At 37.0% G+C, this 124,264-nt stretch overlaps 14 protein-coding genes and 1 non-coding gene across 20 annotated transcripts; 10 read left to right on the top strand and 5 right to left on the bottom strand.

The window, feature by feature from the left end:
* Positions 1 to 3,884: 3,884 nt before the first annotated feature.
* On the bottom strand, positions 3,885 to 7,567 carry LOC108853232 (uncharacterized). 3 transcript variants are annotated; one of them, XM_056989290.1, is made up of 10 exons: positions 7,427 to 7,567; positions 6,992 to 7,107; positions 6,525 to 6,895; positions 6,090 to 6,344; positions 5,881 to 5,991; positions 5,620 to 5,790; positions 5,278 to 5,540; positions 4,907 to 5,166; positions 4,598 to 4,824; positions 3,885 to 4,510 (listed from the first exon to the last, which is right to left on the bottom strand). In XM_056989290.1, the coding sequence occupies exons 3-10, from the start codon at positions 6,600 to 6,602 to the stop codon at positions 4,313 to 4,315; spliced, it is 1,563 nt and encodes a 520-aa protein (XP_056845270.1). In that variant the 5' UTR covers positions 6,603 to 6,895; positions 6,992 to 7,107; positions 7,427 to 7,567; the 3' UTR covers positions 3,885 to 4,312. The 3 variants fall into 3 exon arrangements, with proteins under 3 accessions (XP_056845270.1, XP_056845271.1, XP_056845274.1); XM_056989291.1 differs by having other exon boundaries at positions 6,525 to 6,714; XM_056989294.1 differs by having other exon boundaries at positions 6,090 to 6,341; positions 6,525 to 7,107.
* On the bottom strand, positions 7,261 to 10,519 carry LOC108853491 (ABC transporter D family member 2, chloroplastic). Its single transcript, XM_056989302.1, is given in 10 exon segments — positions 7,261 to 7,606; positions 7,698 to 7,940; positions 7,942 to 7,979; positions 8,124 to 8,391; positions 8,470 to 8,702; positions 8,928 to 9,156; positions 9,250 to 9,414; positions 9,512 to 9,838; positions 9,926 to 9,993; positions 10,089 to 10,519. Coding segments are annotated over 10 exon segments (2,115 nt in total). The 5' UTR covers positions 10,456 to 10,519; the 3' UTR covers positions 7,261 to 7,429.
* A 6,454-nt stretch (positions 10,520 to 16,973) lies between these two features.
* Positions 16,974 to 19,324, bottom strand: LOC130496806 (uncharacterized). Its single transcript, XM_056989289.1, has 2 exons — positions 19,018 to 19,324; positions 16,974 to 17,814 (listed from the first exon to the last, which is right to left on the bottom strand). The coding sequence occupies exon 2, from the start codon at positions 17,812 to 17,814 to the stop codon at positions 17,137 to 17,139; it is 678 nt and encodes a 225-aa protein (XP_056845269.1). The 5' UTR covers positions 19,018 to 19,324; the 3' UTR covers positions 16,974 to 17,136.
* Positions 19,325 to 24,746: 5,422 nt separating this feature from the next.
* On the top strand, positions 24,747 to 26,442 carry LOC108853160 (NAC domain-containing protein 54). Its single transcript, XM_018626615.2, has 3 exons — positions 24,747 to 25,036; positions 25,204 to 25,484; positions 25,793 to 26,442. Exons 1-3 carry the CDS (start codon positions 24,880 to 24,882, stop codon positions 26,282 to 26,284), a joined length of 930 nt encoding a protein of 309 aa, XP_018482117.1. The 5' UTR covers positions 24,747 to 24,879; the 3' UTR covers positions 26,285 to 26,442.
* An 8,325-nt stretch (positions 26,443 to 34,767) lies between these two features.
* Positions 34,768 to 40,565, top strand: LOC108811956 (probable LRR receptor-like serine/threonine-protein kinase At1g56130). Of its 2 annotated transcripts, XM_018584085.2 has the most exons (23): positions 34,772 to 34,972; positions 35,182 to 35,368; positions 35,490 to 35,561; positions 35,681 to 35,752; positions 35,824 to 35,895; positions 35,982 to 36,053; positions 36,204 to 36,275; positions 36,379 to 36,450; positions 36,594 to 36,665; positions 36,753 to 36,824; positions 36,916 to 36,987; positions 37,089 to 37,160; positions 37,242 to 37,307; positions 37,387 to 37,452; positions 37,532 to 37,576; positions 37,708 to 37,769; positions 37,880 to 38,256; positions 38,584 to 38,782; positions 38,863 to 39,021; positions 39,090 to 39,208; positions 39,290 to 39,500; positions 39,590 to 39,821; positions 39,903 to 40,565. In XM_018584085.2, exons 1-23 carry the CDS (start codon positions 34,864 to 34,866, stop codon positions 40,360 to 40,362), a joined length of 3,012 nt encoding a protein of 1,003 aa, XP_018439587.2. In that variant the 5' UTR covers positions 34,772 to 34,863; the 3' UTR covers positions 40,363 to 40,565. The 2 variants fall into 2 exon arrangements, with proteins under 2 accessions (XP_056845260.1, XP_018439587.2); XM_056989280.1 differs by lacking the exon at positions 39,903 to 40,565 and having other exon boundaries at positions 34,768 to 34,972; positions 39,290 to 39,513; positions 39,590 to 39,733.
* Positions 40,566 to 40,811: 246 nt separating this feature from the next.
* LOC108812315 (nucleolar protein 56) lies at positions 40,812 to 45,282 on the top strand. Its single transcript, XM_018584552.2, has 9 exons — positions 40,812 to 40,827; positions 42,822 to 43,075; positions 43,301 to 43,515; positions 43,607 to 43,764; positions 43,861 to 44,048; positions 44,128 to 44,380; positions 44,475 to 44,623; positions 44,703 to 44,837; positions 44,910 to 45,282. Exons 2-9 carry the CDS (start codon positions 42,871 to 42,873, stop codon positions 45,131 to 45,133), a joined length of 1,527 nt encoding a protein of 508 aa, XP_018440054.2. The 5' UTR covers positions 40,812 to 40,827; positions 42,822 to 42,870; the 3' UTR covers positions 45,134 to 45,282.
* Positions 45,283 to 60,123: 14,841 nt separating this feature from the next.
* On the top strand, positions 60,124 to 60,230 carry LOC130497918 (small nucleolar RNA R71). Its single transcript, XR_008936966.1, has one exon. It is a non-coding gene; the product is annotated as a small nucleolar RNA R71 (small nucleolar RNA).
* Positions 60,231 to 67,967: 7,737 nt separating this feature from the next.
* On the top strand, positions 67,968 to 76,415 carry LOC108808430 (uncharacterized). Its single transcript, XM_018580580.2, has 20 exons — positions 67,968 to 69,081; positions 69,553 to 69,994; positions 70,152 to 70,239; positions 70,329 to 70,510; positions 70,717 to 70,853; positions 71,138 to 71,204; positions 71,685 to 71,814; positions 71,909 to 72,014; positions 72,389 to 72,464; positions 72,536 to 72,718; positions 72,891 to 73,051; positions 73,328 to 73,433; positions 73,639 to 73,843; positions 73,935 to 74,221; positions 74,388 to 74,509; positions 75,061 to 75,205; positions 75,292 to 75,384; positions 75,549 to 75,622; positions 75,739 to 75,792; positions 75,921 to 76,415. The coding sequence occupies exons 1-20, from the start codon at positions 68,120 to 68,122 to the stop codon at positions 76,219 to 76,221; spliced, it is 3,921 nt and encodes a 1,306-aa protein (XP_018436082.2). The 5' UTR covers positions 67,968 to 68,119; the 3' UTR covers positions 76,222 to 76,415.
* Positions 76,416 to 78,989: 2,574 nt separating this feature from the next.
* Positions 78,990 to 80,953, top strand: LOC108851414 (uncharacterized protein At4g15545). Of its 3 annotated transcripts, none has more exons than XM_056989259.1 (9): positions 78,990 to 79,365; positions 79,466 to 79,534; positions 79,630 to 79,683; positions 79,786 to 79,828; positions 79,916 to 79,975; positions 80,152 to 80,382; positions 80,462 to 80,507; positions 80,605 to 80,683; positions 80,752 to 80,953. In XM_056989259.1, the coding sequence occupies exons 1-9, from the start codon at positions 79,087 to 79,089 to the stop codon at positions 80,839 to 80,841; spliced, it is 951 nt and encodes a 316-aa protein (XP_056845239.1). In that variant the 5' UTR covers positions 78,990 to 79,086; the 3' UTR covers positions 80,842 to 80,953. The 3 variants fall into 3 exon arrangements, with proteins under 3 accessions (XP_056845239.1, XP_056845235.1, XP_056845240.1); XM_056989260.1 differs by having other exon boundaries at positions 78,996 to 79,365; positions 79,789 to 79,828; XM_056989255.1 differs by having other exon boundaries at positions 78,994 to 79,365; positions 79,630 to 79,828.
* A 206-nt stretch (positions 80,954 to 81,159) lies between these two features.
* On the top strand, positions 81,160 to 84,181 carry LOC108850406 (putative tRNA (cytidine(32)/guanosine(34)-2'-O)-methyltransferase). The gene is made up of 12 exons (XM_018623949.2): positions 81,160 to 81,271; positions 81,666 to 81,694; positions 81,778 to 81,871; positions 81,990 to 82,039; positions 82,419 to 82,468; positions 82,597 to 82,705; positions 82,817 to 82,877; positions 82,967 to 83,019; positions 83,150 to 83,242; positions 83,322 to 83,385; positions 83,473 to 83,580; positions 83,781 to 84,181. The coding sequence occupies exons 2-12, from the start codon at positions 81,668 to 81,670 to the stop codon at positions 83,999 to 84,001; spliced, it is 930 nt and encodes a 309-aa protein (XP_018479451.2). The 5' UTR covers positions 81,160 to 81,271; positions 81,666 to 81,667; the 3' UTR covers positions 84,002 to 84,181.
* Positions 84,182 to 93,199: 9,018 nt separating this feature from the next.
* LOC108849997 (uncharacterized) lies at positions 93,200 to 94,126 on the top strand. Its single transcript, XM_018623592.1, has one exon. It carries the CDS (start codon positions 93,200 to 93,202, stop codon positions 94,124 to 94,126), a length of 927 nt encoding a protein of 308 aa, XP_018479094.1.
* A 386-nt stretch (positions 94,127 to 94,512) lies between these two features.
* Positions 94,513 to 98,136, top strand: LOC108863418 (elongation factor 2). Its single transcript, XM_018637843.2, has 4 exons — positions 94,513 to 94,632; positions 95,145 to 95,181; positions 95,269 to 95,356; positions 95,458 to 98,136. Exons 2-4 carry the CDS (start codon positions 95,179 to 95,181, stop codon positions 97,896 to 97,898), a joined length of 2,532 nt encoding a protein of 843 aa, XP_018493345.1. The 5' UTR covers positions 94,513 to 94,632; positions 95,145 to 95,178; the 3' UTR covers positions 97,899 to 98,136.
* Positions 98,137 to 98,265: 129 nt separating this feature from the next.
* Positions 98,266 to 99,263, top strand: LOC108863428 (protein CYSTEINE-RICH TRANSMEMBRANE MODULE 3). The gene is made up of 3 exons (XM_018637853.2): positions 98,266 to 98,748; positions 98,837 to 98,975; positions 99,076 to 99,263. Exons 1-3 carry the CDS (start codon positions 98,721 to 98,723, stop codon positions 99,119 to 99,121), a joined length of 213 nt encoding a protein of 70 aa, XP_018493355.1. The 5' UTR covers positions 98,266 to 98,720; the 3' UTR covers positions 99,122 to 99,263.
* Positions 99,264 to 112,748: 13,485 nt separating this feature from the next.
* On the bottom strand, positions 112,749 to 114,107 carry LOC108854495 (uncharacterized). Its single transcript, XM_018628072.2, has one exon. It carries the CDS (start codon positions 113,910 to 113,912, stop codon positions 112,908 to 112,910), a length of 1,005 nt encoding a protein of 334 aa, XP_018483574.1. The 5' UTR covers positions 113,913 to 114,107; the 3' UTR covers positions 112,749 to 112,907.
* A 6,438-nt stretch (positions 114,108 to 120,545) lies between these two features.
* Positions 120,546 to 122,483, bottom strand: LOC108855857 (myb family transcription factor PHL6). Its single transcript, XM_018629775.2, has 7 exons — positions 121,903 to 122,483; positions 121,602 to 121,785; positions 121,414 to 121,490; positions 121,280 to 121,319; positions 121,122 to 121,197; positions 120,960 to 121,029; positions 120,546 to 120,870 (listed from the first exon to the last, which is right to left on the bottom strand). The coding sequence occupies exons 1-7, from the start codon at positions 122,356 to 122,358 to the stop codon at positions 120,688 to 120,690; spliced, it is 1,086 nt and encodes a 361-aa protein (XP_018485277.1). The 5' UTR covers positions 122,359 to 122,483; the 3' UTR covers positions 120,546 to 120,687.
* Positions 122,484 to 124,264: the final 1,781 nt, after the last annotated feature.

The raw sequence follows: 124,264 nt of genomic DNA, 5'->3' as shown, positions 1-124,264 counted from the left end.
ACCACCACAAGCAAACATGCTCCAAAAACTAATTAAATTCATGATAAATCATGATAATCATAACTAAGAGAATTGGTCAAGTCAGATTTCTCAGACTGGGCCTCCGATCATACTGATCTCGCCCATGAACAGCCCATATGGCCATAACTGACCACTCTCTAAATCAATGAGATAAAACTAATCTTCACCATGATAATTCATGATAAATACCCATTAAGAGATATTTGTGAAGTCGGATCCTAACAATTCCTTATGGAACTATCAGATATCCACTTACCTGCCCAACTAAGGCCATGGAGAGATTTCTCTGAATCGGCCACTCCATGTTCAGTACCTCCATGTCTGAACATCATAGAACAAGATTAACAATGCCACCAGTTCCTGAGTCAATCAACCAACCACCCACATGACTCAGAACTGATGAGTCTCACACTTACCTAACCGGCCATGGAACCATGTCCCAATGAACCTGGTAAGTCTTGCTCTTCTTTATGGCTCTCAGCCAATCTTGTACCAACCCAAGGTTGATACCTATCATACCATATGATTCCATTACCTCATTGCCACGGCCTGAAGCCATTGGTAATGCAAAACCATAGATCAGGTTCACTCATGAACCACCATGAATCACTAGTTGATGTAATAGCATCTAATTACCATCCCATATGGATGAATTAGTTCAACTATGATCGCGCCCCATTCTCCAGGGTCCTGTACCCTACAATACATCACAATATATGGTCTCCAAGGGCGTGCCATACTTGGCCCTCATATGCACCTCAAGAGACACCAAAATAAACCACAAAAGTAATCATATGTACATGTTATACCTTGGACTTGATCTTACTAGATCTTGTGCTTCCTGTATCATGTCTGGCCATGCTCCGCCATTGCACGCCTCTATCATGCCTTATCATATACTTCCAGTATTGACAAGATCCAACCATGGGTCGCACCCATCATCCATTTCATGGAACTTCCATGAAACAGTTTCTGCACTGCATCCACCTTCAAGGCTGTACATGCCTTTGGGAGTGGAGTCCGGCCTTCTCCATTCAATTCTAACCATTTGCGTGTGTTACCATGATGTAGAGGAAGCCTAGGGGTGTGTTCATCCATGATCAAACACCAACCCAAGGGTCGTGCATCACTTCCCACTTCAGTTCCCATGAAACTGCCTTTCTACACACCACTGCCTTCAAGGCTGTCTCCACCATTGGAAGTGCATTCCGGCCCTCCATCTTCTCTCCTGGCTATTTGAATGTGTAGTAATGGATTGTAGAGGAAGCCCATGGCGTGGCAAACATCATCAAAACACACCAGAGGTCGTTTCACAACTCCCCCTCTTGATTGCCATCAAAACTGCCTCTTTGCTGCCTTCATCCCACTCTTGGGGTTGGATTGTTGCCATCCGACTTTCTCTCTGTTTTCTCTGGTTTTTCTTTTGTGTTTCAGGAAGAAGAATGAAGTCCTGACGTGCCTGCAAAAGGCACGGACTTGCCCTTGTATTTATAGAAAAGGAATGGTCACCTTTCCAAAGGTTGGGGTCGGGGCCTGCAAAAGTCGACTTTTTTGTGACAACCCGTCCCGTGGAACACCTCCCATGGACCCCAGGTTCACAGCGCTGCACGCACCGACCCCAACCCCTCTATTATGAGATCTCACTATCTCCATAATTAGGTTGTTGGTGAGACTCGAACCCAGGTCCTCACCCTTTAAACAGCATTCCCCACAGGACAAGCTGTCACAATTGATCTGCAGGTCAATTGGTGACAGCTTGTGTCTGTGGGAATGCTGTTAAAGGGTGAGACCTTGGTTCAAGTCTCACCAACAACCTAATTATGGAGATAGTGAGATCTCATAATGGAGGGGTTGGGGTCGGTGCGCTGCAGCGCTGTGAGCCTGGGGTCCATGGGCAGGTGTTCCACGGGACGGGTTGTCATAATAAAAAGTCGACTTTTTTGTGACAACCCGTCCCGTGGAACACCTGCCCATGGACCCCAGGTTCACAGCGCTGCAGCGCACCGACCCCAACCCCTCTATTATGAGATCTCACTATCTCCATAATTAGGTTGTTGGGAGACTCGAACCCAGGTCCTCAACCTTTTACAGCATTCCACAGGACAAGCTGTCACCAATTGACCTGCAGATCAATTGGTGACAGCTTGTCCTGTGGGAATGCTGTTAAAGGGTGAGGACCTGGGTTCGAGTCTCACAAACAACCTAATTATGGAGATAGTGAGATCGTCATAATAGAGGGGTTGGGGTCGGTGCGCTGCAGCGCTGTGAACCTGGGGTCCATGGGCAGGTGTTCCACGGGACGGGTTGTCACAATCAATTGGTGACAAGCTTGTCCTGTGGGAATGCTGTTAAAGGGTGAGGACCTGGGTTCGAGTCTCACCAACAACCTAATTATGGAGATAGTGAGATCTCATAATAGAGGAGTTGGGGTCACAGCGCTGCAGCGCACCGACCCCAACCCCTCTATTATGAGATCTCACTATCTCCATAATTAGGTTGGTGGTGAGACTCGAACCCAGGTCCTCACCCTTTAACAGCATTCCCACAGGACAAGCTGTCACCAAAGTGACCTGCAGATCAATTGGTGACAGCTTGTCCTGTGGGAATGTTGTTAAAGGGTGAGGACCTGGGTTCGAGTCTCACCAACAACCTAATTATGGAGATAGTGAGATCTCATAATAGAGGGGTGGGGTCGGTGCGCTGCAGCGCTGTGAACCTGGGGTCCATGGGCAGGTGTTCCACGGGACGGGTTGTTACAGGTTGTATGTCATTTAACCGGCATAGTCCCTTCCATGTATCACAAACCAATTCTAACTTTATCTTATCCTTACATGAGATAAACTTTATTCTCAAAAACTTTACAATATGTTATCTTTGAACATTAAGTGTATACACATTCTTTAATGATAACATATTACTAAATCAGAAACTTAACTTTAAATGAATTCCTAGGTGTCCAATACTGAATGAGCATTCCATAACTATAATAGCAAGGCTTTATCTATACCATTTATTAAAAAATGTTTCGCTTGACGAGTGGCCAAATAGTAAATAACTCTTTTCTTCTTTTATATATCGGTAACTTTCCTGCAACTTTTACAATAGATCTGTCACCATCCACTAAAGTATTGTGTTTACTTGTTGTTCTTTCATTATATCTGTAAATCTCGCTTGTATATTTCCATTCCAACCATTAAAACCCGGAAACGAAAGATTTTTTAGTGAAACCGATTTGTGAACCGATTAACGCTAAAACGCCATGGTTGGCCTTTACAACCTACCGACAGTAAAATCAATTCGAATATACATGCAGAGATGATGAATGAGGATGATGCTCATGGATAGATGGGAAAATAGAAGACTATAATTTTCAATATATAAAATTGTTAAGAGTTGCAACTCGTTAAATGACGCGACTGTAAAATATTTGTGGATTAAGAGACGTGTTGCTTCGGAGAAGACAACAAATGAAGCATTGTTTCGCGCAATATATAGCTGACGTCAGACTATTTTATAAACACAGTATTCTAACCGTTAGATCATCAAACTAAAACAAACTCAACCGTTTGGTAACAAAAAAACAATGACATCAGGTCCAAAAATGAGTTTGCTATTGTATATAGAAAGTTTCAAAGCAATGGAAAATTCATATGCTGATCGATGGCGGAACAAAGACTCATAACTTATGTTTATTGGCAGTGAAACAGATAATTGATAAAATTTAAGTTACCATATATATATATATTTTGTAAATATACTTTTCTGAAGTGTTTTATATATTTTAAATTTGTAAATGTTTGATGTCTAAAAATAATTTAGCTGGAAATTAAGCACAATGATGATCTGCTGAGATAAAGAAACCATATATAAATTTGCTAAAGGATTTTATTCTGAAAAGTTGTGTCTTTTGGAAAGTGACTATTCAGAAAAAGAAAACCAAAGAGATGATGTTTGCGTCCATTGGCATTAATATTGATGACGTCAGATGACTTAATGAATCTAAAATTTCATCCATTAGATTGAATAATAGCAACAATCTCCACCGTACGATTTCACTTTTATTTTCCTATAAAAAATAGTGATGTCACTTTAGGTTTACTATTATATATAGATATGCAATGTTAGTAAAAAATAATGTATTTTTAGTAAAAAAGCCAATAGGATCCTGCTTTAATAGTATAGATAATACATTTAGATCAAACAAGTCGTTAAATATTCTGATAAGTCTCTTTTAAGAGAGGATTGTATACACCACACTCCTCAACATCAGCGAGAACCCATTCATTATATGCTACTTGCAAGATATATACAGAGTAAGTGCGGCTCCAACAATACCTCCTGCAGCGGCTATAAACATAGCGGTTAAGGATCCTATTCCGAGGCCGCCACTTCCACGGGAGAGTAGTCTCCTCAAGATCAGTTTGCACGACTTGTCAGCTTCTTTGTAAAGAGAGAGATTGACTACTCCTTCAGTGATGGCTTTTTCGTTCTACAGACAAATAAATAATAATATTATAGCAGGTGAGGTCAGAGATGATAATAGTAGCTTAGAAGATTCTAAGGGAGGCATAATTACCTCCATCCTGAAGCTATACATAGCATGCTTGACAGTGCGAGCATCATCCGAGCATGGTGATAGTTTGAGGCAATGATCCTTCCATTCGTCTACAAGCTTTTTAAGAAGAAGAACGCTAGCTTCAAGATTCTCCTTGTAGAGAATCTCCCATTGCGTAAAGCAGTCAACGTTTTGTGTCAAAACACTGATGGCGATAGCTGTAGCTTCATTGGCTAGAGCAGGATTTCCTGTAAAACAAAAAAAGCAAGGGTAAATTTAATAGGATTCAATAGGGAAGCAAGGTGGTGTTTCGTTAGTTAGCGCCAATACCTTGTCCACCAGCTAATTTCAAGGAAAAAGTGAATATATTATGTTGCAGTGCGCAACTTCCTGGTGCAAGGGCTACTTCCTTCAACAAGGGATAAATTGCCTCAAACCTCTCTGTTGCCCCCTCTACTCTAGCGGATGGAGGAGGGAATGTAAGCCGCACCAACGTCTCAAACGAAGGAGGTGGAATCAGCACCTCTCCATTCCTAACATTTTTGTTTAGGAGGAGTAGAACCCGAGCCTTCGGATTGGAGGACAAAATCCTGATTAAAAGAAGAAACAAGATTTTAGACATAGAAGCAGAGGAGGGAGGGAGGGAGGGAGGGAGGGAGGGAGGGAGGGAGGGAGGGAGGGAATATTAAAAGTGGACTCACTTCTCAACAAACTGAAGGATGAGATCAATTGACTGAGAGCTGTAGCACTCATCGTTATTAACAACTAGTGGCAGCAAGTTATGCGCCCATGAATACAAGGCAGCAGGTAAATCAGATTGGAAGGCCTGAGCCATCATCCAAACTATAAGCGGAAGCTTGTCTTGGCCATGATACATAGGTCTCCCCCTCAGCATCGGCAAAAGACAAGTCAAAGAATCAGGTGAAGCACGCAATACCATGGCTAACTCAACCAATGTCGCGACCTAATAATGTTTTACCAGACACTAACTTATAAGTACAAGATAAAATAATAATGGAATAAGACAAATACAAAAAGAATACCTGATATTGGGTAAGAGGTTGTTCTTCGCCTCTGGCATGTGCTGCCCAATCAATGAGAAGGCGATCAAGTGCCCACATTACGAAATTCCAGTGTGTATAAAATGGAAGTTTGTTGATACAACACTCCACTGCTGTTTCGAAGACAGACTTGGGAATATGAGAAAAGGGAACCTGTTAAGCAAGATATCATCAGCTTCAGGAATCTAACATTAACGTAGACTAATTAAGATTTTTTTTTTTTTTAAAGGTAAAAAAACTCACATCGGACAAAGGAGATTTCTTTAACATGTTAAACCATGGTAATGACGATACTTGGGAAAATGCTTTATTAAGGTAAACGTTAACCCTCAATAAGTCAGTCTGCGGCACAAGCTGTTAACAAACAAAAAAAGACCAAAATTGAAATATGATTCTGGTTGGGTTGGGTTGGGTTGGATTACACAAAAAAAAAAAAAAGCATTTAACTTTACCTTTATTTCGTCGATGAAAGCCGCAAAATGTGAGGGAACGATCTTTTTGGCAGCTTCGGACAAAGACACTAGCGCCTCCTTTTCAGTTTCCTCCCAATTCGATTCAGCTTCTTTGGACATATTAAAATACGTTATCCCCTCCCCGTTAGATTCATCTTCGACGGACAAAGGAAATATCATCGCCTTATTAGTTTCATCTTCGGACGAAGATAACTTTTCAAGTCCCTTCCAGTTCGATCCATCTCTCACATCCTGCTGTTGAAACCAAAAAAAAAAAAAAAAAAATTTGAACAGGTTAAACATCATCTCTTAGTTTTGATTCATTGTCAAACAAAGTTTGAAGATAACGAATAGCAAAAAACAAAAAAAAAACAAAAATCAATTAGAAAAGATTTTGATCAGATAGACACTTGTACAACTTGTAAATTCACTAACCTCAAGGTCTGAAGGATCGATCTTTGCCGTTTCAGCTTCCTCCGCCTCCGCCTTCGGATTCGATTTGTTCAGATACATTAGGTTTTCTGGTTTTTTTTTTGTTTTCCCCTTCTTTTTGTTAGTCGAGAGTTGAAGAAACGATGAGCGCGAGAGAGAGATGTTGTAAACTTGTGGGAAAACTTCTTATTACCTTATTTCATAATCATAAAGTTTCCTTATATATGGAATTACACCGTCGTAAATAAATGGCAAAGACTATATAACTCATAATCTTATTAGACATAACTATTCATATAATTCCTAATCCTTTTAGATAACCACAAATCAATAGGAATAGGATAGCTTGCGTCCCAATCTACCTCAACATTCTCCTTTTTTATCAAAGAAAGAAGGAAAGAAACGTTAACAGTAGGAAGATAAAAGTGGAAAGCAAGTGAGAGTTAGAAGAAGAAGAAGACAAAACGTACTGGAGAGAGCATTGTAGAAATCACGGCTGAGGAAATTGAAGCCGACACTGATGCCGGTGGTGGCCAGAGTTAGAGCGAAGACAGCGGCAAGATGCAGCCTGATTCCCTTTGTACTCCTGAAAAAAACCACCAACAGAACCATTAACCGAAACAGAAAAGGAGGCAGTAGACAAGCACTCAGATGTAAGATTAATGAAGAACAGGAGGCAGTAGACAAGCCCTATATATTTTTGAGCTTGCTTAATTTGATATTGTTGTGTATGCGTAACTGTATAAACTCGTTTTCTATTTATTTTGCATCTTTCTTTGGTTTTGACTTTTGTGTGAACAACGTCAATCAAGACTTTTATGTACAAAAAGGGACTACTGCCCTCTACGATCATCTACACGTACGATTCTTTAAAAATACAGTTTTGATCGTCTTTCACTCCGCACCTCTTATTGATTCAATGGACCGTGCAAAGAATTTTCCTCTATTCTCCAGTTGCGTTCTATGCTTTTAGGATCTGCCGTTGCGATGTGTAAGATCTTGTTATGGAACTTGGTTAACGTCTGCCGGTGGCCAATGCTTATGTAAGTAATCCCAGCTGACTGGATTTGCTGGTAGAGGTGTGCCTAGGCATCAGGAGAAAATGAATGGGCACTGTTACTAGCTAGATATCCTTAACTAAATGGGAAAATGGGAGGAGAAAGCACCAAGTAGTACCTCATTGGCTTCGTCCAAAGCACTAGTGGATTCATCCAGGAGAGCTAGCTTTGGCTGACACAGCAATAACCGCGCAAAGGCGAGGCGCTGCTGCTCTCCAAGTGAGAGCACACTGGACCACTCATGTAACGAATCAAGACCACCAAAGCGATCCACTATATGTCCAAGACGAACATTTTCTAGAGTCCGCATCAGATCATCTGTTGTCGGCTTATAACCCTCTTCAACTCCATCATCTTTTTTCCATGAGAGCCGAGGCACCTGACACAATCAATGCATTTGCTTAAAAGCTCAAATGGTTTCCGATTTATTTTTGACTCAAAAATTATTTTTGAGTCAGTTGCTTAAACTGAAACTTAGATGCAAGAGGTGAAATAACTTGTTTAACAAGTCACAATTTTGAAAGGGAGTACCGTCTTTTTTTACTGCCACCAGGTGTTGGCTCCACAGTAGTACTCCAGGTAGGGTAAAGCAATTGCTGACGCAGAGATCCTAGAACCATATAAGGCCTTTGTGGAAGGAATAACACCTCTCCCGAACTTGTTTTCACTGAATTTTCCTGGCTCTCATATTTCATCTGTGTAAAATCATCTTGAGGATTGAGGTAGAAGGTGATTCTTCCTTTCCCTGACCTCCAAAGACCAGCCATTGCTCTTAGGAGAGAAGTTTTACCACTCCCACTAGGACCCATTATCTGTTAAATTGCCATTTATTTAGCATCTACCAGTCCAAATGATTGAAACCAGAAACAGTCTCAAAAGTGAGTGCTAACCAGTAGATGATCCTTGTCATATATATCTGCAGTTAAGTTGTGAACTAATGTGGTTCCATTTGTTGGTGTCTGAAGAGTGAGCTCCTCGATCTCCAAAAGCTTTTGGTTCTGTCGAGACTCGACTGAACCATTGGAATCTAGCAAAGAAGAACTCTGATACGTCAGCTCAATCTCGTCCATGGTGTGAGAGGGATCTCTGGTGATGTTATTATCCAAGAGATCATCAAATTCACCTGAGTAGTAAGAAGTGGTTAGATGCGTAAAAAAGGACAATCCCTAAGTCATGAAGGCTCACTTTTGAGCAGAATAGAGAACACTTTTCTAATCTTTTCATCTGGGCCAATTTTAGAGATGCCACAAAGTACTGTGTTATATATCTATCTGAAGTCATTGTGTTTAATGTATGCAACAAGTAGTGTAGAAGAAGAGTAGGAGAGATGCAAAATTAGACTACGTACCTAGTCGGTCAATGACAGCTGAAAAAGCGCTGATAGCTTGAAACTGATAAACAACGAGAGAGAAGTCTCCTAAGATATGATTGAATGCTGAGACTGACTGGTTAATAACACCAAACTCAATTTTGCCAGAGAAAAACATTGGGGCAACAACAGCAGCTGGAAGAATCTGAATGAGGTAGCGGTAACCATCAGTGAAGAACTCTAGGTTTCTAGATGCTATCAGCAATTCCTGCAGGTGGTGAAAGAATGAATTGAGGAAGGTAGGTAGGGATAAGAGAATAATGAGAGAGAGAGAGAGACAAAAAAGGGTAAGTAAGTTTACAGTTAAATTATCAAAGGCGCTTCTGAAACGCTGAAGTAGAAGCTGCATTTCATTCTGTTCGCCTCCGTAGAAAGCAATGGATTCAGCATTTTCCCTCACACGTACAAGGCTGTAACGAAAGTCGGCCTCTTTCTTCTCTTGCAGAAAGTTGAGATTCACTAATCCCTGAATGAATCGAAGAGGGAGATCAATGTCACTCAAAGGAAAAGAGCCAAAACAGAGAGAGAGAGAGTTATAATCTGAAAATGAAAGTATGTTATACCTTGCCAAGAAAGACACTGAGGGCAGTTCCACCAAAGGAGTAGAGGAAGAGAACGAGAAAGAGAGGAGGGTAGATGGTGAAGAGGATGTTGCTGAAAGAGATAAGGTCGATGGTGGCGCTGAAAAGGGTGAGAGAGAAAGACAAGGCTGTGGAAGTGAAGGAACTTAGGTCGTCAACAATGCGCTGATCAGGATTGTCAATCAACGATTGGGACTGGATCTTGTAGAAGGTTTGATCTTTCAAATAGCGTTGCAGGTAGTATTTGGTCATCCACGACCTCCATCTCAGTGATAGCGTCTCTTTTGCATAATCTCTCAGCACAAAGAACTGCCAAAAACAAAAACAATCACATATCATATGGGCGGTAGTCTTTTCTTAGGTAAAAAACAAAAAAAAAAAGGGTTTTCAGCTCACCGGAATTCCGCCGGCAAAAGCACAGAGGTAATAAAACAACTGCTTGGTGAACTGCTCTTGGTCCTTGTCTTTTTTTTTTATTTTTATTTTATTAATCATCAAGAAAGAAAGAAACGTTAAGAGTGACAAGTGGAAAGTTGAAGAAGAAGAAGACAAAACGTACTGGAGAGAGCATTGTAGAAATCACGGCCGAGGAAATTGAAGCCGACACTGATGCCGGTGGTGGCCAGAGTTAGAGCGAAGACGGCGGCAAGACGCAGCCTGGCCTGGTCTTTATCCTCTGAATACCAGAAAGGCGCCGCCACTTTCCAGAATCGCTTCCACAGAGCCCTCAACTCCGACGCCTTATCCGGACGAGGTGCCGGCAACAAAGAAGAGGAGGAGGAGGAGGAGGAGGAGACAGCGGAGACGCTTCGGAAACGGAATATTTTGCTAGTTGATTCATGGCGAAGGGGAGGAGTAGGAAGATGTGAATGGCGGAGGAGAAGGTGAGAACAAGTAGTGAAAACGGGAGCTGTTATCAAGATCATCTCTTTGCTGCTGCATTTGATCTCATTTCTTCAGATGGTTAGTAGCCAGACAATACTCGGGAAGAAGCTCATCCGCTGATGACTGAACTAAATGGGCCTAGTTGGACTCTATTTTTTCTGTTTACGTTTAAAGCCCATCTGGGTAGTCTGTTCAGCACAATTAATAGAAAAAATACCGTCATGTCAATTGTCAACTATCTCCCCTCCTCTCTCAGACCATCACCCAATCATGTAATCTTTTTTTTCTTTTTGCCAACTTCATGTAATCTTTTAATTTTCATAAACTTGCAATATTATTTAAACTAAAAAATTTATTTACAAAAAGCTATCATATATAATAAAATAAAATTGACATTATCTAACCATATTACTATATTTTCACATAAATAATTTGTTAATGCATTTCAAAGTGAGAAATAAGTATTGATTAATATTTATGTTGAACTTAAAGATTTTTATTAATATGTTAAAGATATGTAAAACTTTTAATAGTTAAATTTTAATTTTAGTTCTAGTTAAATAAAACGTTAAATTTCTTTTGTTAATTTTTTTCAATTTTGAATAAATTAATAGTATTTTTTATTTATGATTATTTATAATTTGAAATTTTAAAAATTATTATATAAACTAAAACTGTGTTATTATATGTAAAAAATTATATTTATCTACAAACATGTATTTTAATTATAATCACAAAAAGTTAAAGGACTATTTTGCAAATAAAAAAAGTATGTCTCTATTACAGAGGAATGCTATTTTTCTCCTAAATATAGAGATAAAAATAGCAATCTTTATTTTAGAGGGAGAAATAGAAATAGGTTGGAGTAGATTTTACTCTATTATAGAATATAGATGCAATTATATCATAGGGTTGGAAATGCTCTTAAGTGATGAGAAGGAGACGACGAGAGAGAAAAAAAATATCAAGCATTCTTTCAGTAATATCTACCTCCTCAGTGTTATACATGTTAGAGATAAACATGAGGTTAATTTGGAGTCTAAGTTATACCAATTCTAAGTGAGTTAGGATTAGAATACTTAGTTTCCTAATGAGATTAGGAAATATTATATCTATATAATAAAATGTAAGAAGGTTGTATTGATTAAGAGTTTTGAGAGATCGTGTGAATGCTTAAGTTTTAAGAAAGTTTCATAAGATAATAAAGAAAGTTCTTTGTACTGTGTTCTTATACAAATATTGAGCTTATATTTGGTATCAGAACAAAAAAAACCGTTGAGAAATGAACCGAGAGAAGATAGTGATTTAGCCACTACAACAACCAAGAAGAAGGGAGGGTCATCCACAATCAATTGTCCAATGTTAAACAAGACTAACTACACCGTATGGACGACACGGATGAATATTCTACTCAGAATTCATGAAGTATGGGGAGTGGTCGAGGAGGAATCGAGTGGAATAAAGAAGAAGAATATGGCTCGCTCTTATATTCCAATCCATCCCAGAAACATTGACCTTACGAGTTGGAAATCTCGATTCTGAAAAGAATGTGTGGGATGCGATAAAAGCTCGTCATGTAGGTGCAAATAGGGTTCGAGAAGCGCGACTCCAAACACTGATGACTGAATTTGATCGGATGAAGATAAGAGGAACTGATAAAATAGATGACTTTGTGGGAAAAATATCAGAGATAGCATCAAAAGAAGCTTGCGTTAGGTGAGAGCAAAGAAGAATCTAAGCTCGTGAAGAAACTCTTGGGAAGTCAACCACGCAAGAAATTCATACACATGGTTGATTCTCTCGAACAAGTACTGGACTTAAAGACCACGAGTTTCAAAGATGTCATAGGTCGCTTGAAAACATACGAAGAGTGTATAACCGAGGAAGAAGAAGATACGCAGGAGAGTCAAAACAAACTTATGTATACCAATACATAACCACAAAGACAACGCAACTGTCATGGAGAGTATAGAAGACGCGGTCGAGGTGTTGGTTACTATGGGAGAGGAAGAGGCCGCGGAAGGTCATATTGGGATAGCGGAGTACTATATTTTTAAGCTGATGGACTCGTGATGCATGAGATTGTTTATCTCAAAGAAAGAAACGTGAAACCCAAAGAGTTTGATTCCAGTACTGATGGTGATCAGATATGGTATTTAGATAATGGAGCAAGTAACCACATGACTGGAAACCGAAACTACTATAAAGTCAACGACAACACGGTTAGTGTCAAAGTTACAATGGATATAGAAGAAGCGAAGTGCATGCAACTTCGATCTCAGAGTGATCATTCAAGTTGGCATGCACGGTTATGCCACCTAAGGGTTGATGCTATGAAAACAATGATAGAGAAAGAACTTGTCTCTGGAATTACCAAGCAAAAAGTCCAGAAGGAAATATGTGATCCTGTTTGCGTGCAAAGCAAACAAGACAGCCATTTTCGGCTGCTATGACATATCATGTGTCTTGTGCACTAGAGTGATAAGTGACTATGGTTAGATAGATTAGGATATTTTACAATTAGAGTTTGATAGTTTTCTATTTAATAATTGGTTTTAAGTTTTCCAATTAGGATATTTTACAATTAGAGTTTGATAGTTTTCTATTTAATAATTGGTTTTAAGTTTTCCAATTAGGATATTTTACAATTAGAGTTTGATAGTTTTGTATTTAATAATTAGTTTTAAATTTTCCAATTTATATTAAGATTTTCTATATTCTAAAAGTTGTATCCCTATATAAGGGTTTCTTATTATTAATAATAGAGAAGCTTCCAAGAATTTGTTGTAAATAAAGTAGAGAAGAGAAGAGAAGATAGGAATTGGTGTGTCTTATTCCATGAATAATGATCTCCTTATATAGGATACAATAGCTTGGAGACAAAGCTTAACTTGGAGTGGGGAACAAGTATATCTAGGACTTTCCATATGGACATCACTACAATATTTATAACACTTCCCCTTGATGTCCAATATGTCGAAGTGCTTTCAAAACGCCGTAGATGCTGTCTCGTTAAAAACCGAGATTGTAATGCCATAACCGTCTAGAGTTTGTAATGCGTTTGGAATACTGCCTCGTTAAAACCTTTCCATGGTAAACCCAAAAACCCAATGTGGTAAAAACGGAAAGCCATGGATAGGAAAAAGAGTACAGCCGCATTACTTCCCCTGAAGTGAATATCACTGAAGGCTTCTCAGTGATCGCATACCAATCTGCTGCATAAGCTTCCTGAGCGTGCATGTTGGTAATGCCTAAGTGAAGAGGTCGGCTGAGTTCTCGCTAGATCTGACTTAGAGGACCTTGACCTCTCCTTCTTTCTGAAGATCGTTGGTGAAGAAGAACTTGGGGAGAACATGCTTAGTCTTGTCACCCTTGATGTAACCATCTTTGAGCTGAGCTATGCAGGCCGTATTGTCTTCGTAAAGAACGGTCGGCTCGTCTTTACCATCCGTGATCCCACATGCTGTCCGAATATGGTGTGTCATGAGTTTCAACCAGACACACTCTCCGCTTGCTTCATGGATCGCCAATATATCCGAGTGATTGGATGATGTGGCTGATATAGTCTGCTTGACTGATCTCCATGAAATGGTCGTGCCTCCATATGTGAAAACATAGCCGGTTTGGGACTTAGCACTGTGTGGATCGGACTGGTAACCTGCATCAACAAAATGCTTTCATGATATTCATGGTCCATTCGGATCATATGGTTTATCTCTCTTAGATAAATTCGACCATGAATGTCTTTGTATGTCCATGATCTGTCTGGATCATGACATCATCCATAATCCATCCGGACTATGTTCTTGTCCACTATATATCTTATTCATATCCTTTGACCAAAACTCTTTATGAACTTTTAGTATATGTCCACGTTATGTTCATGAAGTGGCTATTGTGTTATAGTTTGAAGTTTAATCAAAGCTAAGCCACTTTTTGGTCAATAGGACGTTCCTCTCACTTGGATGGTTTAGGTCGGATTTAAGACCTAGAGGAACTGGTCGGAACAAGCTGGACGGGATGGATTGGTCGGGACCAGTGATGATTAAGGTCGAACTAGGTCGGACATGATCCTAGTCGGTATGGTTCCCTTTGGTCGTGAATCTGATGGATTCTCAGACCATTTGATCAATCTATTCTTGGTATGTTGGATCATAGATTCCAACCTTTATATACGGCTAATGATCTCTACTATAGATCATCGTAGTCTCTTCATAGCCTTTCCAAGAATCAATCATCTTAATCATCCTTTCTTTAAGTATAAACACAAGGAATATATTGACTACTATATGGACTGATTTGAAACGTTCTTATAGAACTTTCTACTAAGCATCACTTAGTCTTATCATATCGTGTGTATGCAGCTGCATTTCAGTCCATGAACAACACAGGAACGATGTTGTTCTATGAGAACTTCTTTCTCATCTTTCAAGGTATCTTATATTACCTTTATATCCAGTGAGATATCCAATGTCTACTACATCTTTCTTAGATGTCCAGATTTCGATATTGGGTAGTAGCATTCACCACATTAGGAATTTATTTCCTTGTTCCTTAGTCCCTGTGAGTATCCTTGTGTGATCAAGCCATTCCATTGAATGCTTTATGTAGCAACATGTACGACCACTTGTCTGTACTTTCATGTTCTACAGCTCACGATTTTCTTTTCCTCACAAGACTCATCTGTTCACTGGTTAGATGGCGTCTATCTTATGTATTTGGCCAATACGCCCATCATATTCATTCTTTACTATAACTCCACGTCCCATTCATTTCTCTATGATGAGTACTCTTATGTGGGTTAGTGATCCTCGCATATCTCTTATGCTCAAGTGCTTTCTCTTTATCACTTATTAGTGTGTGTATGTGTCGACACCTTATATAATGTTCCATCGCGTTCTATCGCGTTCTAGACATGATACAATCGATTGAGATTTTATTATTATCAGGATCATTGAATACTTTGTAGTTTGCAAGGCTACATTGTATGATACCTGTACCTTAGGACCGGCCGGTCTTATCTCATTGTCTAGTATAGTTTCTCTTTCATGAACCCGAATCTATCATTATGAGCACCTTAACTTTTCTATTCGTGGTTCATTATATATGGAACATTCTGGTCTATCTTGTATAGACTTTTACAGCAACTTGATTATGTCTCTACTAGGACATTTATATAGTGGTGCTAAGCTGGTATGACTTAGTCATTCTTTCGGGTCTGTCTGGCTATCATTCTTTCTTTGTTTATGAACGTCCAATATATATATATATATATATCTGGTCCGAGGATCTTTGCCAAGACTTGGATGGTTAAAACCATTCCACTTTCACTTTCTATTTACCAGCTTATAGCTTTCTCCATGATGTTGGATAGTCGGATTCATCTTGTATGTAATCCGTGTACCTTGGCCACAATATGATAACCTTTGTTTGGCTCATGGTCTCATTGAATTCGTGGGAGAAAGATCATGTTCTCATATCCAACATATATTCCCGATTTTCATCTCATCCTTAGATGAGGTATTCCATCCTAGATGGCACATAGGTATGTGGTGGTTTATTCATAGACTCTTAGGATGGTCTATATCTGGATTATGACCCTTTATCATCTTTAGACGGGAATATCTATGCTCACTTTATATGGCCTGATGTAACTTATCTTTCATACATGTATTCTTGTGGTGTACCCAAGCTTATAGACTTTTGAAGTCTCAACCTTATAGGTTATGCCTTTTACGGCCAAGCTATAATGCCTTATGGCCTTCAGCCATGCTTATCATGTTCGGGTTTTATAGTATGGTCATGGACCACACGGAGTGTTTATTCTCCCCCTCATGAACATGCTATAAAGTACGTTTGTTTGTCCTCACTTAAACGTAATGCTTGGACGGTCAGCATGGTTTTAGACCATGATACACGAATTTGTGGTCTGGTCATGATCACGGGTTTTGTTCTTACTATCCTCATGATCAGATTATACTTTCGTGTTGCTTGGAACAATGAAGCCTACTGAGTTTCCCTTGTGTACATGTTTCACAACGTGAGATCTTATGGGATAATTCTTTGTGCCTTATTAATCAAGTTCAGACCAGGATGGCTAATCCGGTCATGCCATAAAGTGTATAAATTCGTTGGTGAACCTTACTGGTTACCTAGGCTTTTATGCCTTATCACACCGATCCTTAGCATAGTATTAGATCAGTAGGGAGAATGTAGTCTCGACCTCTTTTATATGTATGCCTTTGGCGATTTTCATAAGCTAAAAGAAACATTTCCTTTTGCTTTGCTCTGCCCATTGGTTTATTATTGAAACCATTTTGATGTGGCTTGTAATGCCATTTCGACCTTTACTCCCTCCTCGACCATGATTGGATCTACAACCACGGTTATTGTGGTATCCTTGTCCACGGCCAGTGGGGATTTTGGGTCTCTCTCAATGGGTCTTAGGTGATAAATTTCGTGCCTCTTAAGGCCATGCCTTAGGCGTGGTGGTCTAGACATACTCTTCTCGAGTTTTCATTCTCATTTGTCAATCAAAAATATTTTTCAAGCAAATCAATCAAGATAAAAGAAAAACTTTTATTAATGCTATGAAATTTGAATGACAAATTATATTTAAAAGAAAACACCAAATCATAAGTATGAAATCAGAATGTCAAAAGGCTTAAACAATAGCCGGCCAGTCCATAATAACATCTTGGACGTGGCTCACATTTGGTTCTCTATTCAATGAATAAACCAATCTCATCATCTATATGAGTCCACCCGAATTTTCTTTTCTTAGCTTCTTCAGCATCACCGTATATCATCTCACATTGATACTCGGCACTTATCTCCATAACATAGTCGAGTTTGTCGAGGTTGACTTTCCTTTTCTGCTTCTTTTCCTCAAGAGCTGAAAGGTATGAGAGAAGGTCGTAATAGGTTGTGAAACCTTTAGCCTTCTGTGATAACAACACTTCCTTTGAATGGATCGTGTCACGAGTCTTGCTTAACAAGTCATAGTTTGTTATCACTACACCACATAGTTTAAGACTATAGGTGATTCTCATAAGATCAAAGTGATAGTCATCCACGGATTCATAATCCTGGAACCTCAGAGCCTTCCATTCTTTCATGGACTCATCTAGTAGTGGCTCGAAGAACATGGTGTTCAATCTCGACCAGAGATCGTAAGGATCGTTGATGTAACTGCACTCATCATACAGATCCTTCACGAGATGCTTTTTCATTATCAAAACAGCTCTACGCCTTTCATATGCAAGGGTATCATTGCCGTATTTGATACACTTCCCAAGTCCTTTAGACTTTAAATCGGCTGAAGTGTTCATCGCCCAATCAAGGTAATTGTCTCCATTGAGATCAAGGGCTGGGTAATCCGAGTGATGGAGTCTCGACATCTGAATCATATCAAAATGATTTGTGTTAGTACATACAATTTTCTGATGCCATTGGCTATCCAAGAAATAAAAGGCACTCGGCTAGTATGTAAACAATAAAGCCATATGGCTTGTGTGACCAATGCCATTCGGCTATTACACAATTAAATCACATTGCCAGCAAACAAATAAGAGGGCCATACGGCCAGTTTGCATTCTCTTTAGAAATTTACTTTCTCATAACTCATCCATCACTTAATCAACTTATTTGATTTATAAATCCCTTGAAAATAGTGGGATGGAAGAGTGCATGGTTTAGCCATACCATATGGTATGCTACATCGACCCATGCGATTTAATGGTCTAGTAGTACCATTCGGTACACATCCTCGACCAAATAAAACGGATCGTGATTTAGCTGCACTGTGGTGCGCATCATCCATCACCGGTGATTGTGGATCACCGTGGATCATCGAGGATCACCGTGGATCACCTTGGATCACTGATCATCGTAGATTATCGCGGATCATCGAGGATCATCATGGATCATAGATCAACGCGGATCATCGTGGATGATCACCGTGAATCATAGGTGAAAAATCTAGTTGCACCTGAGGGTGAACATCATCGACCATTGATTTTGTTTTATGGTCTAATCGTACTTAAGAGTACGTATCATCGACCTTTACTTCATATGGTCTAGTCATACCTATTGGTATGCATCATTGACTTAAAAGAAAATCATGGTCTAGCCACACTATGGTGTGCATCATCGACCAAAAGATGTGGAAAACATTAACCTTATGTTTTGTTTGGACATATAGCGTGTCATCCTTAAAGGGGTATCACTTGTTGTCCATACAAAACGAAAGTCATGTAATCACATGCTTTATATTTTAGGATTTAGGGTTTCTTAAAATCAGATTTAAACTTTAAGGATTAGGGTTTAAAATTCAAATCTGTTTTTAGGATTAGGTTAAACATTGACCTTAAATTTTGTTTGGACATATAGCGTGTCATCCTTAAAGGGGTATCACTTGTTGTCCATACAAAACTAAAGTCATGTAAAACTATTAAGGGTTTAGGGTTTTGATTTTAAAATAAACAGAACTAAAATCAACCAAATCAAATCGCAAAATTTTTAAATCGGATTTAAGATGAAGAGAAGTTTGAAACCCGAATTGCTTGAACCACAAGTAAAGATTAGGGTTCTTGAGATCTTACCTTAATCTTTGCCGATCTTTTCTCCTTGGTTCCTCTTTTAGAAACCTTAAATAATCAACAATGAAAGTTTCAAAGTTGGATTAGTATGAGATCTAAGAACAATAGAAATCGAAATTAAGAGAGATAAGGAGTTGGCGGCTATTAGGGTTTTGGATGATCTTTGACGGCGCGGCTTGCACTGGGAGGTGACGGCGCGTCTGGAGTCGGATTGATGCGTGGTCTGCGGCGCTGGATTCGTCTCGTCAAGAGCTTCAATTTGATATATTACTCGCCGTCTGGATCCTTACGGTTAGGGAGATATGACGGTTTAAAGTTGCGGCTGAAATTAAGGTTTTTGTGGTCGCTGGATTTTAGCTAGGGTTTAGAGTCTCGTGCTGATAACGTGTTGTAAATAAAGTAGAGAAGAGAAGAGAAGATAGGAATTGGTGTGTCTTATTCCATGAATAATGATCTCCTTATATAGGATACAATAGCTTGGAGACAAAGCTTAACTTGGAGTGGGGAACAAGTATATCTAGGACTTTCCATATGGACATCACTACAATATTTATAACAGAATTAACTTAATTTCTAAGAGAGATTAGGTTAAGAGGAATTAAGCTTTTTGGTTCATATCAATAATGATAAGTGACTATGGTTAGATAGATTATGATATTTTACAATTAGAGTTTGATAGTTTTCTATTTAATAATTGGTTTTAAGTTTTCCAATTAGGATATTTTACAATTAGAGTTTGATAGTTTTTTATTTAATAATTGCTTTTAAGTTTTCCAATTTATATTAAGGTTTTCTATATTCTAAAAGTTAGTATCCTATATAAGGGTTTCTTATTATTAATAATAGAGAAGCTTCCAAGAATTAACTTAATTTCTAAGAGAGATTAGGTTAAGAGGAAGTAAGCTTTTTTGGTTCATAACATGGAGCTTATACACGGTGATCTCTTTGAGACGCGGTCGAGGTATTTGTTACAACGCAACTTCGTAATTATATTTTTAATTTTATCTCCGTAATTTGGCAAATTAACCCTTGTTTCTTTCTAGAAACGACCTTGTAACTGTACTGTATTGATCTTAAATTAATAGTTGGCAGCTTTAGCAGCAATCATCAAGTCGTTGATCAGAATATAAAATCACTCAACTGACGACGATCTGCTTTGGATAATTGAATGAATACAAATCACGAGGTGGTCCTATTGAATAGTAAATTAAAAGGACTAATGAGTATGACCACTTTCAACAAGAACAAAGGGGGCAATGTGTGGTAATAAGGGGGAACTTAGAAGGACAAAAAGGAGATTTTATGCATGGAGAAAAGCAAAAGGCAACGCAAGTTTTGGTCATTATTCTGTGCTATTGAGACGCGTGAAAAATGTGAAAGCAAGAATCGAGAGACACAAAGAGATGGTATGATTTAAAATTTCTTCTTTCTGAGATCAGCATAAACAGATTAAAAAAAAAATCGAGGTAGAAACCGACATGTAGGGAATCAGATGCTGCTTTTCTGAAGAAGACTCTTCTTCTCTTTCTTTCTTCCTGTCTTTTTGAAGAATTGTGATTGATGTTGATGGTGTAAAAAATGAATCGTCATCATGATCCCCCAGCGACCTCCCTGATAAGTAATAACTATGTTCCACCTTTACCAATTTATATTTATTTCTTAGCCTTCGCTATTTTCTTCATACATATATAACAATATATGTACAATTTTAAATTTTCATTTAACAATATTTTTACGTTTTGTGGTATTGGAAATCACAATATAAGCATTCTAAATGCTTGATACATGTGTTTCAAAAAAATGCTTGATACATGTGAAATGAAAAAATGGAAAGGGTTGATAAGATGCTCAAATTTTATTAGTGATTTATTGGCTTCCCCATATATCGATCGTGAGAAAGGTTGCATGTCTTTAGTCAGGTTTGTATGTTAGTTTCCTCGTTCCTAATTTGTCTTTATGAGCTAATTATTCCATATTTCTGTCTCCTTTTATGTGTGTGATGCAAACTATATACATGTATATGATGTCTTCATACCCCAATAAGAACCAAAAAGAACTATATAAATGTGCACAGAAAAATGGATATATTGTCGCATTATCTGTTCGTTTAGACTTGAACTAATCCATCTGAGAACCAAAAAAAAAAGATAAAAAAGTGTTGAAACAATTGGGAATGATAGTTGATACCTTAAATATAAGTTAATCTGACAAAGCATCTTCCGTCAAAACGTCTATCAGTTTCTCTCTTTCTTTCTCTATCTTTCCTCAAGTTATTGGTGACCACTTCTGAAAGCTCACGTAAAATGGCATCGTTATTTTCCTTCATGAAAAAAACAGAGCTACTTACTAGAAGGTTGAATATTATACTTTATGAGAAAAATACTGTTATATTCTATTTATTTGACAATTAACTGCAAATTAGGTGGATTGTTTAAAATATCCCCCCCTCTCTCTCCTTCTCTCTTGTTCAACCTGCTCAATTTGCTGCATAAACGTTTTATCAGTTAATGACAAAAGGAATTTTAATTACTTAATTAGTTAGATTCCGTGTCCAATGATATTCATAGAATCATAGGCACGTACATGTGATTATGTAAAATAGATTTAAGCTAAAAAATTGTATATATATGCATATAGTATGTATCCCTCTACATATGAAGATGCCAATGTTTTATTTTCTTTTGGATCGAGGCCGAGGGTCGAGGCAAAATATATTTGACCGTGAGTTGGTAAAACTGGAGTAGGGGAGAGAGAGAGATGAGTCAAAGACTGTGTGGGAGTAATGATGTAAAAGAGGCAAAACAACGTCTTTAATCCATATGCTAAAGAAGCCTCCCATCTCTAAAGCCAAAGGCGATTTAGATGCCTCCACTTTTGTTTTTATTTTATTTTGGTTATAAATTTCAATTTTAGACCATAAACCAACTAAGGGCGGACAAGAATCGAACATCCAAAATTTAGAATCTGTTTTATCTTAGTAATCAATTATTCAATTTAACCAGATTTATAGCTATCCGAATATTTGGTGTCCGGATATCCAACCTTTTATTTTAACTGGATATTTGATCAGTACAAATAAATAGAAATTAGAAAATAAATAAAAATCCAAAGTAATGTAAAATATAGTATTTTATTACAAATATTTAAAGTTATTTACTTTTGAAAACTATAGTAATTAAAAGAATCAATTTAATAAATAAAAATATTGTAAAAACTGATATTAAATATAATAATTATAATATAGATATGTATATGTATATAATAGATCAAATTGGGTTTGTCTCTAAAAATATTAGTATTTGTGATTTATTTTGGTTTACGGTTATTTTCTTTTGTCAACTTAGTTTACGGTTATTACATATGGGTTTTGTTTTATTTTGTAGAGTTTTGTGGATATTTAACTTTTCTATTCAAATTGAAACGAGAAATAAATTAAATCAAAAATTTAAAGATATTTTATCTGGTCTTTGTAACAATTACAGTTTATTTATAACTGTCAAACCCCGGAAAAAGAAAAAGAGGAGTCGCCAGGTAGATCTGGTTTAAGAAGACATGGGTCCCTTGTAAGTTTCTTAAATCATTAAAAGCCTTCTCTTTTTGGGTTAAAGCAAATCATTTACAATTCCAACGAGGCTTGAGTGGGAGCCACATTGACCCGCTATGAACCAGGTTTACCGAAGTAGATAATAAATTTAATATAGATGACGGTGCAGTAAGAACATTTCCGAGGGTTACAACTAGGCCTCGACACTGATCAAATATTTGAGATTGATATTTGTGATTTACTTTTTTTTGTGTGATTTACTTCGTATACTATAGGTCCGACTGGTGACCAAAGAACAATGAAGAATAATGTATTTCCTAACATTCCTAAGAAAAATTACCATTCACAAGGAATAGTTTTTCCTTCTCATTCCCCATCATTCTTTTTTTGGTAGAGAAATAAAGAAGAAAGTTATTTCTTGTCAAATTTAAGATGGAACAACAATTCCTTTTTATTCCTGCGAATTTATTCCTCTACGTTCTTTTCCTATTTGTTCATTTTGATTCCACAATGGTCACCAGTCGGACCATATAGATATCTAACTTTTTATTTGTTTTGCTTCGAAAAACGGATATGCGAAAAACGGATATCCGGAATTTAAATAGATATTTGCAGATTTTTTGGATATTTATGGATAATTACGGATATCTCATATGTTTTGATTAATACAAATAATCTTAAAAAATTGATACAAATTTATTTTGTAAAATATGTTTTATATATAAGATACAAATTAAAAGAAGTAGTGAATCCACATATTTTGTAAAAAAAATTTAAACTTAGTTAACAATTATAATAACACAAAATTTAAAAAAAAAGTTATAATTTTCATTAAAAATTTATTTCTTTTATGTAATACTTTCGTATAAATAATAATATGTATAGAATTTGTCAATCATATGTTAGAATAATAATTATCGAATTTATAAATTTAAAACTTTAAATATTAACAAGATATATATGTATTTATATATTGTCGGATCAGATCGGATATCCGGTTCCCAAAATTTTAATATTTATCAATTGCTTCGATTTTGGAGGATATTGATTTTTAGTATTAGCTTTGCTTCGAGAGTACGGATATCCGGAATTTTCGGAGCGAATCGTAACGAATAACGAATCGAATCAAATTTAACGGATAAAATTTTCAGCCCTAGTTACAACCCTTCAAAAGTTCTAAATATATATATATATATATATATATATAATATATATATATATATATATATTCATATTTTAATACAAATTAATTGTTCTGTTAAATTTTAAATAGAATAACATAATTACATCAATCACAAAATGACAAGTGTTCTATAAATTTATAATGAGGTTTTTAAAACTTTTTAGTCTAGAAGTTTCCTCTTTTCTCTCTCTTCAGTTTTGATTATTTTTCAAAAAAACTATTGTAAATATATCTATGTTATATATAATAAATCTATGTTATATATAATAAAACAACATATACACACAAATTTTAGAAATTACGTATAAGATACCAAATTACTCAAGTAAGATATGTAATATTTAAATGTTCATGTGATTTGTTTTTAACTTATGTTATGTTTGTTTAATGTATTTTTATTTTGTGTAAGGATCATTTAATGTATTTTTCTATTTGTGTGAATTTTCTTTTAATGTTATGTAATATTTATTTTTTTTTACTTTATTTGGATGTATTTAAGTTATTTTAAATAAAATTACTATTTGTATTTATGAAAGCAAATAATTGTAAAGACTAAAAAAATGAATAGTATATATTTTTGAGGTTTCGAATAGTAAAATTTCAAATTTGAGCTGACACTATTTAAAACCTCAAAATTCAAAAATTTGGAATGGGATTAAAATGACAAAAACCTCAAAATTCGAGGATTTAGTTTCGGTTGGAATGGTCCAAGCTTGAAATTTCTATGCAGCGTATACAACTACACTATACATAATGCATTAACAAATTTGGTAAAGCATACAGATCTGCGATGAGTTGAGATCAGATGGGCCCTTCGTCCTTACCTTTTCCGTCTCTCTTTCATGGGTTTTCACACTTACAGAATCTTTTAATGTTTGCTTTTCATATTATTAAATTGTAAATGAACCTTGTTTTTGAAAAATGTGATGAGTATAGCAAACACTGACTAAAAAGCAATCTAAAGTAAGACAAAATATTTGATCTCACAAGATGCCAATCCCATGGCATGTCTTTAAACATTCTCATATCCTATCTCCTACAGCATCTCTTAATTTTGTTATATATAGTATCCTTCGTATCTCGTACATAAACCCTCCGCAACTACAGTTTCCATCTCTCTTTCTCGTATCTACTTTGAATGGCGCCGATGAGTTTGCCTCCAGGTTTCAGGTTTCATCCAACAGACGAAGAGCTAGTGGGATACTATCTGGATAGGAAGGTCAACGGCCAAACCATTGAGCTTGAGATCATCCCCGAAGTTGATCTCTATAAATGCGAGCCATGGGATTTGCCTGGTACCTTCATGCTCTCGCTCTCTCTCTCGCTCAATATGATTACTAATTACATCTAAGGCTCTAAATAATTAGACATCCATTTATTTTTCACTTACATACATATATATATATAAGATGGAGGTTTTCTTTAATCAAAGTAATCTATATAATTGAACAACGAGGAACAGAGAAGTCATTTTTGCCGGGAAACGACATGGAATGGTACTTCTACAGCACAAGGGATAAGAAGTATCCAAATGGGTCCAGGACAAACCGTGCGACCCGAGCGGGTTACTGGAAAGCTACAGGGAAAGACCGTGCAGTAGAATCAAAGAAGATGAAGATGGGGATGAAGAAGACCCTTGTTTATTACAGAGGAAGGGCTCCTCATGGCCTTCGTACTAACTGGGTGATGCATGAATATCGTCTCACTCACCTTCCTTCTTCATCCCCATCCTCCTCTATCAAGGTAATACTTGCCTATTTTTATCCCGTACGAACACAAGACTCATCTGAAAACATTTTATAAAAAATTTATTTGTGTCTTAAAGACTTATTGATGATAGCTCAAATGAGCTTTATTACGCCGATAAATAAAGAACGTAAAAGATTTGTTGTCACCACGAGATTAACGATAGATTTTTTTTCATAAAAATGAGTTTGAATGTGGCTGCTTATAAGATGGGCCTTTGCTGTGGACTTCAATATCATCAACGTATATTACTATATTTATAACATATATATATACTAAGTTTTGATAATGATAATGTAAAACAGGAGTCGTATGCATTGTGCCGTGTGTTTAAGAAGCAGATACAAATTCCAAAGAGAAAGGACGAAGAGATGATGATGGGTACTAGCGTTGGAAAAGAGAAAAAAGAAGAATTAGAGGAGGAGAACATGTGGAGAAAATGTGAGATGGAAAGAGAAAGCGAAGAAGATGAGAACTTAAAGATTGCATCTGCGGAGACATCCTCATCAGAGCTCACCCAAGGGATCCTTTTAGACGAAGCAAACAACTCATCCAGTTTCGCTCTTCATTTCTCATCTTCTCTTCTCGACGATCATGATCAGATTTTTGCAAACGACTCTTACCTTCCCTACTATACTCCTCTCCAACTCCAAGATTTTCCTCAGCTCTCTATGAACGAAGCACAGATTATGTCAATCGATAATTCCAAGCAACAAGACTTTCAATGCAGAGACTCAATGAATGGGACACTTGACGAGATCTTCTCTTTCTCTTCTTCCGCGACCTTGCCCCTATGACACTAATATACATTTATTCCTTATTTTTCACATTCATACTTATTTTCTCAACGTTCTGATATATTATATAGTTTTTCTTTCTTTCATGGCAAAGCGTTTGTGGCTGTTGAGTTTTTTTCTACTACACAGAAACAAAATTGGAACATTATATTGGATTATTCTGTTTTTACCTTAAGAGCGTGGATACATCTTAGTAGGTGCTGCTTAGATCGTTGATTGTTTTTTGTCGTGTATAAAGAAAACGGAAGTCACAAATTTTGTAATCGACATGTTCATTGTTTTGTCCATAACCTATATGTGACTGAGATGGATTCTGTCAAGCCAAGAAGAAGAAGGATAAGGAGACCTGAGTTGCAAATGATACATGCATGTATAATCATATATGAAGGGATTATGTATCCATCTACATACACTAAATAGAATCGGCCTATTGTCCTAACACAAAAGAAACTACAAATGTACTATATCATATGTACTAGGTGTGTTTTCTGTACCATGTGCAGTAATAAATTTTTAAAAATTTAAATTATATTTAAAATGAAATTTATTAATTTTATATATTTTATTATTTTAACTAATATTTAATATAAATTTGATTTAATATAAATTTTATTTAATTAAGCATAAAATAGAAACGGTCCATTGTCTTCACAAAAAAGAAACTACAAATGTTTATATTATATATATATGACATAATAGATAAGATAAAAATATGATGAAGTAAAATTGGTTATTTTCCACTAAAATGGTGTATGGACATTAAAAATGAAAATTTAGTCATCAATTTGCATAATAAGAATAGGATGAATTCTTCGAGACTCTTTTTCTTTTTCTTGTGTTTCAGGTAATTTTTGAAATCCGCATAATTCGGAGGAAGCTTTTGAATGAAGGTGAGAATTGTGAATATCTCGCAGATGGACACTCTTTAAGCAGCGATTTCATAGAAAATCTGAAACGCTTCCTCCTCATTTTTGATGGGTTTTGAATTCACCATTTTAAAGTCATGGAATTTTGCGACCACATACTTATGGCAGCCACCGTTCTCACCTCTGTAATTCTTGTCTAGTGATCTCTATAACTCTTTCGTCGTGGGAGTCTCACAGTAGACTCGGTACAATGGGTCAATGAGACGACAAAAAATATATCATTTGCACATGAAGTCGGAATGCACCCATATGCCAACACTTGCGAGAGTGTACACATCATCAATCCCGTAAAGGATAATGAGTTTGTTCTCCTGGATGAACTTGTCCAGCTTCACAATGGCAAGAAACTTTGATACCACACATACTCTCTCTGATGACTTTGAACTTGTCCACCTCATTCTGTTTTGATGACTGGTCAATTCATGGCCGTTTGATCGACAAAACAGGAGATGGCAGGGTCCTGAATATGGGTATCCGTCTCCATGAACTTTTCCTTGGAATCTACTATGATGCTGAATATATGTATATACACAATTGTCACTCATTATTATGGAAAGGCATTAAGAGTTTTGATCTAACCACTAACAATTTTAACAATGCCTCCCTTTTAGGTTCATAAGAGATCTCTGGTGATATAGACTGGTGCCAGTTTCATCTTTAGGTTCAGCGTGGCTCCTTGATTTTTGAATAAACTGGCTGATCATATGGAATCATCCCAGCTGAAGGAGGAAACAGACGACTTGGTAGCAACCAGGGATATCTCATTATAGAACAAGTTCCAAAAAATATGCAAACAACTGTTCCATGAGCAAAATAAAAGGAACTCGAAAGAAGTTAAGGTGAATATTGAGGAAACAACATCTAAAGTGAAATGGCTAAAGGTATGATCATTTTTCTTGAGATTGGAACTGGAGAAAGAAAAATTCAGTACTTGATTCAATCAAACAAAGAGGAGGGGTGGAATCTATAGAGATAACTACTCTAGAAGATGATAACGAGATTATAGTTGTTCTAGCTGAGTCCAAGGAAAAGAAGCCAGCAAGGAATGGTGGAGCTACTAAAGCAGTTGCAACAAGCAACTCAAGAAGCTGATGAAGCAACATCATCCTGACCTTACTCGTGAAGAGCTGTGAAAGTTTTGAGAAGAAGTAGAAGAAGAAAAAGCTCGACCAAGTACAATGGAGAACAGTTTATTTGCAGCTTACAAGAAATTGAGGCTGCTGAAGCTTTAGAGACGTTGGCATTAGCTTCCATCAAGATACAATGTTGATTGTCCGTCAAGCCTAACACTGTCACTAAAGGAGTAATATATATATGAGCTGAGCAAATGTGCTCATGAGGCTGAAGAATAAGCCCACACAAGGGTTGCAGATATTCTGAGATCAAGGTAACCAAAGAAACATAGAATATATGCTAAGAGAAGTTGGAATAAATAAACAAAAAGGGGTTGCGAGACTGGAACACTTGCAGAAGTAGTTAAAGAAACGAGAAAAGAACATACAGTAAAAAGAAAGATTGGTGATAATGGATCGAACATTGATAATATTAAAAGGAAAGTCTTAAGGCGGAAGAGGCCAAATCTAATGCACCTCAAACAATTATTTAAAAAACATTGTGTATATTGTCAAAAAAATTAGTTGCTCAAAAGTTCAAATGATACAAAATAGAAATAAAAGAATGATAATCATAAACTGGTTTACTTAACTCCATCTTTTTTGTTTAGTGTACATTTTAATATCAAGAAAAAGCTTATATTTAAAAATTCTTATATACAATATACACACTATATATGACATAAAAGTTTAAATTAAATTACATTTTTGTAAATAATCTAGGCGTAGTTCGGGATAGTTTCTAATTTTATTAAAAAAGTCACGGGCCTTTTATTGATCCAACAAAGTGAAATACAGATGACAAGAGATCATGTAGAGCAGTAAAATATATAGGAAACTAAAGTCGCCTAAGGATCGATTGTGTGAATGTGCAAAGCTTGTTAATAAAACTGTTTCTTCGTTTTATTAAACTCTTAACTTCTTGAGATCATCTTACATTATAGATCTCTATATATAGGGTCTTAGCTTAACCTATTACAAAGTGATCTAGAAACTTAACATAAATCTAAATCAAGTTTTTCCTTTTTAGTTATTCAAACTTCCTTTTATGAATAACTTGTTTCCTAAGCTATTTTTGAAGCTTATCCAACATTCTCCCTTCTAAGCTTCAAGCCATCTTTGCTTAAGTCTTGAACTTGAATCAGCTCCCTCATCTCTTTGAACTTGATTCTTGCTAAAGCTTTAGTTAGAATGTCCGCTTTCTGCTTTTCTCCAGGAACATGTTCCACATCAATCTCGTCTTGCTCTATTCGTTCGCGAATGAAATGGAATCTCTTGTGAATGTGCTTGCTTCTTCGGTGAAACACGGGATTCTTGGCTAATGAGATAGCAGACTTGTTATCCACTCGTATCATCGTCTTCTTCATCTCTTTTCCTGTAATCTCACTTATCAAATCTTGTATCCAGACCGCCTGCTTTGCTGCTTCCGTTGCCGCCATATACTCTGCTTCACACAAGCTTAAAGACACCGTGTCTTGCTTCTGTGAGCACCAAGTGATTGGCGTTTCTCCTAGACAAAACAAGTGACATGTCGTACTTCTTCCATCGTCCGGATCCGTGTTGTGACTACTGTCACTATATCCCACGAGATTCATTGATCCACCTTGCTCGTAAGATAATCCGTACCCGACTGTTCCCTTTAAGTACCTTAGCACTTGCTTCAGTGCGTTGCCGTGAGACGTTCTTGGTGAGTGCATATATCTACTCAAGATGCCCACTGCGTAACACATATCTGGTCTTGAGTGCATAAGATATCTGAGGCAGCCAATTCTTCTTCGATAAAGTGTAGCATCTATCTCGGGTTCGTCGAGGCCTTTTGAGAGTTGCAGACCGAACTCCATGGGTATACATGTCGAGTTGCAGTCGTCCATTGCAGCTTCCTCCAATACTCTCATCGCATACGCTTCTTGATTGATCATGATGTACTTTGAGCTTTGTCTTACTTCCAATCCGAGGTAGTAGGTTAGAAGACCTAAATCAGACATCTCAAAGTTCTTTGACATGTTCTTCTTAAACTCTGAGATTTCTTTTGCAGAGTCTCCGGTAATGAACAAGTCGTCAACGTAGATAGCTATGATAAGAAGCTTTCCTTTATCATCCTTTCGATAGACCGAATTTTCTTTACAACACCTCTTGAAGCCGAGTTGCTTCAAAGTTCGATCAAGCTTTATGTTCCAAGCTCGTGGAGCTTGTTTCAATCCATACAAGGCCTTGGAGAGTTTGAAAACCTTATGCTCCTCTCCCTTCTTTTCAAACCCTTCAGGCTGTGACACATAAACTTCTTCGTGTAACTCACCATGTAAGAATGCTGTCTTGACGTCTAGATGGTGAATCTCCCACTTGTTCGCAGCAGCTAACCCAATCAGGAGTCTTATGGTCTCTAATCGAGCCACTGGTGCAAACACTTCATCAAAGTCGATACCATGTTCTTGTACGTAACCTTTAGCTACGAGTCTCGCTTTGAACTTGTTGATAGATCCATCAGCGTTTCTTTTGATCTTGAAGATCCACTTGAGACCGATGATCTTTGCTCCAGCTGGCTTGTCTGTTAGCGTCCATGTCTTGTTTATGTTGATAGAATGGATCTCGTCTTCACATGCCTTCGTCCATCTTTTATCTCCCTTTGCTTCTTGGAAATTCTTTGGCTCATCATTAATAACATGAAGCAGCAGCTCACATTCTATCTCAGCAAGTAAAATGTAGTCATCTAGGTAACTAGGTTTACTTGTTTGACGAGTTGAGCGCCTTACTTCCTGTGTCGAGCTTTGTTCAACTTCTTCTTCTTCGTTGTGTGTTACATCTGATTCTGCGTGTGTAACACTTGTTTCGTCTTCTTGCTGCTCTATTTCTGCATTCGCGGTTTCTTCTTGTTGTGTGCTGGCTATAAACGGACCATTCCCTTCGTTTACAGTCAATCCCCACGTCATACGGAACATACCAGAGTCGTCTTGTCCTTCCTTAGTAGCTCCCTTCCAATTCCAACAAGTCTTCTCGTCAAAAATTACGTCCCGACTTACGACTATCCTTTTGAAGGTAGGATTATAAAGTCGATAAGCTTTCGTGCCTGGTTCGATTCCGAGATGAACAAGAGCTTGAGAACGATCATCAAGTTTCCTTAGATGAACTGAATCTACTTTCGCGTGAGCAACACATCCAAAAACTCTTATGTGACCTACGTTAGGCTTTCCTCCCTTCAAGCTTTCGTATGGAGTTTTATTCTTCAATGCTCTAGTAGGAACACGATTGATCACATATGTTGCGTGTCGCACGGCTTCTCCCCACATGTAGTTCGGTACCTTCATAGCTTTCATCATGCTTCGAGTCATCTCCATTAAAGTACGATTCCTTCTCTCCACAACTTCATTCTGTTGTGGAGTATATGGTGCTGTTAAATGGCGTTTGATGCCATGTTTGTTGAAGAAGTCTTGGAAATCCTTTGACGTGAACTCTCCTCCTCTGTCCGTACGGAGTGTTCCGATTGTCTTGTTTGCTTCCCTCTCAACAAGGGCTTTAAAACTCTTGAATCTATCAAAGGCTTCACTCTTTTCTCTCAACAAAATAGACCACATATATCTCGTACAATCATCAACTATGACGAAGATATAGTTGTTATGACCTTGTGTTGCCGGTGATATGGGACCGCACAGATCCGCGTGTAACAGCTCGAGAGCAACCGAAGCTCTGTATGCAGTTGCTGCAGGAAAGCTGTGACGCGCCTGCTTCCCGACCAAACATGAGTCACACAGCTGCTTCTCTTCATGTATTTCAGGTAAGCCACGAACCATATCATGTGTTGCCATGGCCCTTATTGTCTTGAAGCTTATATGACCAAGGCGTGCGTGCCATCTCCATGGTTCCTCCTTGATCTTTGCGAGTAGACAAGTAGGTTTACCGACTTTGAGTGATATCTTATATAGACGATTAGAAGCTCTCTGAACTTTCACCAAAAGTCTACCGCTTGGATCTCTCAAAGTGAGGTAATTCTCTTTCATCCTTATGTCACACCCTTGTTCAGTTGCTTGACCCAGACTTAGTATGTTACTCTTCAAGTTCGGTATGTAATATATGTCGGTTAGGAGCTTCTGTTCCCCTGTCTTGGCTTCAAAGAGAATAGATCCTTTGCCGTTTATATCTACATACGAGCCATCTCCGAACTTGACTTTTCCTTTGATGTTCTCGTTGAGCTCTGAGAAGTAAGATCTTTCACCAGTCATGTGATTGCTCGCACCGTTGTCTAGATACCATATACCATCTTCTTTCTTGCTTGGCTCTAGTGAATTCGGTAAGACTTTCTCTTCGTTGAGATACACAACTTGATGCATGTATAACACAGCTTCTGCTACCTCCGTCTCTGTCTTGTTGAGCTCTTGTTTCTCTTCTTTCTTCTCAGGACACACGGATTTGAAGTGTCCCTTCTTCTTACAATTGAAGCATGTGATCTGGGAGTAGTCTCTCTTCTCTTTGTTCCCCTCGCTAGTGTTGCTTCTTCCTCGTCCTCTACCTCTGTTTCCTTGACCACGACCACGATATGATCCTCTTCCTCTGCCTCTCGAGTTCTGATCGCTTGATGTTTCAGTGCTTGAGAACAACAGATTGTTTTGTTGATCATATGCAGTTTTGCCTTTGACTCGTTCTTCATATGCTTTGAGTCTTCCAATAATATCTTCAAATGAGGTTTTGTTTAGATCAAGCATCTGCTTTATTGATGCCGTCATGTGAATGAATTTCATTGGTAGACTGTTGAGAAGTTTCTTCACGAGCTTTGGTTGATCAATGCTCTGTCCCAACGAGGACGCTTTTGATGCAAGCTCCGTTAACTTGCTCGTGAAGTTATCAATACTATCCGAGTCTTCCATGCTTAATCGATCGAATTCATTCATCAGCGTTAGTAGACGAGCTTCTTTAACGCGTTCAACACCAAGGTTTCTGGTTTTAATGGCTTCCCATATAACTTTAGGGGAGTCATCTTCTCCGGCTTGTAAAACCATCGCTTCAGGTATTGAACCGAACAGAAGTCCCGTTGCGAGATCGTTTCTTTCTTCGTCGTCAGTGCCTGGATCTACTGCACCCCAAACTTTGTGAACCTTTAACAGAATTTTCATCCTCTTTGCCCAAACAGTGTAGTTCGTCGTATTGAGCATCAGACAGATTACAGCACTCGGAAAGTCTTCTCTTCTTCCTAGTGGCTTCATCTCTGTTAAAGCTTTTGTATCAGCCATGGATACAGCTTCTCGATTTCACAATCACACAAAAACCTGAGCTCTGATACCAAATAAAGTCGCCTAAGGATCGATTGTGTGAATGTGCAAAGCTTGTTAATAAAACAGTTTCTTCGTTTTATTAAACTCTTAACTTCTTGAGATCATCTTACATTATAGATCTCTATATATAGGGTCTTAGCTTAATCTATTACAAAGTGATCTAGAAACTTAACATAAATCTAAATCAAGTTTTTCCTTTTTAGTTATTCAAACTTCTTTTTATGAATAACTTGTTTCCTACGCTATCTTTGAAGCTTATCCAACAGAAACTTGTTTGAACAGAGAGCCCAATATATCTGATCGAGGCCTGGAAATTACGTCCAAACAATTAGAAGGACTTTTGTGAAGCTAAGCAAGAAAAAAGAATTTTAATCAGCCCAAGTAACTACAAGGTGCTCATCATCAGATATACCAAATAGTAATAGATGACGTTCGAGGGTACTTTGGTCAGTAGCACTAGTAAGATAAACCTTTAAAATAAGTTGACTGACCTGAGAAGCTCATCATCATCAACATCGTCATCTTCGAACAAACATAATAATTCACGCCAGGTCGTGCAGATAGATAATGTATATTTGTATTTGATGTCCTGGTGTCAATCGTAATTCTATACATATCGTTGATGAAATGGTCGTTATAGTTTAAAACTAGTATAGATAAGCGATCTGATTGCATCATTATGTGGAAATATACCCAATCTAGTAACTGAATTCAACGGTGGCATAAACACGTACAGACAAGGCAGGTTTCCAAAAGAAGCAGCTGGTAGATAATAAATGTAGTACACGCAAAACATGGGTGTGAGACATATTAGTCAACGGTTCAAGTAATTTTTGTTTTTTTTTTCAAGTAAATTTAACATTATATAAATCCCGGTTCCGGTACAAATTAGGAGTTTTTGAGTTTGAGATCGTCCTACCAGTGCTCAATGATGAACGACTAATGAAAAGAATAGCGAAGGCCGCGTGATGCAAACGTTCAGACAGCTTTTCTCTAATTATTATTATGGAGTATTTTTTATTAAAAAAATTGGATGAGTAACTAAAAGACCAAATACAGAAAAGCTTACCCCACATGGTCACAATATTATTAATATATTGTTGTAATAGAAAAAACCCACACACAAACGCGCCGTTCGTTTAATAATGTTATAAAAGTGAAAACTATAGTATAATATTGCAATCATTATATATTATAGGCATAATAAGAGAGAAAGAGATGTCGAATTTGAGTCAAAGGAAGTCTGCTCTGGATCCCTCGAATTATATTTGGGAGCGAAGATGGGGAGGATGTATACCTCAGTCGCAGTTTGGTTGGTGTCCGTGGCTTGTTTATTTGATGCGGTTCGAGCACAGAACCTAAGCAGAGCTAGTACTGATCCCGACGAAGGTCCTCCTCTCTCCTATTAAATGCTTGGTCTAATTTTGATTAGACATATTTTAGATAATGTTTATTTTAAGCAAGGTCATCATCATCGACGAGATGATTCATAAACTCTTCCTCTTATTATTTCTAGTTTGGATAAAAACTAGGATCTTAGTTAGGATATTTAATCTGATGATGTTGACATGAAATTAAAAAAAAAAAAAAAAGAACAGCGAGGGCTCTGAACAAGATATTCGAGACGTGGAAGATAAGGGCAACGGATGCATGGAACATGAGCGGGGAACTGTGCAGCGGAGCGGCGATCGAAGACAGCGTCAGCATAGACAACTTATTCTACAACCCTCTCATCAAATGCGACTGTTCTTTTGTCGACTCCACCATCTGCCGCATCATCGCTCTGTACCTCTCTTTCTCTCTTTCAACTGATAATCAATAATGCCTTGCACCTGTTCGACGCATTGCCTCAAGAGAAGAGAGGCACTCTCTTTCTCAAAATTAAATTAAATTTAAATGTTGACAGGAGGGCACGTGGGATGAATGTAACGGGACCTATTCCTCAAGAGCTCTGGAGTCTCGTTTACATCTCTAATCTGTACGCTTCTCATTCCTTTTCTTTTCTTTTTTGCATTTGGAAGGAAGGAAGTTCCACCACACTGATCACTCTTCTTTTCTTTTCTTCTTCTAATCTAATCTAATCTAATCTCTGCGAAGGAACCTTAATCAGAATTTCTTGACTGGGTCCTTGTCTCCTGGCATTGGTAATCTCACTCGCATGCAGTGGATGTAAGCCCCCGGCCCTTTTCACGAACCTTATTATTATTGTTATTATTATTGATGATGCCTAAATTACACAGGACTTTTGGGGCCAATGCTTTGTCCGGTCCAGTTCCCAAAGAAATCGGACTCCTCACTGATTTAAGATCACTGTAAGGACCCCCACCCCCCCTTCTTTATGAATATCATGATCATTTTCCTTTTCAACCTCACATTGATTTTTCTTTCTTTTGAGCAGAGCTATTGACATGAATAATTTCTCCGGTTCTCTACCTCCTGAGATTGGAAATTGCACCAGGCTTGTCAAAATGTATATTTTATGCGTTTCTTTGCTGATCATCCATCATGTTTACTTCTTCTTCTTTTTTTTAGTATATCTTGCATCCATCGCAATTGTAAACTCGCTTCTCCTTCTCCTGGGAATATACTTGTGATTATTCTTGTTTTTTTTTAATGACAGATACATTGGAAGTTCAGGAATCACTGGTGAACTTCCTTCATCATTTGTTAATCTTGTCAACTTGGAAGAAGCGTAAGATTTTATATCTCTCTCTGCTTATTATTCTATCTGGCAGCTCATTTAGCATACTCCCCACGTTTTGGATTGACTTTCTTCTTTCTTCATTTCGTTTCAGTTGGATTAATGATGTCCAACTTACTGGTCAGATACCAGCCTTCATAGGAAATTGGACCAGTCTTACTACGCTGTGAGAAATTTTAAATTTTAAATCTTATCTCTTTGTTTTAAGCTTCTCGATCAATCGATAGAGTGACTTTGACTATCACTTGCAATTCTCAACACTTGACGGTTTGCCACTCAATGTTTGATACATGCTTTGCTGCCTTGCAGGCGAATTCTGGGGACTAATTTGAGTGGTCCAATTCCATCTACATTTGCCAACTTAGTTTCATTGACTGAACTGTATATATACATGCTCTTTTCTCCTTCACTTTTCAGCCTTGCTTCTTTTTCTTTTTCTCTCCATACTGATTGGAATTCCAATTTCAGGAGACTAGGTGAAATATCCAACATCGGTTCTTCTCTTCAGTTCATCCGGAACATGAAATCTTTAAGTGTCCTGTAAGGTCTTCTGTTCAGCTTTGGCCTAATAATCTCGATGAACTTCTTTAGCTCTTCCGTATTTTTGACATTTTTGTTAAATATTGTGCAGAGTATTACGGAACAATAATCTTACAGGCACAATACCTTCCAATATTGCAGATTTCTTGCAACTGCGACAACTGTAAGTCTGAGACAAGATGACACAAAATATTGTTCCCATCTTTTCTTTCTACATTCTTACGTAAAGCAGCACCTAGACCTTACGTATACAATTTTCTCCAGTGATTTGAGTTTCAACAACCTAACTGGGCAGATTCCATCTTCGCTTTTCAACTCAAGCCAACTTACTCACTTGTAAGAACATTTATTTTTCCCATGCTCTTATTCGAGATTCACTGACAAACTGAGAGAATAAACCTTGTTACCTTTATTTAGGTTTCTGGGAAATAACAAGTTGAGCGGTTCCTTACCCACTCAAAAGAGTTCCTCTCTTAGTAATCTGTAAGTAACAAAATCTGTAGAGGAACGTGTCTTCTCTCTAGGTACCATCTGCTGAAAATTCTAAGCTTTTTATGTGCAGAGATGTTTCATACAATGATTTGACAGGAAATCTTCCTTCTTGGGTTCGCCTACCAAACTTGCAACTGTATGTTCAAGAATTAGATATGCTTAAATTTCATGGAGCATCATAGTGCTGAAAGGAAAAATTTTATTTTACTCTGCAGTAACCTGATTGCGAACCGCTTTACAGTGAGAGGCTCTGACAGAAGGTGACTTCGTCAATCTTGTGCTTTACTTGGAGCCTAAATTTCTACACTGTTTATATTTCGCAAGCATAGAAATGTTAATCTACATGCTATATTTCTCATCTTAGTGCCTTTTTTTTTGTTCTTTCGAAAAGGGTCTTCCCCGGACTGGACTGTCTCCAGAAGAGTTTCCGCTGCAATCGAGGAAAAGGCGTATGTAAGTGCATTGAAATGGTGTTCCGCAACTTATTTAAGTTTTGACTTTGACAGTGTTAGGATACATATATATATGTTGGTTAAGATGTTTCTCTCTTGATGGGTGTCCAGATTTCAACTTTTCTGTCAACTGTGGAGGCCCGGATATCAGGTCCAGCAATGGAGTTTTGTATGAGAAAGACGAGGGGGAGCTTGGACCAGCTTCAGCTTTCGTAAGCAGAACGCAGAGATGGGCAGTCAGCAATGTAGGACTATTTACTGGGAGTAACAGTAATCAATACAGAGCTCTTTCAGATACACCATTTGCAAACACTTCTGACTCAGAGATTTTCCAATCAGCGAGGCTCTCTGCATCTTCCCTAAGGTATTACGGACTGGGGCTAGAAAATGGAGGCTACAGTGTAACACTTCAGTTTGGTGAAATACAAATACAAGGTTCTGATACCTGGACAAGTCTTGGAAGGCGACTTTTCGACATATATGTCCAGGTCTCTACTATATATTGAACTTCATCTCATATTCTCACAAACGCTAATTATTCTTCTTGACTGGGAATTGCCTACGTTTGCAAATGAAATGATCATCATATTGTCATCTAATGTAAATGAACATGAAAATATGCATATGTAGCTTTTTGAACAGAAGAGGGGAAATCGTTGATAAACCCTGGCTTATAAGAGATTCGTTTGTATTGAATGTCTGGTGCATTGTGTAGTATATGTTTCGGTTAAGCAGGGTCTAACATGCAGGCACTATAAGGCTCAACTTTTCATGAACCTCTCTTCTCAGACCTCTGATTTCCTTTTGTTTTTCAGGGAAAACTTGTTGAAAAGGATTTTGATATACACCGAACAGCTAACGGTTCTACTTCCCGGGTGATTCAAAGAGTGTATAAAGCAAATGTATCTGAAAATTACGTTGAAATTCATCTTTTCTGGGCTGGAAAAGGGACATGCTGTATTCCTTCTCAAGGGACATATGGGCCGTTAGTCTCAGCTATCAGTGCAACGCCAGGTAACAACAAGAAGAGTTTCATGATCTTTCTGGAGTCCAATGTCTATTCTCACAACCGGCTTGGCTTTTCTTCGCTGCAGATTTCATACCTACTGTAGCTAATAAGTTGCCCCCGAAATCCAAGAAAAAAATTGGTATAATTGCAGGGGCCATTGTAGGAGCAGGAATGATAAGTATCTTGGTGATTGCCATCATCTTAATCATCCGTCGGAAAAGAAAAAGGGCGGCTGATGAAGAAGGTAAGTATAGTCATTAAGAGTCGAATCGCGAACAACTGCAACTTTCAACTGCATATACTTTTATGCAGTGCTACACAGCCTGGACATAAGACCCTACACCTTTAGTTACTCAGAACTCAGAGCTGCAACTCAAGATTTTAATCCTTCCAACAAGCTTGGGGAGGGAGGATTTGGACCTGTTTTTAAGGTAACTCCCTTAGCAGATAATGGATGTAATTTATCCATTGATTGACTATATATATATTCTAAAGATATCAATTGGGTACAGGGGAAACTAAACGATGGAAGAGAGATAGCCGTGAAGCAGTTGTCAGTTGCATCGAGGCAAGGCAAGGGTCAATTTGTTGCAGAGATTGCCACTATATCAGCTGTTCAGCATCGCAACCTTGTAAAATTGTACGGATGCTGCATCGAGGGAAATCAACGTATGCTTGTGTATGAATACCTCTCAAACCACAGTCTCGATCAAGCTCTGTTCGGTATGCAAATAAGGTTAAAACAGTTTTTATAGGTTTTGTTTACAAAAGTAGGGCTGCTGTTGGCTTACACGTTGGTGTGATTTTCGTAGAGGAAAATAGTTTGCAACTTGGTTGGTCAGACCGTTTCGAGATATGCTTAGGAGTAGCAAAAGGTTTGGCATATATGCATGAGGAGTCAAGTCCTCGTATAGTGCACAGGGATGTGAAGGCAAGCAATATTTTGCTGGACTCGGACCTGATACCAAAACTCTCCGACTTTGGATTGGCCAAACTATATGATGATAAGAAGACGCACATAAGTACCCGAGTTGCAGGGACCATGTAAATATCCTGGAAACATAAAAATGATTTTATGTTTATGTTTACAACGATTGCTGATTGTTAATACAATTAATGCTGCAGAGGATATCTGTCACCAGAATACGTGATGCTTGGACATCTTACGGAGAAGACGGATGTGTTTGCCTTTGGTATAGTGGCTTTGGAAATTGTCAGCGGAAGGCCCAACTCCTCTCCAGAAATGGATGAGGAGAAACAATACCTTCTGGAATGGGCGTGGAGCCTACACCAAGAGAATCGTGATTTGGAAGTGGTAGATCCGGGTCTAACAGGGTATGACGAGGAAGAAGTGAAACGTGTAATAGGGGTAGCCTTCTTGTGCACACAGACAGATCACGCAATACGGCCAGCAATGTCCCGAGTGGTAGGCATGTTGACGGGGCATGTGGAGATAACGGAAGCCAATTCTAAGCCAGGGTACGTCTCTGAGAGAACATTTGAGAACGCAATGAGCTTCATGAGCGGTGGTTCAACGAGCTCGAGCTTGGTATTGCCCGACACTCCAAAGAATCCTTCCAAGTAGAAGAAGATGGGACGACAACGACTTGAACAAACCTGAATGGAACACCTTTTGAGAGTTGTTATTGTATAAATTAAAGAAGCGTGGTTTGTACGCAACTGCTTGTCTGACCAAACTAAAGATGAAAGTGTCACCTCCATATTTGTGTGTTTGAGAAGAATAGCTTTTTTCTTCTTTGGTGGGATAAACATATGTCGTTTCTTCTTCATATATAGAGATTTGTGAGACACCTTTGGGGGTCAACAACTTGAGAGACGCGTTGCTGTGTGTGAGCTTCAGCTTTCCTCATGATGGGCCTCTATAAACTAAAATCAGTTTCCACAACATTGAATGGACTTAGGGGATAGTAAAATAGGCCCGGCCCATTGAATAAGTAAAACCAACCGCGCGAATGGTATTAAACCCGGAAACCCTAATTTCTTTAGTTCTCTTGCGGAAGGAGTGAGTTGGGAAATCAATATAATTCATTAGGGATGTTGTATTGGGTTATAAAAGTTAGGGTAGTACCAGCCCATCAAAAAAATTAAATACCCTAACCCATAAGCTTAAACTGTAAATTATATTGGGTCATTTAGGTTTGGGTTGAAAAATAATGGGTTTTAACAGGGTTGAGCCCTTTTCATTTTTGGATTAGAAAATATCTTTCAATCTCTCTCTCATCTCACTCTCGACGCTTCTCAGGCTCTCTCATCTCCGATCTCACCCTCTCGCCGATCTCACCCTCTCTCCGATTTTCTCGTGCGTTTCATCATCTCACACTCTCCGATCTCCGACGCTCGTGGGTTTATCTCAGCCTCTCTCTCCGATCTCGACGCTCGTGGGTTTCGTCTCAGCCTATCTCTCGGATCTCGCCTCAGCTTCTTCTTCGTTCTCGACGCCTCAGCTCGGCGGTTTCATCTCAGCCTCTCTCTCCGATCTCGACGCTCGTGGGTTTCATCTCAGCCTCTCTCCGATCTCGACGCTCCAAGGTTGGATTTGTTTCTGATCATATATGTTAGAGAGAACTGTGCTTAAATAGAAAACACGTATAGGATCTTCTCTGTGTTTACTTTGAGCAATCAGTATTGGAATAGATTGATCAAGCTTAGCATCTTTTGGTTGTCTCTGATTGGTATTGTGGTTTGTGTAACTGTGTAGGTGAAAGTGTTGAAGTCAAAGGTTTAAGAGTTTTGTGCAAGCAACGTTTAAGAGTTTATATAAGTCAAAGGTGAGATTTTCCTTTTTTTAGTTAGTTCATTACTGCTCTGTTCTGAGTTTATATAAGAGTTTATATAAGTCAAAGGTTCATGAAGTAGATATTGGTTATGTATTGATGTCACTCTGTGATGTTTGCTGATGAATTTTAAGTATGTAAAGTCATTTGCTACTTGGTTTCTGTTTTTCTGTATGAATTAGTTTGATGACTTGTTATGCGGTTCTTGTTAAGTTCATTACTGCTTATATAAGTCTTCTTAAGAGTGTCTTTAGTGTGTCATGTTCTTGAGTGTGATTCTGCGTTGGAACTTATGTACTTGTGTGATTCTGCGTTGGAACTTGTGTGTGCTTGCTTCTGGTTTGTGGTGCTACAGAGCCGCTGACGCAGCAACAACCTCCACTCCTCACTGATCAACATAGACAGATGGTGCTATAGTTCACTCTTTTGATCCCTTCGTTTTCGATTTTCAGTCTACTGCTTGTGGCATTTTCTCTTTGTTAATTTGTGTAATCAATTATTCGTTGTTTTAGATTAGATATGAGTTAAAGGTTTAATGATCCTCTTGATGAGTTAGGCCTCTTTTTTTACAACTGTAAGTTACTTGTATGTGATGTGTACTTGTGTGTGCTTGCTTCTGGTTTTGTGGTCCAGTGTGTGCTTGCTTCTGATTTTGTGATCTTGTGATGCATCTTGAAGTATCTGTCTAGTTCACAGACATGCATGTATTAGTTTATTAATAGTCTCGGTCCGGTTAAGCATATATACAAGACGTGTATGTATTTGTAACTTGTCATATGCTCTGTTTGATATAGATTCTTTTTTGGCAAATACAGATCTTCAACGAGCTGGTTGCTGGCATATAAACTTGTCTAGAGAGTAAAGCTGGTTGCTGCAGTCTTCAACGAGCAAAGAATATGTGAAAGACTTTGTTTATTTGAATATGAAATTTCTTGCTATTTATATGACTCAAAGCTTTTAAACTTATTTTGTGACAATCAATAATGTGAAACTTCTTACTATTTATATGACTCAAAGTTTTGATTTAACTTTATTTGATTTAATTTTCATATAATTTTGTAAGAAATTACAGAAAAAATGTGTTTACATAAAAAAAAAATTAAAGGGCTCAAAATGGGTTAAAAAGGGTTTAGCCCTAATACAAATAATATGATGGGGTCTAAAAGGGTTAGGGCCACTTTGGGTTGGGCTTAAAATAAATAGGGTTGGGTTGGGTTGGGCAACCCAATACAACATCCCTATAATTCATATTCATTTTTAGGGTTTTAGCTTTTGTCGTCTCTCCTCTCAAACAAAGAATGGCTATGTATCTTCTCTACGAGTCTTCTTCTGGCTATGGCCTCTTCGAGGCCCACGGTCTTGATGAGATCGGACAGAACACAGAGGCCGTCCGGAGCTCAGTCTCGGACCTCAGTCGCTTTGGTCGTGTTGTCCAGCTGACCGCTTTTCATCCCTTCGAGTCTGCCCTCGATGCCCTCAACCAAGTTAACGCCGTCTCTGAAGGTATATTTATTGTAAAGTTGTAGTCTTTCTGGGAACTCGAACCATAACTCTGCCCTTGATTTTTTTTTTGGATTTAAAGCGTAAATCATATGATACTCTGCTCCTTTGACATTTTTGGTTGTTTTACAATTTTTTCATAAAGAAAGCTTCAATTTTTATGGTTGAGTGGTCTAATGCTGTGTCTAATTTGATTATGTCTTTGATCTTTTCTTTTTTGGTGGCAAGGGGTTATGACTGACGAGCTTAGAAGTTTCCTGGAGTTGAATCTTCCTAAAGTCAAAGAAGGCAAGAAGCCCAAGTTCAGCTTAGGAACCTCCGAGCCTAAACTCGGTTCCCATATCTTGGAGGCCACTAAAATCCCCTGCCAGAGCAATGAGTTCGTTCTTGAGCTTCTCCGTGGTGTTCGCCTTCATTTTGACAGGTTCATCAAGGACCTCAAGGTGTGAATGGATAATACTCTTTTTCTCTCTCTCTGTGTTTGCCTATGCTTTGTGTCTTGTAACTCATGAATGTTTATTTTATTGAATGCAGCCTGGTGATCTGGAAAAATCTCAACTTGGGTTAGCTCACAGCTACAGCAGAGCCAAGGTCAAGTTCAATGTTAACCGGGTGGACAACATGGTTATTCAAGCGATTTTCCTCCTTGACACCCTTGATAAGGATATCAACTCCTTTGCCATGAGAGTCAGGTTTGTTTTTTTATTCAGTCTGTGTGTATTTTCAATTAACACCGAGCAAAGACGTAGTAGATGAACATTGTTTATTGATTGATGTTGTTGTTGCAGGGAATGGTATTCGTGGCACTTCCCCGAGCTAGTGAAGATTGTCAATGACAATTATCTTTACGCCCGTGTTTCAAAGATGATTGAAGACAAGTCTAAGCTGACTGATGACCACATCCCTATGCTTACTGAAGTCTTAGGGGATGAGGATAAAGCAAAGGAGGTCGTCGAAGCTGGAAAAGCATCCATGGGTAAATGAACTAAGCTGTACGGATTCATTGGTGTTTGTAATTTCTCTTACATTTTATTTTTCTTCCGTATGCACAACAGGCCAGGATTTATCACCGCTTGACTTGATCAACGTACAGACCTTTGCTAAGAAAGTGATGGACCTCGCTGACTACAGGAAGAAGCTCTATGATTACCTTGTTGCTAAGATGAGCGACATTGCCCCTAATTTGGCCGCCTTGATTGGAGATATGGTCGGTGCCCGTCTCATTTCACATGCTGGAAGTCTGACTAACCTTGCCAAGTGCCCATCTTCTACCCTCCAGATTCTCGGAGCCGAGAAGGCGCTTTTCAGGTGCGATATCATAGAGCTCTCTTTTTTTCTTTTAATCTTCTCCGTAAGTTATTGTAGTGGTGCGTGTGTGACGTGAACTGTTGTGGTGTTTCAGGGCGCTTAAAACGCGAGGAAACACACCCAAGTATGGGTTGATTTTCCATTCGTCCTTCATTGGCCGAGCATCTGCTAAGAACAAGGGCCGTATCGCTCGTTATCTTGCAAACAAGTGCTCTATAGCTTCCCGTATTGATTGTTTCGCTGGTAAGATTCAGAAACAGAGTTCTGTAATATTTATTTTGAGGAGATGTTGTAACCTGGTTGATGTTTGTCCTAAATGCAGATGGAGCAACAACGGCATTTGGTGAGAAGCTTCGTGAACAAGTAGAGGAAAGGCTAGACTTTTACGACAAAGGTGTTGCTCCACGCAAGAACGTAGATGTAATGAAGGAGGTGATAGAGAATCTGCAAAACAAAGGTATGATCTTGAAATAAGAGTAATATTTTGGTGGTGGACTGTAAATGTTTGATCCGTGCCCTCCTCTTATAGATGAGGAAGAGAAGGAGGCAGTGGATGAGGAGAAGTCAGAGAAAAAGAAGAAGAAAGAGAAGAGGAAGATGGAGGAGACAGAAGAGGAGAATGAGAAATCAGAGAAGAAGAAGAAGAAAAAGAAGAGCAAGTCTGGAGGAGAGGAAGAGACTGATGATGGTGGTCAGAGCAAGAAGAAATCGAAGAAGAAGAAGAAGTCAAAGAGTGAGGATGACGACGAATAGGGAGGGGATGGACCCTGTATTCTGTTTCTTTTTTGCTGTGTTTCTTTTTCTTAGTAAACTCTTCTGCTAGAGTATCTGTGTTCTATTCTGAAAACTATTTGATAACATCTTAAGTTTTGCCCATCATTTTAGTATTATTTTTTGTCCAATTTGCTTTTTAAATATTTTCTACTTTATTATTCGAGAAGACTCGTATGCTTTTTACTGAAACAAGAACTTATCTTGCATAAAGGTTTTAATTAGAAAAACGAGAGATTGAAAGAAGTATAAGAAATTTGGACGCATGACTATAGTACAATTAGAATTAAGACGGTAATCATAGTAAACGGAGTGCTACGATATTCTTTGTATAATATATATAATGACAAAATTACCCTTTTATTCTTATTCATTCTCACTCTCACTTGATCTTTGTTTTTTTTTGTTCAATGATTATTTAAAAGTTTCTGATTTTTTCCACCAAGTGATTATTCAATTATATTTACAAATTTATGTTCATTCTCAATCATATCCACCAAGTGTCTGATTTTTTTCATATCTTTGTTTGGGTTTACAGTTTTGCTACTACTCATTATATATGGATTAAGAAGCAGAGGATGCGTAGAGCTAGTGGAGAAGATGAACAGTATACACTTCGTCGAACTATACTATTTGATAAACATAGAATAGTATACCACGATGTGTACTGTTACATCATTTCTATGTCTTGTTTTCCAGTAATATCGTCAATCATTGTTTCCTCACCTATTCCCACCGTCTCTTCTTTTTCTCTAATTCTTGTGGGTATTTTTTCTCCTACTTCATCAACTCCGACTATACCTCCATCATCCCTTTGCTAATGGTGTATCCTCTTACACTGCACGACTCTACTATTTAATAATTATAGTATAGTATGTCTCATCTTCTCCTCTACTTCTTATGGTGGTCTTTTACTAATCCCTCAAATTTATTGACAATGCCACTAGTTTCTTCACAAATCGGAAATCCTTCTCCTTTAAGTTTAAGGTTTAGGTTTAGGATAATTGGTTTGGATATATGGTTTGGGTTTAGGGTTTGAGTTTAGGGTATATGGTTTGGGTTTAGGATTTAGGGTTTATGGTTTGGATATATGGTTTGGGTTTAGGATATATGGTTTGGGTTTAGGGTTTATGGTTTAGGTTTAGGGTAATTGGTTTGGATATATGGTTTGGGTTTAGGATTTTGGTTTAGGGTATATGGTTTGTGTTTAGGATTTAGGCTTTATGGTTTGGATATATGGTTTGGGTTTAGGGTTTAGGTTTGAGTTTAGGATTTAGGGTTTGGGTTTAGAGCTATTGTAGAAGATGAACTGTATACACTTCGTCGAACTATACTATTTGATAAACATAGAATAGTACACAACGATGGGTACTGTTACATCATCTCTATGTCTTGTCTATTAGAATATGCCAACTACAGTCAGGTATTCTAGGACTCAAGTCTTCCAGTAATGTCGCCAATCATTGTTTCATCACCTATTTCCACCGTCTCTTTATTTTCTCTAATTCTTGTGGGTATTTTTTTCTCCTACTTCATCACCTCCATCATCCCTTTGTTAATGGTGTATCTTCTTACACTGCACGACTATACTATTTAATGATTATAGTATAGTATGTCTCATCTTCTCCTCTACTTCTTATGATTTTTTACTAATCCTTCAAATTTATTGACAATGCCACTAGCTTCTTCACAAATCGGAAATCCTCCTCTTTTAGGTTTAGATTTTATGGTTTAGAGTTTGGGTTTAGGGTTTAGAGTATATGGTTTGGATACATGGTTGGGTTTAGGATTTGGGTTTAAGGTATATGGTTTGGGTTTAGGGGGTTTGGATATATGGTTTGGGTTTAGGTTTAGGGTTTGGGTTTGGGTTTAGGGTATATGGTTTGGGTTTAGGGTTTAGGGTTTGGGTTTAGAGCTTGTATAGAAGATGAACCGTATACACTTCGTCGAACTATACTATTTGATAAACATAGAATAGTACACAACGATGTGTACTGTTACATCATCTCTATGTCTTGTCTTCCAGTAATGTCGACAATCATTGTTTCCTCACCTATTCTCACCGTATCTTCTTTTTCTCCAATTCTTGTGGGTATTTTTTCTCCTACTTCATCACCTCCATCATTCTTTGCTAATGGTGTATCCTCTTACACTGGACGACTTTACTATTTAATGATTGTAGTATAGTATGTCTCATCTTTTTCTCTACTTCTTATAGAGGTTTTTTACTAATCCCTCAAATTATTGATAATGCCACTAGCTATTTCACAAATCGGAAATCCTCCTCCTTTGGGTTTATGGTTTATGGTTTATGGTTTGGGTTTAGGGTTTGGGGTATATGGTTTGGGTTTAGGGTTTAGTGTGTTTCATTCTATTGTATTATGTTAATGTGTTCCATTCTATTGTAAAATCAAATAATAGAAATATAAGTGTAAACTAACCAAATATATAATCTTTTGTGATATTGGTATCGATATTTTTTCTATACTATTTTTAAAATAGTATAGTATAGTATAGTTAGTTAATTGTGCACAGTGCATCAAGCAAGCGGTCACGCGCGTAGAAGGAGTTTTTTGTCCACTTTTGTGCTAAACAGACACACTTCCCCATAAAATTCATACATGGTTACTTCTTTAATTTTTTTGCTTATTATGAATATAGAGCAAATTGAATCAATGAATATGTTGACCATATATATAACTATATTACACCAGTTAGCAAGAGAAGTGGTTCAGTGTATATAGCTTTTAGCTTCTTTCTTTCATCGGAATAATACTTTCATTCATCAAATCTGTAGAAACATCATCCTTACATAAACACCATCATTAAAGAAAGGCATCAAAAACCATCATTGCTTGGTATGTACTACCTCCCATCAAGAAAATAAGATATTATAGAGTTTTTACGTTTATTAAAAATATAATAAATGTTTTACAATTTTTTTTTAATAACTATCCATCAATAAAATTTCATCAATTCAAATATTCATAATTAATATTTTTTAAAAATATACAAAATATTTTAAAATATATAGAAAATTTTTCTTTGTAGAACAAAAATAAAATTTATAAAATCTTACTTATGGGAACGAAATGAGTAGCTTTTAGCTATATTGGTTAAATTGCAAAAATAGTTATTGATGTCTTGCATATTTCCATTGTTTTATCTTCATACCCATATGCATTTTGATCATCTAGAATAGGATTTAGACATGTTTAAGTTGCATTTTGTATACATAAGTCTTTATCATGTATTGGAGTACCGCATGGAGTTCTTAGAGACGTTTAGGATACAATTGTGGTCAAAAGATGCGAAATGAGTGATCATGGATCGAGCAGGACCACAGCGACCCCTCCTGGTCGCTGTGACTTCACCAGCCGAAGCGACCCCGTGCCAGCGACCCAAGCTGCCCGCTCGTCTTCTCCGCAGCGACCGTCTGGAGCGGCTCTCCCTCCTCGCTGTGACGGCATCCTCTGGAGCGACCCCGTGCCAGCGAACCCGGCTGCCCGCTCGTCTTTCTCGGAGTCTCCGCAGCGACCTCTCCGGAGCGACCCCTCCTGGTCGCTCCGCACCCGCTCCAGCTCGAAGATTAGCACTTTTCATGGACATTTTAGTCTTTTTGTATGCACGTTTTACTTTTCTAAAACCTAAGTTTAAGTATTCTGTAAGCCATTGGAGGCTGGATTATCTTTTGTTACTTGGTAAACATCAAAACTATTGAAGATTAATCTCTTTTTGGATCATTGATCCTTGTTCTTATTTTGTTTCTTATCGATTTCTGTTATTTCATCTCTGTTTATGATCAGTCTGAAATCCAATATGGGTTTAAGAATGATCATGAACCTTAGTGAGTAATCCACCATTGAATTCATGGGTTAGGAAGATTAATGGTGATTATGTTAGTTCTAGGATGTTTTAGTATAAATCAAACCTTATTCCTTGCCTAGGAGAGTATTCATAATGCATCTGCTGAGTTGGCCTCTCAAAAGTTGATCTTTAGACATCTCCCATCCACAAAGTGTTCGATGATATGTCTGAGTCAACTCTCCTAAGCTCTTAACATACTTTACCAAAGACATTTGTTGTTAAGGATGTTAAGACAGCCAATAGACTTGTTATTAATGATTGCTTTTATATTATTCAGCCAAAGACATTTGATGTCTGAAATATGTTAGCAAATGAGCATTCATCTAGACATAGAATTTGTTTAGGATTGTGTCTAAGCTTAATGTTGATTAGTTTGATTGATCGTTGCCATCCTTAGTTCTCAACTTGATCACCCAAGGTCTAAATTCCTATATCAATGAGTTCTCGTTTCTCATAAAAGAAAGTTATTTCATTTACTGTTTTATGATGCTAGGAGTTTCAAAGCTCCTAAAACAAATGTTGTAATATGAGTGAAATGTCGAACCAATTCCAAGGGATTCAAAGCACCAAGAATACAAGTACTTCCTTAATCTAAGTGCAATCGAAGACTTGATGATTTCTAGAACCTAATATGCAATAACTAAACAATAAAAATAGTAAATCAATGAACTTTCTTTTATGAGAAAGGAGAACTCATGGGTATAGGAATTTAGACCTTGGGTGATCAAGCTTCGAACTAAGGATGGCAACAGTCAATCAAACTAATCAACCTTAAGCTTAGACGCAGTCTTAAACAAACTCTATGTCTAGATGAATGCTCATTTGCTAACATACTTCAGACATCAAATGTCTTTGGCTGAATAATATAAAAGCAATCATTAACAAACAGGTCTATTGGCTATCTTAACACCCTTAACAACAAATGTCTTTGGTAAAGTATGTTAAGAGCTTAGGAGAGTTGACTCAGACATATCATCGAACACCTTGTGGGTGGGAGATGTCTAAAGATCAACTTTTGAGAGGCCAACTCAATAGATGCAATACGAATACTCTCCTAGGCAAGGAATAAGGTTTGAATTATACTAAAACATCCTAGAACTAACTTAATCACCCTAAATCTTCCTAACCCATGAATTCAATGGTGGATTACTCACTAAGGTTCATGATCATTCTTAAACCTATTTGAGGTTTCAGATTGATCATCAACAGAATAAGAAATCAATAAAATAAACAACAAGAACAATCGAATCAATGATCAAAAGAGATCAAGAAGTTCCAATAGAATGGTGTTTACCAAGTAACCAAGATAATCTGCCTGGTGGCTACAAAATGATAACTTAAACATAGGTTTAGAGTGTGTAAATCGTAGAGGGCAAAATAGTAATTTAACGTAAAACACGGTGCACAGCGGCTTGATGACAGGCCACTATGCCGCTGTGGGTAACAAGGCCGCTGGCTCTCGACGTGGAGCGGTATCCCGACTCATGGCCACAAGGCCGCTGTGCCCAAAAGCCGCTGGGAGGGTTATCAAGCAGCGGGATGAGATACCGCTGCAGAAGGCCGCGCTAGATTACGCAATTTTGTGTGACAAAATCACATTTTTAACGCAGCGGTTTCTTGTCACGCCATTAGGCCGCTGGGGCCGTAAAACCGCTGCAACACTTAGTGAAATAGGCACACGAGCTGGACCATCATTCTTGCTTCTAAAACACCTCTCAAACCTTCCATGATCACCATGTTGCATCTCCAACACCTGATAAGGACATGTGCAATGAAATGCATCCTAGATATGCCTAGATGATGCCTTTAATGATCAAAATGCATGTGAATATGAAGATAAAACAATGGAAATATGAAAGACATCAACTCCCCCAAACTTGTCCTTTACTTGTCCTCAAGTGAACTTTCTAGGGCTCATAGGGGAAGAGGCTTGAAAGTGGGAGCTCATAGCCAAAAGAAATACTTCCTAACACTCAACTTGACATCCTAAAGAAACATAGCAAGTAGCGAAAGCACACTATCATGTTATACTCTAGCTTCTCTAGACCTAGCAATACCCTTATGCCTTTACACAAGATGCAATACTCATCAACCAACAAGTCTTCCTAATCAGCTCTCACATTAATTCACATACACACACACAAAGTGGATTCTCACAAATGGGCACATGATCTCAATCATTTGGCTAGGTAAACAAATGGTCTAAAGTGAATGAAGAGAAGGGTTCAAATGCATCATTTTAAAGTGGTTATCACTCAAGAACAAGGAGCTTGATCATTATGCAAAATTTATCTAAGATTAGAAGCAACTCATGCATACATGGATCCATTCTCATCATTCTACCCTTTTCCTAAGTGATTACAAGTTCTACCCCTATTCACTTCATTTCACAACCCAAATAGCAACTCATTTTCATGACTAACCCAATGAACAAGCTTTTTTTTTTTTTTTTTCTTTACTTAGCCTACTAGGGACAAATTTTTTTCTTCTTTCAACTTAGCTCTTCTACTTCTCTTTTCCCTTCCCCACTATCTTATTGATTCTTCTTATCATTTTTTTTTTTTTTTTTTTTTCTTTTTTTCTTTTTTTTTTTTATTTAGGGGGAAGGAGTCAAATAGCACAATCTAGAGCTTTCTAAGGTCCCTAAGGCTCATCTTTCTCAACTTTCTCACTATCCAAACCCAAGATACAAACTCATTTAGGACATACACTCAACCATCATTCTAGAAGCTAGCTCAAATAATGATCCTATGCTAGCAAGAGATGAGAACAAATCCATGTCGCTTCCAATACTCTCAAGATTTTGCACATGACAGGCTATCAGAAAAGGCCTCACTCAAGCAAGTCAATGTTGGCTTCAAAGAAAGGTAAGGGCTCAAGGGTGAGGGAGTTCCATTTGGGTTAACAAAGAGTGGTACAATGGACAAAGATAACCCAAATGTGTTTGAGAACCATGATCAAGTATGCAAATGCCCATAAGTGAGAGAGATTAAGTTCATTTAAGCCTAAGTTCAGATTGGAGCTGGTTTTCAGAACAATGTCAATGACAAGCAAGCACACAAGTTTCAAGAAGAGTTTTCAAGGCTCGAAGCGTGCAAGGCTTTAAAGAGATGCTTAGGCTACTTGATATGCTTAACTAGGGCGACACTTTGAGTGCTAAACAAGCTCTTTGCAAGGCATTTTAAATCATTGCTCCCTATGCAGATGGATGCAACCTATATGAATGCTTCTAGACTCAATCTTAAAGTGCAAATGCTGCAAACTAAATGATTTTTTTTTTTTTGGTTTTCAATTTTTTTTGGCTTTTCTATGCAAAAAGGTATGCGAAATGGAAGACTCAATGCAAGACTCAATGCAAGACCATCAAAGCAAACAAGGTTAAATACTTGGTACCTCCCCCAAACTTAAGTCACACAGTCTCTGTGTTGTTAAGCTGAGGGAGATACCGAAAAGAAATCCTAAAAAGCAAAGAAAAGCTAGTATATACAAGGGAAGGAACGGAGATACCTGGCTAAGGATAGAAAGAGGAACCATCCGTGTCCCAATCGTCTGCAGTGGCGATGGATGGGGACTCGTTGGAAGACTCACGAGCAGGTGGAGGGCGGTTTCTGCGCTGTCTACGCAGCTCAGAATCTGGCGAGCGTGCAGATGCAGCTGTGTTGTAGAAAGAGGGCCGAGAAAGAGTAGAAGGCCCATCAGTTGACATCACATCATCCCTTTGGCAACCTGAACTCAGAGTGGTACCTGCTAGTAGGGAAGTGACCTTTCTCATCTGTCTCTTGAGCACTTTGACTGACTGCTTCAGCTTGTGAATGGTCCTATCTTGCATCTTGTTCCACTTGAGCAGCTTAGCATTCTGAGAAAGAGCTTCGCGCAGACCGGCGCTCGTAGTGGCACCTCTATAAGGCTGGAAGTGGTATCGGTCTGTCCCATACAATGGACCTGGCGTCGTTGGTCCCTCATCATCAGCATCACTGGGTCTAGCTGTCCCAGAGGATTTTGCTCGCTCTCTCTTCTTCCTCTTGCGCGGGGCGTTGATGGGACCAAACTCAGGGTGGTCTTGTGGGACAAGATACCGAGGCTCTGGGTCAAACTCGATGTGCTCAGGAAGTGAGGTAAATGCTTCGTTAGGTAGGAGGAAGTAGGACTTAATGCTGGGGTCATAGGCGGAGTAGAACTGGTAGGCATACTGGGTCCCTGCTGTTCCTCCGAGGAACTTTGTCTTCTTCAAGTACGGGAGATCGATGTACTGAGCTTCTTTCTTCACTGGTCCTAGCTTAGTCCCAACTGCTGCTAAGATAGGTGTGATGAGGTTTCCAATAAGTAGCTTTGGTGTGCCATCATCGTTCGTCCAAGCCCAATACTTATAGTAGATGAATCTCCTCACAAGAACTCCTATCAGTCCCAAATCCTTGTATTGCTGCAGAGTTGTGGTCTGTAGTTTACCATGCCCATCAAGAGGAAGAAGTGCCAGTCCCAAGAGTTTCAACTCATCTTCATTTACTCCTCCAGGTTCTCTTCTGCAGTATAAGGTATGACTGAGTATCTTCGCGGCATATCTCACTCCTGGGCTTGTGATTTCATTGCACTTATCACTGCCAGGGTCCCGTGCTCCTTCAGCGATCCAAGTCCAAACGTCATTTGAGATCAAGGTGGATGAAGGTAAGCGTGATTTTGCATCATCCGACAGTCCAAAGATAGAACTGAGCTGCTTAAAACCCATCCTGTGGAGCTTCCCCTTGACCTTGAAGATAATGTGCCCAAACCCCTCCTGCTCATCATACTCATCATGGAAGACTGCTGAAACTGAGGCCAAAAACTGATAGGAGACTTCCTCATGTACTGGATAAGCCATTCCAAGAAAGGATTCCATGCCCATGTTGCGGAGGAGGAGCCGCACGTCTTCAAGGATCCCGAGTGTTCGCAGAGCAGAGATATCTGGAAACCTCATTGAAGCTAGCGGGATCTTTTTGATGTGCGCTAGCAACTTAGTGTAGGGCGGAATGTTATCAACGCGTCTCTCTGGCTCTTCCTCTTCAACAACTGGAGCTTCTTCTTCAATTTCGGTCGTTGATTTAAGAGCTTCTTCTATCTCCCTTTCAGTATCACCCTCAGCTTCGTGCTCCTCTCTGGTTTTGTGGCGGCTCACACGGAGCTCTCGAGGAGGTTTCCTCCGAAACACGGGAGTGCGGGCTTCTCTTTCTGGTGGGTCTTGAGAACTTGATGCTATTCCCTTTCCTTTAGTCTCCTTTGTTCCTTTCCCCTTATCTCTCGCCATCGCGTTCTGCAAAACAAACACTTAAAAGTGTGTAAGTGACATGGGAATCAATCATCACACAAACACTAAACTCTCTCAAAACACAATTGAACACGATTTTCACCAACCCAACTCATCAAACAAGCTAATTAGAACACGAACGTCAGTTTTAAAGCAAGAAATCGAGCATGCAATCTCAAAATTTCGAAACCCTTTTTTTTTTTTTTTTTGATTGCAGCCGATTTACAATACCTTAGCTTGATTTGATGAAAATTGATTGGAGATGGTGAAAGAGGGGGGAAATTCGGGATCTCAGCAACAAAAATCAATGGATTTGGTTGAGAGATGAGAGAGTTGTGTTCTTGAGAGAGTTGGAGAAGAGAGAGATCGTTAGAGGAGGGTGAAGTGAGGGAGAGAGATGAGTCGAGGGTTTTGAGGGGTAAACCGGTTTGGTTCAATTGATTTGAACCGGAAATCAGAGAAGAGATACTTACCTGGTACGCGCAGCGGTTTTATGGAGCGGGACAGAAGGCCGCTGGGACCCAAGAACCGCTGGGAGGGTTATCAAGCAGCGGGATGAGATAACGCTGCAGAAAGCCGCGCCAGATTACGCAATTCTGTGTGATAAAATCACATTTTGAACGCAGCGGTTTCTTGTCACGCAATTAGGCCGCTGGGGCCGAAAAACCGCTGCAACACTTCGCACACAGACCACGTCTCTTGATCTACTCCAGGCTCCCCAACTGTTTTGCAACACCTAAAAAAAAAACAAAAACTAGACCCAAAAACGATCTACAATATCAAAGAAAATAAAATTATATACAAGGATAGACATGGGATTTCCTCCCAAGTGAGCTTGTTTTAAGTCTCTAGCTTGACTTTACCTCCTTCGGGGTTAGGCCGGGGTGGGATCAGAAAGTGGAGTTGAGACTCCACCTTCCTTTGGTGCTGTGGCCATGTAGAGCTTAACTCTTTGCCCGTTGACTGTGAAGTCTCTTCCATCAGCACCCCACAAAACAATAGCCCCATAAGGTCTGATTTCCTTGACCTTGAATGGACCGGACCACCTTGACTTGAGCTTTCCTGGGAATAACTTCAGCCTAGAGTTGTAAAGAAGGACTTGGTCTCCTTCCTTGAACTCTCTTTTCAGAATGCTCTTGTCATGGAAAGCCTTGGTCTTTTCCTTATAGATCCTTGAATTTTCAAAAGCATCCATCCTTATCTCATCAAGCTCATGGAGCTGAAAAAGTCTCTTTTCCTTGGCACTCTTGATGTCAAAGTTTAGCAACTTCACTGCCCATAGTGCCTTGTACTCAAGCTCCACTGGCAAATGACAAGACTTCCCATACACAAGGTTGAAAGGTGTGGTTCCCAAAGGTGTCTTGTAAGCTGTCCTATAAGCCCAAAGTGCATCATCAAGTTTAGTAGACCAATCCTTCCTTGTAATCCCCACAATCTTCTCCAAAATGGACTTGATCTCTCTGTTAGAAACCTCAACCTGACCACTTGTCTGAGGATGGTAAGGAGTTGCTACCTTGTGCTTCACACCTTTCTTCTTGAGAAGCCCTTCAATCAGTTTGTTAATGAAGTGGGAGCCTCCATCACTGATCACAACCCTTGGGACTCCAAACCTTGGGAAGATGACACTCTTGAACATCTTGGTTACCACCTTGGCATCATTGGTGGGACTTGCTATGGCTTCCACCCATTTTGAAACATAATCAACAGCCACAAGGATGTATTTGTTGCCATGAGATGATGGGAATGGTCCCATGAAGTCAATACCCCACACGTCAAACACTTCAACTTCAAGGATGGGATTCTGAGGCATCTCATTCCTCTTGGTAATGTTTCCTCTTCTTTGGCATGAATCACACCTCAAAACAAAATCTTGTGTATCCTTGAACATGTGTGGCCACCAGAATCCTGCTTGTAGCACTTTTGCAACAGTCTTGAAGGTGGCAAAGTGACCTCCATAAGATGATCCATGACAGTGTGTAAGGATCCCTTCAACTTCTTCATTGGCAACCACTCTTCTGTAGAGCTGATCCTTGCAGAGAATGTAGAGGTAAGGCTCGTCCCAATAGTATCTCTTCACATCCTTGAAGAACTTCTTCTTGGCATAGCCCACAAGATTCAAAGGTTCTTTTCCTGTGGCTAAGTAGTTCACCAAATCAGCATACCAAGGTTCCTTCTCTTCGGTAGCTTTAACCTCTTCAAGCTTTCTACCAGTCTCACAAGCTGCCATCACTGCTCCAATAGCCATGATCTGCTCTTCTGGAAGTCCCTCATCAATAGGAACACCACATTCTATTTTCAGTCTAGACAAGTGATCAGCTACACCATTTTCAACTCCAGGCTTGTCTCTAATCTCCAAATCAAACTCTTGGAGCAAAAGGATCCATCTCAGAAGCCTCGGTTTTGCATCCTTCTTGGCCAAAAGGTGTCTCAAAGCTGCATGATCTGTGTAGACAATGACTTTAGACCCCACCAAATAGCTCCTGAACTTCTCAAATGCAAATACAATGGCTAGCATCTCCTTCTCTGTTGTGGCATACTTCATCTGAGCATCATTCAAGGTTTGGCTCGCATAGTAGATCACATGAGTTTTGCCATCTTTCTTCTGGCCCAAAACAGCTCCCACAGCATAGTCACTAGCATCACACATGATCTCAAAGGGTAGACTCCAATCTGGTGGCTGGACAATGGGAGCATTTACAAGCTCATTCTTCAACTTCTTGAAAGCTTCTAGACATTCCTTACCAAAGAGAAAGATCTCTTCCTTGCATAACAGTCTAGTGAGTGGCCTGGCGATCTTGGAGAAGTCCTGAATGAACCTCCTATAGAAACCAGCATGCCCCAAGAAGCTCCTGATGTCTTTCACTGTCTTTGGTGGAGCCAAACTGACCATCACATCAATCTTTGCTTTGTCCACCTCAATCCCCTTCTCTGATATCTTGTGTCCAAGAACAATTCCTTCCTTAACCATGAAGTGACACTTCTCCCAGTTGAGCACAAGGTTGGTGTCTTCACATCTCTGTAGGACCCTGCACAAATTAGACAAACAAGCAGAAAACGAAGATCCGTAGACAGAGAAGTCATCCATAAACACCTCCACAACATCTTCAATAAGATCAGAGAAAATCGACATCATGCACCTTTGAAAGGTGGCTGGAGCATTGCACAGCCCAAATGGCATCCTTCGATAAGCAAAGGTACCATAGGGGCATGTGAATGTCGTTTTCTCTTGATCATTGGGATGTATGGGTATTTGGAAGAACCCTGAATACCCGTCAAGAAAACAATAGAATGGATGATTTGCAAGTCTCTCAAGCATCTGATCAATAAATGGCAATGGAAAATGATCCTTTCTAGATGCAGAGTTCAGTTTTCGGTAATCAATGCACATTCTATGTCCTGTGATGGTTCTTGTGGGTATTAGTTCATCCTTATCATTTTTCACCACAGTGATCCCACCCTTCTTTGGAACCACATGCACAGGAGATACCCATTTAGAATCTGAAATAGGGTAAATCACACCAGCATCTAAGAGTTTAAGAATCTCCTTCTTTACAACATCCTTCAGGTTAGGATTTAACCTTCTTTGATGCTCGATAGAAGTCATTGATTCATCCTCAAGATGTATCCTATGCATGCACAAAGTGGGTGAGATCCCTTTGATATCATCAAGGGAGTAACCTATTGCTTTTCTAAACCTTTTAAGTGTTTTCAAAAGTTCAGCAAGCTCAGGTTCAGTAAGTTCACTACTCACAATGACAGGATAGGTCTCATTAGGGCCAAGGAATGCATACCTTACACCATGGGGGAGTGGTTTGAGCTCCACCTTGGGTGCCTTAAGCTCGCTCCAGTCATCTTGCTGGGTGTTCTCTTGTTGAGTCACTGAAGCTACTTGATGGACCACTTGTGGCAGCTCTTCGTACTGATCCTTACTCTCAAACCCCTTGTGTGAATCCAGCATCATCCCATAGGCTGTACTCTCCAGGTTCTCAATCACTTCAGCCCCTTTCTCCACTGTCAAAGCCAGCTGTAGAGGATCTTCTAGAGACAGCTCTTCAAGGAGTTCATCAGCCAGAGCATCCATCTCTTCAATGTAGAAGATTTGTCCTTGCACAGTTGGTTTCTTCATAACCTCCTTGATGTCAAAGTGGAGAATGTGTCTCTTACCCAAGTGGAGATCAATCTTGCCTTCTTTCACATTCACAATAGCTCCAGCTGTAGCTAAGAAAGGTCTCCCAAGGATTAAGGGATCTTGAGCTTCTTCACCCATCTCAAGTACTACAAAATCTGTAGGGATTTCACAGTTTCCGACCATAAGAGGAAGGTCTTCCAAGATGCCAACAGGGTACTTCACTGAACGATCAGCCAACACCAATGAGAGTCTACACTTCTTGTACTGAGTGAAACCAAGCTTCTTTGCAACTGACAAAGGCATCAAGCTGACACTAGCTCCCAAATCGCAGAGACATCTCTCAAAAACCATAGGTCCAAGAGCACAAGGCAGTGTGAAGCATCCTGGGTCCTCTAGTTTCTTTGGAACATCAAGTCTCTGAATGATGGCATTACACTCATGAGTGAGGATCATCATACCTTGCATCTCCTTCTTCTTTGCAGCTACAGCATCTTTTAGGAACTTACTGTATTGAGGAACCAGCATGAAAGCATCTATGATGGGCATTGTGATCTGAACTTCACTCATCTGCTTTTCAAACAAGGCTTTGTACTTCTCCAGCAGCTGCTTCTTGAACCTTCCAGGGAATGGAAGTTTGGGCTCATAAGGAGGGGGAACAAAAGGATTCTCAGTTGCTGGAGCAGCAGCTTGACCATCTTTCACTGTTTGCTTCTCTTCTCCCACCTTTCCTTTGCCTTTGGCTTCCACAATCTTCTCTAAGATCTCATCATTGATCTTCTCATCCACAATCACGACCTCATCATCAATGTTGATGGCTACCCCCCCACCTTGTTTCTCAGCATCCTTGGTGAGAGTTGGAGGAGGCAACTGCTTGCCACTCCTAAGGGTAACAGCCTTCATTGTTTCTTTGGGGTTTTGCTCAGGTTTTCCAGGTAGAGAACCTTGCTGGCGGTTTTGGTGAGTAGTCAAGGAAGCAAACTGGTTCTCCAAGGCCTTGAACTTGTTGTTGAGCTCATTGTAGCTACCATCAATCTTGTTGTGGAGATTCTTGAGTTCGTAGCCAACATGCTTTCACTTCTAGTTTGAGAGTCCAAGATTTGTTTCAGTAGAATATCTGTGCTGCTGGCTGGAGGAGCAGAACTAGAAGGATGAGCTTGCTGCTGAGAAGATTGGTTTCCTTTGTTGGGAAAACCTGGAGGAGGATTCTGCTGAGGCTGAGAGTTGCCTTGCTGGTTGCTCCTAGGCTGGTAACCATTCTGCTGGTTGTTTGGGTAAGATCGCTGTTAGTAGTTGTTGTACTGAAAATTGGGCTCCTTCTTGTACCAACTGCCATTGTTGTTGATGAAACATAGCTCTTCTTGACCCTCTAAACCATCAACTTCATTAGCGCCAGGAGGTGCTTCTTGTGCTGGATTACCAACGAAGTTCAGCTGCTCTTGTGTGGCCTTATCAGCAATCAGAATGTCGATCTTATCCTGTAAAGCTTTTAACTCTTTCCTCGTCTGCTTGTCATCAGTTCTATCTCCTCTGTCATGGTCTCCACTGTAGACTGCGTCACTCTTCACCATGTTGTCAACCAGCTCCTCTGCATCTGCTTCAGTTCTCCCCAAGAAGAACCCATTACTTGCAGTATCCAATCTGGATCTGTATTTAGGAAGTGCACCCCTGTAGAAGGTGCTCAGCAAGCTCTCTTTGGAGAAACCATGGTGTGGACACTGAGCTTGGTAGCCCTTGAATCTCTCCCAAGCTTCACTGAAACCTTCTAAGTTCTTCTGCTGGAAACTGGATATCTCGTTTCTTAGCTTAGCAGTTCTTGAAGTAGAGAAGAACTTCTCCAAGAATGCTCTCTTGCAGTCATCCCAGGTGGTGATGGAGTCGCTAGGTAGAGACTTCTCCCACTGACGTGCCTTATCTCCCAGAGAGAAAGGGAATAGCTTGAGTTTGAAGGCATCCTCGGACACACCATTGGTCTTTGACAAACCACAGTAGCTGTCAAACTTGTCCAAGTGATCGAATGGGTCTTCTACAGCCAAGCCATGATACTTGTTGTTCTCGATCACGTTGAGGAGTCCTGGTTTGACCTCAAAGTTGTTAGCCCCCACAGCTGGGGCTCTGATGCCAAGCCTATGACCATTGATGTTGGGACGGTCATAAGTACCAATCGGTCGAGCAGGTCGCGGAGGGTGCTGAGGGTTGACCCCTTGACCGTTTGCAGGTGGATCCATATCGATATCCTGCTGAGCTCTTCTCTGTCTCGATATACCCCTTTCAAGTGCTCTGATGTCAGGTACAAGTGGAACTAGGTCTGATGTGCCCTTGCTCCTCAAGTTCATACACCTGAAATTAAAAGAGGGATGAAAATGTAGAATCAGTAAACAGAAAAAGAAAAGTGCCTTAGTCTCAAGCAAGTGACTAAATCTCAATGTTTAAATCAACTAGGAATTTGGCAACGGCGCCAATTTGATGCTAGGAGTTTCAAAGCTCCTAAAACAAATGTTGTAATATGAGTGAAATGTCGAACCAATTCCAAGGGATTCAAAGCACCAAGAATACAAGTACTTCCTTAATCTAAGTGCAATCGAAGACTTGATGATTTCTAGAACCTAATATGCAATAACTAAACAATAAAAATAGTAAATCAATGAACTTTCTTTTATGAGAAAGGAGAACTCATGGGTATAGGAATTTAGACCTTGGGTGATCAAGCTTCGAACTAAGGATGGCAACAGTCAATCAAACTAATCAACCTTAAGCTTAGACGCAGTCTTAAACAAACTCTATGTCTAGATGAATGCTTATTTGCTAACATACTTCAGACATCAAATGTCTTTGGCTGAATAATATAAAAGCAATCATTAACAAACAGGTCTATTGGCTATCTTAACACCCTTAACAACAAATGTCTTTGGTAAAGTATGTTAAGAGCTTAGGAGAGTTGACTCAGACATATCATCGAACACCTTGTGGGTGGGAGATGTCTAAAGATCAACTTTTGAGAGGCCAACTCAATAGATGCAATACGAATACTCTCCTAGGCAAGGAATAAGGTTTGAATTATACTAAAACATCCTAGAACTAACTTAATCACCCTAAATCTTCCTAACCCATGAATTCAATGGTGGATTACTCACTAAGGTTCATGATCATTCTTAAACCTATTTGAGGTTTCAGATTGATCATCAACAGAATAAGAAATCAATAAAATAAACAACAAGAACAATCGAATCAATGATCAAAAGAGATCAAGAAGTTCCAATAGAATGGTGTTTACCAAGTAACCAAGATAATCTGCCTGGTGGCTACAAAATGATAACTTAAACATAGGTTTAGAGTGTGTAAATCGTAGAGGGCAAAATAGTAATTTAACGTAAAACACGGTGCACAGCGGCTTGATGACAGGCCACTATGCCGCTGTGGGTAACAAGGCCGCTGGCTCTCGACGTGGAGCGGTATCCCGACTCATGGCCACAAGGCCGCTGTGCCCAAAAGCCGCTGGGAGGGTTATCAAGCAGCGGGATGAGATACCGCTGCAGAAGGCCGCGCTAGATTACGCAATTTTGTGTGACAAAATCACATTTTTAACGCAGCGGTTTCTTGTCACGCCATTAGGCCGCTGGGGCCGTAAAACCGCTGCAACACTTAGTGAAATAGGCACACGAGCTGGACCATCATTCTTGCTTCTAAAACACCTCTCAAACCTTCCATGATCACCATGTTGCATCTCCAACACCTGATAAGGACATGTGCAATGAAATGCATCCTAGATATGCCTAGATGATGCCTTTAATGATCAAAATGCATGTGAATATGAAGATAAAACAATGGAAATATGAAAGACATCATTTTATTGTTTTGTTATTTCATTCTTAGTTCTAAAAATCATCAAATCATCGATTACACTTAGATTAAGGAAATTCTTGCATTCTTGGTGATTTGAATCCCTTGGAATTGGTTCGACATTTTACTCATATTACAACATTTGTTTTAGGAGCCTTGAAAACTCCTAACATCAAACGGTTACAACTGTCAATGAGTGTCGATTTCCAACAAAACTAGTGCTAGTTGTTAGTAGTATATTAATGGTTGATATGTGTGTGGCTACAAGTAGATTAATAAATGAGCAAATTCGCTACAAGTAGATTAATAAATCGAATTTAATCGAGCTTTTGAATTGTTGGTGTGTGTAGCTGCAGAAAAATTGTATGAATATTGCTCACTCCAGTTAAAAAAAGAAAGCAAGAATTCCCTATGGAGAAAAGCAGGATTGGAGAAAAGGCTGAGCAGAAGAATGGATTGTATATATAATATGCATGTTTTGTAGCCAAATGGAGAAAAAGATGAGCAGAACAGCTTACATTGTAATTGTTGTATCCTTTAATCCTTATAGCTCAGAGGCAAAGAAGACGTGTAACAACCTCTTTCTTTCATCATTCCGCACTAACCGGAGATAAAGTGACTCGTTATCAATCAATCACATACTCCCATCTTGTTCTTAGAGCATCTGCACGACTGCATCAATGATTTATCAATGAGTTCCTAAATTAAATGAAAAGTTAGTTTTATACGTGTTTATTTACGTTAATTTTTAAAACTGTCAATTATAGACTTACTCTTAATAAAGTAAACATATTTTATCTAATTGCCATTAATAATTTTTTAGTTTTCTTTTTCGCCATTAATAATGTATCCCAAGGGGAGAATGTGAACAAAATAAAACAGAGAAAACAACAATGTACACTCAACCTTAAAGTAAAAGATCTACGAGTGAATAAAAGCTGCATCTCTTTGAATCTGCTGGTGAAGCCACGCCAGACCGCTCAACACCAAATACCAAATACGAGTGAAATCTCCCATCTCTTAACACGCTCTTAGCAATCTCCCTAGCAACGCCATTTGAAGCCTCCAATAATAAACTTCTGACCACAGGGTCCTTCCACTCTTTCCAATCAACTAAAGGATTAGTGATTTGTGCAGTTTAAGCTTCCAATCTACTGAAGCTATGAGAACTGGGAACCACTCAAAAACTGCTATAATCCAAGCGTAATTTTCCAAACTAAACAAGATATGCCAATAGACTGTGAATGGGCTATCCATGTTCTTCCAGTGAGACAACACCCTCGACCATGCCAAAAGAAGCACCACTTCTCCGGTAGCAGAGCTACCCCTGTGAATGGGCTCTCTTCACGCCTCTGTTGCGATTCCACACCACGAACATGCCGCCCCACCAACAGGATCCATCTCAGTACAACCAGAATCCAATAACAAACCACCACAAACATCTGATCTAAGATCTCATCTTCGCAGGAAGAGGAACAGAGATGCCACACACAACACACGGGACTGGATAACCGTACAAGAAACTAAAGCCTTGTACCACGACAATCGCCAAGAGATATTAGCACCATAAAAATATTATGTCTAACCCAAAACGAATGACAAAAAAAGGAGAGAAAAAGAGCATAACAGGAGAGAACCTCCCCGGCGGCGGTAAGGAGCACCGGTCACCGGGGAAACCACAAAAAGCAAAAGAGATGCGACCATAGACTTTTGGCGGCTGAGAGAATATTAGGGTTTCAATGATGAAGAATTTTTATTTAAGTTATAATTTTATTTTTTTACTTATGAGACCACATAAATCACAAAAACATATCTATAAAATTTATATATATCTTCTTTTTGAATGTATAAGTTAAACAACCCAGAAGATATGAAAACTAAATTTTGTTTTATACTATATTTTTATCAATTTGTTAGACAAAAAAAACTTTTAAATAACATAAATTGAAGGTATGATAATATATTTTATGAAAAACAATTTATAGTGAGACAAACTTAAAAATAATTTGACAATTTAAACCATAAGATTTTTATGTAGAATAATTGTAACAAAAATAATTGTCCTTTAATTTTAAAAATATTACAATCCAGCATATCTAGAATATGGATAATCAAATTAATCATAATTCTCATTTGACTTAATAAATTTTATTTATTACATATGAATGAGATAAAATGCTAAAATTTATAAACAAATGATAAAATAGCAAATTTTATTATTATTTAATTATTTTTTAAATATATCTACATTCAGTCATAATCTATTATGTTTGCTTAACCAAAAATTGATAATAATGATAACATATTAAAAATTATTTACACTAAAATTATCTTAAAACTCATTAAAAATTTTAAAACATGAGTTTTATCATAGCATAATTATAAAAAAAATTGAGGTTTAATTATAAAATATTACAGTCCAATATATCCATAATAGCGATGGTTAAATTAATCATATATAGTTCTCATATTTAATATTATTTTAAAATAATAATTTATTGTCATGCATATAATGATAAAATACTAAATCTATAAAATATGATAAAATATTAAATAACTATTATTATTTAGTTATTTTGTAAACATAATATATATATATATATATATATATATATATATATATATATACATGCATGATATTATTATGTTTGCTTATGAAATGCAAGTCCATAATAACAATTTGATATATGTTGTTTACTAAATTACTTTAACAAAATATATTTGTTAAATAGTTACAGTTCAGTTAATAGGAATATTGCAGCTCAATAAAAATGAACAATAGTAATACATTTAAGCATAACTTGAATAAAATAGTTGTGATTCATTAAAATAAATTTTGTAAATCATTATATCTGAAAATAAATAATAAGACCGATTCAAAAATTTATACAAAAAATGAAAGAATTACCCAAGACGATAATATATTATTATTTATAAATAAAATTGTATTATTTTACATATAAATTACAAAATGATTCAATATCTATCACCAAATAATAATAAACTCTTAAAGATTATAATACTTTTTGCTGATATCCATATATGAGCGTGCTATTTCAAAAAAATATATTAATTTTGTTCATTTATCTATATCTAACCGACGATTTTAAATTTATTTTCCTATTTATTATCTAAATGAATGTATATCAAATTATACTATTACAAAAAATAAACACACTAATTTTAGATATTAGATTAATCTATACGTGAGTAACAAACTAGCTTGATTTTAGTCTATTTATAATCAAGAACCAACTGTAGTTATGTTTGGACAAATAGATTCATGCCAATATACCCAAAAATAATTGAATTGATCATATGTTAATGTTCAAAATCATACGACTTATAATACACTATATTTAAAACAATTTTCTATATTCAGTCCATATTTTATCTCAATACAACATACAAAATAATTTCGATGTGCCTTTAGTGATTTCCCAAGCACAAAAAAGTAATTCTCTTTAGGAAAAGTGACACTGCAAATATCACTTGAAAAACAGACATCTCTGGGACATTCAGCAAGGCTATCATTATCAAGACTCTTGTGTATGGAATAGAATTCTAAATCTTTCTCCTCTTGTTCATCTATTTTGTAAGTTGTTACGATCAGCTTCTGCCGAAGAGCACGAGACCGTATTGGTTTATGATTATGTATATAACCGGTTTAGCGGGTTTGGTTAGCTTAGATTGATTCCGGTTCAATTGTACATATGAGTATAAATACTTGTAATTATACATTTTACAGTTAATAAGAAATCATTTCAATATTATCTTCTTCTTCTCTCCCAAGCAAGCTGATCGTAACATGGTATCAGAGCAAATATGCTTTGAAACTTCTGACTTCGACTGGGATGCTTGCTTGGGAGAGAAGAAGAAGATAATATTGAAATGATTTCTTATTAACTGTAAAATGTATAATTACAAGTATTTATACTCATATGTACAATTGAACCGGAATCAATCTAAGCTAACCAAACCCGCTAAACCGGTTATATACATAATCATAAACCAATATAAGTCCTTGATTGGTAATGGACTAAACACCAGCTTCTGGTTTGATCAATAAACACAATTCTTTGACAGTTTATCAACTTCATAAGGACTTGGGACCTCGTCAACTTAGACTACCACAGATTTCTGTTGTTGATGATGGTGTGATCGAGGATAAATGGTTGTAACCTCACCGTTGATGAAGAAGTTCAGCTTCACTCTTTTATCACTACCTGCATATCTTTGCTCTTCCTTTACTTACTATCAATTCTTATGTATGGATTGTTGGAGATGTTATAATGCATGAATATAGGTTGGACTGAATCTGGGATGATCTTAGGCCAACTAAAATAATGAGAAATATGGCATGACATCATTTAGTTCAAGGGATCGGTGCCCAAACATTTTTCCACTATGTGGGTGGTTAACTATGAAGAATTGAAAACTAAAACCAGACTTGCATACTAAGGAATGCAAGTTTCTCCTTTATCCCCCTTTTCTTTTGGATATGATGAAACAAGAGACCACCTTTTGATTTCGTGTGAGTTCAGCTAAAATGTTTGACGTGAAATTTGTAGGACCGCGAAAATCCTGATTGAAATTTTCGAAACCAAAAGCAAATAAAACGATAATATAAATACTTACAATGTTTAAGAAATCGTAAGGAAATAGACGAATTCACGGAGTCGAGATTTGATCTATTTCTTTAACTTAATAAATCTCCTGTAATGTGTGACAGTTCGATGCGATTTTTGAATCCCATGATACAGTCGTGATGAGACCGTTTCACTAACACCCGAAACAGAATCTACGAAACTAACTACTATGATATTATCTCGAGACACTTACTTTAAAATATAAGATCTTAAGAATTTTTTTTTCTAATGAGAGAAAGTGTGAAGTGAAAAACCAATGTGAAATATGTCTCTTATGAAGATTTATGGATTGTATTTACAGTGAGAATTAAGTTTGATCACCAAGTTAACAAAACTTGGAAACCAAGTTGGCTAAACTTGGCCACCAATGTGTTAGCTTTGTTGCTAAGTTTTACTAATTTGGTTACCAAGTTTTTTCTTAAAACGTAAGTCTTTTTCATTATAAGTCCAAAAGCAATAAGTGAATTAATTTACTCAGCACATTTGGCTTGTAGAATAACTTCAAAATCTGTACATGAAATCAAAACTTTACTCAATCCTTTAGCTTATAAATTTTTTTCTATTCACACATCTAATTTCATACTCAGCCCAAAGAGTTTATATTAATTGGTTCCAACAAAATTATGTTCACATGCAGACCTTTTTCTCAACATTTCACCAACTAGTCATAACTTATTTCTTGTATTTGAACATCAACTACAAAATGGTTAAAGCTTCTTCGTAAATTAGTAGGGATAATTACCATTTTCATCTATGAAAACAGAGAAATAAGCTGGTTCACAACAACATCTCCATCTTCAAAAATATTGATAGAGAAATTAGAAATGCCATTGCAGGAAGAAGGCACATGAAGATTTTTTTAAAAATGTGTTTCATATAGGGACTATCTTGTAATCATGTCTTATTGTTTTATCCTGTTTTTTTAAAACTTTGGCCAGAGTAAAACAGAATAAAAGATATTTACAGTGTAGTAAAAAAAATAAACTGAGTAAGAAAAAAACTTGATTTCTTGATGTCATTAAAGAAAGGCATTGATGGATGGAGCGGAAATGCTTTACTTCCATAGTAAAAGAAAAAGAAGATCCATATCTAATATCTATCATCATCTCCTCCCAAATAAAAATCCATAAATCGATCGGATCCCATAGATTAGAAGAGAGCTGCAGCAGCATTGCATTGCATTGGATTGGTAAGAAAGAAAGAAAGGAATGGCAGCAGCGAAGCCGTCGGCAACGGACACGTGGGATTCGACTCTCCCAGGTCCTCCGAGCCGCAACAACTTCGGATCCTCCGATCTGAGTCCCTCGGGTCTCTTGGCCTTCGCCTCTGGGTCGTCCGTCTCGGTGGTTGACTCTCGCTCCCTCCAGCTCGTCTCCACAATCCCTCTCCCTCCTCCTCCTCCTCCCGGCGCCCTCTCCCCTTTCGTCACTTCCGTCCGCTGGATCCCTCTCCCTCTCCCCCGCGATCTCCTCTCCTCCGAGCCCTCCGCCTCCCACCTTCTCCTCGCCGTCGCCGATCGTCACGGCCGTCTCGCCCTCGTTGACTTCCATCTTCGTTCCGTCGTCGTCTGGCTTAATCCCTCCTCCGATCCCAAGCTTGGCGTCCAGGACCTCTGCTGGGTCCAGGCCCGCCCTGATACTCATGTCCTCGCCACCATTTCCGGCTCTTCCTCCCTCTCTATCTACACCAACGACGGCGTTTTCTGGAAGTACGATTCCGGCTCGGAGGTTCTCTCCTGCCTCCGCCGCGATCCCTATGATTCTCGCCATTTCTGCGTCCTTGGCCTCAAGGGCTTCCTCTTGTCCATCAAGGTACTCGGAGACACCGAGAATGACGTCGTCATCCAGGAGATGCAGATCAACACCGATTCCTCTGACCTTCTCAGGCTTGAAAGAGAGGCTGCCACCAATGGCTCTGGCTCTTCTCCTGCTTCTGCTGCCTTTCCCCTCTACTTTGCCAGGTTTGCCTTCTCCCCGCACTGGAAGAACATACTCTTCCTGACCTTCCCCAGGGAGCTCTTGGTGTTTGATCTCCAGTACGAGACGCCTCTCTCTTCCACGCCGTTACCTCGCGGTTGCGCCAAGTTCATGGATGTATTGCCTGATCCCAACAAAGAGTTGCTCTATTGTGCTCATCTCGATGGCAGGCTCAGCATTTGGCGTCGCCAAGAGTAAGATTTCGCCCTCCCTCTCCTCATTTTCCTCATTGCTATTCCTTGATTCAGATTGAGTTCCCCTTTTTCTTGTTCAACCAAATGATGGTTGAAGCTAATCAATCACCTATTGGATGTTTATAGACTCTTTTTTTTTGGTCAAATCGGATGTTTATAGACTTTAGTATTGTTTTTCTTCCGAAGTTGTATTGGTTCGTGTTTGATGGCCCATGCTAGTCTTTGAGAAAGCTAACCTGTTGAAATAACACTAGTCAAAAATTCTTAGGGTGCGTAATTTTGTTTCATAGCTAAGGAACAAGTCAATATCCATAGGTCATATCTGAACTGTTATACTGTCTAGCTTCGTTTTTATATAGTTCTGAGCTTCATGGTTCAAAATCATGTTATAAACATGACTTTGTATCTTCTAATGTTGTTGATTAAACTTGGATATTCATCTATACTACTGCTGGTTATTTACCATTGCAGAGGAGAACAGGTGCATGTCATGTGTACCATGGAAGAGTATTTACCATCTATTGGAATGTCCATTCCTTCTCCGTCAGCTTTGGCTATTCTCCTCAGCCAATCGGATTCCACAATGCAAACTATTACAAAACTTCACCCGGATGGAACTTCCTCTGTGGATTTTGATAACCCATTTGACTTTTACGATGAAAGCCTTCTTGTCTCTGAGACAACTTTTATCTCCCTCTCTGATGACGGTAAAATATGGAAGTGGGTCTTAAGCGCTGAAGGAGTTGAAGATGCTCTGAAAAATGTGTCAGACTTGGACATTGGCACTGACGCAGCACGTCCTGAAGCAATAGTAAAAAAAGATTCCTCAGATCTGGATGAGGGACTAGCTACAAGTCGAAGCAGAGGCCACACATCAACTTCATCCTTGGGAAAATCAGACCTATCATTTAAGGTTGGTGGCTGGAAGGTTTTATGTGTTAACTAGTTTGATAATTACTTTATCGCTGCTCCTCCAGAGAAGAGAAGTTTGGTGTTAGCAGTCTTTACTGTATTTTACCACAATACTTATTTAGTGACCTTTACTTTTCTTCTTACATCGCTCAATGCAGATCAGCCTGGATGGACAGCTTCAGCTTCTTTCTTCTACAGTCTCTACACTTGCTGTTCCATCTCCTTCTCTTACAGCAACCCTAGCGAGTTAGTCATATTCTCCCTTGTATACTTAATACTGATAGTGTTCCTAGGAATACTAAACTGATTGATTGACGGGTTGATTTCAAATGAAGGAGGGGGTAACATTCCTGCAGCAGCTATTCCTTTGGTTGCTTTGGGAACTCAGAACGGAACAATCGATGTTGTTGATGTATCCACAAATGCTGTTGCTGCAAGCACTTCGGTTCATACGGGCGTAGTTAGGGGACTTCGGTGGCTTGGAAATTCAAGATTAGTTTCATTTTCTTATAGTCAGGTGTGCACATAAATTTTAAGTGGATCAAGTTACGTTTCATTGCTTTCTTCTGTTTTTTTCCTAGTAATGTTTTTTAAATTTGAGATTGGTTTCTTTTTAAGCTTTAGAAGAGTGTTTGGTTTAGTTTTATTTCCAGTAGCTTAACGAAAAAATTAATAGATTTGAGAATTGGACATCCATCATCATGCATTGTTTTGTGGTTTCAGGTGAATGACAAAAGCAGAGGCTACATAAATAAGCTTGTTGTTACCTGCCTTAGGAGTGGTTTGAATAAACCATTTCGGGATTTACAAAAGCCAGAGCGTACTCCCATAAGAGCTCTTAGAACTTCTTCTTCCGGAAGGTTGGATTTTAATGTAATTTAATTTGCTTGAGTAATTGATGTCTATTGACAATGTAACTAATGGCTTTTTGCACTACAAGCTACCAGCTTGTCATTGATAGTTTAAGCTTAGAAACAGTGCCTCACGTGCGTATATGTAATATGTTCTAATATGGGATGAAAAATCTAATATGTAGATTATAGAAGATACTGGCTCACTATGTTAAGGATGAGGAATTATTGTAAAAGTATAAGTAATTACTTGGGTCCGGACCTTTTACCTCCACATTGCTGTCTTATTGCAGGTATCTTTTAATTCTATTCCGTGATGCTCCTGTAGAAGTTTGGGCAATGACCAAGCATCCAGTCATGGTAAGTGAGCTCAAACCCGAAGTATATATGCTTCTTCTACGTGACTTAGCACCCACGAATGGTACCAACGTTTTCTTTCTCATATGTTCATAAGCTAAGAGTTATACCAACGTTTTTCTACGTGACTTAGTACTCATATTAGGTCTCGAACATCATAATTCCTGTTGGGTTCGACTATACTTGAATGGATATATTTGTACCTTTTGAAAATTAGAGGGTCGTTTTAAGCAACATACTCTATCTGGCCTCTTTTCTTGCCTTTCCCTAGCTTTCTCAATGTCTATTCATGCAAGAAGTAAATAATGATGATGTGGAGAATGGGTTAAAACAGGAATTATAAGTGTTCTTAACATAGATATGCTCTTGCATTTGAGGCTTGTTTATAAACGCGTCAGGTCTAACTTTAGAGTGTTTATTATCTTCTCGAGGTTATGTATTCTAATCAATCTTTTATGTTGGTTTTTCCTTCTTATTGTGTAGCTTAGATCATTAGCTCTTCCTTTTACGGTAGTAGAATGGACGCTTCCAGCAGTTCCACGCCCAGTTCAAAGCAGTCCGTCCAAACAATTTCCGCCAGCATCTGAAGGAGTAACTGCTTCAGCGGACTCCAGTGAGATGATTATGACACGAAAACCGTGATTCTTAAACATAGCCCAGTTTCTGATGCATCTTTTTCTAATGGTTGGTATTTAACATATCTGCAGAGTCGGATGGGTCGCATGAGGAAACTATAGAGAGTTTTGCATTTGCACTAGTAAATGGTGCCCTTGGAGTATTCGAAGTCCAAGGACGTAGGATTCGAGATTTCAGGTATAAAGGATTGTTCCATTAACTCAATTGTTGTTCTGAATTTTTTTTCTTCGTAGCTATCCCTTATAGGTGCGTTTTAAATTCCTTGGCCAATGCAGATTATATTTTAGGGCTGCTGGATTTTTTTCCTTCGTAGCAATCCCTTTCCATTTTGTTCTATGATTAGTCTCTAATGTCATGCATCACTAATTTGTTTTTAGAAAAATGTGAGATAATGAATGGATCTTCGTTGTCCAATTTCAGAGAAGTGTGGACATTTCACTGCTTGATAGTTTCTTTCATTCGGGTTTCACATGAATATAGCAATCACCTTCTCAAACCTTGATTGTTGTGTAATCTTGCATCTATATTTACTGACCCGCTTCTATTTCTAGACCAAAGTGGCCATCTACTTCATTTGTTCCCTCAGATGGACTGGTTACAGCCATGGCTTATCGCTTACCTCATGTGGTTCGTTTCTTTTCACTATCCAGCTCTCTTTAATTTTTCCATGGGAAATCATATTTTGCTCTCCTTTTCAGGTTATGGGAGATAGATCAGGAAACATAAGATGGTGGGATGTAACAACTGGACAGTCATCTGCATTTAATAGTCACAGAGACGGAGTACGTAGAATCAAATTCTCACCTGTTGTTGCTGGAGATCGCAGCCGAGGGCGTGTAGCTGTGCTATTTAATGACAATACATTCTCTGTATATGATCTTGTGAGTCCTAAGAGAATTCGTTATTTTGGGTTTTCAAAGCTATCTTACTAATATTCTGCAATATTAGGAGAAAAGAAGCACAGTACTGGTTTTATTGATACTTGTTGTTTGAAGTATGTCTCGGTCAACCTAAAATATCTGTCTTGACAGTTGCTACTGAATTTCGCTGCAGGATTCACCAGATCCGGTAGCCCAGTCGCTTCTGCACCCCCAGATTCCTGGCACCCTTGTACTGGAACTTGATTGGTTGCCTCTGAGAACTGATAAAAATGATCCACTTGTTCTATGCATAGCTGGAGCTGATAGCACCTTCCGACTCGTTGAGGTTATTGTGTATGTATACACCAGCTCTTTGTGGAAATTTATTCGTTTTCGAGTCCCATGAATGATTTCAGATTAGGACTAGATTCTTTTAAGTCACTATCTGCTGTTTCTCCCCATATAACTAAAACTGTATGGAATGTCTAAGTTTTTCTACTTTGTCTGTCTGTGTTAAGCATGTAATATAGGATATTCTTTCGGATTTGCCATTATTTTTGATCCAAGTCTAAATCGGCTACAGTCACTTCTGCTATCTTATTTTCCCAACCTTTTTCTTCTGATTTGCAGAAATGAAAAGAAGGGTGGCTTTGTGCCCCAGTCTAAATCTGTAAAGGAGAGATTCCGCCCTATGCCTATGTACTCCCCTATCCTACTTCCTGTACCACATGCGCTGGTAACTTTCTTTACTAGGAAATACTTCTTGTTTCTGAAGTTTTGTGGTACTCAGTCATGGTTCACTACTGAAATCATGTACAAGTACTATTGTCTATAAGCTGAACCCAGATAACATAAGAAAGATTCTGAGAGTTGAGCTTCCGATTTACATTACTGTTATACCCAATTACTCTTGACAATGTTCTAAATTATTATGCATGCAGGCACTACGGATGATTTTACAGTTGGGAGTGAAACCATCTTGGTTTAATACTTGTAGCACCACTTTGGAGAAAAGGCCTCATTTGATCCGTGGAATGGCTTCATCCTCTAAAGATCTTCGGAGCTACATGATTCAGTTACCACCTTTAGGAGACCCTGTAGTGCCAGAGATGCTACTGAAGATACTAGAACCCTATCGGAAAGAAGGTTGTTTTCTCTACAGACTAACGTCTCTCGTTCTAGGTATCTGTTTCAGTATTCTAGTTTCTTACCCTGCTCTAATTTTTCTTCATCCTAGGTTGCTTGTTGGATGATGAAAGAGCAAAAATCTATGCTGATGTGGTCAAGAAAGGTTATGCTGCAAGATTTGCTTTTGCGGCTGCAGTTTTTGGTGAAACATCAGAAGCTTATTTCTGGTTGCAACTGCCTCGTGCCATTCGCCATCTGATGAACAAGCTGATGAGAAAGTCTCCTCAGAAAATCCCTTCCCCTGCTTCGGCCTCAGGAGTTGATGAAGCATCAATGCCGAGTAAAATATCATCTACTAGTTCATCGCCGCATGAAGCCAGGAAGATAGATTCTATGGTCAGTTTCAAAATAATGTTTAATTTTTTCATTCTAGTGTTTCCCTTCTACAAGGATACTGAGTCGAGATTTTTTTTTGGGAAATTGAGTTCTTTTGCTTAGATCATTATTTTTTCATTTGCAATGTGTTTATTGGTGAACTTATATTACTCATTTCAATGAACAGTGCGATGGTTCACTTAGATTAATGGCTTTTGAGCGAGAAGAATTATGGACACGTGCCAATGAACGTCTTCCTTGGCATGAAAAATTGGAGGGGGAAGATTGCATTCAGAAACAAGTACACGAGTTAGTTTTTCACCTTCAGCCCGTTTTTTTTTGTTTGATCTTTTCATTTTATCACCTGAAAATTTTGGTTTGCTTTTTATATTAGCTCTTGTATGAAGTGGAAACTATATATTTTAGAAGTCTTTAAGCTGAGAGAAATTGTGTCCATCTCGCATCATAACTGAATATGCAAGTTTTCAGATGCAGATAGATTCTTCTTCTTCTTTGATATTTTTGATGACGAAGGCAGTTGTATGTTCAAAGCTAGAAAGAAGACTAGAGATCATATGTTTAGATACACAATGCAAGATTATTTTTGCTATGGTATTCGAGAAACAGAGCCATTTGTAAGCTCAAAAATATATGGGTCTCACGATGTTTGTGCAATATAGCTGGACGAGTCATGCTTTAGACTTCTTAAACATCAATTAACTTCTTTAATTATAGTCATAAAGTTTGTCCTTGGAAACTAGACCAGAAACTTACAATTCGAAGTTTTTAGGTTTTAGCTTTTGAATCAGAGTTTACAAGCTTTAGATCTTGCGGTGACAAGTGAATTGCTTTGTGATCAGGCTGATATCAGTTGGAAATTTGGAAGCTGCTGTTAGTTTGCTGCTTACTTCTGCTCCAGATTCTCCATACTTCTATCCAAATGCTCTCCGAGCCGTTGCACTCTCTTCAGCTGTGTCTAAATCTCTTCTCGACCTTGCACTGAAGGTATCTGTCTTACCTTATTAGATAGCTTTTTTGTTTTCGTAAAAAAAAAAAGAGATCAGTTGATCACTTTTGTTGCACACATGTAGGTTGTTGCAGCCAACATGGTAAGGACGGACAATTCGCTCACTGGCACTCATCTTCTATGCGCGGTTGGAAGACATCAAGAAGCTTGTTCACAGGTTAGCTTCGTTGTTTCCTTTGTTATACGAGATATTGTATATTTCTTCTGAACTATGCTTCGACTAGGGTCATCATCTTAGCAATTATTGAGGAGTGTTTTAGCTTTGGTTTAGTAATAACAATTGGCAACACATTAAATATATTGGACATTAATAATATTCAGCTACAAGATTCTGGGCGATGGACCGATGCTGCTACCTTGGCTGCCACTCATTTAGAAGGATCGGATTATGCCAGGTAAATTTTTTTACCGTTTCATTCTCTATCGAATCTGATTGTTATTTCCTAGCATGTTTTGGTAATTGTTGTGATCTCGTGTCCCTTGCTTTAAAATATTCTCTCTCTCTACTCAGGGTACTGCAGAGGTGGGCTGATCATGTTCTCCACGCGGAGCACAATGTGTGGAGGTGCCCTATCATACTCTCTTACCTTCTTAATACTACTGTTTAATTTAATAGAAAAAGAAGTGACATAGTTTCTATCTTAAAGAAGAGATCACATTATGACAAAAGAAAGTACGTTTATATGGGTGCAGGGCACTTATCTTATATGTGGCTGCTGGTTCCCTGCAAGAGGCGCTAGCAGCTCTGAAGGAGGTGCAACAGCCGGACACAGTAGCCATGTTTGTGCTGGCCTGTAATGAGATTCATTCAGAAATTGTAACAGAGCTATCAAGCGAAGACGAGGAGGGTAGTGGGGAATTAGGCACAGGAATGACGGATCTACCAGGTCTAGAACCAGGGAAGGAAGAAGTAGCAGCGGTTTGCGAATACTTTCAACAGTACCAGAGAAAGTTGGTGCATTTGTGCATGGACTCACAGCCCTACGCAGACTGATCAGACAAGTCCAAGAGGGAATCATTTTTTTTTGTGAAGAACAATGATGAGAAACAGGTTTGGTATTTAGATACAAAAGATTACTACTACAGGTGTGTATGTTGTACCCTTAAAACACATGTTCATAGCTGTGTTTGTGTAAAATTAATTGATTTAAGACGAGGTAAATTTTCCCTGGATGTTTGGGCAAATTATTACTTGACTAGGTGTTTTGCCCGCAGTTGCGGGCTTAATAGTTTTACAAATTACTAAATAAATATATTATCAATTCGAGAATCATTATAATAAATTATTTTCATGCCTTTGCTATATTTAATTATTAATTAAATATTAATTTTATATACAATAAAGTTTATTTTAATAAAAAATATTTATTATGTAAATTTTTTGAAAATATTCATATATTCATAAAACTATATACATGGATTTATATTTATTTAAAAAATATTTTGATGTAAAATATTATTGGATCACATAATATATAATTTTGTAGATAATGATGAGAATCAAATTAATGAAATTCATTTAAAATTTGTGAGTAATTTTATATTAACAAATCTAATCTAATTATGTATTAAGGATAATGAAGATTTTAAACGCTATAATTTTTAACATGAGAGAAAGAAAATTGCTTTGAATATAGTAGTATAAACTAAATGTTCTCTTTTCAATTATATAAAATTGATAAAAAAATTTGATTAATCTTTAGTTATGTGTTTTCTGTTTATTTTAGTTTTAAATTTATTATTAAAAAATAATTTCAGATAACAACACAATATATATGTGTATATATCATATTTTATTTTTTAAAATATATATTAGGTTTCAGATAATTCTTATTATTATTATTATTATTATTATTACTATTATTATTATTACTATTATTATTATTAATCATTTAAATTCGTTTTTATTTTGGAGTTAATTTATATAATTTTTTTGATTAATCTTTAGTTATGTGTTTTCTGTTTATTTTAGTTTTAAATTTATTATTAAAAATAATTTCAGATAACAACACAATATATATGTGTATATATCATATTTTATTTTTAAATATATATTAGGTTTCAGATTAATATATATTTGAAATCAAATTAATGAAATTCATTTAAAATTTGTTAGTAATTCTATATTAACAAATCTAATCTAATTATGTATTAAGGATAATGAAGATTTTAAACGCTATAACTTTTAACGTGAGAGAAAGAAAATTGCTTTGAATATAGTATTATAAACTAAATGTTCTCTTTTCAATTATATAAAATTGATAATTTTTTTTGATTAATCTTTAGTTATGTGTTTTCTGTTTATTTTAGTTTTAAATTTATTATTAAAAAATAATTTCAGATAACAACACAATATATATGTGTATATATCATATTTATTTTTTAAAATATATATTAGGTTTCAGATAATTCTTATTATTATTATCATTATTATTATTATTATTATTACTATTATTATTATTATTATTATTATTATTATTATTATTATTATTAATCATTTAAATTCGTTTATATTTTGGAGTTAATTTATATAATTTTTTTTGATTAATCTTTAGTTATGTGTTTTCTGTTTATTTTAGTTCTAAATTTATTATTAAAAAATAATTTCAGATAACAACACAATATATGTGTATATATCATATTTTATTTTTTAAAATATATATTAGGTTTCAGATTAATATATATTTGAAATCAAATTAATGAAATTCATTTAAAATTTGTGAGTAATTCTATATTAACAAATCTAATCTAATTATGTATTAAGGATATGAAGATTTTAAACGCTATAACTTTTAACGTGAGAGAAAGAAAATTGCTTTAAATATAGTATTATAAACTAAATGTTCTCTTTTCAATTATATAAAATTGATAAATTTTTTGATTAATCTTTAGTTATGTGTTTTCTGTTTATTTTAGTTTTAAATTTATTATTAAAAAATAATTTCAGATAACAACACAATATATATGTGTATATATCATATTTTATTTTTTAAAATATATATTAGGTTTCAGATAATTCTTATTATTATTATTATTATTATTATTATTGTTATTATTATTAATCATTTAAATTCGTTTTTATTTTGGAGTTAATTTATATAATTTTTTTGATTAATCTTAGTTATGTGTTTTCTGTTTATTTTAAAAAATAATTTCAGATAACAACACAATATATATGTGTGTATATCATATTTTATTTTTTTAAATATATATTAGGTTTCAGATAATTCTTATTATTATTATTATTACTATTATATTATTATTATTATTATTAATCATTTAAATTCGTTTTTATTTTGGAGTTAATTTATATATTTTATTCATTAAGGGTATAAACGATATTAACCACTCTAACTTTTAACGTGAGAGCTCGAATCCAAAAATTTACTTCGCAAATAATAGTATAGATTCTGTTATGTTTTGGAAAGAGTGAAGAGATTTTGAACGGAGGGGTTTTAAATGTCAAATAACAGATGTCGAAGCCTTTTAGATAAAGAATAAATAGCGAAGGGGTATAAAACAATAAAAGGAGTAAGAGGGGGATTTAAATGTCAAATCAAAGAAGTCGAGGGCTTTTAGATAAATAATATATAGGAAAGGGGTCTCGGGCATGAAAGTTGTAAGATGGGGTTTTAGATGTCAAAAAACAGAAGTTGAGGCCTTTTTAGATTGAAAAAATAGCGGGGGGGGGGTCTCAAAAGCAGGAAAGTTGCAAGAGGACAGGTTTTCATTTTGTCATATATAAAACTAATAATATATAGACACAAATGTGTCCGGTTTCTGTCTCTCTCTCTCTTTCCAATAAAAACAAACAAATTAAAAAAAAAGTGCTTAGGGATCGGAGTTGGACCCGGTGAAGATGATGTCGCAAAGCGGCGGTGGACCAGACTTCAGTCTGTCGGACGAGATTCTGGCAATTATCCCCACCGATCCATATGAACAACTAGATCTCGCAAGGAAGATCACTTCAATGGCGATCGCATCCAGGGTGTCCAATCTAGAGTCCCAAGTATCCGTGCTCACGCAGAAGCTTGTAGAGAAGGATAGGATTGTGTACGAGCTAGAAGGTAGAGCATCTTCCTTGGAAAGACTATACCATGAGTCTGATTCCTCCTTGAAGAATGCACTCGACGAAAATGTATGAATAATCAGAGTAGTTGACTTTATTTTTGACTTTTGATCAGTCTGCGAATTTTTAAATATTGGGGGTGGGGGATGTTATTTTTTTAAATGTGAAGGTGAAACTAAGACAAGAGCGAGATTCGCTGGCGATGACTGCCAAGAAACTCGGTCGTGATTATGCAAAGGTCTGCCCCTCCCTATCTTTTACTTAAGTGTTTGTTCATCATGTTAGGGGGATGATTATTATTTTTGATTCATTACTTGTCATTTTTTTGGGTAGCTGGAAGCATTCAAGAGACAGTTGATGCAGTCTTTGAATGATGAGAATCCATCTGTATGCTCACCATCACTCCCTCCTTTTTTTTTTGTATATATAATCTACCCACAGTCTCACCTTACATGCTCCCACATTACATCCCTTTTTTTTTTCTTAAAGCAGACCGACAACATTGACGTCAGACAGGTTGCTCGAGACAAAGGTATTATAAGCTTGTTCTCACCATTCACGCTAGCTCTGTCTCTCTCTAGTCCATGAAATGATTGTTCTCATGTCATTTGCTCTGTAGATGAGAATTCAAATGGCTTATCCACACTCGATTCTTTCTCCAACAACAACAACACCCAAGGTAATGCAACAACAATTTTGTCTTTCTTTTTGGCCGCACAAGAAAAAAGACATTGAGATATTTATACCTGAAAAGAAAGATTTGTTTATGCTGCAGCCCATCAACACACATCAATCAGTGTTTCTTCTTCTGATGTATGTCTTCGTACGTATAAAATAAATGGTTTAATGAAACAGGTTTACGGCAAAGAGCCTCTTTGACTCCCCCCGGGCTAACTCCTAGCGGAACACCAAAGATGGTGTCAGCTGTTGGATCTCCGAGAAGCTACTCTGCTGCATCATCGCCAAAGCTGTTCTCAGGAGCCGCATCTCCAACAGCCTCACAGTATGATATACGCATGTGGTCTTCATCAAGCCAGCAATCTTCTGTACCAAACTCTCCTCCTCGCTCACATTCTTCTACTTCAGGTCAAATATTATTGTTTTTCCTCCGTTCCCAAATCAAAATATTATTCCCTTATTGTCTCATGTCATTTTAATTATACAGCTCGCCATGCGAGGATTGATGGGAAAGAGTTCTTTAGACAAGCCAGGTATGCATGTGTGTACAATATTTTCTGAAACACTCTTTTTGCTAGAGAGGTAGCTAGATAAAGCCAGGGTGGGGAATGAATGATTGTGTTGTGGCAGGAGCCGTTTGTCTTACGAGCAGTTCAGCGCATTCCTAGCTAACATCAAGGAACTAAACGCTCGGAAGCAGAGCCGTGAGGTAAATAACACTAGTGTGTCATTTTGTATATTCGTTTCGAATTTGAATCCCCCATTCCCTCCCCACAGGAAACGTTAAGGAAAGCGGAGGAGATATTCGGGACAGAGAACAATGATCTTTACATATCCTTTAAAGGACTTCTCACCAGCGGCCGTTGATATTTTTATATATATATGATATCATACCACCAACCTTTTTTTAGCTTCTTCTCATACTCTTCTCATGACCAATTTAGTCATGGCTGATTTCAATAAGATTCTTTTTCTAATAGATGTTCAGTGAGTTACATGTTCTTAAATATTTTTTTATTTTTAAATAAAGAGAAACAAAGATGGGAACATATCAAAGCAAAGTTAGCTCAAGCTTGAATGAGAATATTTGGATGAATATCATCAAATCTTTAACAAAATCACAAGCTTAAGCTTGTGGGACGAATTTAAAATCAAATCTTAGTTAAATGGGCCGAAACTTTATCGGAATATTGATGGCCCATGCAAGCCCACAAAGAAGAGCGACTGTTACTTTTTAAGCTCTAAAGCGATTCCGCCGGCGCCTCCCTTCCCTTCCCTTGAGTCGCTTTCCGTCAAGGTATGTCCGAATCGTCTGTGTTCGCTATTTTACTGCCTAGGTTTGCTGCTGTTTGAGTTTAGATGATTTCTCTTTTTCTTTATAAATAGGCTTGGTCTGATTCACTTGCCTCTAGCTTTAAATTATGCTTTGCTCCTAAACTCTTGATTCATAACTGCTTTAGTTCGTTCTTTGATTTTGGCGCGTTTCCTTTATTTAATATCTGAATCGTTGTATTGTCCCCTTAATGTGTTCGATAGAAGGCCTCTTAGGCATCCTTCTATTTAATCTCTGAATCCGTTGTGTTGTGCCCTTAATGTGTTCGATAGAATGCCTCCTAGACATCCTTCTACCATCAACTTATCTCTGTCTTGACTTTTCTTCTTTTTTTTTTGTTTGTGAATCTTTTACAAAGACATGGGAAAAGCTTCTCGGGATAAAAGGGTACGCCGCCTTTGATTCATTATTTTATTAGAGCTTTTAGTTCCTGGTATTTGCGTTGTTAACCAGTTACTTTTTCTGGGTAGGATATATACTATCGGAAAGCGAAAGAAGAAGGATGGCGTGCCAGAAGTGCCTTTAAGCTTCTTCAGATTGATGAGGAATTCAACATTTTTCAAGGTCTTCTCCCTCTCTCTATCCTCCTCGGCTCTCTTTGAATTGTCACACCTCAATCCTCCTCCAAATTATAATGTTCTCGCGTGACATCGTTCATTTATGTTAACAAATATTTATGCAGGAGTGAAGAGGGTTGTAGATTTATGTGCTGCACCTGGTAGCTGGAGTCAGGTATGCTCTTTTTTTTTTATTCTTTCTTCATATTTGGGCCGTAATGTGAATTAATTATCTAATCTCTTATGCCTGCATTATCGACTGTTAAGATTGGCTAGAGCTATTCTCTTTTTAGATTTTCAGGGTGAACCTTTTTGCATAGATAGGGTTGCAGTTGAGTTGATATCTCAGTTTAGCTAACTGACAACTTCTTCCTGTTAATTTATGTCTAATATGGGAGTTTTTTTACATAAAAAAAGTATAGTAGGAGGTGCTAGGTATTGAGAAAATCAAGTTGGGAGTGCATGGATGATCTAGAATTTATGTCTAATTCCTAGATTTGCAGTGGATTAAATAAAGGAACATGTTCAGAATCTTATCAGCCTCCTCATTGTAGGTTCTCAGTCGTCAACTGTATCTTCCTGCAAAGTATTCAGCTGAGTCAAAGTAAGTTTTTATATTGTGTAAAATAATTATCACACTTGAACGTCTTTTTTCTTCATTTGTTTAACGGTGCTCGTTTCACACTTGTTGACAAAGTCAAACTGATATGTTGCTGCTGAATCACTTTGCAGAGAAGAAGATCTTCCTCTTATAGTGGCCATTGATTTGCAGCCTATGGCTCCAATCGAAGGTGTAATCCAAGTTCAAGGGGACATAACTAATGCTCGGACTGCTGAAGTGGTGAAATTTCTTGATCTGTTGTCTATTCTCATCTCTTTGTTCCTCATTTGTTATGCTTGGAGTTTGTGTTTGTTTCTATGGCTTACCTTTTTCTGGTTTTTGTTTCTCAAGGTCATTAGACATTTTGACGGTTGCAAGGCTGATCTGGTTGTCTGTGATGGTGCTCCAGATGGTAAAGCAGTAGTTGTTATAGTCCTTTTCACTGTTCAGTTTTTACCAAATCATATGGAAAATAACACAATTCCACAATTTGGTTGGCAGTTACCGGTTTGCATGACATGGATGAATTTGTCCAGTCCCAACTCATACTGGCGGTAAGGTGCTTTCTTTCTGATTACAGTGTTTAGCATTAAATCGAAAGCGATGTTATTTAAGGATAAAAACAAACAATTAACATATCTTTAAAAAAAAAAAAAATAACATATCTTTTTTTTTCTTCGTTAGGGCTTAACGATTGTAACCCATATTCTTAAAGAAGGTGGAAAATTTATTGCAAAAATATTCCGTGGAAAAGACACAAGTCTCTTGTACTGTCAGGTTAGTTTTTTTAGAGTAATTTGTGCTTATGAAATTAACTAATGGGTTCTTTGCCTGACATGTTTGTTTTTGTATGCAGCTGAAGTTGTTTTTTCCAACTGTGACTTTTGCGAAACCTAAAAGCAGCCGCAATTCTAGTATAGGTAATATGCTTACACTTAACAGGTTTAATGATGTCAAACTGCTTCCCCTTTTTCTGATTGCTTTTCTCTGACTTTGTTTATAAACAGAGGCATTTGCTGTCTGCGAAAATTACTCCCCACCAGAAGGATTTAACCCGAGAGATCTGCATCGTCTCTTGGAGAAAGTCGGAAGCCCTTCAGGTGGAAGCGATCTCGGTAAAAAAAAAACTCTCTTTCACTACATTTTCAAGATCAGAAGCTAACTTGTGCAATATTGAGTAGTACACTTTCAAATGACTCTTTCTCAACAAAACTCTCATCTGAAGTGAATTTTATTTTTCTCTACTCTTACATCACATTTAAATTAAAGAGAGTTTAGTTCATGACATTTTCTACTCTCTTGGTACTCTTTGCAGATTGCAGCAGTGGTTGGCTTGAAGGACCCAACAAAGTTTATATTCCATTCTTGGCATGTGGTGACCTAAGCGGTTATGACTCGGACCGGTCGTACCCACTCCCAAAAGAGGCAGATGGATCGTCATACCGGAGTCTGGACCCGATTCAGCCTCCGATTGCACCGCCTTATAAACGAGCTATTGAGCTCAAGAAATCTTCAGCACAAAGCTTCAACTCTTAAAGCTAGGCTGGAACCAAAGACAAAGAAAGAAGCTTTTCATTCGATTCTTAAAAGGATGTAGTACAATTTCTGAAACACGCTTATTGTTGGTTTGTTATGAAAAATTTATGATGCTCTGTTCTTGTTTTGCCAAGAGTTTAATCCCCTTCTTAATTAATAAGAAGTATTTTTAAATAATAATCTTAAATGTGTAAGTTATTTACTTGAGTGCCATGCTGACGTGTCGGTATCATATTCACTTTCAGCCCATATATAGAATCACCCTTGATTCACTAGAGAAATTACAAAGAAATACCATTGTGGTACCACTCGAATTTCCTCATATACATTATAGTTCAAAATGAATAATTTGACGATTTCGTGTAAAAAGGAAAGTCAAAGATCATTGCGATTTCATCATTTCATGTTTAAGGAAAGTCAAAGATCATTACTATAAAAATTAGTTCTATTTCCCATTAACTCATTCCATGATTTCCTTTTCTATCAAAATATATTGCCATATATAAGGTTACCATAGATCATTGCCATATAATGTATTACGCAATTATGTAGTATAATGTTGTAAAATCTAATTTTTTTCTCAATGCAAGATGTATCAGAAGCCATTTTATTAAAAGTGAACACAAATATCGTAATTCGATTTTTTTATATCGATATTGTAATTTTTAAAAAAATAATGAGGAGCATAACAAATATCATAACAAGTGAATACAAATATCGTAATTCGATTTTTTATATTGATATCGTAATTTTTTATATTAATGTAGGGAACAATGCTTGAAAGACCTTTATAGGAAATGGTTGAATTTACGAGAACCGTTTTGAATTTGCTAAATATTTTATGATGGTATATTCTCTATAAGATAAGAATGTATATAGCCTAATTACTGGTGGTATACGTCATTTAAATACGACAGATGTGGCCGTAATTATTTTAGGTTAGTATATATATAGTTTTGACTATTTTATAAACGCAAAATGCATTATATCCCTTTAATATGGTAAAAATTTAAGGTGATTGCACTGACTAATACTCCATTTATATAGAATATAAATCAATGACATATATATGGTAAACATTGCTGTTCTATGCGTTGATATATGAGTGATTGACAAGCTAAATTGAACGTCTTAAAGGCATTATGATACGAATATATTCTCTTTATGACTATTTTTTCCTCCTATATAAGCCAAGGGGATGTGAGTCACTTCGTCCCATTGCAAACCAAAGCAAAATCATTGATCCATACCCCAAAAAAATCAACATGACTGCGATGAACCATATCGGAGACCCGAAGCTTTACAAGTTAAGATCAAAATCATCCGGCTGCGGGTGGTGAAGTTATAAAGATGGTCTTTCTGTATATTAAAGTTTAAAGAGCCGTTGGAGTTGTTTTATTTCATATGTTATGCTTGCTATACATAGTATGTAAGGTTTCTTACTATTTCGTGTTCATCTTTAATAGGGTGACAAGATTCATGGATTTGTGAAAAAGAATGAAATGAGGAAATTATTCCATGTGTTGCAGCACGGATAAACAAAAATCCTCATCAACTTCATGGTTACTCATTCAGGTGGTTCTTATCGCTCAACCAAACATCCATGCGACTCAATCTCCTACGGTAAAACTAATGGAACAACATGTCATGTATATTTTCGTGTTGTTGATACCGACATTCTAACGTGATATTATTGTTATATGTAGGGAAGTGATAACACGTTTGGAGGGATATTTTCAACTCAGTCTGATGCTCCTAAGGTTGTCTGATAATTTTCCATTATAATAATACATATATTGATGGATTATGTATAAGCTTAGTAGCTGATTGTTTTGCATTTTTAATATAGGAGTCTCTGATGTTACAGTGTGGTTCATCTCAGCATTCTGAATCTAATGATCTGACACCAGCCAAGGACACCAATCACTGGTTTGGAGGAGGATTTTTATCAGAAATATGTTACAAGGCCAGAGTTAACTATAAAGGTTGAGAAGGACAAGTTCTAAAAAGTGGCTACATTGAGACTGGCGTTATAGGACCTCTGAGCAGAGGCTTATTTTTTTCATTAGTGCTATGAGTTTTCTGTTTTGGTTTTCAATGTTACGATTTTAGTTCTGTTTGGTGGTTTCTTTAACCATTTTTTTTTAATTTGTTGTCCAATTTGTTTGAATCATGGTAATCTCAAGCCTCTGTTTTTTTATGAATTTATATTTCTTATGCTTACTCAGTTTTCGTTTTTATGTTTATTTGCTTTGGTTGAAATCATTTATACAGCCTTTAGAAGTTTTCAAATCACCGCCCTGCAATTAATAATCTAAATTGTCTAATCTTAATGGTTTTTTGGCATGATAATAAACCAGCAGTTTAATCATAGAGACGCAAACAACATGAACGACACATTCACTACGAGTTAGCTAGACAGACTTCTATATTTAGAATGAGTTGAATACTAGCCTCTATTCACTGCATTTGATGGTAAAAATATATTTCTTACTTTTTCTCTTAGTGAATCCATGAATATTGAAGATGATCCATTACAGAGAGATCATCAGTTAACATACATGAAATAAAACAGATCCCCAATTATATTAGTAATATAAAAAAAAACAGTAAATTGCTTGAAATTCACTAATCATGGGACTAATCTGTTTAGGATCAAGACTGTTTTTTTTTCCGTGACATCTCTCATGCAAGCTATTTACACTTTTGCAGAGACACCAGTTGACTTCTGCAGAGACACCTGAAGAAACAGCCGACCAGACCGAATTTGAAGGGATTTTCAACCTTTTCGGGAGAAGTATCGGAGCAGGTTGATACGACACACATACTTGAAAAGGCCTGCAACGTTTAAAAATATACAATCATTCATCTGTCTTGCTGTATTGTGAGATAATAATTTATAAACATAAAATTGAAAGGTTCAGATTGATAGTTTACCAATCTCAAATACAAAGACTAAGTTTTTTCAAGAAGCCATTGAAATATTCTGTGTCTGGAAGATATACAATTAGAGAAGGAAAATATATCCTCATGAGAAATAAATAAATGATTTTATTAACGAACGAATCCTTAATCGTTAAATATGAAAATTTCTAAACCCAAATTTTGAAAACCAAACCTTTATTTGAGTAGGTTGATTGGCCCCTAGAATAGAGTGAACTGTTTTGATAAACATAAAATCTTCTTTTGGTCTGGTTTTCAAATATGGATCTTCCAATAATATAAATTCCGGTCTGATGAACATCAAAGAAGAAGACTTAACTAAGACACACCGGGAAAGAAATAAAATACAAAAGCCTTTAATTTTTTATGGTTTACATTATTTTGTGACCGGAAACAATTAGTTGTAATGGACTTTATTATTAATATTTTAATGGGCTTTTCACGTAAATGGCCCTTGGGTATTCAACTTAATTAATTGTCTGCCCAATTTAGAAGATGCTTTGGTTTTTATTAACTTAGAGGTTGGAAACTTTTATTTTGAAACTAAGTCGAAAACGTACATGATTGATTATTTGATTGATAGTTGTTGTATGTATAGCAAATCGTTTAAAAGATATATATACAAAGTAGTTGTTAGTCATATATTGCAACATTGTAAAATTGAGCTGAGTTCTTGAAAAACATTCAAACAAATAAAATTTAATGAGATAAATAAAAGAAACAAAATTTAAGATGAGGAAAATGTATCTGACAAACTATTGGGACATAGGTTCCGATTGGTAATGGTTGTAGCTTCAAAATTATTGTTGTAGAAAAAAAATCTGTAGACGTTTTCTATAGCTTTAGATTTTAATGTTGTAGAATTTTATGGAAAGAAATAAAAATCGATTTGGATATTTGGCTCTGCAGAGCACTTCTACAGCTGTAGGTTATTTCAAGAGTTGTGGTTTAAAAAAATAAATTAAAATTTGATTGCTCTGATTTTGGTGCTTTAAAAATAAATAGGGCTGTGGAGAGCACCCACAACCACTACTAATCACACTTATAATCACCAATATTTTTGATAGAATTGAACAAATTATAATTTTCTAACTCTAATCCCCTTTCACACAAACTTAACGATGTTCCGGAAAAAGAAAATGTATGTTTTGGTGTTAGAAACATATGAAATAATGAGGTTGACTTATCTTTAGCTTTTGTTTAACATGTACATCCCCTAAGATATGACATTCAAAAATATAATCCACTAAAATATATATTCAAAGGGGTTTCCCAATAACTATATAAAAGTTTATTTGTAAGCATTTGATATTGCTGTCTCTATGCATTTTTTCAATTCTATTTATTATATATTTTTTCAATTTTATTATAACTCGAACTATATTACAAATATACAAGAAAAAAAGACACCATGCAAACTACGATTTACTACTTTGATTTATCGTGTTTAAATATATAACGCAACATATTAAACATGTTTATATCAATAAACTGATGTAAAATATATATAAAATATTAAGTACATAATAAAATTAAAATCAAACTCTCGCACCGCGCAAGGCGCGGATCTCATCTAGTGTCTTTTTAAAAAGCAAACATTTTTTTTGGTCCAATATATTACAAGCAAACGTCTCAGCTTTACGTTTTAACTAGAGTAAATAATTCTCCTTTAAATCAGAGTAAGCAAAACATAAGACGATTTGAGTCAAGAAAACTTGCAAAACCTTGGTAAAGGATATGAGATAATCAATCATTTTCGTTTTGGTCCTTTCAGGCTTTCTCTCTCCACCACAAAAAAGGCGATCTCGAAGGGGAATTAAGGTTTGGTGCGCCGCCGACCAACGGTGTGGCCTCACACCACCGTTGAGAAATCTCTAAGATGGGTAGGAGGAAAAAACGCATCCTCTCATCTCTTCCCCTTTCCTCAAAGTTCTCTCGTGTTCTCGCGTCGTCTTCTTCGCGAGTTCCGGTCTCGGCTCGTGGTTCAACCTCAGCTTCGTCTTTGGTTCCTGTGACTTCAGGGGCAGCGCAAGCTGCTGCATCCTCATCAGATGGGGAAATTCTAGCTCCTTCCGTAGGAGAATCAGCATCAGGAAAATCTTCCTTGGTTAAGACTTCAATTGGCTCTGCTTCCCTTGAAGCACCGACGGGCCTGCCCATATCGCCTCCGGCTGAAATAGCTCTTGCTGTCTCCGGTAATCCAGCTCTGGAACCTATAGCTGAGTCCAACCTTCCGGTTCCGGGAGTTCGGAAATACTCTGAGGTCATCAATGACTCGTCTTTGCTAAAGGAAATCGGTACTCCTACCTTGCACATCTCTGGGGACCCGTTCGTCCTTATTCCAGATGAGAACTTGGAGGTTGCAAAGGAAGAGTTTCGTGATTTTCTATTCGCAAGATTTCACGGGGAAGCCCCAGATATGGGCAGAATCATAGGCATTGTTAATGCTATATGGAGTCGTTCCGGTCCGAGAATATTTGTTCATCGATTAGGTCCACTGACCTTTCTTTTGAGGGTTACAAATCCAAGGACTCGAGCTGTTGTCCTGGCTAGGAGCATGTGGATAATAGCGGGATGCACAATGTTTGTATCACCTTGGGCTCCTGAATTTTCGCCTGAGGAACCTAAAATGACTTCAGCAGTGGTACCAGTGGAGCTAAGAGGAGTTCCATATCTCCTTTTCAACAGTGAGAGTCTCAGTCGACTCGCCACAGCGGTTGGAAAACCTGTCTCCCTTGCACCCGAAACTGAACGCAAAGAAAACTTTGAGGTTGCAAAATTATGGGTTTGTGTCGACTTGCTATCACAATTACCTAAGAGAATTGTTTCAGGTTTTTCTAATGGAAGGGAAGTTGACATTACTGTTTCTTACCCATGGCTTCCGAGCAAATGTGATCATTGTGGCAAATTTGGTCATGAATCCAGAAGCTGCTCTCTGCAGCCGACAGATAATCCCCGCCATGTTAACACAAAAAGAAGGCCTAAAAGCAGAGACAGAAGAGCAAAAGGGAGGACGAGACAAGGAAGATCTCCTATCTATGTGCGAAAGCACCCACCTCCTCCAGAGGACCAGATTACTGGTGGAACTCAAGCTGAGAAAAGCTATGAAGAGTCTCCTACAGTCAATGTGCAGGAAATAGACTCACCTCAGACTGATGTTGCTATTGACTCAGACCAGAAAGTGGAGGATGTTGTATCAGACGGTGAACGGGAGGAAGCCAATGCGAGTTCCCCCGAGCCGAATCCGGATGCTAAGGGCTGCACACTGTCTACTTCAGAGGATCAAAATACGCCTTCAAGGGATGCTATTCAGTCAGGGAAGGATCCGGCTGTTATCGCTAGTTCTCAGGTTATCTCTCTAGACCGAGCATGCTGTGCCTCTTCAGTTACAGTAATGCACACTTGTGAGACAAAAGATGCAGGAGCTTCAGGGCACCTGGATGACCAGGATACTTCTCCTTTCTTCTTGGTTAACAACCGGAAGAGTGGCCGCAAGGTCACACGTCACTAATCCAACATTTAAATATGTTTTTTGCGTGGAATGTTAGAGGACTTAACAACGAAGGACGCCACACTATGGTCAAAGAGTGGATAGCTAACCACAGACCTCTTTTTGGAGCTTATTTAGAAACACACATACAACCCTCAAATTCAAGGCGGATTAGTAGTGCTCTCCCTCGCGGTTGGAAGGTTTTTGCGAATTGGGATCATCATCAAACAGCTAGGATTGTGGTTGTTTGGAGTCCCAATGTTATAACCACAATATATCAATCTTCTGCTGAGGCAGTAACTTGTGGGTTTTTTTTTTCCTTTGGAGGGCATCAGTATTACAGTAACTTTTGTTTACGGATTTAATGAAGTGGAGGAAAAGAGAGCGTTATGGCAGGAGCTGGAAAGCCTTAATGCGTGCACGCCTGTATCATCCCATCCTTGGGCAGTTTTGGGCGATTTCAACCAAATCGTAAGGACAAGCCAGCACTCTCAATATTGGGTTTCCGACGTTGATACATCAGACATTGAGGACATGAATCTGACACTACAGGAGGCTGAACTATTTGAAGCTCAATCAAAAGGGCTCACTTTCTCTTGGTGGAACAATCAAGATGCAAATCCAATATCTAAAAGGATTGATCATGCTTTTGTGAATCAGTCTTGGGCTCAGAGATTTCCAGAAGGATATGCAGAATTTCTAGAACCACAACAATCTGATCACACCCCGTGTCTGTTTCATCTTCCTACTGAGCATAGGAGAGCTCCAAAGCCATTTAAATTCTTCAATCACATCATAGATCACCCTCTCTTCATGGAAACAGTAAGGACAGCTTGGAATCCAGAATCAATTACTGGTACTTATCAGTACAAGCTAGTGAGATCTCTGAAAACATTGAAGCAAGACTTGAGAAGAATAAATAAAGATCACTATAGTGGGATTTCTCAGCGAGTAAAGGAACAGCAGGAGGTAGTCACTGATTATCAAAGGCGTCTGTTAACTGAACCAGATAGTGAAACTGCGGCTTTGGAGCACGCTGCTAGATCGGAATGGCATATTCTTGCGAGGGCAGAGCAGAAGTTTTTCCACCAGAGATCCAGAGTTCAGTGGTACGATCTTGGTGATAAAAGCACGGCTTTCTACCACAAGACAGTGGATCAGCGAGCAGCACAAAATCACATTCATTTCCTCTACGCTCAGGACGGAACTCTGATAACGGGAATGGATAATATTAAGGTTCATGCGGCAAACTATTACTCGGGTATATTGGGAGCCTCTGAAGATCCCCCTGTTTGTCCTGCTTCGGTTATTCAAGATCTACTGCCATTTCGCTGCTCTCCAAGTCAGATGGAAGATCTCCAAAGGCCGGTTCAGGATGAGGAGATAACGAGAACAGTTTTCTCTATGCCTAAAGATAAATGTTCTGGGCCAGATGGATACAATGTCGAATTCTTGAGAGCAACATGGAGTATTGTTGGAAGAGATGTTATGGAAGCAGTGAAGGAATTTTTTCGGAATGGACGTCTTCTCAAGGATATGAACAGCACCACTCTGGTCCTCATTCCTAAGTCTACTGAAGCTTGTGCCCTCACTGATTTCAGGCCTATTAGCTGCTGCAATATAGTTTACAAAATTATCTCGAGGATCATTGCTAAGCGGATGAAACCCATCTTAAAGCAATGTATCAGCAGGAATCAGGCAGCTTTTCTAAAGGGTCGAAATCTGGGTGAAAATGTGTTGTTGGCGTCTGATCTAATCATGGATTATGAAAAAGCATCTTGCTCAAGAAGTTCAATGCTAAAGATTGATATCAGGAAAGCATTTGATATCGTCTCATGGGAGTTTATTTGTCTGATTCTGGAAGTTCAGGGATTTCCTCCGCTTTTCAGAACTTGGATCCGTGAATGCATATCCACTCCTCGTTTCTCAGTTGCTGTAAATGGAGAGTTGGCGGGTTTTTTCGGAAGCAAAAAGGGACTAAGGCAAGGAGACTCTATATCTCCCTACCTGTTCATTATGGCTATGGAAGCTCTCTCAAGAATGCTTGAACGTGGTATTGAACAAGGGCGATTTAGAGTCCACCCAAGATGCTCTGAACCGTTAGTATCCCATTTGCTGTTTGCTGATGACTTCTTAGTCTTTTCAGATGGATCACGACACTCTTTATCTGGTATCATGACGATCATGTCTGAGTTCAAGACATACAGTGGACTAGACATGAATCCAGCAAAGTCAGAACTGTTTTTTGGAGGATATCAAGAGATAGAAAGATCAGTTTTAACCGATATAGTGGGAATCAAGCAAGGAGTGTTCCCAACAAGATATCTTGGCCTTCCTCTCAAGCATGGACGCATAACAAATGCTACTCTGCAGCCTTTCATTGAACAGATCACGGCAACCCTGCACTCATGGACAACCAAATTTCTATCGTTCGCTGGGAAAATCAGGATGATCGCATCAGTCATTTATGGAAAAGTTAATTTCTGGAGTGTTGTATTTGTTCTACCTAAAAGCTTCTATGAAAAAGTAGACTCGCTGTGTGCTGGATTCTTATGGAAAAACAAATCAGGCTCCTCTCGAGGTGCCAGAGTTGCCTGGAAAGACATCTGCAAGCCGAAGAAAGAAGGTGGTCTGGGAATTCGGTTGCTGGAGGATTTTGAGTTGGTATTCCGTCTGAAGCATGTCTGGAATTTCTTTACGAATCTGATTCTTTATGGAATACTTGGTTGAGATCTAATGTCTTTCATAGGAAACACTTCTGGTTAATGGAGGATTCACCAAGGTTGTCTAAAGCAATGAGAAGTATGATTGAAATAAAAAGCATGCTGGTGGATTTTATGAAATGCAGAGTGGGAAATGGCCTTAATGCAATGTTCTGGTTTGATTCCTGGAGTGACCTGGGTCCACTAATAGATTTTGTGGGACACACGGGACCTAGACAGCTTCGGCTGAGGCTTCCTTCATTGGTTGCTGATGCAGTTTTAAATGGGGACTGGTTCTTACCATCGGCTAGATCGCCTCAAGCAGAAACACTGCAAATCACTCTCACCACGCTGCAACCTCCATCTCAAGAGGCAGGTGAGGATCAATTCCTATGGATTCAAGCTAATGGATCGTATGGAACCTCTTTCTCTTCTAGAGTTACTTGGGAGTGTATAAGAGTTTCAACACTGATCCAGCCTTGGCACAAGGTCATTTGGTTTAAAGAGCACATACCTAGGAACTCCTTCATCTCTTGGCTTGCGTTGCTTCGCCGCCTACCAACAAGAGACAGGTTAAGGAGATGGGGTATGACTGTGCCAGAGGAGTGTGTTTTGTGTTCTGCAGCACCAGAGACTCATCACCATCTGTTCTTTGAGTGTTCGTACTCTGCATCTGTCTGGAATTATTATGCACGAAAAGTCTGGTCTAACCCGCCACCGGACATTCATTCAGCTGCAGCTTGGATAAATTGCTCGAGATCTTCCTCGCCTCAAGAGCGATGCATCATAAAGCTCATGTTCCAATCTTCCATTTATCTTATATGGAAAGAGAGGAACTCGAGAATCTTTACAGGTCAGTCCCTTCCTGCTCAAACTGTCCGAGCAGCTGTGGATCGTCAAATCAGAGACCGGTTGCTCTCCGTCAAACCGTCGCAGAGTCTCCAGCCTTCTCTCCTGCAAGTCTTCTTCGCCTGCACAAGGCCTCCTTGACTCCTCCTTCTTTACCGTTGTTGTAATCTTTTGTTTTTCTCTTTTTTTTCTTTTTTGCTCTGTTGGGGTTGTGTGTGTTGTTTGTTAAGCTCAATAAGTTGCTAATGCAACGTGTAAACTCTTGAAAATGGTATGAAATTTGACATGATTACCAAAAAAAAAAAAAAAAAAAAAAAAAAAAACCTTGGTAAAGTGTTCGCAGAATTGAATCGTCTTAATATAAATCGATACACAAACACCATCGTCCACGCAAAAAATGGGCTTTATTTTGCTTGTAATAAACAAAAATTTAAACTATCGTGCCGAAGGCTATTGGGCTACAAACCTATTGGGCCAATAAGGCTAACGAAAAAAGAGCGAAAACCCTAGGGAAGAGAATAAGCATATACCATAGGCATCTCGTTTACTGACTATATATTCAGGCATCGAGTGGTCTAACGCCTCCTTGCACCTATTTTCTCTCAGAGCTCTCTCATCCTCTCGTCCCCATCCCATCCTCCAACAAGGTTAGTCAGTCTCTTATGATGCTCCTACTGTTTTCGTAGATTGTTATTTTGTATTGGATCTGCCTAGTTTTTAGCTTTTTTTTTTTTTAATGTTTAGAAGACCAATTCTCACCTTTTGTTTTGATTATTATGATACCAATCTATCGACCTCTTTGTTGTTCGTTCCGTAAGATCTGATCGTAGAAATCGTTTTAAGGATGGAACTCATATAAGATCAAAAAGTCACCGTTTGATTTTGAGCTTGTTTTCGTCTTTGACCTTTATCTAAAGTATGCTTGCTATTATACTTGTTTAGATCGCATTATTTTTTTTTGTCTTGTTTAAAAAATATTCTCCACTACTCCATTCGTCTATATGCGTAAGACTTTTTTGATACAAATATGATATTGTCTAGGATTGAACACAAATTTTCATTATATGGCTCAAGTTCGGATGATTACGATCTATTTTTGAATTAAAGTATGTTTAATCACTTCATTTCAGTTGACTAATTCGTATTTCTGTTATTGCAGAGCTTTCGTAGGTGACAAATAAAAGTTAATCAAAATGGTAAGCCATTGTGTTATATCTTTACGTCTTACTTATTTGCCTTGTTGATTCTTAGCTAAATACAATCTTTTTTTTATCAACTTGTAGGTGAAGTTCACAGCTGATGAGCTTCGTAGGATTATGGACTACAAACACAACATCCGTAATATGTCCGTTATTGCCCATGTCGACCACGGTACTTACTCTCTTCTTCCTCTTCTCTCTCTCTTTCTTCTTAATTACTTACTACTCACTCTTTTTTCTCTTATGCTACTCCTAACATAACTCTATCAACAGGTAAATCCACCCTTACTGACTCCCTGGTCGCTGCTGCTGGTATCATTGCCCAAGAGGTTGCTGGTGATGTGCGTATGACTGATACCCGTGCTGATGAGGCTGAACGTGGTATCACTATCAAGTCCACTGGTATCTCTCTCTACTATGAGATGACCGATGCTTCCTTGAAGAGTTTCACTGGTGCTAGAGACGGAAATGAGTACCTTATCAATCTCATCGACTCCCCTGGCCACGTTGACTTTTCATCTGAGGTCACTGCTGCTCTCCGTATTACCGATGGTGCTCTTGTCGTCGTTGACTGCATCGAAGGTGTCTGTGTTCAGACCGAGACTGTCCTCCGTCAAGCCCTTGGTGAGAGGATTAGGCCCGTCCTGACTGTCAACAAGATGGACAGGTGTTTCCTTGAGCTTCAGGTTGACGGTGAGGAGGCTTACCAGACTTTCCAGAGGGTTATTGAGAATGCTAATGTCATCATGGCCACTTACGAGGATCCTCTCCTTGGGGATGTTCAGGTCTACCCCGAGAAAGGTACCGTTGCCTTCTCTGCTGGTCTCCACGGATGGGCTTTCACTCTGACCAACTTTGCCAAGATGTACGCTTCCAAGTTCGGTGTTGATGAAACTAAAATGATGGAGAGGCTGTGGGGTGAGAATTTCTTTGACCCCGCCACCAGAAAATGGAGCAGCAAAAACACTGGCTCTGCCACCTGCAAGCGTGGGTTTGTCCAGTTCTGTTATGAACCCATCAAGCAAATCATTGCTACGTGCATGAATGACCAGAAGGACAAGCTGTGGCCCATGTTGCAGAAGCTTGGTGTCCAGATGAAGTCTGATGAGAAGGAGCTCATGGGCAAACCTTTGATGAAGCGTGTTATGCAAACCTGGCTCCCTGCAAGTACTGCACTTCTTGAGATGATGATCTTTCACCTTCCGTCTCCCCACACTGCCCAGAGGTACCGTGTTGAGAACTTGTATGAAGGTCCCCTCGATGATCAGTATGCCACTGCCATCAGGAACTGTGATCCAAATGGGCCTCTCATGCTCTACGTTTCTAAGATGATTCCAGCCTCGGACAAGGGTAGATTCTTTGCTTTCGGTCGTGTCTTCGCTGGGAAGGTGTCCACTGGTATGAAAGTCAGGATCATGGGTCCCAACTTCGTTCCTGGTGAGAAGAAAGACCTTTACGTCAAGAGTGTCCAGAGGACTGTCATCTGGATGGGTAAGAGGCAAGAGACTGTTGAGGATGTTCCCTGTGGTAACACTGTCGCTATGGTTGGTCTTGATCAGTTCATCACCAAGAATGCTACGCTGACAAATGAGAAAGAAGTTGATGCTCACCCAATTCGTGCCATGAAGTTTTCTGTGTCCCCTGTTGTCCGTGTTGCTGTTCAGTGCAAGGTCGCTTCTGATCTTCCCAAGCTTGTTGAGGGACTTAAGAGGCTAGCCAAGTCCGACCCTATGGTTGTGTGCACAATGGAGGAGTCGGGTGAGCACATTGTTGCTGGTGCTGGAGAACTTCATCTTGAGATTTGTCTCAAGGATCTTCAGGATGATTTCATGGGTGGTGCTGAGATTGTCAAGTCAGACCCTGTTGTCTCATTCCGTGAGACTGTTTTGGAGCGATCTGTCCGTACCGTGATGAGCAAATCCCCCAACAAGCATAACCGTCTCTACATGGAGGCCAGACCCTTGGAGGACGGTCTTGCAGAGGCAATCGATGATGGCCGTATCGGTCCAAGAGATGACCCCAAGATCCGATCCAAGATCTTGGCAGAGGAGTTTGGGTGGGACAAGGATCTAGCAAAGAAGATCTGGGCGTTTGGACCTGAAACCACAGGGCCCAACATGGTTGTCGACATGTGTAAGGGAGTTCAGTACCTAAATGAAATCAAGGATTCAGTTGTTGCTGGGTTCCAGTGGGCTTCCAAGGAAGGTCCTCTATGTGACGAGAACATGAGAGGTATCTGCTTTGAGGTGTGTGATGTGGTGCTCCATTCTGATGCAATTCACAGAGGTGGTGGTCAAGTTATCCCTACAGCTAGGAGGGTTATCTATGCCTCGCAGCTCACTGCCAAGCCCAGACTGTTGGAGCCGGTGTATATGGTAGAAATCCAAGCACCAGAAGGAGCACTTGGTGGAATCTACAGTGTGCTGAATCAGAAGCGTGGACACGTGTTTGAGGAGATGCAGAGGCCAGGAACACCATTGTACAACATCAAGGCTTACTTGCCAGTCGTTGAGTCATTTGGATTCTCGAGTCAGCTTAGGGCAGCAACCTCAGGGCAGGCATTCCCGCAGTGTGTGTTTGATCATTGGGAGATGATGTCGTCTGACCCTCTGGAGGCAGGATCGCAGGCTTCAACGCTGGTGGCTGACATCAGGAAGAGGAAGGGTATGAAGGAACAGATGACTCCCTTGTCTGATTTCGAAGACAAGCTGTAAGCAAGCAGCCAACAAGACGAGCTCTCTTTATCTCACTATGGTCACCTTTTTCTCTATCGCTACCTTATTTTTGTTTACTGTTTTTTTTGTGTTATGATGGGATTGACTGTGACTTTATCTCTTGCCATCATCCCCTTTTGAATGTTTTTACTTTTTAGTTGAGAACTGGTTTGTCTATGTGTTCGCAGATATTTTACTCTTTGCACTCTCTTATTTATCTATCCTGTTTTCATTATAACGTTGCATCAGATGTTAGTCTCGAAGGTTAGTCATTAGGTTGATACTTTGCAGGTGTAGAGAAATTTGTTAGGTTGTTAGAGATCTTGATTGCGGTGCTGTAGTTAAACCCAATTAAAAACATTGATGGCAGAAACTTAGATTGTTTAATGTTGTGCAAATGTCATCGTATAATCTTGAAATTGTATGATGAACACGCTTATGGTCAAAAAAGCATCCTCTTTTCAGATAGGGTTATTAAACATAATCACCAATCGTCGACTTGTCGGCGTAGAAGCCAATAACTTTTATTATCAAGAAATTCCGGCGAGAAATCGTCTGTTGACCTGGAAACTTCGAAGACGACCAAATGTCAAAGTATGGCTGAAACGCGTTTCCATCGTCGTTGGTCGGTGCGAAATGGGAAGCTTCGAAGAAGAGAGCCAACCTACCTTCTAGTTAATCTTAAACGAGAAGCAAAATGTAACACCAAAAGAGATGTGTATAAATATATTAGAGACTTTGAAGATTTAAAAAATATCTATAGCTTCAAGTTTCCAAGAATCGTGTTCATCTTAAGCTCTCCAAACTCAATACATATCTAAAATGGCTCAGCAGTATTATCAGCAAAACGGTAAGTTCAAAATTTGTTTCAACGTGTAACATCCAAGGTTGTTGACACATGTTAAATCAATCAATTGTTTTTCTTATAAAATATGCAGAAATGAAGCAGACATTGGGAGAGAAACCGTACGTGACGGCGCCGCCACCGATGGGTTATCCGGTGATGGTGAGTGACTCTCCTCAAACTGTGCAGTATCAGACGCAGAACAAAGGCAGTGGTGGATTTTTACGTGGATGGTAAGCTTTCTTTTTATCTTTTTTCACCAAACCATATCACTTAGTTAATCGTATATTTTTTTTTATCTTGGACATCATTGATTTTTTTTCCTTTTTGCAGTTTGGCTGCAATGTGCTGCTGCTGCGTTTTGGATTGTGTCTTCTAGCTCTAGGCTAAGGATCTCTTTTGTCTTTTGAATTCTGCAATTTTTCTTTGTAAATCATTTCTTTCGTGGATTGCTATTTCTTCATTGTTCTGAACATATATATATATATGATTGGTGTTAATACATTTATTTCTTTTTTGCTTTTGAGATTAGTTTAAAAATTAAATCAGCTTGAGAAATATACAACATGAGCGTATATTGTAGTGAAAATTTGATATCCTTTCAAAGACATCGATTCCTTTCATCTCCAAACTTGTATCAGACAACAACAGTAAACCTTTTCCACACTATTCTGACTTTAGGCCTGCTGGAACTAGCTAAGCTGAATCTATTGCTTCTTGGCAGCGATGTTGTGTATACGTACCCTGCTATCTAATTTTTGCTGTTCCACATTGAGATCAACTATCTATCTAATGCTTTTGTTTATATATTCCTTCTTCATATCAAAAGGATGATGGTCCTCAAACGGACTAAAAGAAGAGTTCCAGAGCGTGCAATTCAAAAGCCAATGAGCGTGAAAATATGATATCAAGAGCTCAAGATAGCAAACGGCAGACGAGATATCCATCACCAGATGGAACAAGGCTCTCTCACCGTAAACCAGTTTCTGCACTGCCTTTGAGCTATCTCAGGCCTGTTCTCATTTACCTGACCCTAAATCCAGAACAGGAAGCAGCAACTGTTTTAACAATCAAACGCAACAGTAGCAGCAACATAAGAAGATTTCTTGCGCATTACTCCATCTCCTAAGTATATTTATGTAATATTCTTATGTGGTTTATATATTTCGCATGAGGTCATGAAAGGTCCTCACTTTGCTGCCGATGGAGATGCGTGCGCAGCAGAGGCCATTAAGTAATGGTTTAGCTTAGCATAGGTCACGATATGACAAATCTCAAGCTTTGTCATTGCAAATTGCAATCTTGTCCCCAGCCACCTTACTCTCCGATCTGCGGTTCAAGAATTGGAATCATTCCTCCTTTTCCATCCAGTTTATTTGTAGTAAAAAAATAGTTTTGTTAGTGGGCCTATAGTGGACTCACGAGTCGCTACTCTACTATTTATGAGCCTTGCTTGAAATTTTTTATCTAGTGTTTTTAAACCAATCAATTCCTGGTTTCCAATTTTTTCTTTATAAATATCCGAAAACGGAAATAAGAACATCATTAACCCAAGATGTTTAGGAAGTTTTTAGCCATTTTAATTTATAAAAAAAGAGGAAAGTAAAGAAGAAGAAGAAGCATAAATGCTTAGTTAAGCATTTCAAACTGATGTTTCTTGCACCGTAGAAGAAGAAGAAGCATCATTTTGGATTTTTTTAAGCATTCCAACTTAAGCAATTTAGAGCTAATGATGTTCTAAAGCCATTTTTCTGCTCAGAACGGTAAAGAAGACATTTGTGTTTTGTACACGCCTAAGACGCCATGAAAAGCCAAACAAACTAAAGACCAAGAAATAATATAAAGTCACGTCAGTACGTCACAAACGCACAATGAGACGTAACACAACTATTCTATTCAGACTCTTGTATCTCTCTATTTGTAATGGAATAGTTTTTCAGTTTTTTCTAAGTAGTTACACCAACTGAAAAAATGTTATAAACTCCATCTTAAGAAGTGTTTCAAAAAAAAAAAAACTTCATCGTAAGACAAAATCAAAATTAACGCCTGCTTAACAAAGCGAAACCATAACTAATCTCTGAGTCTGAGACACTGACTCAACTCAAGGCTAGGTCTCCTTTAATTTTATATTTTAAACTAGAATTAGTGTTTAAAATTAAATATAACAATTTGTATACTGTAATGTTAAAAGATCTAACCAATTTTGAGTTAACTACTTATATCATTAAAAATATTTACTTTTCTATTTAAATAATGAATGATTTATCATGATATGATTTGCGATATCGTACTATTGGAGACGATATTATACCATTGAAATATGAGAAATTAACAAAAATAACATTTTCATAGTACCACTTTTCATGTTTACACTAACCATTTTTACCACCACTTTCAATGAAGGGTTTAGATTTGAAGGTTTAAGATTTAGGGTTTAGATTTGATGTTTTAGGGTTTAGGGTATATAGTTTAGGTTTTAGAGTTGAAGATTTAAGGTTTATAATTGATGATTTAAGGTTTATAATTGAGGTTTTAGGGTTTAAGGTTTAGAGTATTGAATTTAGGGTATATAGTTTAGGGTTTAGGGTTTATTGTTGAGGATTTATGGTTTAGGGTTTAGAATTGGAGGTTTAGGATTTAGAGTTTATAATTAGAATTTTGAAAAGCATATAAAAACAAAGATATAAGAACCTTTAACCTTTTAATAAATAAGGTATTTTTGAAAATGTGTATTTAGTGGTGGTATTATGAATAGTGGTACCTTAAAAGTGGTATTTTTGAAAATTCCCCTTGAAATATCGTACTATTGGAGACGATATTATACCATTGAAGACAAAGCGCATAAATTTTTTTTGGTGATTGCAAAGTTTAATAAACAAAAGTTTAATGGTAACTTGAAAGTGGTATTTTTGAAAATTCCTCAAGTTAATAAACAAATCTTTGGAATCCCAAGAAAAATAACACATTCGTCGTTGCAGATAATGGTCTATGGATGGAGTGAATTGGTATCTAAGGATTATTAAACATTGATATCTTTAGTCCGTTGCTAAAAAAAATATCTTTAGACCACCCATAATGGGTATGTTGAAAATGGGTTTTAATTTTTAATACCCTGTAACGAAGGAGCTAAAATGTTGCGTCTATCTACCTGAATTCAACAAGCATTGAGAATTTCAACCGTTAAAAAACAATTTGTGGCTCTATACCGGCACGTGTAGCCCCATGATTGGAAAGAAATGTTGAGTGTGTGTACGCACACACCGTGGATTAACCCAATTCTTTTTTTTTAATCTAGATAAAATTTAAATATTTTGTTCTTATTGGCTCTGCAGATTTCTTTTGATTTTTTTATTCATTCAATTATTCAAACGCATTTATATATAAAAAACTTAAAAAATATCAAAATTTTATATTTTTATCTATAAAAAGACTACTCTTATTTTATTTGGATATAAAAAAATTCGTTTTCATTATAATTAACTATTTTCATGTTTTAAACTTTTCTGCTAAATGGATAACAATCCTTTTAACATCCAAAACTCTTCTAATTTTCTGTTTAACTTCCAAAAAAGTAAGTTAAGTATAATAATTCAAAATAAATATTATTAGAATTTATATTATTTTAGTTAAATTAATTACATTCGAAATATTAATATGTAATTATTATGTTGTGAAAAACAAAAATTTGAATTAAAAGTTGTAGAATAGGGTGTTGAATTTTTTAAACAAACCATTGTAAAAGTTTAGAATTAATTGGGTGTTGAATAAATTAAATAAAATAATAATAATAATAATAATAATACGATGTGGAATTCTAAAAATGAAAAAAAAGTAGAGTGTTTGAAAGTGGAATGGATGCAGAATCGCCACTAAAAAAAAGACTCGAGAGAAAAAGTAACAAACCCTAGTCGACTCAACCGCCGCCGTACCTCCCCTCATACTCTGGTGGTTGGTCTTCTCACCGCCACCGGGAGCAGCCTTGTCTCTCCTCCCTTTAGGTCTCTCTTACTTTGATTTCGGTAACTTGTCACCGATTTTAGTTTGGTTTTAAATCTGGGCTACGGAGGGATCCCGTGTCTCTGATGTCAAATCTTCTCTGGTGGTGCTTGGATAGAGAATCTTTGCATTTTGGGCTTGTCAGTTTTGGTGCGATGGTCGTGAGCATATCCAGCAGCTTCTGGTGTTGTTGAAATCCGAAGGCCAACAAGTCTTTGATTCTCCCTCTTGAAACCATTCTCAGGTATTAAGTTTGTTTGTGTGTAAGTGTGTTCAGATTATGTGTCTGGGTGCTTTGTGACTTGAAGCTTTGATGGGTTGGGGTCTATCGGAGAATGGGTTGGGTTTTCGTATTACCTTTTCGCTATGCTTGAAATGTTCTTTCAATTTCGAATCAGTTTTCTGGTGCGGGGCGCAGTACTTAACCGGTTTTGATGTGGGTAGCTACTTCTTCCATCGAATTTGGTGAGGTACTTTCAGGTGGGTTTGCGATGGGTCAGCATTCTCGTCATTCCGTTCTTCAGTCCCTGGCCGTCCTTGTCGAAGGTCATATAAGCTTTACTTAGTGATTAAGCTTTGGTTGTTGAACAAGATTTATGTGTCTTTATGGTGTTTGGTGGTCTTGAGGCAGTGATGTTTGGTGGCTCTTAGTGTTTTCGGTTTGGGTCTCCCAGCTGCGCGCTAAGGTTACGTTATCTGTTCTCAGTGGCGCCAACTCCGAAGAGTCTTCGGTAAGGTGGTGCTCAACCCTTGAGTTAATGGTTGGAATGATTCATGGTGAAACTGTGATATTGTGGTATCGTGCTGTTCCTTGGTTTTAAATCGACGGGTTTCTCCGGATTCTTTGGTAAGGGACTGTGGAGCTATGACTCAATTGCGTTTGGTCTGAGTAGTTTGATTGTCAACCGTCTTCTTTATCAGCTGCTCGGGTGGAGATCAGTTTTTTCTTGACTTCCTAAGGTGAAGTTTGTGTTTGAGTGATGTTTGCTCGTGATCCAGTGGTGGATCATCTCTTGGACCTGTTCTATCACCCCAATTAAATTTGATCTTCAATGCTTTCTCATTCATCCCGCCTGCCCTTTCGCTTTACTTCGCTTTATGGATAATTGTTTCAGTACCTAAGTTCTTAGTGATCTTGTTCCTTCCAAGTTTATGTATTGTTACTTGTTTTCTAGAACTTTATCTTTGTCTCCAGGTAGTAATGCTTTACTACGTTGGCTGTTGGCTCCGGAATGGATCTTTTCCTTGCTGGCTTGGTGTATTGCCTTGGTGTTTTTGTGTTGAAGTTGAATATTAATCCATGAGATGAAAAAAAAAAGTGGAAAATCGGTGTTGAAAATCTTATCCCCTATATATTAAAGGAGAAGCATTTTTAAGGTTTTCCTTAAACGGTTTTCACCAGAATGCATGAGAAGGCTCCATTCCACGTGTCAGTCTGTGAGCGTTTTAAAGAAAAACGCAACATTTATTGCCTAACTTTCTTTCCTTTCTTGAAAACTTACACTGTTAAAGCAATTCGTCATATTATATGTGATAAAGCCATAATCTTATTCCTAGCATAAAGAAAACTTCGGACGAACATTTAGCAGAGCCCTAACGTTTTATTTTATTCGTGTAGATGGTGATAAGATCACGCACGACTCATGTGGAAAGTCTTGAACGATATAAAAGAGTCATGCTCCAATAGTGTCAGAGTGGTCTCTCTCGCATGAAACTCCTTTGAGATCGCACAGGTTAACATCACTGGATGGTATGGAAAGCTTCAACAAGATAAAAGAGTCGTACTCCAGTGGTGTCGGAGTGGTGGCTCTCGCATGAAACTCCTCTGAGGTTGCACGGGTTAGCATCACTGGATGGTATGGAAAGCTTCAACGAGATAAAAGAGCTGTATGCCGTTCAGTTGCTTCCCGAAGAGGTAATATATATATAGATATATATATATGTTTTCATGATTGGTGTTGACTGAAAAGCATATGCTTACATCTTTGAGAGTTTTGTTTCAGAAGGAGACCTCCCTAAGGAGACATAGAAGAAAAAGAAAAGCGTTTATGGTGCCATTTGGTCTGTGTTTCTTGATCGGTGGCTTCATCGTCTGGTTTTTGGGGGTTTTATTCATCTCGAGTTGTAAGTATGGTCATGTTTTTGAGTTTTTGTGTTTGAACTGTGTGCAAGTGCAGAGATGAATGTATTCAGTGTCATGTGTTTGTGTCTTGGAAAGAAAAACAGTTGGAAAAAGATTTAAATGTTTCAACGAACGTCTTTGACGGTTCCAAAATAATAGTCATATTCGTCTCTCACTCCGGTAGTGTTCATATTAGGAAAGTCATCTTTGGCACACGTCGCGACTGGTTAAATGAAGTCGGTGCTAATGGTTAAAGAAGATTCAAACAAACAAATGTCAAATATATATTTTTCAACTATTTGGGTACATATAATAAATACATAATACATGAAGCTCAATGTTCTCTCAAACAGAAAAGGGACGAGCTCAACTACGTGAGAACACATGGGTCATTTCCTTCTTCTTACTTTGTCTTTTGTCTCTTTGAAGTTTTGTTTGGCTGTGGATGTACTTTCCTTCTCTATCGAGCTCAAAAACCTCGTGTCTTCACGAGTTTTTTTTTGTTAATTACTCTGACTAAACATATATATATATATATATATATATATCACATATCAAACATATTTTCATAAATATACACGGCCCATTTTTAATTAAATTATATTGAGTTTGAAATCTACAAAAGCTCATTTGTGGTTAAATTATATGCCCTTTGTATTTTCTTAATATCCATTAAGGAATCCAATATTAAACTTTATAAATTATATTAACTTTAGGGGATAAAAAATTAGTATAATATAAATTACTAATATAAATTAATTACATAATATTACTGTTAATAAATTTATATTATTAAACTCTTAATACTAATCTATCAGTATAATATATATTTTTATATTATGTCTAACATATATGAATGTTCGAACAACACAAATAATAGATTGTCTTATATATAATACATCATCTTAAAATGTCACCAACGTTCAACAACACAAATAATATTGGATGTTATTTCTCTTCAACTATTATCTACATTTGTTTTGATTTTCCATGTATTTAAAAGTTATAAAATGAAATCATTGGTTCGACATCAAAACTGTCTACAATTCATATAACATGAAATCAAATAATAATAATAGCTTTCAGTTTATCCCAAAAAAAAATTATCTCAATCATTTCAACCGAAAAAACAACATAAATATAGATTTAGAATTGTAATTATATTTTACGAGATTAAAAACAGAAAAAACAGTAACCTGAAACCGAACCAATATCCAGACTAAACAGATCTACTGTCTTATATCTTAAAAAGTAACGAAATTAATTAGCTTATAGAAGGAAGCTATATAGACGTTCACAACGTTATAGAAGGAAGATATTGAGACATGGGTGAATTTAGTTGAACTTTTCCGGTAGTTATTAATTTGACGCATCACGTTAGCTTAGGATAACATTGCATGATAATAATTTTGAACTCTGGAGTAAACACATTGTTTTGTTTTCCGTTTAAGAGGACGTTGTGCATGTAAATTGTTTTGTTTAATTTTATTTACGACTCTTTTAGTTATTAAAGATAACATTTATTATTTATTAAAGATTAAAGTTAACTAATATATTTGTCTTGCTTACCAAGTCTCAAATCAGAAAAAAATGTTAAATATCTAATGTACGAACTTATAATATATCTATTTAATATAATCTAATTTTGCATTTACTTTCTTATTTCCTTTCTTATTAGCAATAATATTGCAACTATATGGCATATCTTGCTTACCAAGTTTCAAATAAGTAAGAAAAGAAGAAAATATCCTATGTTCGAATTTATAGAATATCTATTTAACATAATGTAATTTAGCATTTACGTTGTTATTTCCTTTCGTATTAGCCATAATATTGCAACTATATAGCATAGGGTATTATATATTTTGAGATAATACAACTATATGACATAGGGTATTATATCCTTCTCCTACTCTTACGACTCAGACGATGAACTGTATCCCGAGCTACTCTCTCCAGATGATTCAGAGCCGTCACTACTATCTGTTTCAGACACAGAAGCTTCACTGTCACTGGCAGAATCAGATTTCGACCTCTGCTTTCTCTTGCTCTTCTTGGACAACGACCGCCTCTCACCTTCTTTTTCTTTCCTGTTTCATCCATCTACCTTTTCATCATCACCATCAAAATCTAAATTTTGTTTAGATCATGCGATGTGGGTTCTTCGATGTGGCTAAGTTGATATTAAAAGAAATAAGTTGCAAAGAGAAATGAACCAAACATATGTACACATATGCAAATTAGCAAACATATATAAAGAAAAAAGAATAAAACGTATGTGTTCATGGTTGCAAGCATATAGCAAAACGAACCTTCAAGTGTTGCATTCATGTTGACCGCGTATGCATGCATGGTTTTTTTTTTTTGCTTAAGCTTTACATGCATGGTTGTTTGGATGTATTTTACTTTTTCTTTATAAGTTAAAAAAAACTTATAAAGTTGATGGGTGGCTGGATGTTACCTATTTTTTTCTTTTTAATCATTTTGGAAAATCATCTTTTAGATATTATTAAAAAAAATTAGAAAAGGGGTGCATGTTTTTGTCGAACGGGTGAATTTTGACTCAGTGACTATATATCTATATAATCCAAACCATATAACAAAGTCAAAAATGATTTAGTCTAAACCAAAATACAAAATTGATTTAGTCTAAACCAATTTGACATATATTTATAGTTGTCTTTTTGAAATGTATGTTAATAATATTAAACAAATATTTAGTTAATTAATTAGAATGTTTTTTAGCTTGAGTAAGAAGTTTATATAAGTTACTAAATCATATTCAAACTGAAAATGAATATAGAAGATATTGAATGTAGTCGATTGAATAAGGTAATACAAAATTTGCCTATGAATTTTTAGGCAAATTTACTAAAGAATTATTAAACTCAACAAAAACTAATTTCTATGAATATAAATATACAACGTTTTATATTATGTCTAACATATATGAAAGTTCAAACAACACAAATAATATTAGATTATCTTATATAAAATACACAATCTTTAAATGTCACCAACATTGTTTGTACAGACAATACAAATAATATTGGATGTCTTTTTTCTTAAATTATTATTTAGATTTTATTTGATTTTGCAAGCATTTAAAAATTAAAAAATAAAACCATTGGTTCGTCATAAGAACCGTCAAAAATTCATATTACATTAAACCAAACAAATATAATAGTTTTAGGTTTATCACCGAAAATTGAAAAACCTCGATCATTTCAACTGAACAAAACAAAATAAATATGGATTTAGAATGTTATTTATATTTTAGTAGGTTAGAAAAAATAACGTAAAACCGAACGAATATCCAGATTAAACAGACATAATGTCTTTTTATCTTAAAAAGTAAAGCTGGGATAAATATCTGAAACTGAAGAACCAACCAAAAATTAGGATCATGAACTCGATCAGATCCGGGATAAATAACCAAATGGATCCTAAACTGATGTATCCGAAGAACTAGTACTCAATCCGATCGGAACCAAGAACCGAATGAGTATCTGAAGATTTCTAAAATGTAAATAAATATTTAAAAATATTATTTATATTTATATGTATAATTATTTTAAAAATAAAAATTATGATTAAAAATAAATATATTAATTATTTTGTGTATTTTTAGATAAAATATGATAGTTTGGATAGAAATACTCAAAAAACCGAATCTAATGAGTTTTAGTTATTTTTGGTTCCTTTGGATAGTTTTGATACGAAATATCCGAATCGAATTGTGTAATATGGTTAATTTGGGTACTATTATGCAAACCTGTTTCAGATACTTTAGTTATTTGATTATTTTCAGATTTTTTAACATCAAAATCGAACCTACCCGAACCCGGAAGAACATACTCAGTTGTAATATCCGAACATAACTTAATTTTCAAACTCGAAAAACCCGATATTCGAAAGAACCGACCCGGATATACCTGAATACCCAAACCTATTAAAAAGATAACAAAATCAATAATCTCATCCCGTGCAAGGCACGGGTTATTACCTAGTACCAGATTAAAAAAGAGTTGGAGAGAGAGGGATAATAAATGAGAGAGAGAGAAACAAGAACAAGAAAGTACGTAAATGTACAGGTAAATGTACAGTGGAAGATAAGAAGAGGACAAGACAATGGCCTGCAGGGTTTTTTACACCTCGGTCAATAAACTTCCAATATAGGCTCTATCATTGCAACTTGTTGCACCAGAATATACATATAAACACTTATTATACACTATAAATTCACCTAGAAGACAAACTTTTTCAATTTTGTCCGTTTGTTTGTTTGTCTTCTCTCTTACCTCTTTTATTATTACTATTCGATTATTACCATTCAACGTTACACCTGGTTGTATGTACCAAACAGCTAAGAGCCCAGATCAATTTGTCCTTTCTTCTCTCCAACTAGTCTCTATGTTCCGCACCCAAATAGGTCAATCACACAAAAAAGCTTATTTACAAAAGACAGTCAGAAAATATGGTTTCTGAGTTGTATATGGATGTTAGGTGGAGCAAATAGCAATCAGAAAGATATAAGAAAACACAGCGTGAGAGGGTGATGAAGAAGAGTTTGTTATAATTAGCTACAAAGTCGATATACTAATTTAATCGCCGTTCCATGGATTAGAATACTTTAGGAAACGATTAATTTTTTTTTTGTTCAAAAGGAAACGATTAATTATCTTTATATATTTTCTTCTTTGTCGGCCTTTTCTACATAAGCCATTTGTCGTCACATTGTATATTAGGAAGAGAGAGAAAAGAAGACAGATGCAAAAAGGTCAGAGTGAGAATCAATTGGGAGGTAGAGAATCTTTACAGAGGGCACAACGCTGGGAACCATCACGTTCTCTAATTCATTTCATTTACATTTATTTATTTACCTTTCCGGTTTGTAAATGATTCATTATATAATGTCTGCTTCACAAAATGTTATTGATTTTAGGACACTGTATTTGACTAGCTATTTGAATGCGATTCAATTTGGATTTAGTTTCAGACAATTTGGCATTGATTTCAGTCTTCAGATCTATATTGATTTGATTCTTTTGGCATTCAAAAAGTAAGGAGACCCACCCGACAATTTGCTTTAGATGGTTTGTTTATTTCAAGCACACAATAAATTTGTAGGCTTAGTTTTTTTTTGTCGTTTATAAAGTGATAACAGTATTAGTAGATCCTATTATTGACCTAATAATGGCTACTTCTCGCTTAAAGAATGACTTAGTGAAGTGGCTGCTCGTGCTTGATATGATACCTCTACTACACTCACAAAGTTCTGTTAAATAGTATTTTCTCAGAATGTAACTGTGCTTTATAATATCAATTATTCGACGGAACGAACTTGGTTTACTTACAGTCTGCAGTCTGCAGCTAGCTACTGAGTTAGAATGACAGCTCTCTACACGCTTTGACCCTCTACAGTAATCCCAGATCTGTCCCTTGGTTAATTTTATATAATACTATACGTTAATTGCCTCTTCAGTGTCTTCAAAACTCCAAAACATAGTATTATATTAAACATTTATCTAGACAACAGATTCAAGAAGTATATGTTATTACTGGAGCATCAGCTAAATTTCATTTTTCTTGTACAATAGGTTGTTGCCTTGTTGACAAAGATAAAGATTTTGCCATTTAGTTGGGTCTGCACCATCAATTAGTTTGTTAATAAAATAAACGAACTTATGGGACTAATCAGAAATATATAGTTCAAATAACCATCATCCTACTAAGAAAATAATAGTGTGAGTAATCAATCCCTAAATGCTTAGCATCCTTTAAATATTATGATTAGCTACGCTGTCACTTTTCTGAACATTGCAAAAGGTGATTAAAGAGTAATGGTGATTGATTCTCTCGATTTGGTCCGCCGACCAACTTATCAGTCTATGCTCTATACTCTACTAACTACACATGCACTTCCAATAAGTACTTTCTCTCCACTTTATTCCTTTAAAACCAAATCAAAAGCTGCCTTTTGTGTTTTCTTTTTCCTTAAACTATTGTACTTGTTTCTTTGAAATTGAGCATGTTATTATTATTATGTTGTCGTATTCCTTTTCAACATACATATTCAAGTTGAAAATGTTGAAAGAATGAGAGGGATTTGCAATAAAGATGTTGAGTGACATGCAAACACATTATAAGGGGGGCAGAGGAAACACAAAAAGGTGATTTTAGCATCTGCCTTTTCAGAAACTCTAATAATTAAACCTACAGGAACTTCTCCCTTAACCAGTACTTACAAATCACTTTATATTTCCATTCCAATAATTTTAGGTTAATTCAGTCAAAAACATGGGAAGCACATTCATCGAACTTAACTTGTATACTAGTATTTGGTTACTGTTTGATATTTTTAACGTGTAATAAATTAATTGATGTGTGAGAGATATAACTACTAGGTGTTTTCCTGCACCATGTGCAGTAAAAGAATTTTAAAATATTTTTTAATAGATAAATATAAAGTATATTTTATTTTTATTAATATTATAAATTTCTTTTATCAATATTTTAATATAAATTTGATTTAACTGAACATTAAAATTAAGATAAAATTTTTTTGTTTATTTTGAATTATATTTAAGAATGTGCATGTATATATTTAAAATTATTATCTTAGGTAGATTTTTCTATCTATTTATTTTAATTAAATATATTAAATAAATATGTAAAATTTCATAACTGTCAAAAATTAAAATCAAACACTATTTATAAAATCTATAGATATATATATATATATATATAAGAAACTAATGATTTTACGATTTAATTTGATTTTATGATTTAATTTCTATATTTTCTAAACATATGTATATATTTTTGAAATATTTTTAATTTAAATGATATTTCGAAATTTGAAAAGCCATAATTGAATATATTTATTTTAACGATGATTTATGAGTTATTACCATATTTAAAAAAGTCCAAAAATATAAATCGACAATAAATATAATATATGAGTTATTACCATATTTTAAAAAGTTTACCAAAAATATAAATTAACATTAAATATAATTATCCATGTCATATTAATCTATAAGACATGTCATCAATTTTAGTAGTCATGTCACAATTATTAATCTAGGTGTTTTCCTGCACTATGTGTAGTGATAAATTTTTTAAAAGTTCAATTTTATATTTTAAAATGTAATTTATTAATATTATATATTTTATTATTTTGAACAATAATTAATATAAATATAATTAATTAAGCATAAAATTAAGTGAAAATATTTTTATTTTTTAAATTATATTTAAGAATATATATGTATATATATAAAGTTATAATCTTAAGTAAAAGATTATCTATTTCATTTGGTTAAATGTATTAAATCAACTTGTACAAAATTACTAAAAATCATATAAAATTGTATAGTTATCAAAAATTAAACTAAATAATATTTATATAATTTGTAGATATCTAAAAGAAACTAATGATATTACGATTTATATTTTAAAAAAATTCAGAAAATTTAGAAAATTTTAGATAATAAAAATTTTATAATTATAAAAGTAAAATTATATAATATTTTGAAATTCAAAATGTTATATTTGAATATATTTATTTTAGTGATGATTTATGAGTTATTACCATATTCTACAAAGTTTACCAAAAATATAAATCAATATTAAATGTAATATATGAGTTATTGCCATATTTTAAAAAGATTTCCAAAAATATATTTATCAGCATTAAATGTAATTGTCCATGTCATATTTAACTATATGACATGTCATCAATCTTAATAGCCACGTCATAATTTTTTTTGTGAAAACAATTGTAGGGAAAACATGTGGCAAATCACTTCTCAAATATAGACCAGGGGATTTGCGAGTAAAACAAACGACTGGTTTGATGAGGTTGGGACAGAAGTAAATTCGATAACCCGAGAAAGATGATACTTAGTTAAACCGTATTTACATATTCTGCCCTCAAATAAAACATCAGTTTACACGACAAACCCCACGAAAAACAAAAAACAAAAGATTAGCCCCCAGCCCCCTCCCCCTAACCGGTTTACTTAGTCAGATCGCATTTGGGTTAAAGTCTGGTTCGATTGGTCTGGTATTTGCGGTTGCTGCGAAAGTGCAACTTGTTGTTCCCCGGAGAGGAAGATGAAGAGAACATGTGAGCGAAGAAGATGCTTGATTTGAGGGAAGAAACGGGAACATTGAGGACGGGAGTGATTCTGACGTTAGCAGAGTAGGATCTGGGGATTCCATGGTGGTGCTGGAGTCTGGGTCCGCCGGTGAAGCAACCGGGACTGCTGGAGCTTCTTTCGAGTCCATGGAACACGATTTTACCAGATGCGTTAAGCCTCGGACTATCTGCTGCCGATGATGATCCGTCGACGGAGGGACGCAGCATTGAGTTGGCTAATCTGATCCTGGGGTTGCGTGAGGGAGCGAATGGATTTGGAGTGGGCTTGTTGTCGAGGTCAAGCGAGAGTCTTGGAAGGTCATCGATCTCGTGGCCGGAGGAGGAAGAGGACGATGATAGAGAGAGACGTGAAGAGGCCATCTCCGGCGATGAAGAGGCGGCGGAGGGTTTAGATCCACGGTGAAGAAACTGCTTGAACGATGATGATGAAGAAGTGGTCTTTTTAGCAGATTCTTGTGCAGCCTTCTTGAGGCCTAAAAGCTCTCGCCATCTGGTCGTACAACGAGGAGCTTTCGGGGAGAAGAGCTCTGACATCTCCATCTCTACCCTCCTCCGGACCTCCGCCGAGTGGTTCAGCTCAGCCGCAGTCGTCGTCTTGACAGTGGAAGTCTGATGAGGCTTCCTCATCTCCGGAGGACCAGAGAACTTCAAAGGCACGAGCTTTCCGTCCGAGAAGAGCTCGTCGGCGGAGAGCATTGTGACCGGATCTTCGGGACAGAACTCAAAATCCACCGCTGGATCTTGATCTTTGTTGTCGGAGGACTGTTCCTCCTGGTCGTGGGATGAAGAGCGCCTCTTGTCTTCTCGCCTCAGAGAAATTCGACCGTACAAAGAGTATCCCGCCGGCGACGTAACACCAGCGTTTTTAACACACGCGGAAGCCATCTCTCCGGTTGTTGCTATTCAGATTAGGAAGAAGAATCTTTTGAGGGAGAATCGAATCTGTTAGTGTTTGGAGAGTGACTGATACAGAGCCATTATATACAGCTCATCCTCAGCTACACCCGTACGCTTTTTTACCCGATACTTGTTCTATTCAGGCCACTTCATTTTTAATGGGCCGTCTTTCAACTGCGTAACCACCCCAAATTCATTTTCTTCATTATGCTTCTTACTTTTGTGCTTATTATTATTTTATTGAATAATTATGTTAGATTTTTTAGACGATTATAATAATATTTGATAAGTTTCTTGCTTTTATGTTACTGAGAGAGAAATTGTGATTTTTATTTATTTCTCTCATTTTTTTGTCAAAATTATTATTTTCTTATATGCTCATAGGCCTCAGCGTTTGGAGTTCGGATCGTTTTTTCTTGTCCGGGTCTTTTGGGTCCTAAACATTTGAATCACATAGGTATTTCTAAATTTTCAGTCTAGATTCGAATTTGTTATTTTCGGGTCCAAGTTGGTTTGGATCTATAATTAAAATACTTATAAAACACTTATAATTTTTGGATTAATATCGGATTTGGATATTTAGAATCTAAAAAGACAAGAAATACGCAAATTTCATCAAAGTTAGTCAAAATATATCATGTATTATAAAATTTTACAAAATAAGGTATTAAAAATTAAAATAAAACATTTTTAAATTTTACATCTAAAGCTTCATATTACTTGAAAATGTTACAAAATAATAGCAAAGATTGTTAACAAAAAAATATTTCAACTATATTATAAAATGAAATATAGAAAATAAAATACAACAAAACATAATTTTTGGATATTCATGGTTTTAAATCGGGTACGAATCGGTTTTTATCAGGTCGGATCTATTCGGGTCAGTTTTTTGGGATCGGTTCTTTTCGGTTCTGGTTTCCTCGGGTAGTAAAAATATGAATCCAATAGGTATTTACAAAGTTTCAGATCGGTTCCAATTCAGATTTTTAGGTCTAGCTTAAAATGACCAAGGCCCATGCTCACCTACCAATAACTGAATCTGATCACAAGTACACGATTTGTGTATTTTAAGGTATGACTAGATTTTGACCCGCTCGACCGAGCGGGTGTCAATTTCATTTTTTATCATTGTTTGTACTAAATATTATACATTTTGCAATGTGTAAACTAATATAACATTTTTTAAAATAACAATGTTTTTAATTACATAAGATATTTTTTGCATTCTACTATAAATTATATGACCGGTATTTATTGGACATCATATAAACAAATCCAACATTTGTATAATTAAATTTATGTAGAAAATATTTTTTTCTGAATTAAAAGTAGGAAAAATAGACAAATATGAGTTAGAATGGTATTAAAAATTGCTACATCAGTTATAACATTCGTAAGAAAATAAAAATATTGTAGGAAATTTATTCCACAGAATATTCTATTTGTATAGTTGTATACATAGTTTTCGAAATAGAGAAGTTGTATGTATTGTAAAAATATTTTATAAATCACGTTAAGAAAGATCATAACTGCCTTGGCCGATTGTACATGTCAAATTAATTGATTTATGATTATAATATTTAATTTTAATTGTTTCTTGATTCAATTTCTAAATACTATTGTTATACTAATATGAAGATACTAAATATATGTATTTAAACTTGGTTACCAAGATTTTAAAAAATGTATATATTTAAAAAAATTAATTAGCTAAAATAGTTAGGAATGTGATCTAAATTTATAATAATTATGTATTTCTATAAGTGATAATATATATTTTAAAATTTATCCGATTAAATAATTGTTTAGTATGATATTTCTAAACACAACAATTTACAGTTTCTAAACACAAAAATATATATTGAATTCGGTTCGGCTCTCTGGATTTAGATTTTTTTGTTCGGTCCTAAGATATGTTTTTCTGTTAAATAAAAAGATGAAAACTAATATTATTTGGCAATATATGTGACTCCTGAATGAGTGATAGGTTGTTTAGGTTATAGAATAATATTTATTAGTTAGCACCAACATAGGAAATAGTTTAAACTTTAAACTAAAGGAAAGAGCACGACACTTTTAGTTTTGATACTATGTAATATTCTCTGTGATTCTGTGATTTTGTGTGTTAAATATATGATATATTGTTGTTTATGATTTGAATTGTCGCGTAAAGGGACCGAATGAGTAACTTAACAAAAATTCTGATTTGAATGATCGTAAAAATGTTTTTGTTGATACATGTTAAAACAGTTATTTTGAGGAAGAAAATAAATTATTACACAAAAAACCAAATTAAACTATTGTGGTGTAGATTAAAGTTTATTATTTTGCAGGTTAAGTCAATGTATTTAGTGTCGGATCAATGCAAACTGTTTTTCATGTATAATATTAAAAACTTTAATTCAGTCAAAAAAATATTACAAACTTTAATGTTTAATGTTTTGATATGGAATATTTTTTGGTTTAGATTTGATTTAGGAAACAATTTATTAATTTAGGAAAAAACAATGAATAGTTAAAACTAGGTTTATTTATTATTTCAGTGGTATTGGCTTGTAAATAAGTTAGAAGCAATGTTTTAAAAACTGGACCGGACACCGACTCGGCGTATTTACTGGTTGATTGGTCGGACTGGTTCAACCGATCGAACCAAATTTTTTATTTATTATATATTTTAATATATATATATATATATATACATATACATAGACACTTATATATTTATAATTAATCATATATAAAAGAAAAGACGGCTGTGTCATCTTTACGACGAACTGAAGGTTGAGAAGAAGGTACGCCTGAATCTGGTTCATTCATTGAACAATTCCCCTCCATTAACTATTAACAATAGCAAAACCTTGTGATAATGGAAAATTCAGATGGAGAATGGTGTAAGAGACAACGAGAAGAAGAGAAGATGTACGTTTAGGTTTCTTTTTTTTCCTCGAAAATTATTAACAAAAAAAAGACGGTTTTAAGTATTATTAAGTATTAACTTATTATTAGTTATTATCCCTTAATATAAAACTTAAATTACAATTTAAAATGTGACAAAATTAAAAAACTGGGTTTTGACGTCGCACCGGATCACCGGTTCCACCGGTTTTGAACCGAGTTGTCCGAGTTTTATAAAATCCGGGTTTTGAATCGAACCGGACTTGGCTTACAAAACGAGTCACGGTCGAACCGGTTCGACCGGCCGGTCCAGTCCGGTTTTCAAAACCTTGGTTAGAAGTCTTAAGATTAATTCTATTTTATACTTCTACTTTAATATAATAGATAGATTACCGTTCACATATGATATTCGTTCATGTATCATAATAACAACCAAAATCAATCCTCGCATAGAAGACTATCAATATAGATACCAAAAAGGTTCACAAATATAGTTGTTTATTCTACGTGTCTAAAGAGTAATGTTATTAAATCAAATGTAGGAATTGTTCTAGATATTGGTATATTACTCAAAATCAATTCATATGCATGCATTTATAGAACGTGCGTTATTACGACACATTTGTCTATATGCTAATTTCAAAATCTCATCAACTGAAGGAGGACTAAAATCCCATGTTTCTATCATGTTAAAAGAAAAGGACAAAACAATACATGTAGATCGGTTGATGCCATGACTATTTTAGAAGCTTTTTGCAAGGGTTTTGGGTTATCCACAAGATTGGAAGGGAAGGTTTTGTAAGGTTCCAAAACATACAAATATTATTGTATCATATTGGAATGCACATTCGTATGCATGGGCCACTACATACAATATTATTGTATCGTTATGGAATGCACAATACCGCACATCTTGTAAGGATTTTGGCTCTATCCAATCGTATAGAGAAGAAATACAATTCCAGAAGTACATTAAAAACGAAAAAGGGGCTGAAGATAGTTTTATTTCTACCCAAGGAATTGAAGTCTGAGCAGAGTCCAACTTTAATGGTTTCGTTGTTGTTGTGACCATCATTTTCACTTCTCCAAGGTCACAACAAAGCGGCAACATCGAGCCCAATACCTTGCAACACGCTTCACTGAATCTTACAAATGTGTATAGACATAGAGCAGCTTCTTTATTAGTTTATTACTATTCAATATTCTCATTTTCTCTGGAGTCATTTGACGTTCCATGACTATATTGTTATTGGCTGATATTTAAATCTTCCCAAACTTCAGTCCTACTAGATTTTAAGGGATAAGTTACTTTTAGAGATTTTTGCTTACTTGAAAGTTGTTTTAATTTGATTGAATGATGGTTTTTATTCTTTTATATATTTTAATTAAAAGAAAAAGTAATCCAAGTTAGTTAGACAACCAAAAATAATAATTTATAGTAACTAATTAATATGAATAGTAATAATATTATCTTAGATGGTTTCATGCATAGTAATAACATTCAATATATTTAAATTCATAGAATAGCAACTATAGTTATATGAAACTAATTGTTTTACGACTTTCAAAATAAAAAAATGAAAAGGTTCAATTTATATCATTATTCTCCAGTTTTATTTTATTTTAAAATATATTATAATACAACTAAAAACTTTATCTCAACCATCAATGATGAACCAAATGCAATAACATTTGCAATTACATAATTAATGGGACTTCTTCATCTTTCTATCATATAATTTGTATTTTAAAATTTTGTATAAGAATATAAAGAGAAGTAGCGTAGTGATATAAACTCTGATAATGTTTACTTGTTGTAATTTTTAACATCAATTAAAAGTACTAAAGTGATCAATTTTTAATCTCAAATTAGTTTAAAATCATAAGCCTTAATATTATATACATATAAATTTAATTATTTTTTATACAAAACATATATGACTAATTTTACTATAGTTGTCAACACAAAATCTATAATTATACTTATCCTTTTCTAAAATTACAAAATGACTAAATATATACAATTTTCTGGAAAAATAAAACTTAATTTTCATTACCACTAGCAATGCATGTCTAGTTTGACAGCGTCCTCTTTCGCTTGCTGCTTCCTATATTAGTATACCTGAGTGTTTTGAACAACTTTGGAGCAAGTATTAGAAAAACAATATGATAACCATCATCTACCTTCAGTACTGATATATATCAGGTCCCTGGAGCCGAATCACTTGCTGTCAGAGTTGTGCCATCGGTTGACAGAGTATCAAAAATAGAAGGAACGTTTCCTTGAGCTTTTCCTACAAGGTATTGTCTGATCAGACCATTTACCTATATTTAGACTGATTTGTTTGTGGATCTGCTAGAAACCAGTAACAAAGTTCGGTTAGTTGATAATGGAACTGCGTGTACATGTAATAACTCTATATGCTGCTTTGCACAGTACCAATATGAAGGGTGTCGCTGGATGAATGTTAGGGATGTGTTGATAATGGAACTGCGTGTACATGTAATAACTCTATATGCTGCTTTGCACAGTACCAATATGAAGGGTGTCGCTGGATGAATGTTAGGGATGTTAACATGGGTGATTGCCCATGGATTTACCCAAACCCACTAATATTGGGTTGGGTTTTTACTCATCCAAATTAATTGGGTCAATCATGGGGGTATAAATTTTAAAACCTATATTCATAGTGGGTAAAACAAAAGGGTAATGGGTACCCATGGGTTTTCATATATATAAAACAAAAGAGATTATATTTTCCATTATTTTAATTAAATAAGAAAATTTGCAAAAACCTTTTTCTATCAAAAACAAAAAAAAAGTTTCCTACAAATTAAAACACATGTTTTTCAACCAAAATCGGAAAATCGAATTTTTTCGCCAAAATTCGAAAACCGAGTTTTCCCGCCAAAAATGGAAAACCGAGTTTTCCCGCCAAAAACGGAAAACCAAGTTTTCCCGCCAAAACTAAAAAATCAAGTTTTCCGTTAAAATCGAAAACCCGGATTTTTCCGCCGAAACCCGAAAACCAAGTTTTCCACCAAAACAGGAAACCGGATTTTCCCGCCAAAACCAAAAAACGGAGTTTTCCGCCAAAATCCGAAAACCGGGGTTTCCCGCCAAAATCGGAAAACCGGAGTTTCCCGCCAAAACCGGAAACCGGATTTTTCCGCCAAAATCGGAAATCTGGGGTTTCCCGCCAAAACCCGAAATCCGGGTTTTCCGGCCAAAACCAGAAAAACGAGTTCCCGCCAAAACCAGAAACCCGAGGTTTCCCGCCAAAATCAGAAATCCGGGTTTTTCTGCAAAACTCGTTTTTTCTGGCCAAAACTTTTTCTGGCCAAAACCGGAGAACCAAGTTTTCTCGCCAAAACCGGAAAATCAAGTTTTTCCGCCAAAACCCGAAAACCGAATTTTTCCGCCAAAACCAGAAAACCGAGTTTTCCGCCAAAACCCGAGTTTCCCGTCTAAATCGGAAAACCGAGTTTTCCCACCAAAACTGGAAAACCGAGTTTTCCCGCCAAAATCAGAAAAATATCTCACATTAATGATATTAATATTTTACATGATTTTTTAAAACAAATAAAGTAGTAATTTGGGTACCCATGGGTAAACCTATACACATTTGAGTTATTTTTAACATCCCTAATGAATGTGTTACACATATTTCAGATTGTAAGATCGCTCCTGGAAATTGCCCCAGGTGTATGAAATTTTGAAGACTCTCAGAATCCCAAATGCAGGTAGATAGAGTTTATTAAACCACTTGATTATTATATTATAACTAGCTCTTGGGGTATCTACCAAAGAACCACATATTTACATCAAATAATACACATCTGACAGGCGTAATGTTGCTACTAGCTAGTGGGATGTTGAGTTTTCAAGCCTTGGACGTTTTAGGGAAGTTTCACATTCATCGACTTCAGCAGATGATGAAAGATGAGAATCTTGTTTGGAGGTGGCGGCGGCTTTGCTTTGTTCATCCAAGATCTTCTGCAAGTATCTAGCGTGCTCTTCTATCCGTAGTTGAAGCGATCTCTGTACCTGCTCATTCACCAATGTACCAAAAGTATTATATTATTTGGATTTGGTTGAGCGCATAAATCTTTGGAATGAAAGAATGTGTTATATACCTCGAGCTGTTGATGCAATTGTTTCTGTACTTCCATCTGCATTCTGAGAGCCTCCGTTAACTGTATAGCTCTGCCCATCAAGAAAAGACATTTTCAATGAGTTGGGAAGTATATATATATATATATATATATCCCTGAAGCCAAGAATTGAGCAAGCCTCACCCTTTCTTTTTACCGTTTGCTTCACTTGTATCGGAAGCTGGTTTCTTGTCTTCTGAACTACCACTACTCTTCTTCTCTACAAAAACAAATGGAGAGAATATCAAATAAATAAAGTGTCTTAAGATGACCATGCAAGAAGTAAACTTGGTAGCTTTTACCTTCCTTTCTCTCTGGCATGTTTTTGGCTAATCTATATTTCTGCATCAAAGAAAAAAAAGACAAGACAATTCAACTAATTATGTGGTTGTGTAGTACTAGTAGTCAGATACAACTCTGATTGAATTGGTGGTACCTGCAAGTGGCTTTTCACTTGGTAGATTGTCAAACCTTCAACATTCATCATCTTCATTACAGCCTTTGGGGTTGCCTCTGCCCATATTATTATTACAGTATTATGCTTTGTTAAAACAAAATAATCTGGTGAAAGAACAGAGAGACATATAATATAATTATAATAAGAGAAAGATGCTTTTAACATACTCTCAGGGCCATCAAGCTTCTTCACGGCCTCTAAGAAACAGTCATGGAGCTCAGGACTCCATCTCATTCTTGGTTTTTGGTTAACTGCTGCTGATTCTCCTGGAGATGGCTGTTGTGATAAAACAGGCATTGCTGTAGGAAGACCGTTCTGACCAGGACTCAATCCAGTCACTTGGTATATCTCCTGAAATCAAATCAAAAACCAAAAAACAAAAGGGAAGCTAAGGAGACAAATACACCTTTTTTTTTAAAAAATCACAGTCCCAATTAGAAATAACATTATTAAGCCTTGTAAAGTTACATCAAGCCTGGGGGTCTCGCCACGGTCTGTGATAGCTAACTGAAGCTCATCAGATAGGAACTGCAATTCCATTTGCTCCTCCGATAAGGAAAAGTTGTCAACAACATCTTGAAAACCTCCATCTCCGGACAAAGCAAGAAAAGAGGTGTCTACTACTTCTTCGAATGAGAAGCTCAGAAGATCCTCCTCAGTGAAAGTGAAACTCGCAGCAGCTGGAGAAGGATTTGGAAGGAAGGGAAGAGTGGACCCGAGATGTTTCTTAGTGTCAGAGCTTGAAGATGAGGATAAGTTGCAGAAGGCAGAAGACCTCGAGAATGATGATCCATTTGAGAAATGCGATGGTCTGAACGGAAAGCTTCTTGTGGTTTCAGAATGGAGGGAAGCTAGAGAGGAGGAGGAACAACAAGTTGTGTTTCCTCCATCGTTAATGGACAAGAAGAGGCTATGGCTGTTCATATTTTGCAAAATACGGATGTAACACGAACGACCTGAGAGATTAGGAAGAGATTGATTTATAAGTTTTTCACTACTACGATACGACTACTTGTGTTTGTGTCTCCTGTCTCTACTTGTTGGAGCGTGTACTCGACGTACCAACTGAATGTCTCTCGCAGTCCAGTCAAACACACTCGCTCCCGAACACTTAAGAGACAAGTAGTAGTGATGTTTAAATTAATTAATAGGGACTATTAAAGTATTTTCTTAAGATCAATCATATGCAACTTGGGGAGTTGGAAACAAAAAAAAAGATGCTTTGATGAACCCCAGCAAAATCCGTCTTGGATAAGTTATAATTGCAAACGAGACTACACATTTTTAAAAAAATATTCTATATTAGTGTCCATGATATCTACTGCGTCAGTCTTTTGTTATGCTTTAAGAGATTTAAGTAAAGGTTGTATTTTTAAATGGTAAATTACTAGTAACCATTAAAACTTTAAAAAATTGCTAATGAAATTAGATGGGCCGTAAACAAAACACACCCACACAAAATTTTGCAAATGGTCAACTTTATAAAGAACAATTCGAATTAATATTTAAAAGATTTTTCATTTTAATTGTGTGTGTCATCGTAATTCATTACATTACATAGAAATGTCACGGACTTGTCATACATTGCCATTGTATTTCTCTTATGCGCCTGTTAGTTGTTGACACTAGATCTAGCGGCTAAAGTTCTCATTATTATTCTTTTGTACTTGGTTCCTCTATCATCTGGGGTAAGTGTTTCTTTACCTACTTTAAGTATTTTATCCTCAAAAAGAAAAAAAAAGTATTTTATCCGTGCTTTCCCTCATAATATTTTGGTAATGAATTTAACGGACAAAAAAAAAAGATAAGAATGAGAACAACATATGCTCGTATGTTCTTATTTAAATGAATTCACTCTACATTCTCTTAGTTATCCACTTGCATTATAGTATTATTGACCAATACCTTTGGTAAAGGTTAAATCATATAAAGGGAACCAAGTGGTGTGATGTCTCAATCCCTGGCATATTATAATCTCTAACTTTGGAACAGTTTAATAAATATTTTTACGTCAAATTAATTCCGGTTTTTTGGCCAATAATACTTGAATCTTTTTGTCCCCATGAAAGCTGACCAGCTCAGTCATAATAGCACATCACATATTTGTTTATCTATTAGTGTTCAATTGTAGTGGGCCTGATCAAAATTAGTAATTAGGGCCAAAGAATAAGGCCTGAATTAGAGTCATATTTCTTTTGGGTTGGGTTGATTTTTTTTTTGGTCGACAACATTACAGACTCATATAGACTCTGTAATCCAAACTGGCTGCTCGGTATCCATATGGACAATAAACGACGATTGTTGCCTCACACCACGTGCTAAGGGATCCGCCATAATGTTTTGCGTCCTTGGTATATGAATAGTCTCTGAGCTATGAAAACTCCTTTTTAGACTCCTGATGTTTTCTAGATAGCTTACAAAAGCCGGCCATTCTTCTGGTTCCGAAACCATCTTCACCAATTGAGAACAATCCGTTGGGTTGGGTTGATAAAAGAAGAATGAAAGACACTGCTCAGTAGTCTTATTTTAAAGTTCTATTTAAATACAATTTTTTTTTTTTGAACACCTATTTAATACAAATTATAATCTCTAACTTGGGAACAATTTAATACATATTTTTACGTCAAATTATTACGGTTTTTTGGCCAATAATACTTGAATCTGACCAGCTCACATCACATATTTGTTCATCTATTGATTCAGTGTTCAATTGCACACATATGTTTTGAATTGCAGTGGGCCTGATCAAAATCAGTAGTTAGACCCAAAGAATAAGGCCTGAATTAGAGTCATATTTCTTTTGGGTTGGGTTGAAAAAAGAAGAATGAAA

This window comes from Raphanus sativus, chromosome 1, assembly GCF_000801105.2.
Source record: "Raphanus sativus cultivar WK10039 chromosome 1, ASM80110v3, whole genome shotgun sequence".
In the NCBI taxonomy this organism is placed as follows: domain Eukaryota; kingdom Viridiplantae; phylum Streptophyta; class Magnoliopsida; order Brassicales; family Brassicaceae; genus Raphanus; species Raphanus sativus.
This window is presented reverse-complemented; position numbering and strand designations above follow the sequence as displayed.

Excerpts from the sequence above, each read along its gene's own strand:
- LOC108853232 (XM_056989290.1), bottom strand. The coding sequence starts at position 6,602 with ATGTATCTGAACAAATCGAATCCGAAGGCGGAGGCGGAGGAAGCTGAA. Across the intron at positions 5,791-5,880 it reads AGAAATCTCCTTTGTCCGAT|GTTCCCTTTTCTCATATTCC; the intron begins GTGAGTTTTTTT and ends CTTGCTTAACAG. Across the intron at positions 4,825-4,906 it reads GAAATTAGCTGGTGGACAAG|GAAATCCTGCTCTAGCCAAT; the intron begins GTATTGGCGCTA and ends TTTGTTTTACAG.
- LOC130496806 (XM_056989289.1), bottom strand. The coding sequence starts at position 17,814 with ATGTCGAGACTCCATCACTCGGATTACCCAGCCCTTGATCTCAATGGA.
- LOC108853160 (XM_018626615.2), top strand. The coding sequence starts at position 24,880 with ATGGCGCCGATGAGTTTGCCTCCAGGTTTCAGGTTTCATCCAACAGAC. Across the intron at positions 25,037-25,203 it reads CGAGCCATGGGATTTGCCTG|AGAAGTCATTTTTGCCGGGA; the intron begins GTACCTTCATGC and ends AACGAGGAACAG. Across the intron at positions 25,485-25,792 it reads CCCCATCCTCCTCTATCAAG|GAGTCGTATGCATTGTGCCG; the intron begins GTAATACTTGCC and ends AATGTAAAACAG.
- LOC108811956 (XM_018584085.2), top strand. The coding sequence starts at position 34,864 with ATGGGGAGGATGTATACCTCAGTCGCAGTTTGGTTGGTGTCCGTGGCT. Across the intron at positions 34,973-35,181 it reads TAGTACTGATCCCGACGAAG|CGAGGGCTCTGAACAAGATA; the intron begins GTCCTCCTCTCT and ends AAAAAAGAACAG. Across the intron at positions 39,822-39,902 it reads ACCCGAGTTGCAGGGACCAT|AGGATATCTGTCACCAGAAT; the intron begins GTAAATATCCTG and ends TTAATGCTGCAG.
- LOC108812315 (XM_018584552.2), top strand. The coding sequence starts at position 42,871 with ATGGCTATGTATCTTCTCTACGAGTCTTCTTCTGGCTATGGCCTCTTC. Across the intron at positions 44,049-44,127 it reads AGCTGGAAAAGCATCCATGG|GCCAGGATTTATCACCGCTT; the intron begins GTAAATGAACTA and ends TATGCACAACAG. Across the intron at positions 44,838-44,909 it reads AGAGAATCTGCAAAACAAAG|ATGAGGAAGAGAAGGAGGCA; the intron begins GTATGATCTTGA and ends CTCCTCTTATAG.
- LOC108808430 (XM_018580580.2), top strand. The coding sequence starts at position 68,120 with ATGGCAGCAGCGAAGCCGTCGGCAACGGACACGTGGGATTCGACTCTC. Across the intron at positions 70,240-70,328 it reads TCTTACAGCAACCCTAGCGA|GAGGGGGTAACATTCCTGCA; the intron begins GTTAGTCATATT and ends TTTCAAATGAAG. Across the intron at positions 75,793-75,920 it reads GCGGAGCACAATGTGTGGAG|GGCACTTATCTTATATGTGG; the intron begins GTGCCCTATCAT and ends ATATGGGTGCAG.
- LOC108851414 (XM_056989255.1), top strand. The coding sequence starts at position 79,087 with ATGATGTCGCAAAGCGGCGGTGGACCAGACTTCAGTCTGTCGGACGAG. Across the intron at positions 79,366-79,465 it reads AGAATGCACTCGACGAAAAT|GTGAAACTAAGACAAGAGCG; the intron begins GTATGAATAATC and ends TTAAATGTGAAG. Across the intron at positions 79,535-79,629 it reads TCGGTCGTGATTATGCAAAG|CTGGAAGCATTCAAGAGACA; the intron begins GTCTGCCCCTCC and ends TTTTTTGGGTAG.
- LOC108850406 (XM_018623949.2), top strand. The coding sequence starts at position 81,668 with ATGGGAAAAGCTTCTCGGGATAAAAGG. Across the intron at positions 82,469-82,596 it reads AAGTATTCAGCTGAGTCAAA|AGAAGAAGATCTTCCTCTTA; the intron begins GTAAGTTTTTAT and ends ATCACTTTGCAG. Across the intron at positions 83,243-83,321 it reads CAAGTCTCTTGTACTGTCAG|CTGAAGTTGTTTTTTCCAAC; the intron begins GTTAGTTTTTTT and ends TTTTGTATGCAG.
- LOC108849997 (XM_018623592.1), top strand. The coding sequence starts at position 93,200 with ATGGAGGATTCACCAAGGTTGTCTAAAGCAATGAGAAGTATGATTGAA.
- LOC108863418 (XM_018637843.2), top strand. Across the intron at positions 95,357-95,457 it reads TATTGCCCATGTCGACCACG|GTAAATCCACCCTTACTGAC; the intron begins GTACTTACTCTC and ends CTCTATCAACAG.
- LOC108863428 (XM_018637853.2), top strand. The coding sequence starts at position 98,721 with ATGGCTCAGCAGTATTATCAGCAAAACG. Across the intron at positions 98,749-98,836 it reads GCAGTATTATCAGCAAAACG|AAATGAAGCAGACATTGGGA; the intron begins GTAAGTTCAAAA and ends TAAAATATGCAG. Across the intron at positions 98,976-99,075 it reads GGTGGATTTTTACGTGGATG|TTTGGCTGCAATGTGCTGCT; the intron begins GTAAGCTTTCTT and ends TCCTTTTTGCAG.
- LOC108854495 (XM_018628072.2), bottom strand. The coding sequence starts at position 113,912 with ATGGCTTCCGCGTGTGTTAAAAACGCTGGTGTTACGTCGCCGGCGGGA.
- LOC108855857 (XM_018629775.2), bottom strand. The coding sequence starts at position 122,358 with ATGAACAGCCATAGCCTCTTCTTGTCCATTAACGATGGAGGAAACACA. Across the intron at positions 121,786-121,902 it reads GCGAGACCCCCAGGCTTGAT|GAGATATACCAAGTGACTGG; the intron begins GTAACTTTACAA and ends ATTTGATTTCAG. Across the intron at positions 121,320-121,413 it reads AAGTGAAAAGCCACTTGCAG|AAATATAGATTAGCCAAAAA; the intron begins GTACCACCAATT and ends TCTTTGATGCAG.